This window comes from Medicago truncatula, chromosome 4 (genome assembly GCF_003473485.1).
Source record: "Medicago truncatula cultivar Jemalong A17 chromosome 4, MtrunA17r5.0-ANR, whole genome shotgun sequence".
Classification (NCBI taxonomy): domain Eukaryota; kingdom Viridiplantae; phylum Streptophyta; class Magnoliopsida; order Fabales; family Fabaceae; genus Medicago; species Medicago truncatula.
In genome coordinates this window covers 27228301-27333529 of record NC_053045.1, presented here as the reverse complement: position 1 = coordinate 27333529, position 105229 = coordinate 27228301, and the positions used below count along the sequence as shown (strand labels likewise).

Below are 105229 nucleotides of genomic sequence, written 5' to 3'. Positions count from 1 at the left end.
AACTCTACAGGTAATGACAAAAGCTGCATTATATTGCTATAAATTAATTAATATACCTAATCTTAAGAAACTTGTGCATTAAACAAATTGTACCCTACAAATTAAATCTACAATCTCATCAAGATTGGACGGTTAATATACAAAGCACGCCGAAAATGACCCATAAATATTGCAATCCTTACTAATAATTTATTCCTTGTTGCTAGTAATTGATTCATCTAAATAAAAAGTAGTATGCAAATCTCCAGAGCCAAACTAATAAAACCATATAACCAATACAAATATATTATCAACATATAGATCCATTGCCTTTGCAAAATAAACTAATAAGATAGATCCATCATCATTTCGAATAAAATAATCATCTTCCAGAGCATGTCAATCTATTTCCATTCGTGAATCAATTTGGAGGTTGCACTAGCTAGCTAGATATATACTTATAATTTGGTTAAGGAAATGGGAAAGGAAGGGTTTTTAAATATACTTTAATAAGAATACTATTCTTTCAATTTCATTTATACTATTTTCTTGATTTATGTGAATCGATCAATTGGATCATTCATTTTAAGATGGAGAGAATATTTTTTTTCTGATAAATTCTTGCATTTAATAGTGTTAGAATTTTTAAATAAATATTTCATCAATGTTGACCGTCCAAAGCTTGATCAAGCTAGTCATAACGGCCTTAGGTTATGCAAGTTAGACTAAAAAAACCCCGCCTAAAATTCAAACAGGACATTTAAAAAAAAATTGAGCAGCTCACAAAACGTGTTGGGGGAAGAATTTCACCTCAAACATTATATTTTTCGAGCTACGATTCCGATCATTCAATTTTTACAACTCTATTAGCAACAAGATAATAATGTTTAAAAAAAATTAAAAAATAATAATGTTCTAAGCTCCATAAATTTTTATACTTGTGTCTATCTCTTTTATAAATTGCAATCTTCATTCTCAAAAAAAAAATGAAGATAATATCACTCAATATATTATGAAATTCCACTTGTAAAACCACTACACGTATAAGTGCATTGGAACAAACACCCTCTCCCATCAAATTTATTCCACCCTTCTACTCCCTCAAAAGCCACTAAACAAAAAGGAAATGCTTGAAATTTCGTAGTACCCAAAGTATATTTCTAGCATATGAATCACGCACAAAAACCCACCTACTTCATTTTTTTAATCCAATATTATATCTTTCATAATTTTTTATTCACCATATTCTAATTGACTAAATTTTCATCACTATTTTATTGATACCAATTAAAATATGGGGTATGCGTGCACACACTCGTGTAAAAGCATGCAACTTTTTTTGGTTAGTTATGTAAAGCATGCAACTAAAGGTAATTAAGAAATTGACATAAGCATTCCCTCAAAAAAAAAAAAAAAAAAATTGACATAAGCATGTTAATTTAATGCACTCTAGCTACATTTCATTAGCTCAAGTAGAATCCTCATCATCATTCACATAAAACTCCGAATATATCCCATTATTTACAATAAATCATAGAGACACAAAGAGGTAAAATATTTTTAATTATAAAAAACCTAAGAAAATAAATATATATTCTTGATGACATCCCTTTCCTTCTTCTAAAGCAGCCCAAAGATATCCACTTGCAAAAGCAGCTTTTAGGCTAATTAACTAATAATTAGTATCAATTACATTAATTATATATATGATATATTATATATTTCAGAAACTTGAGAAATGACTATGAGAAGGTTGAACCATTTGCAATTCTGTGGTTGCTTGGCATGAGTTATCATCATTGATCATGTTCCTGTTCAAGTATAAAAGTAATTAATAGATATCACTTTTTTAATGTTTTCAATGGAGCAGATATGAAAGTTAATCATCATTTCAATTTTCTTTCATTCAGATACACGTATGATTAAGTTTAATTGTTGTCCTCGTGAGCTTAATTCAGTTGGTATAAACAATACATAAAATATATAAAATTCGGCTGTTCAAATAAACTTGAATCACGTGGAAAAGAAACCTTCATATATTTTGACTAATTCAAGTATATACATGCTAATGTGAGGAAGATAATGAAATCTTCATTCTTTTTTATTATCATCTTGTTATAAGTCTCTTTTTGTTTTGAAAAATATAATTGTTTTTATTCATTTTATCGTGTGCTTTATTTATTTTAATCTAAACAAAATACTGAATATTATTAATTTTGTAAATTAAAACCTTATTTTCATAAAATTAATTAATGAAAGGACTATAGAGAAACTATAGTGTGATTAAAGAATGATTTTATTTATTTTTGTCTATAAAGTGAGTTTAATTTTGATATACAATTAGGGTAAAAAAATTATACGGTAAACAAATTACAAATAATATTTTGTATGATTTTAAACATAATTATTAAGTGTTTTTTCATAATGTGAACATTAATTGTTCATTGATAAAATAAAAATTATAGAGGTCTAATAATAATTTTAATATAGATAAACTTTCTTAGTAAAATATAAGTACCAAGACACTATAATAGTTTCATAATTTTGATCAAATCATTTAATAGTTTTTTAGGAAAAATCATTTAATACTCAATACATAGTTGGCATTAGGTCTTACTCTCGTGGTCTTGAAGCCCAAAGAGAGCTAAGGGCTCGAAGGCGTCCATAATACTCTCCAATAACAATGAAACATCTTGCCGCTTGACGAACCGTCAATATTCGACATAATTGGTGAAGCGTTTGTTGTCTCAAATTATCGGCCTACAATTAATTTAGAAACATGAAATATATAAATAATTGAGTGAGAAATAATTATCTAATAATTCTTAAGCAAGAAGACTATTAAGTTTAAAAAACAATAATCAAGTATAAATTAATATAAAAGTAGAATAATTGAACCCCATCTACCCTGTGAATGGGTCCCCCAATCTAGTACTAACACATATGGCCAAGGACATCATGCTATCAAAGGGGTTGAATTTTATGAGTTTGTCTTAGATTGATTCGAATACATTTAAATAATATGATATAATATAGTAGTTTTTAACTTATAAATTACTGGAATTTAATTAATGTGAAATCATTTGTCAATTTGCTTATTAATTAAAATCTTGATGATTATAAGTCTGCCGAATGTTATATATATATATATGGATCCAGCCATCTCTATCTTATACCAACTTTTGATTGAAACATTTTAAGATAGAAAAATTAAATAAAATACCTGGCACTCAATGTTTCGATTAACATTCATGCACTTAGTAGCTAGATATAACCTAGCAATAATAAACTAAAGTATCCAAAAAATAAACTAAAGTATCCAAAAATTGAAAATACTCCTTCCGTTTTAAAATGAGTGTCGCTTTAACAAAAAAAAAAATTGTTTCAAAATGAATGTCACTTTACATTTCCAATACAACTTTAATTTTTTTTCTTCCAACTTTACCTTCAATAAATACTCTAACTTTTCTCTCTCACACAATTTCTAATACAATTTTAAGTTTGTCTTGTTTTATAAAGTAAGGTTATTTTAGTAAAATTGTTATGACATTTGACTACTTTATTCCATTCCTTAATCCGTGTGCAATTGGCTAAAGCGACGCTCATTTTAAAACGGATCGAGTATTAATTAATGAAATAATTAACGAATCAATATACTTACAAAGACGTACATGTCAAACAAGTAGTAGGTACATTTAAAGTCAAACAAGTTATTTAAAAGAAATTGTTAATTTAATCATATTGAATGAACTACTTGATCATAGCTTGTTGCAAATTGAAATATATACTGTTGACAAATGTGTAAGGATTGGTATAATATTAGTATTTTACTCCCTACGTCCCTAATTATAAGATCCTTTTGAGAATTTTTTTTGTCCCTTTTTATAAGACCCTTTTGTTATTTCCAACTACATTAATTATTTCTTTACATAATTTATTATACATTTTTTCTTCAATCAACAATAAATAACATGTTGAAAACATAAACTAACCTTCTTTCTTAAAGGATAAAATTGTAAAAACAATAGTGATTACAAACAACTTTAATACAAATATCCACTATCTTAATTCCCATGATTTTGGCAAAAGGATCTGGACGGAGGGAGTATAAAGAAACTTTGACTTATATATATATATGAGGTAATCAAAAGTTGTAAAAAGTAAAAAAGACAAGGTAGAATTGCGGCGCAAAGCATGATATAGGTTTTGATAGAAGAATGAGCAAAGGAAACATTTTGATTGGACTAGAAAGTAACATTTCAGCTATTAGCAATTATGACACATTCATAGTTTTAAAATTCGGTTCAATCATCGACTTCGTAAGGATGTTGCGTCACTGAATTAATGATCGAACCATTGAGTTACAGGTTGAACCGCATGACTGAAAGTAACATTTTAATTAATTAATGTTTGGTATTTATGCATGTTAATTAATTTGAGATTATCCTTTTTTTTCTAGAGAAATTTGAGATCCTTAAAATGATTAAGATAACCCATATATTTGTATGCAAACACGAAATTGATCATGATTTCCAATCCATTTTCAAACATGGTTTCTTGGACCAAAAAGGGGATGGACAAGTCATGTATAATGAGCTCATATATAATTTTGACATAAACACATGAAGAGAGATTCTCTCTAGTCTCTACAATAGTCAAATTGAAAATGTATTACTTTATATGACATGCATATACTACTAGTTTTTATGGTTGGTCTAATAGGAAGCTAAAGAAAATTCAAAGGTTCACCTCAACATGTTTTAGTAAAAATGTGTTGTCAAAAAGGATATGATATGATGTTTCAATAAAAATAGGTTGGTTCACTTTTGAAACCATTTTTTTAGGTCTATGTTAGGGAAGATATAAATTGTTTACCTCATGAACAAATTTTTCAAGATTGGAAATCCTGCCCATGGCGGCGACCATCTGTTGCATACCGTCAATTACAGGCCCTCCGGCGATGGTGTGAACAAGAGCATTGTGGAGCTGTTCATGGCCTTTAGAGAGAGCTTCTTCTGCTTGAAACGATGAAGTATTCAGGTCCACTATCCCATCTATTTGTTGCTGAGCTAGGGGCTCCAATTGTTGTGTCAACATCTACCCAAAAATAATAATTAATCATTCCATTAATCTTGGCAAAAAATCTAAGAAGATTATCATATTATTATACATTGAGTATTAAAATCATATCATATAATTATACATTTATATCAATGTGATGTATACATACCGTGATGAGTTCTGAGGGTCTGAAACCACCTATCCAAATGAAGGGTCTCTCAGCAGGTGAAGCCCAAATGCCTTTAATAAGGTGAAAAACATCTGATTTAACAGCCACCTCCTTCAATCGGAAAAGCTCGTCGTAATGATAAAGATATCCGTCTACGATCACTCTCAATTCATTATCTCCCAATGATGCCTGCAGCCCCGCCCTAAGCTCCGCCATGTGTCGTTGATCTTCTTCTAGCCATCTTGCATACTCCATGTCAAACATTGCAGCTCCTGCAACATCAATGAAGATTTTATTGTACCAAGAAAAATAACACACTAATACTTAGAACTAGTTGCTAACTTGCTATAGCTAACTAATCGCTATAACGATAAAAAATTAAAAATGGAGTTGATTACCAAATTTTCCGTTTCTAACACTTGGTGATGAAATTAGAGACGAATTTTGTATTTTACTTCGTATGTTGAAACAATAAAAGAAACTAGAACAAGATTATGTTAATTGATCATAACTATTTTCTCACACATTTCTAGGAAATTTAATTTTAGATTGATGATAACCATTAAAAAAAAATCATTCAAAATTGGACTTTTCTTTATCTTTTGAAAGATTTATACTGCATAAATTGGACTTTTCTTTATCATGTATCGGAGGAAATTAAGGTGTTATCTTGATGTTGGAGTTTGAGTAAACTTAAAATTACAATGTGTTTGTATTTTGAATGGTGTTGGAATATGACGAATGGTTAGGAAAGGTGACGGGCAAAGGTACCGCTGTTTAGAGGCCAACCTTTTCTCTATAATGTTGTTTTGACATTTTTAAGGTTGGCTGGGTCGCGTTTTATTTGTTGTTATATTGTTTTGGGTTGTTGTTGTTCTTTTGTTTGCAGCAGTGCAGTTCTGTGTTTTCCCCGATGAAGGCGCAATGCCCGTTGGTGGTGGATATTGTCCCGGATGAAAGGCACAATGCCTGTTGGTGGTGGATATTGTATGGTTTTTTGTGTTCTCTTTTGGGGGCATATACACAGTGTCTTATTTGTAATCGGTTTCTGTTTCCTCCGTATGTCTTGTATGGGTGCCACGTTTAAATAAAACTTGATTCATAAAAAACTTGAATGATTGATTTTCATTTTAATTTTCACAAACACTACTCGTAATGGTGAACTATAATGATCCAAGATGAGATCGGACGAATGTACTTAGTTCCAGTGTTTTAAAATTATAAATCTCATTAGTTGATGAGGTGTCGTTTGATAGAAGATCGTAATAGTTACATTACAAATGAGTTATTTATCAATGAAAACCATCAATTCTATAAATAATGAACAAGTTGATGCAATCACTGCAAGAACATGTAAGTAAATGGTTTTAGAGTAGCTTATAACTTAGACTAAACTACCCTAAAGCCCTTTCAATCTTACATTTCTTATAATGATTACACCTCTTAATTTGTTATTTATAGATTTGACATATTGTAATTAATCGATGACTCATTATTAATAGATTTATCAAAATCCTTCTGAAAAATGACGACTCATTAACCGGTGAAACTCACGGTCCTTAACACTTGGGTCCAACTACATTCTCTTGGGTCATGGGTCATTGCATGAACTCAATTATTAAGATTTTTTGTTCTTGCTTAATATTTTTTAAGTATATTCTGTTGAAATTTAAAAGTCTAAATTTTGTGCTAGTTTACTTGGGTTCAATAATATTTTAAGCTTGTGTTTGATATCACGATGCATATGTCAGAATCACAGTGACCCACTATGATATCAAACATATACAAAAAAATATAGAAACCAGAAATAACATTATGCCATGACTAGCCTCGTTAGAAAGTGAAACTGAATTTTGAAGATCAATAAAAAGAGCAATACTTACCAGGGCTTATATTGCCACCACCACAACCCAAGAATAGTCCCTGTTAAATCAATTAAACATCATAAATAATAATAATAATCATGACTATAGAAAAGCACTTAATAAAACTTTATGCTGTAATTTTAAATTTTCAAATTTATGTATACCTGGGAGCGTGCTCTTTGAAGGTCTTGTTCGAGACTGGATAGCCTTAATCTACTTGACTCCAGCTGCTGTACATAAGCCTGTTTCAATAATCAACATTATTAATAATTTTTTTAATAATCGTGTAAAATTCAAATGGAACATCTAAGAGTATAAATTTCGGACCACGCATTTCATTTTAATATATGCAAAGCTTAACATAACAATGTAATGACTTAAGAGTATCTGTAATTCTTTGTTTTAACACAATAGATATTGTGTAGTTCTCGACAGACCGTTAGATTAAGAGATGAAAATTTTCTCTCTTAATCTAATAGTCTGCACTTGGCTACAATATAAAACTAGTTGCAGAAGATAAATGACTCCATTTTAACAATATTTCATTGCTTATAAAAATTAAAAAGAAAATTTTGTATTTGTGGGTGGTACTGCACAATGTGTAATGGAAGACACACCTTTTTCCTCAGACGGCTTTTCTTTGCAGCTTCTCTGTTTTGTGCCAAACGTCTCAGTGTCTGATCACAAATCAAACAATTAATTCTTGACTACACTTACCTCTTAATTAATGGTAAAAGAAAAAAAAGTCACCTTAAAATATATATATATATATATATATATTATATTATATTTGTTTTAGGGGAATATATATTATATTTGTTTTGGGGAGAAAGTCTAACATAGTCACAACCCCAAATCAAAAAGATTTAGGCACACTCACATAAAATGAAAATATTAAAACAAAAATAAATCAGTCATATCAATTAACATTATTTGATTTTATTCTCATTTAATTTTTTCCATATTTTGCAATGGTACCCAATTCCAATGATTTCGGGTTGTGCCCATCTAAAACTTGCTGTTGGAAAATATATATTATATGGTATGTTATAGATAAAACATGCATGTATGAATTATGATATATAAAACAAAACCTTTGGATCAAGTGTCTTTTCTGATGTGGAAACAGCTCCTTTTTTCTGCAATAAAAATAACCACAAGAGAAATTAATATGGATTATTATTATTATTTCATATAAGGCAACATAGCAATAACAGGTTTACTATAAAAAAAAAAATGTAGTCATAGCAATAACTTAGCTTTCTAACAACTAAATAAATTATATGGGGAGATGAATAAATTTGTTAACTATTACTACTCAAATTCAAACTCAAAATATTAGATTCACTTCATCAAGTTTCAACCAATAAATAATGCTAGATAATATGATTATATGTATTTATTTTTTTTGAGGGATGATTATATGTATTTATTGAGGAGCCATGCAAATGTACTCATCAATATGACATGGATAGTAAAAAGCATATTTATCTACCATTTTCCATATTTTGGTTTATATTGAAGATTAGCTTTCTAACTCAAGATTTAATTAACTTAACACAAGTGAAGTAGGTGTGTGTTAGTAAATTTTAATAAAAAAGGTCACATTGATAATGACTTAGAAGATTCTCTCCCTTTGTTTTCTTTTTTCATGTTAATATATATCTCTCTCCCCTTCCATATTTCATTCATCAGAAAAAAACTCAGTGTTATCTTGATTTTCTGAGAGTTGTTGGGATCTGTGTTGTTCTTTTGTGCAGAGAGAGAGTTAATAATAGCATTAAAGAGACCAAACATTGTCTTGGTTTAGGAGACAAAAAGAGAGAGAGAGATTAACTAAACAACAGTGACAAACAAATAATAGTACTAGTAGTTGTTTACATTAAATTAACAAAACCTTTTGTTGAGGTGATTTGGCTTTTGATTGATTCTGTGTTGATGTGCCTGTTCTTAATCCATCATCAGTTGCTGTCTCCTGTTGAAAAGCATGATTATGATGATCTGAAGAAGATGCTTTTACACTTATTGGAGAATTTGTTTCAAATTGTAGCTCTGTTGATCCTGAATCAGTACTTTCTCCTCCTGATTTTGAACCTCCCTATGTTTGAAATTGAAAATACACCAAAAACAAAACCTTATTTTCATGTTCAAGACCAAAATTTCATTATTTTTTACATTCTTTTTTGCAAAATATTTGATAAAATAAAGTGCAGGCACGTTCAATAATAATAATTTGAGAAAATTAAAAGACTTAATTCAATATAATCATATATATAGGTGTCAGACACGATACGTATCTGACATCAGGACACGTCTAATATGAGAAGTATTTGTACTTCATATATTAAAATAATATTAGACTTGTTTTGACATCTAAATTTAGTGCATGATTGAATTCATGATGAGTTTGGATGTACTATACGACTTTGGTAAAAACTTTACATTAGAGTTTTGATAAAATCACAGTTTCACGATAATTTCGTCAAATTCACCGTCAATTCAATAAGTCAAAAAAATGGGAAATAAAAAGATTAAATTTTATAAGGTGTTTAGGTCAAAAGAAATGTTTACATAAGGAATGGTCAGAGATGGAGAAGTGAGAGAAGCTACAACTCTTGGTGTTTGTTGGAATCTAATTGGCCATGAAGGAAACATTTCAAGTGTAGCTGCTGGTTTGCTTGTAAATAAAGCAGCTGCAAGAAAAATCACAAGAAGAAAAATCTCAGAACATAATAACCAAATAAATAATAGAGGACTATATGATATTTTCAATTATATATCAATATCATAAGGTGGATGAACCTAATCCTCCTTTTGGAGTCATGCAAGGGAAGTTAGTTTTATTGCTTCATCATCATTATTCTACTCAAAATGGTAACTTTTCCTACTCAACACTTTTCTTCCTCCAACACTCTTTTTTCTTCTATATGTTTTTTGGAAAGAGTTGGTTATGCTTATGTAACATGAAGAAAAAATAAATAAAATAAATAAACCATGGAAAAAGGAAGAGAAGAAAAAAAAAATCATACATGCTTTTCCTTCATCATTTCTTATCTTGATTCCTTGAAGAACAATTGCCTCTTCTAGCTCTCCAAAATTAAAAGCAGACCCTTGATTCCTAAGACAACAACAAAAATAAATGGAGAAATTGAATTAAAGCAACTTTATAAAAAAAATGAAGAAAAAATATATTATGTTTGATATATAATAAAAAAATTATAAGTGTTAATAGCACTAAGATGGAGAAATTATTGAAGAATGAATACATTAAGGGTGATGTTGAGGTAGTAATTCCATGAAGAACTCCATAAGGGACATGTTGACTTGAAGGTCCAGACTCAGACAAACCAATTTCTCCAATTCTTTGGCTAGCCATGCATGCAAAGTTATGATCAAGGTTCAGATCTTTATCATCTTCCTTGAAGCTGAAACTTAAAAGTTTTCACTTGGTAAAACTAGTAAATCAATTCACAAGAGAAAAACTTGATTACCAAAAGATGAAAAATATATACACACACACATGCATATATATAGAAGCCATTTACATGTGTTTCTTTGGAATTCTAGGGAGAAATAGTATCCTATGTGGACAAGTTATAGAAGAGAAGAGAGAAAGATCAAAACTAAGTTGTCAAAGTAATATATTAAGTTGCCACAAGAAGATAGTCAAGTCTTTATCTCATATATAAGTACCATTTTATCTCTTATGGGGTTTGTGTCTCTATCTTTCTTTACTCCTTCTCTAGGAAGAAACCTGGTTGATTGATTAGTCACTTGTTTGGCTTGCTTTATCAATGTCCTAAGATGTAAATACTCGAGGTTTTTTTTTATTTAAAACTCATTTATGTTAAGGATATGTTTGGTTCTATTTTTGAAGGACTCAAAATTGATTTTAAAAATGTAAATTGAATTTAATATGTTTGATTTTTCTTGATTAGAATTATATTCTAATTTCCATGGAATTGATCGTAACTTGAAATTAAAATTTGAAGTTTTTTATTTACAATTAATTTCTCAAATTTATTGTTCAACTCTTTGTTACAACGAATTCAAACATGAATAATTTTTTATTTAACTCACTTTTAGTCGTAATTAATTGTATGTTATGTTCAACTTTTAGATGAGTCCAAATTGATTCTAGAGAAGTAGAATCGATTGACATGTGTAAATAATTTTCATCAAAATTGATTTTACCTTTAAAATTGATTATAACTTAAAGTTATGATATATATAGTTTTGTCTTCAAACGTGATTTTACACTCAAGTTTATTGTTCAACTTACTTTTACTTATAGTTATCAAATATAAATTATTTTATATTTAACTTACTATAATTATAAAATCAATTTTACAAAATCAAGTTTTATCACCACAAAGTGAATCATACACTAATTTTACATAATCAAAGCATATTAAGGTAAGTTAATATTATCATATCAAAGAGTAACTTGTCTAAGTCTCTTTTACCTTGTGGGTTTTGAAATGAGGTTAAAATAAGATAAAATATTTAAATAAAAACCAGTCAAATTAATTTAACCAGAGAAGTAGGGTCCTCTCTCTCTAGAATCAGACTCCTACTCCACTCTCTCTCTCTCTCTCTCTTCTAACCGCCTGTGTTTTCTTATTGGTTCTCTTGTGGACCTTCAAAAGAGCTGCATGTGTGTACTTTTTATGAGAGAAAAAAAATTCATATCTATTTATTTATTTATTATTTAGCAACAGGATAAATTCAATGCAAGATCAAAATAAGACAAGTTTTTCTTTTACTTTTTGATTAATAAAGATGGCAAGGATGAAAAGAGAGAGGTCTAAAGGTAATTTTCTTGGCCCTTTCATACTCAATGAGAGACTATGAATTTTAACTTCTTTTTTACAAACAAATAGAGTTATAAGAAAGTGAGTTATTTTACACATCATATTATCTAATATCATAGACTTGTTGTGCTAACACCATTTCAACCAAAACATTAAAATAATATTCCACAAGCATATTATATCAAAATTAAAAAATAAATTATTCCACAAGCATACCCACTTTGTGTATTTAATCCTAGCTATGAGATGGATTTGTTTGGTATTTTCTTCCTTTGTTGATAGGTCAACATCCATTCCTTGTCATCACCTAAAATCATGTCTTGTTAAGATTCTTTTCTACTTCTAGACATTTTTACAGACCAATATGGTACATACTACAGAGAGCAATCATGAAATTACTTGCAGATCAATATGGTACATGCATAGAGCAATCATGAAATAATTTGCTACTTAAGACCATTTACAATGGCTTGTTGAATGCCATATTCAACATGTTGAGACCATTGGAGGAGGCTATTGAATATGAGGGAAGAGGAGAGAGGTGTTGAAAAGGTTCAACATGTTGAAAGCCTGGCCCGCAGTGACACGTGGTTTGTTACGATTGGCTGCTTGGATTTTTATTTTCTTAATAATTTGGACTCAATTATTTCATAGCAAATAAAAAAAAATTATTTTTTTTTACCAAAATTCGTGATTTTTTTTTCTCTACAAATAGAAACTTGGATCATTTGATTTGGACACAGAATAAAAATCAAATTTTTCACTCTCTTAATCTTATTATTTGCATTTCTTTTGAAGTTTTAGTTTTTGTTTAGTAAAATGAATCCCAATAATAATCAATTCAACACCCAAAATTCTTCTGATTACTCATTTACTTGTGTGTTGTATGCTTAGTTTGTTGTCTTCCATTTTAAGTTATTTGTGTGTCGCGTGTTTAGTTTGTTGTCTTGCATTTTAAGTTATTTGTGTGTCGCATTTTAAGTTAAGAAAATAAAAATAAATTATTTTACAAAATTTTGTTTTTCCAAAAAAAAACTAAAAAATAAATAGTTGATTGTATTATTTTAATTTAATTATAATCGATAATTTTAGTTAATTATAAAAACAAAAATATAAAATTAAATAAGAATAAGAAATAAAAGGTGGTGGGGTAGGATGTTGAATGAAAAAACTATTGGAGAGATAAAAATTGAATGGATGTTGAATTATGAGAGAGAAAATGATGTGGAGTGTTGGGAATTGAAAAAGTAAATGTTGAAGGGTATTGAAATTTTTTTCCATTGTAAATGGTCTAATAATATCTTCTCTTGTCAGATTATGGACCAAAAAATATTAGTTACAAAAGTGCTACTATCTCATGAGAGTATGCTGTTTCTAAATGACTTAATGATTATGTTAGGAATTGAATAAGGTATTTGAAAGTAGAGAATTTAGTTTGAATTTGTGGTATGTTGGATAATTTATACTTGTTTTGAAAAACTTTAACTTAGTTTGTAAAATGTTTGGATAATGCATTGCTTTGAACAATTTATGTTATATTGGATTATTGGTAATGTAATAAGAAATTTTGTTGGACTATTTGACAGTAATGTTCAAATTTTATTTTATTTTTAAAAATTATATGGTGGATTAGTTTCGCATAAGGTCGAATTTGATAGTGTTTTTAAAGTTCATGTGTATTGGACTTTTTTGTCCATCTTAATGGACCATTTTGACAGTTCTAGTTGCATCATCAGAAAGCATTTGTATCCTTTTGTTGCATAAAATCCATCAACATATATAGTTTATGTCTTGGATTAACTCTCAAATATATTGTCTCTTTCAAACTACCATGGTCCATAGATCTATAGATACATGGAGGAAACCTCGTGATATTTATTGAGGAAATAAGGTAATTAATTATTTTTCTTGCGCTTGATGTAAATAAGTTCTAGACCAACATTATTGAAGAATATAAATATGAGGCTTTTAGGTAATGTACTTGATCTACCCCACAAAGAGGTAAAATCAAATTAATATTAAAACATATGCTTCTTTTATAGGTAATATTCCTCCTACCAATTATTCCTTTGTGAGGCCAATGATTGGTCATATAAAAAAGTGGTTTGGCTAAAAATATGAAACATCTCAAAGCTTAAGTCAATATGTATTTTAAGTATATAGACCTTTGTTCCCAATATACCTTACAATATATGTTGTTCATCACATGGAAATGTTTTTGTTAAGGTTTTAGATTAGACAATAAAACAGATTGTTCTATGAATTTGGCATTACCTTTAGCCGTAATTATTTATGCTGCACCTATCTGCAGAGAGGTGATTTGTCTAGATCAAACTTAAATTCTTAAATTAATTATTTCTTTGTTGATGATAATTATATTCAATTATTATTAAGTTATTACTTGTTGTCTAAGCAAGCACCCAAAAAACATTGTTTATTTGTAACAACTTCTTTTTTAGCCATTGAGCAACTTGTAAGAACATTGCCAAAGGTGAATGGCCACTTGCATTAAGAAGATATGCCATGTGTGTGAATTAATTAAAATTTAACAAGACCATGCATGGATCTAAATAGTATAGAAAAGAGAGAGTGAGTGAGAAAATTCATGACATCCAATGAATGAAAATGGACCCCAAAAGGTAGTTAGAGTTTTGAATTGAACTCAGTCAAATCAGCAAAATCAGCATGCACTAAAAATAAAGTATGATTTGGTCATAAAACTAGAGATTTGATCTCTACTCAAAGATGTTCATACCATCATCATAATACTAAAATGCAAGATGTATGGTACATGTTCTAATGTGAGAAGACATCTCCATATAACATTCAAACACAATTTGCATTGCTAAATTACTTTGTTTTTAGATACTTTTATACATATTTAAGATTATCTTGACTACTCTCGAGTCTTGATTAAGGAATCAAATACCTTTTTTTTTTTTTTTCAATCGTGAATCAAATTTTATTATGAATTTCAAGATACATGATCAACATAATGACATTTTTTAAGTTCAAAAAATTGATAAGCAAAAAACCCAAACCGCAGACCATGTAAATAATCATGAATGCTAAAAGCATTTTCTTTTCAATGTTCATTTTTTTATTGGGTGAATTTATATGATTCACACCAATTTATGTGGGAATTATTTCTAAAATGTAGGATCTATTCGATTTTTTCAAATAAAAGAGCGAGTTAAAATGAGAGTGTTCATAACACTTGTTTGTAAGTAATTCAAAGTTAAATCAAATGAAAAACAAATGACTAGCTAGAGAACAAAAATTACATATAGATAGAGAGAATAAAAGCAGAGAAAGAGAGAGCACCATCATGATCATCCAACAAGACAATGGGGACCACAAACTAAGAAAAACAGAGGAGGCCAGTGGAGGTGAATCACTCACTATATAACCAGACAAAAAAAAACTGTTTACCATGTAGGAAGGATGGGTGAAAAGATGTACTGTTTTAGGGTTATCTTTTGTTTTTTTATTTGGGTTACTTGGAGCAATCAACTTCAGACATTTCAGTCCCATTTAAGGAACAGAATCAACCATAGAAGGCTTTTTCTTAATTGGCTCATGCCACCTTTTAGCCCTGCTTGTCTGGATTTATTTATATTCAGAACATGACCATGATTTAGTGTTGAATTAAGCGATTTAATCAGCATCTGTTTGATATAACCTAATTAATGTTCATAACCTAATCAATAAACCATCCAGTATGTGTTTCGATCATCAGCAATCACCACCGCCGCACGTTTGTGAACCTTTCAAGTAAAATTAATGAAGCTACAAAGAGTAGCTTCGCATGGAAGGCACGTCAAACATTATTCCAACGAGTAAACAAACGCATACCTATATCGATTGAGCACCTGTTTGTGGACCTACGGCATATTGAGCTTCTCGTGTCATGATGCACAGTGAATTGAAAGCTATATTTTCCAACTTTCAATGATCGCACGGTAGGGGTGACATCCCAAATACATGTTGAGTCTCATTTCGTTTCAAATCAAGATACAAATCGCATATCGTACAATATTGGCTACCTATTCTTATAGTTGTAGCAAAGTAAGGAAGAATAAGCAAAGTGATTCACACATAGATCGTGAATTACTTCATAATTCATCTAGTTTCAATCCCAATGTTTATATGGACACATAAACTCTTAGGAAAGGCATACATGTATATTTTAAATACGTGTGTTAATCTAAAAAATCATAATTCTATGAATAGTTAACACAAGAAAGCTTATTACTCCTGAAAATTTGCATCAAAAGGCATGCATTATAACCTTTAGATACCATCATTCTATCCAAAAAAAAAAAACCTTTAGATACCATCATAATCATAAGAACATACATAAAACCCCACATGTGGTGTAACCTTAATAATCTTTTGAAGATATGATAAAACATAATATACGTTCTTTGAGCAAAGTTTGGTGCATCTTGCTTTAATTAGTTTCAATTAAAGCAAAAGCAGACTTGAGAACATTATTTCACTGTTAAAAAGTATAACGAAAGATGCACTTATCTGAAAGCTTTTTCTATGATGCCCCCTTAGTAGTGTTTTGTTTTGATATTCTAATGTGAGGAGAGTATGTGAAAAAGATCAGTAATGATAGTAGAAAAATCTACACCAAAAATGCTTTTGGTTCCTCTACATAATAGCAAAGTATTTTGGTGAAACAAGTTTTTATAGTTTCAACTTTCAAGTTATCACTGCTTCAACTCTATTTGACAACTTGGTCCATAGTAGCTGGCACTGTAAACTGAAAGGAACTTTCTAGGTCATAATTCACCTCAGTAAGAAGTTACTCATTTCACCAATCAGTACCAAGCTTTCATAGTATGGACGATTGGTTATAGCTGCTATCTTAGAAAGTGCAGACAAGTCCCAGCAGCAGACACAAAAATTAGAAAAAGAGAGCATAGACACTAAGAATCCATCATAGTAATAAACATGTTCCCTAATTGCAATATATATATGTGTGTGTGTGTGTGTGTGTGCGCGCGCGTGTGTGCGTACGTGTGTGTGAGAAAGAGATAATGATTTTTATACACGACATACATCGCATCACACTATTGAAAAATACGTTATATGTTAATTAAAAATATCGGCATCAATTTTTGAAGAAATCAGTGAAAATGCATCACAATTTTTTTGGGCTTTGATATAAAAGCCTGCTCCACCCACTTTGAAGCAGAACTTGTGGCTATACAGCACGTAATAACACATAATTGTCTATGAGGCTGCATAGTAATGCACAAAGCATACAAAGAGAAGGAAAGACAGCCATAACACAATGGAGAAATAGAAAGGATAGTTCTTCATTGCAGTCTGCAGCTACAACTGTGGTGCAATATAGAGGTTTCAGATATCTCTGCAGTTGCACCTGCGGCCACATTTGTGCATTTTACTGTAATATCAAAGTTTGCTAACCACAACCATGACAGAAACTGCAATTTAGAACCTGCACCCCCTCAATTGGTTACCCTAGTTTACCCAGAGAATGTTGAAATATGAGAGGAATGGGGCCAAGCTATTGAAATGTCAAAAGTCAAAACATATATCAACGGTTGAGCATGATTAACATAAATGAAAAGGCAAAAGAAAGTTTGTGCCTTCTTGGTTATCAAAAAGTAGACAATTTTATCATATCGCGCTCTAAAATAGATTCAAAGAGAAGAGAAACAAACAAATACGAAACTGCTGAGCAAAATATTGAAGGCCTCTTGAATGCCACCACTAACTGTAATGTAACAAATCGAATCCTTAATTTTGGTCTTAATAATAATAAGAGTAAATTTGCATAACACATCTGACAATGTTGAATTCCCGATTAGGTAATCTTTAATAAACTTTCTGTTTGCAAACAAAGTGATCAAAGTCCTGATTTTAAATAGGGATGTAAACCAATAAGAAAGTTAAAGTTGGGCATAAACTCTTGATTTATGCAAGTTACCTGCAAATGTGCCTACAAAATCAGACTTGAGAGAAAGTCTGAATTATAACAAAGCATTTAGAAGAAGAATCTTATTCAAACTTAAAATGTGGATCTACATCTGTGTATCTCCTCATCAGCTCAACCATGGATGTGGTGAAATTGGCTAACATCTTGCATTCTTCATCAGATTTAGCCTCGGAAACAACACCATGGATGACTAGCTTCTTGAGAATAGGACATCGTTTAAGAAGCCCCTCGACCCACTGGGAGAAAAGATCATTAATCACATTCCAGCCAAGCTCCAAAACAACAACATTCTCCAGATGAGAAGAGCCTTGTAAACCATAGTGAAGAACTCCATCTCTCACATCATAACTCAAAGATAAATGAGTCAGGTGTGGAAAGCAAGTGGCGATTGTTTCCAAATCCACAACCTCGTCCTCATCATCAAACATCACATCCCAAAGCCTAAGCCTCTTCAAATTTGACGATCTCGAAATCATCTGGTAAAATTTTGGCCAAATGATTGTGAAGTTGCTGATATCCACACTCTCAAGATTCTCGACCGTCTCGCCAATATCAAGATGTATAACACTAACATCGTCAATCCTAAAATTCTTCAAGGTTCCCTTGCCAATGAGTTCAAAAACCTCAAGCGCACAATCTTTCAAATGAAGAGACTCAATCCCATCAGCCTCCAATATAAACTTGTCCAAACTGATTGCTTCAACATAAACACTCTTCAGCGTCGAGCTACTCAATTCAACAGTCACCATTGCATCAGACATTGCAATCTCCGGATTAACAAGCTCCAAAGCTTCAATCCTTGGACACGCAGAAACCAAAAGATTCAAATCCAACGCAGATATACTAACACAACTCAACGAAAGTGATTTCAAACACGGAAACCTCTGATAATTCGGCTCAACCCCAACAATGGAATTATGCTCCAAATCAAGTATTTCCAGCTTATGCCTCCCACAAATCTCCAGAATGTTAACATTTGGCATAGTCTTCACATTATAAAACAATTGCCTCAGAGTCTCTCTGGTGTACATAAGCCAAGCAATAACAGCAGAAGCCGAGAATTCATCGACATCTTCCATCAAAATGGAAAGTGACTGCAACCCGGATGTCTGAAAAATGGTCTGTGTAATCAAAATCTCGAGACGGGTCGTTGATAAATCGCGGTAAACCGACCAATCATTCGAGCTAAAGGACAATGTGTGGAGATGTTTGCAACATGCAGTTCGCCATTTCTTGCATGTTGCCGAGGCTATCACCACATCCCTTGCAGACTTGAGATGGGATAGTATGTTCCCAATCACTTCAACAGGAAGCTGATCCATCATGTTACAACTTGCAAATCCGGCAAAACTTCACAACATAAACATAGTTTCCTGTGTTAGACATTAATTTTTATGCACCTACGGTGTAAAACTTTTTTACACATGTATCCAATCAAATTGCACGAAAGTGCCACTTTTACAAGTTAGTTACTTAAATATCTCCACAAATATCTGCATAGCGTGATTTGATTGGACGCATAGGTTTACACTACCAATAAAACAAAAATTAAAACTTTTTTTCCAATCCTTCAATCAATTCAAGAGTAAGTGGATGAATTCAAAAACCATGAAATGTGCAAAGTTTAAAAAATGATGAACATTTTTCCAGCAAATTATATCATTGTTTTATCTAAACGGATGAATTAAAAAGAGAAAACAAAGAAAAATAAGAAAAGTGATTAAGGATTGATTAAGCATATTAAATTGGTGAATTAGGAATTGGGATTAAATAGAATTAAACGAGATTAATTAATTAAAGAAATAGAAAATGGGAGATTAAGAAAGATTATTGTTACCTGAGATTGAAGAGGATTGTTGAATGAATGGAATTTGGATTTACAGAGAAGAGAAGAAAAGGAAGAAGATCCGTACACACAGTGATATGAATAGCGTATTGTAGGGGCAATTTTTTTTTTTCATATAACAAAAATAAAGTCAAAGCTCTATTTAATTTGTTATGAGAAAATTTTCAAAACTTTAAGTCTAATAAATAAACCGAAACATCATAAATAAACCAAAACAATTTGTCTCATACTATCAAACTACTCCCTCCTCTCTCTCTCTAAGTTGTACATACTCGTTTAAACTTTCTGCACGGTTATTAAGAAAATGATTAATTATATTTATTTCAATAATAAAATTAATGTTATTTATTAAAATAACCTTATTAATTATAGTTAGTGGAGTAGTTAAGTTGAATGAAATTCAATAATTAAGGGTGTAATATAATGGAAAAAAATACTAAATGTTGCATTAGTATTCTAAAGTGACAATTATTTAAAAAAAAAAATGTTAAAGAGACAATTAGTGTGAGACGAAGGGAGTACTAAATAAACTCTTCTTTTTACTTCCTTCAAAAAAAAAAAACTTTCTTTTTACTTTTTTTTTTTCTTTTCTCTATCTATTATTCATCAAAACAAAGTGTAAAGAGAGTAGATACTAATGGATCCATTTGGGTTTGCGTCTGACATTTAAAATCACAGTAACGTAGATGCTGTATATAATAGCTTTAGGTTTTTTGCGGTGAGAGTGCATTGGAATGTGGTATTGCTTTGGTAAACGCATATCAAAATTGACTAACTCATTGTAGTTTATGTTTTTCATGGACAAAAAGATTCTTTTATTTTTTTTCATGGCTTAAACAGAGTCTTGTGACATTTTTCATTAACTCGCACTTATGTCCTTGGCTTAATTTCATATAATAGTTTGGATATTAATGTTTTATTCACGTCATTGTGTTCCTTTTAATACGTTTGTATATAGATTTTCAAATTTCAAATCTAATATTTAGATGCAAACATGAATTGAGGATCATAAATTTGAAGTTTGAGAATACAAAAAAATAAAATCATCGATTTAAAATTTAAAAATTCATATGCAAATAAAATCAAAATGATGTTGAAAAAAAAATAAAACATCAAATTGTTGCCTATATATTAGGAGATCACAACAAGAATTTTATCTAACAAAAACCACTTTGTTGTTTTCTCTAAAATAATAAAAAAAAATATTGAAAAATCATTTTTAATGGTTTAAATCATATACCAATAAAAAAAATACCATTTTAACTGTATTTTTTAATTTGCCAAAATTTAAATAATTATTTTTTAGGAGAAAGAAGCTTTTCTAGTGACTTCACATTTGAGAAAGTTTTTAGATTTTTAAATTTTTTTAAAATGTACTAAACAAAGGATGATAGATAGTTTTTATAGTGAATGATCATTATACGATGTTTAAACTCGACAGACTATCAAAGAGCACACTGGCCTAGGAGACAATTGAGTTAAGGATATGGGCCTTGCAGAACAGATGATTGAATACATAGTCCATGGGGAAGAAACGCCTGAAGAGATCAGCCGCCTTCCTAAGGTGACATCTCATCTGCCACGACCGTGTAATGTCCAACCATTGGGATGTGTGACAAAATATTCTTCAAGACTCGCACCTCCTTTAGATTTGGGCCAAGGGCAGGCAATGATTCGAAAGACCCATCTCGAGACAAAATCCTAGAGCAACCACTATATAAAAAAGGTTTAGCTTCTAAGTTAAGGGATCACATTTGACCACACACACTTAACTCTATGCAACCAACCCTTCTTAGGGGCCAAACCCTATACTCATTTTCTAAACAAGAGTGTTGGTGTTCATTGCATGGTATGGTAAAACCCACCAACGACCTAGATCCATTAACCAACATCATCACCCATTTGAAATGGCACCATCTTTGCGCAGTGGGAACATCACGAAAGACATCAACGAGGGAGCTTCTAACATTATGCTAGAGTAACTTCTAGCGATGGTGAAGGAGCTCCATGAACGAGACATGGAAAACCAATCCAAGTTAGAAAAGTAAGAACAAATAAGAGAGGAAGTTGAGGCGAGAACGGAGGAATTACGCCACCAAATAGAAGACCAAGAAGCAAAGATTCGACAACAAATAGAAGCCAAAGAAAGAGAATAGAGGAAGGTGATGGAGATGAAGGGTTTGTGAAATCAAACAAGGGGAGTTGAAACAACCAAGGGGAGTCCAGACCTCGAACTCCACTAATACCTATGCAAAAAAAAAAAAAAAAAAACTAGTTGTGTACTCGTGTTATTTGAATATCAAAATATGTAATTGATATGGTTTTTATTACTTTTCATCTTCTACAATTTATACACATTTTAAAATTATACGTAAAAAAATCAAAGGGCATACCATCATTTTGGTCCCTAAAAAGTGTAAGACGTTGTCATATTGGTCCGTGACTCAAACAAAGCCTATTTAAATCCCTCATTCTACATTCTGTTAATCATTTTGGTCCTTGACGTTAACAAAATCGTTAAATCGATCAAAAATGTTGACGTGACACGAATGAGAAGACTAACATAATGAAAAATGATGGATTTAATTGGGTTTTTGTATGAGTCAATGACCAATATAACGTCTTACATTTTTAGGGATCAAAACGTGATTTGCGCAAAACCAAAATACACTTTGTTTTGTCAAAATTACATTTCACTAAAAAAATTTGATTGCAGATTCATATCAAATCTGATAATTTTTCAACTCTTTATTTTGTACAACCTAACTAGAACTAATTAGGAGTAAGTTGAATAAACTTGGTGTAAGAGGTTATGTTTATTGCATTTGACTTGTTAAGTTGAAGAAAACACAATCTATGGCTAAACCCCATCACCTCATTCTCCTTCTTCTCCTCTTCACTACTCTACAATCTTCTTCCGTTACCGCATCAACCTCAAATCACATCTACAACGTTGGTGATATTGTCCCATTTTTTGTCAACAAAGTTGGACCCTTCAACAATCCCAGGTCAACAATTCCCTTCACCTCCATTTTCATTCAATTTTCATTTTCATATTTTTTTTCCATTTTCATTCAATTTTTCTTTATATCATTCTCATTTACAGTGAAACCTATGAATACTATGAATTACCATTCTGCAAACCAGGTCAGTTACAATTAAGTCTAATTATTAGCTTTCAATTTTGATCTCATGATCTGTGAAGCACGAACACAGACACCGGACACGACACTGACACCAGTAATAATTTGAGAAGATGACATAATTGAATGTAATCACATGTGTCAATGTTGACACCGACACATGTCGGACACTGGACACACCTTTTATTAGAAGTGTCGGTGTTACGGAGCTCATGATGTAGAAAAATGAAAATCAAATAATTAAAGGGTTTGATTGGAACTGCTTGGATTGTAAAAAGGATTTGTTTTTCGCAGACCCAATAGTGAAAAAGATAGAATCTCTTGGAGAAGTTCTCAATGGTGATCGTTTGAGCAATGGTTTGTATGAGTTCAAATTCAGGGAAGATAAGATCGATGAAACATTGTGTCAAAAGAAGCTTACAATTGATGAAATTGATATCTTGAAGCAAGCTATAAACAGTGAATTTTACTTTCAGTTTTATCTTGATGATCTTCCGTTTTGGGGGTTCGTTGGGAAAGTTGAAGATGAAAGTTTGATTCATGGTGGGGGAGGATCAAGTTATTACCTTTTTACACATGTTCAGTTTGATGTTCTTTACAACGGGAATCAAGTCGTAGAAGTAAAAGCATTTGGTGATCCAAACCGTGCTGTAGATATAACCAAAGATGTTGGCATTGATGTTAAATTCACTTATTCGGTTATCTGGAATGCCAGTGAATTACGGTTCGAGAATAGAATGGAGAGATACTCGAAAGCATCATGGCTGTTTGTGTACCGTCAAATTCATTGGTTTTCGTTCATTAACTCCATTGTCATCATTTTGCTTTTGATTGGTTTGCTTGCCCTACTTTATACGAGACATTTGAAGAGTGATTTGAAAAAGTAACTTTCTTCTATCTTTCTTTTTTGTTGATAGTTTTACACGAGAAGATTCTTAGTAGGCTATTTTTATTTGTTAACCTAACTATATTCATTTTACAATTTAGGTATTCTAGTGCAAATGAAGAAGATAGGGAGGTCGGTTGGAAGTCAATCCATGGTGATGTATTCAAGCCTCCTCCACACTTGTCCTTATTTTTTGCTGTTGTGGGAACGGGTACCCAACTGCTAATCTTGTAAGCTACTTTAGTGTTTAATTTTAAATGTATATTCATCAAGAGTAGACACTCTTTCTAAAAACCAAATATTCGAAGTGTGCTATGTATAGTTTCATCTCTGCATCAACAAACCTATGTTTGTAATAAAATCCTTTACCAATCTAAATCTAGACTACCAAGTGATAGTAAAGGCCAGAAGCACTCTTTTTTCTCTTGATTTTTGCTTTCACTGGTCTGTTCTCGTGTATGGTGTGGATCACTTTTTCTTTTGATTTTGTACAAGATAAGAATGGGTGGTAGGATTTTTGCATAAGGTGATTTGGGCATATTCTATTGAAGTCTCAAAAAAGAGAATAGAGCAAATTAAGAGTAGCATAAATGTTAGGTAGAAAAATACCAAAAAAAGACTCAAGGCCAAACAATCAATAAATATTTAAATTTAAATATTCTTTCTTTAGATATGATTTGTAGTAAGTTTGGTTGATCCATAAGCCAACACCCTGTCTAGTAGGTAAATGCTTTTATTATTGTAAGACTTCGTTACTTGTGAGAAAGTCAATAAATTCATCCGTGAAGCTCAATTTATGCAAATCTTTGACAGATGGTTTTCAACCCTAATTCTTTCAATTTATGTACTGCCTGAATGCATCTTTGCCATGAAATATGATATCTTTGTAATAATTGAAAATCATGATTCTAACGAATCAGCTTCCTTTTGTGAGTCTTAATTCCCTTGACTAAATGCTGTGCTTGTTTTGCTCTCACTCTTGATCGCTGCCCTTAAACACATACAATGCATGTTGAAATTAGATCCTAATATAGAAATCACAGAGGTTTAGATATCTAGCTTATCATACTGCAATGTCATAATCATTGCCCATTTGTGTGACCTGAGAAAAACAAATTACTCGATTGCGTGTCGTCCTTGTGTAGGCGCATGTGGGCAACGATAATCTTTTCTGTATCGTTCCAATTTAATCGGGTTTCCCCGAAGGGACGTGAGAAAAACAAATTACAAGTGAACTGTTGGGATATAGAATAAAGGGGACTTAGAATAGAGTAATTAGAGTAGTTGGTTGGTCAGAGGAATATTTGTGTAAATAGGAGGATACAAGGACTGAAGGAAATCATTGAGTGTTATGAAGATAAGATTTAATATTAGAGCAGTGACTCTGTTGTAGAAGGGGAAATCCTTGGAGTTAGTATCTGCTGGAGTCGAGAACAAAGGGTTTTACGTGCCTAATTCAAGGCCAAAGTTCATTGGGCCTAACCCAAGGCACATCTAGCCCAATTCAAAATTTGGGGTTTTGCTCAAGTGCTGTGGAAAAGTGTTGGGTTTTTGGAAGCTGCTGCAGAAAAGTGCAGATCAAAGGGGATCGAGAAAGAAGTTCTTACCCCTTGCATGAAGTTGTGTTATCAAGCTCCCAACATTGGGATCCGAGGGGAATCAATTTCGAGTGGGGGTGGTTGTTAGGATATAGAATATTAAAAGTATAGTTAGAGCAGTTAGTTAGTTAGTTAGTTAGATAGATAGAGGAATCATTGCAGAAATAGGAGGATACAAGGCTAGAGGGAAGCCATTGAATATTGTAAAAATTTAGGAATAGAGCAGTGTGACTCTGTTGTAGAGGAGGAAACTCTAGGGGTTGGAGGAGAGTTCTCTCTCATATTCTCTCTATTATTCTTTCTCAATCTTTCAATAAAATAGTCCTTTCTTTTCAATTTAATTTCTTGGATCCTAACATAAACTCGTTAACTTTTAACTTTGTTGCTCTTTTTTAATATAAACTAACATGCACTTTTCTACAGGCTCTGTGTCCTTCTGTTCCTAGCATTTATCGGTACCCTCTATCCATACAGTCGTGGTGGACTCTCCAGTTGGATTGTCCTTCTATTCACTCTTTCATCTGTTTTTGCTGGGTACTCAACAGCATCCTTCCATGGCCAATTTGCTGAGAATGGATGGGTAATTCTATATGTATTTCTCAAGGAAAAGAAAATGTTCCATTTTTTTATTTCATTTTTAACCAACTATAACTATTTCTCTGTCTTGACTATAATTCCAGGAGAAGAGTGTTGGTCTAGCTGGGATTCTTTACATTGGACCAGTGTTTGTTACATTCTCTATCCTCAACATTATTGCAATATCTTACAGGGTTACAGCTGGACTCCCATTGGGCTCCATTATCGTGATTCTTAGTTTATTCGGATTTGTATCAATCCCATTGCTTGCATTCGGGGGAGTAATTGGATATCGGTTTAGGTCCAAGTTTCAGGTCCCCTCTGGTACAAAGAGATATCCGAAAGAGATTCATCAGCTTCCTTGGTACAGGAGAACACCGTTTCAAATGTTTATTGGAGGTTTTGTTCCTTTTAGTGCAATTGTCCTGCAATTACATCAGGTGTACGCTAGTTTGTGGGGTTACAAAATATACACACTTCCTGGCATTTTGGCTGCCACACTCATCACCGTCATTGTGATTATTGCGCTCGTAAATATTAGCTTGACATATGTTCAACTATCTGTGGAAGACCATGAATGGTGGTGGAGGTATGTCGTGCTAACATCAATGCAATGCTTGTTGCTTGCTTCCATCACTTTTAATGTTTTTTTCTCTCCCCTAACTTCCTCCTTTTGATTGTGTACTTGAAGCTATATTTGATCCTTAATAGCCATGACATCTTATGTAAAATCATTGCAACATTGAACTGATTATCGTGTTTAGATGTAATTACATTTTTGAAACATCTAGTGAAGTAACTGTTAATAAAACTCAAATATATATGCATGTAACTGATCTCGTGGTTTTCTTTAGAGGTCCTAACCCTCCAAATCTCAGGAGAAGTGAGCCCTGATAATCTAATTGATCCTCATGGTTTAATATCGACATTGATATCACAATTCCTACCTATCCTAGTAAACAAAGATATAGAGGTATCCGCCGATAAATTTTAGTTTCAAAGTTTGCACATAGGAGGTTACAGAAAGTGTTTATGTTATGATCAATCCAAATACATTTAATTGCTTCAAAGGCTTTAATAAGAAAAGGAATAGGGCTGCCTTGTTGATCTCTGTACTGTGTTCTCTTTTCTTTAATATACTTCTGTTATATTATTGATAAATAAATAAAGTGCTTGCAAACATATATTAAACTATTGAAAATAAATACTGAAGACATCTAATGTTCATATATTGTCCCTTCAGTATAAGTTTAACATAATAATTATGTTAATTTACTTATTTTGTGCAGATCTGTGCTGTGTGGTGGTTCAACAGCCATTTTCATGTTCGGTTATGGTATCTACTTCTATGCAAGATCAAGAATGAGTGGATTCTTACAACTATCCTTCTTTATTGGCTACAATGCGTGCATATGTTATGCTTTCTTCCTGATATTTGGTGCCATCAGTTTCCGAGTTTCTTTGCTATTTGTTCGCCATATATACCATAATGTCAAAAGAGAGTGAATTTTTCAGTGTCTCAAGCACAACGTTACATTGGTTAAATTACATGATTGATGAACTCTTCTCTTTGGAAAGTGAAGTCTACACAGTTTGATAACAGTTTATTCCTTGATTGGAATTCTTCAACAAAGACATTTATGCTGAAATTGTATTCTGTATTGATTTTCATCCGAATCAAGACTAAATCCATGGCTGCACAGTTTGGAAGAGCTTTAGGGGAAGAGATGAGTGGAATGATAGAGGGTAGGTTGTTAGAATTGGGGATCAGGTGAATTAAGTCCCCAAGTTGTTTATGAGGAAACCAACATGTTTGATTGCAAATTGACATGCCTCCATCATGCGTTAATGACCACTCCAAAGTGTAATTTGGTTTTACTGTGACAACAATTTATTTTGATTGAATCGAATTTGTAACACTGATTTTAGTTAAACTTGAGTTTATGATAAAATGATTTATGTAAAGAGGCAAGCAAAGATACCAAAATAAATTTGAAGTCTTAAGAGTCATTTTCCAAATGCCTAACATGCGTTGTTTAAAGACACACACACACACACACTTAGGTGTGTTGAAAATAAATTTTAAAAAAACATGTTGAACTGTAACTGAATCGAATTAGTGTTTCAATATCTGAATATTTGAAGAAAGTACCCACAGCAATTAGGACTTTTAGAGACAAGTTTACTAACCGAGATGTTTCACAATACATTTTGGGGAACATAAGTTTTCTGGGAATTGTATCAGAAGAGAAACCATGTCACTTTGACAAGAAAGTTCAATTATATAATCTCCTTCGCTGTCCTCATTGATACTATCTGAATATACAAGTATTTTTTTTTCTCTGTTATTTGGAAATTTGTTTATAATAATCCAAATTAGATTCTGATTTCATCCAAAGTTTGTTACAATATTGCTCTTCATATTCCTGTTAGATTTGTATGCTGCTGCAAAATTGTGAATCATACTCCTAAGTTTATTTTATCTATCTAACTCTAACATGTATGTTTTATGAAAATAATCTCATGGACAAGTATTTATTCTCATAGTTATCTATGTATCACGCCATGTATTTATTGTTAGGATTTTCATTCTTTTGAAACTCAGTACACAATATAAGTTGGGATGTTCGGAAAGCTCGACAAACTGAAGTTCCAGTTCAGTTCGGTTTAGGGGTGCATGAAAAACAGTTCCATTTGGCTTAATCGAACGTGTTTCCAGTTCAGTTTGCATTTTTGTCATGAACCGAGCTATGACCGCTCACGTATAATATACTCACCAACTAGGACCAACTAGGGTGGTGATATGCATGCTGCATGCAAGATTTGAAAAACGTCACAGTAAGTACATGAGCAACCTAAGCCATTTCGTTAGATACTACTCCCTCCATTCCTTTTCTTTTGATGTTTTAGATGATTGCACAAATATTAAGGAATTATTAAATTATAGGAATAATTGTATGGTTTATACTAAAATACCCTTACACTCCATGATTTTTTTTCCTCAAAATTCTAATCTCCTTAATTATTGAAACTCACCACACAAACTGCATTTATTATTTAAACTTCCAATTTTCTCAAACTTATCACAAACACCTTAAATCCAACATGGGAGTTGTGCAATTGTTTTTTAGTAGTAAAGGGAACATAGATTGCAGTGGAATTTAGTAGAAACGGGGAAGATATATTTTCAAACAATCTCTTGCTGCTTCTTCTTTGGGAGTTAGATTTTCATCATCAGCAAACTTGTTTAAATCAAATCCAATATCAGCAAGAAGATTTAGATCAATATCCAACACTATTTGCCCTTGAGGTGGTTCTTCAACTGCCTCTTCCACTAAATCTTCAACTACCATCTCCACTGCTTGTGGGTGCAGTTTGGACCCCACTGTGTCTGCAGTATCAAACTCATAATCAACTTTCCCTTCAAGTGAATCCTCAACTACCATCTCCAACAATTTTTCTCTCTCTGTTGCATAGGTTTCTTTTTGAGTTGCTTCCATGGCTGATTTAAAATGGGAATGAATATGGAGTAATTTTACCCATGTTGTCTTTTATAGTTCCATGCATATATATGGAGTGATGGTGAGTTTTAAATAATGCATGGGTAGTTGAAGTAGTACTCCTCGGCGGTTGTATTCTTTGTGAATTTTTTAACCCATTTTTTAATTCAATTGTGATAAGTCAATAGTCTCAACTTATTTAATTATTAAAGTGTGTTTTTCCACAAGGGTAAAATTGGATAAAAAGTATTAAAAATTCTAAAACATCAAAAGTTTTGGAATAAAGTTTAAGCTCTAAAACATCAAAAGAAAAGGAATGGAGGGAGTATTAATTTATCCCGCAAGTTTGAGGAAGTTTTTAAGGCAGATATGCTCATAATACAAGTATAGTTTGGTGTTAACAAAATAATAAAATAGTAACAAAAATCTGGAGTGGATTGAAAATGAATAAACAAAACTATAAGATATTTGATGAGGCATTTCACTAGTAACAGTTGAAGGGAGCTGAAATGACATACTGGAGCACTAAAGTTGATAATCAGTATTTACAGCAGAAAAATAAAACTCTCAGCATGCCGTAGAATGAATGCATGGTTATGGTAGAAGAAAGCCATTATATGCATGTGTATAGATAGACATTATTCATATTATAGAGTGGATGAAGTTCTTGATTTCTGAATCTTTTCATCGTCTGAAGGAGGTGATGACTGTGCTGCGTGGTAAGTTGAAGAAACAAGCTGTGCTAGAGCAGGAACAGCCCCGCCTGCAATTTTTAAAAGAAAGACATTGTTATCAATTCAGCAACACATTAAACCCATTGTTGTCAATCACGGATCAAATAAAACAGCATTTTGTTCAAATTCTGCTATAGCAGCTATGTACTAAATTGGGTATCGCAGAACAATAGCAGTTTGTGAAAATTCTGCTACACTATAGTTCTATAGCTGGTATTTGACAACACTGAGTAAATCTTTATCACAAGGATAAGAACATCAATAGAAGCTTAACACTTATTTTAGGTGCTTTGTGTGTGTAACTTAATACCCTACCAAGTTGGCAAAATAATGAAAATAGAATCAGAAATTCACCTGCCAGTCCTGCACATACTGAGGAGAATACTATCACAGGTGGTGTCTGAAATCCAGAGAGTTTTCAATCAGTTAGATGGTAACAGACTAGCAAGTTTTGCTGAAATAAGAAAATCCCCTAGTAGTAAAAACTCTACTATAGTTGTTGATACCAATGAATTCTATTTCAGATATTTCATTATGTAAGAGATATCCATATAAACCAAACATGAATGCGGCCATATATAAATGAATTGGGTCTTGCAAACGAGTGCCCTAAGGGCACAAGTTTCTATAAAAACCTACTATATAAAGTCCTTAAAGAGTGCCCTTAGGGCCCTCGTTAGCATTTCCCAAATGAATTTTATAGAAAGGATGGAAGAGACTATGTTACAAATGACTGCAGCTTTATGTTACAAATTACACAATTAAACAAAGAAGAAATGAGTCATACAGAAGAATAAATTTGGACACATTCTTAATTCGTTGGTAATTTAAAAGCATAAATATTTTACCAAGGTCAACCATTAATTTTTTAACAAAACAGGATTGATCCAAATGGAAACAAATATGATTATGTAAGTTGGTGGAGACAGCACCTTGTTTTTGAACAGGTGACTAAAATTTCCTCTTGAAAAAAAAAAATTCAAAGTCAGTGGTAAAATGTAATTGATAGGAAAAAAAACTGTGTGTGCAGTATTCATGAGCTAAATAAAATGATATATGTAGAGTTTTGAATCAGCTTACTTTCATCATAGGGTTGAAACAAACAACTAAATGACGTTAAATATAAAGAGAAATCAAGGGTGTCTAGGGAAATAAGACTGCTCTCTCAATATCATTGGAATCTTACTGCATACCTATAACTCTAAGGATGTCCCAGACATGCAAAAACGGTTCAATACCCATTAAGAACCATAAGGGGCAATGATTTCTTTTGCAGGTATAAACTCAAAAGTTTACAATTAATGTCATCAACTTTCGCCATTGATTTGGAGAAAGAAAGAAAAAAAAAAAAAAAAAAAAAAAAAAAGGTGTCCAGACACCAGCTAAAAATATCTCCATGATTTTAAAAAAAAGGAAGCAAAACTAGTAAATAATATAGAACCTAATGCATAAACAGTTAAATGTCAGAAAAGAATACTATGACAATGAGATGTTTAGGATGCTTAATCTAAGAGTTCAAAGCTAGTGAGTGACAAATATATACCTCAAGAAACATAAGTATGAGGAAAATGTATAAATGAGCAAAAGGATAAAATGAAAAAGGAACACATATAGTGGGAGAACTGATGAAATAAATGAAAAAAAGGGGGATCAAATGGCTCAGGAAACTTACACCAACGAGAAAATGTACCCACATCGGTCCTTTTACATATCTATGGACAATTGGCATAACTGCATTAGAAATGAAAAGAGAAATACTTATGAATAATGATAGTATAAGTGGTTACCAATTAAACTTCATACTTTCAGTTTGGAACAAGGACTAATTCTGCAATTACAGTATAGAAACATTTAAGCTTCATACATTCATCACATGAATGGCAAAATAGATCAATATTATGGCTACTTTCGCTATCACGGCCTCTATCTACAATTTATATATCAGTCTAACAAATAGTAATTATGGCTCGTACAATTGACAAGGCATGTCACATAATCTGATAAATATTGCCTAGGCTTTCTTTATCTTTTATGATTCACATTGAGCCATAAAATGTCATTTGGTTTGAACCCATAGTCTAACGTCCAATACCATATTGTAAAGCATGGAAAAAATAATATTATAAGTTCTGAATCAAACAACAAATGTGTCATTTAATCATTAAGATTCATTTGTTCCGCCCCACACAAGTTCAAATCACCATAAGCAACATTTACATTACCAACTTAAGTGTAAGTGAAATATCACAGTGATCTCATCATATACACAACTAAATCGTCATTAAAATTTACATGCCCATTAGGACTAACATCTGGTACATGCGAACTTCTAAGATGAAGTATCTGACTCATACCCTATAAAAAAGACCTTATACGTTTATACAATGTTGTGGAGAGTTATTGTTAAATATTGAAATCAGTATTTGAGAGCAGTGTTGTCACGGTTTGTCTAGACCCAATTTAGGAATTGTTAGCGCAGGGAGGAATCGAACCTGAGACACGGTTTGAGGTCAGAAGCCTACATCACCAAACCAACCTTGGGGGGTTCTACTGCCACTATTTGAAAGTACCGTTTAAAATAAAAATAAAAATAAAAATAAAAGAAAAACACATACCATGATTGAATCCATAGAATGCACTTGTAGTGCCACCAACAGCAGAACCAATCTACAAAAAATTAATCACAACCCCTCAATTAACAATCAAAACCTAAAAAACAACCCACATAAAAAATCAAACAAATTCCACAGTTGATGACAGAATTAGATCAAACCCACAACAATTAAACATGAAAAAAACCAAAAAGTTAGGATTTTGACAAGAAATAAGAAACGGGGTGTTGAGAATATTACCATAGAAAAACTATCCCTAATAAGTGGAGCGATATTCCATTTACTTGTTTCCTGCGAAAAATTGAAGAGAAGAATGAAATCAAAAGGGGAAAATGGAATTTGAAATTGAAATTGAATAAAGAGAAGAGTGATGAAGCTGGGAAGTGGAAATTACCATCTCTTTTGAAAGCGGACCTGCACAGTGATGGCATCGAATGTTTTTATCGGAAGCCATGTTCATCTGCTCTGCCTCCAAAGGGAAGAGAAGTGATTCAAACGGAGGGAGGAACGCGTCGACGGTGGAAATTGTGATGAAGTTCAATGTGTGAGGATTCCTATTCCCTTTCCTTATTTTTTTTTTTTTTTGTCTAGTAGCTTCGTGGTTACTACTCAAACAATTAATTACGGAGAAACCTCAACCCTTGTATATAATATACACATGGCTTATTTTTTTATTCGAAAATTACTTAATGTCATCCAACTCACTTAAGTGAACTTGTCATAAAAATACATTGAATTTGGTGATGAATACCTAACTATGCTACAATAAAAATCACATCCCAAAACATAAGTGATTAACGTTTTCCTCCATCCGAGCAACTTGAACAAACACTAGAGTTAGACGGAATAGTTTCATGCCGACTCAAATTGTCTTTCTTTAAATAACAACCGTCAAGCAAATAACGAAACAACTTTGTTCCAGACAATATTAGAGATATCATAACGATCAACCGCTCCACAATAGACAACAGATGATAGACGCCTCTTATGATGTATCCTTTATCTGAATCAAGATTCAAGTCACATTTGTCTTCAACATGATCCTCCAAAAAATGTTATACAACAATTAAAAAAAAAGTCTCCCTCTTTTTAAAATATTAAACTAACTATTAGTTTAATAAATATTGGAGAAGAGTCTCCAATTTTACATTATTTATTTATTAGGGTATTTTTTTTAATTGTTGGAGCAGAATTTTTAATATGATTGGGATGACCCTGATAATATACAAAATCAATCAAGAATTCGAGAACATCTTTATGCCAAAACGCTATTAGTATATTACTAAATTTTACTAGTTTTAAGACGGACACTAACATGCTCGTCTTTCCATTTTTGTTGATGAAAATAATTGAAGTAATAAATTTTATCCGATTATTTAAAAAAAAAAAAATTAGCAAAAGAAAAATTAAGATACAAAATTGAAAATATACTATAATCATATATTTTTTACAAGATTAAAATAAGCCCTTTTTATAGTGACAATATTATTTCTATTGTAGTAGAGTTACTGAAATTTAACTATTTTTTTTTAATTAACAATTTAAATAATATTTAAAAATGAATAAAAGTATAAATAAAACAGTTTAAATGAAAGGTAGAAATGTAAGAAAAATGGATGTATCCTCTTGTATATCTAAGGTAACAACACTACTTTTCTGCTACCACACTAAATATGGAAATAACAACAAACTTTAAGGCCAAACTATCCACAAAACCATCTATGCATCAAGGAAAACAGGCTAAAAAATGTACTTGAACTCTACATATAGATTATAGTTGCCAAACTATGGGACCAATCCCCCTTTGCTCCTGAGAAATGCAAAGAAGGTATTTCATACAACCTGATATATACACAACAGAAAGTTCAAACATATTTTACAACACTGCTATATTAACACAGTAAATATTATGCAAAAATCATCTTACTTGCAGCCAAAGAAACCTTTTTTCACAGTCAACTCAGAGGGATGTGCAGCTTTTAGAATGTGATGCTTGGTTGCATCAATTATGCTGCACATAAGATACCTAAGTATAAGCTCATCGAAAAGTTTTGAAGAATCTATTTCCTGAAACGCAGCTTGCAGAATAACTTGTTTGTCACCCATTCAAGCATTTACTCGAAATTTATACAATTTTTCGATCAAGCTGATTTTGAAAAATTATCAAGGTGGCGATCGTAAGACCATTAGCACAAATGAGTGAATGACAGAAAAGGAAACCCGTCCGTGTTTAGAACAGACACTTTCCTAACTTCATAAGATGAAGCCTATCTTATCTTAAAGTGTAAAGGTTAATGGTTGATGCTTAAAGCTGTGAATTTTAGTTATTGATACTATTGAAAATTCACCAAATTGTGTAAAATATGTCATCTACAAACTGAGAATAGTATCAATAACAAATTCAAAGCATGGTTACAAATTTATGGAATGTTCTAGTGTTGGTATTTCTTAATATACTAAGTTTCTGTTTGGATTGCTTTATTTGAGCTAATGTCTTGCTGGCATAAACAGTTATGAGTATGTTTGGAAAAGTTTATGACAACCAACTTATGACATGTCCATAAGCTGATTTCAACTTATTTTTATATGCTCTTCAAGATAACTTATAAAAACAACTTATAGCTATATCAAAACAGTTTGACAGTATTTTATCTTTTGCTCGAGAAATAGCTTTTATGACACCCAAATGATAAATAAAAAGAAAAAAATGAAAATCAATTGAACCAATTGTAGTTCAACCTGATTCAACCGTTTCAAATATTGGCCTTGTCACTATGCTTTCCACTATCTAGTATCATCCAGAAAGAAACACTATATTATTCAAACAATTTTGCACAGTTTCGCATTGATACTAGAGAAAAAGGGATGAACATGAAGCTACTCAAGAAACTCTATCATGTTCAATTCTTACTCCTATTCAATCTCATATCAGGTTCTTCTACACTTCACCATCACACAAACAACTGTGGGAATATCAAAACTCAACCACCTTTCTTGACTTCAAATTCTTCTATATCTTCTCAAATAAGGATAACTGTTAACGTTCCAACTCATGTACCAGAATTTTGCGAAGGGTGTGAAAATCCTAATGGAAACTGTAATGCCGGCTTGAAGTGTTTGTGTCATTTAAAAGAATGCAGTAAGCCTTGATCATTGATATGTATGAAATTTTTATTTTATTTTGTTTGAAGTTATGAGGAAAATATGAAATAGTTTTATGACACTAATGATAATTTGCAGATGGTCATCTCCAAGGTTGGATCCACAAAGTCTACTGGTGGTGTGTTTTTCTCTTTGCTTTCTTTCATTGGTACATTAGCCTTCCTCATGTATGTCTAAGTCTAACAAGATCATCTAAGGACTGAATTATTAGTAATATTTTAATTCACGATAAAAAACGGATGATGCAGCCTCAGTCGAGATCATGTTATGTTTGTCGAGATCATGGCCTATATCACAGATGCAGACCTTTTTTAAAACTGTTATTATTAGGTTACTATTATTTGTACTTTTCGTTAGTCCAGTTTGTAGTTTTAAATTGTGGTCCGCAACTGTAGTTGCGGATGCATCAGCTGCATTTGCAAACAACTTAAAAACTATTCCTGCCAAAATGTATGGTTTCTTCTATATGAAAGTTGAATATTGGACTTAGGATAGATTCCTTTCATGAGCTGCTGTTATGATTATGAAACAGTTTGATTCTTGACACTTTGCACAATGGTATATCTAATGATTGATGTGGTTGTTGCAACAGTAATGCTATCTAAAACAGACTTACAAATAAGTGCCTAACAAATACTATGTATAATGCTTTCAAAACCATTGCCAATACTACTCTCATCAATATTAATGATGGTGGCTTCTTGCTTAACAAATACGTCATGATCAATACAATGAAAATTCCTAGCCCTTACAAGTCACGAACATTAATCTTTGAGAAATTAAATTGTCACTCAGCAGAAAGAAATTAGTGTTGTGAATTGTAGAGTATTTCAAAATTAGTGTTCTCCAGCCCCACGTAGGAAGAGTTGACATAGTTTTCGGTCTTTATATACAAATGAGAGTTGGTACTAAACCAGATAGTAGAGATTCAAAATTTCATAGAATTGTCTACCACAGAATAAAAAAGATAATATGATTTATATTTTGGGTTTTGCTAACCAGTGCTCTAAAACAATGGTTAAGAAAATTTGTCTTAAAAATATAAGTTTTGATTTTTAATTAAGTAATGATTACATCACTTTTTATAAAAAATTAGTTGTTTTGGTTCCTTAATTATTGTCCTGAGGACACTATTTATTATTCTCCTTGTATTTTTAATAGTCTACAACGATATCTTCTTTTATTTGAGAGCAACCCTTCTTTCTGATTTTATCTAGAATGTAATTTTATTAGTTTTTGAATTTAAATTTTAAGATTTTTATACTTGTTGAAATTAAGGATCTCTCTTTGTTTTGAAATTAGCATTCACAATATGCATTATTCCTTGTTTGGTTTCAAAATTAGCATTCACTGGATGCATTCTCCTAGTAAGTTTTTCAAGTGAAATATACCTTATGTTTGTTGATAATGTAATACATATAATTCAGTGAATTTTTTGAATAAGAGTTTTGATAAGTGCTCAAAAGCAACACATTTTATGTGTTAATCTAGGCACTTTAGTGGCTTGTTTTGCAAGTTATCTAAGGAAAATCTATCAATTGTTGCATTTTTACCATTTATGCTTTACATGCCTGATTTTGTCCAATTTATGCAGGAAAATACAAGCCAGGATAAAGAAATGCCAAAAATCACAAGAATTTCGCTCTTAGCGAATATTTCGCTAATAGCGAAAATGTTCCAGGGAGATTTCGCCACTGGCGAACTGTTGGCGAAGTCATTGAAGATGTTTTGAACAAATTCGCTATTAGTGAATATTTCGCTGATAGCGCAAAACTCACAAAGAGATTTCGCCATTGGCGAATGTGCAGCGAAACTCAAGTGAATAAGGGCCACGTGGAGCCATCTCATTGGAGTAGAAGAAGATTTTCAGAATTTCGCTAATAGCGAAATTATTTAGCTATTAGCGAAATTGCGCAGAGATAGCCCAATAAAATATTTTTCTCTTCTCTTTCCAACTTAACATTTTCATTAGACATTTTCTGGTTTTTAGAGAGAGGTTAGGGCATTTTCTAGAGAGAGAAACACAAAGCAAGGTAGTTGGGAGTAGATTCAAACCAATATTTGTTGAGACATCATGAATCTTGTCATGGAATCTTCATCTTTTCTTCATCCTTTGCAAAGCTATCATAGACATATGTAGCTACATCTACTCTTGTGGTTTTGAGGTATTCAAACAAACTATTATGTAATCTTTTGATCATTTAATATATGGTTCTAGCTATTTATTCAATATTGTTGTTATTCTTGCATTTAATGTTTTATTGAGCTTCAAAATGATATAGACACATACTTTTGAATCTAGAAATAGAATAACAATCTATCTTAAGTTATCACTCTAGACATGGATGTTAATATTTGATAATCACTTTTAATCTAGGACTTAATGTTCTTGGGTAATTTAATCGGTTGGGAAATCGTCGATTAAACTATCCAATCAACTTTGTGATCGTTTAAATGTTTGGGAAATCGATGTTTAAACGATCCCTTAGAAATAACGATATCATTTGGATACGAATGATATTGTCGAGTGATTGTGATAATATCGTTTAAAAAGTTAGAATCTGTTAATCTATCGAGAGATTGCAGTTGTTATGCTTGGTTGATGTCTCTAACCGTAAGCGAAATAGCTCTATCTCTTCTCGTTTTACTTTTATGTCGAATAGGAAAAATAGTTTTACACAAACAAACAATTTATACTCAAACACTTAATGGGATAAACATTGTGAAAATACATGAAATACGCAACTCCCTGCGGAAACGATCTTATTATACTCACGTGTAAATAGTTTTAATACATGTAAAAAATCTTACATCAAGTTTTTCTTTTTTGACAAATTTTAAGCTAATAATGTAATTTGGACCTTCACTTAGTGTCTCCAACAACACCGCACTAGCACACTTAAAATTCACAGTAGATCTATGTACCTTTTGAACAGTGACAACCAATTAATATTTGTCCCTTGAAGACATTTACTATCTCTAGCGCACCAAATTTCATAACATAGGGCCAAAAATATGTACTATAATATCTTCATCAACATCAATAATATTTCTATCCAACCACTCCGAAAATGGTACATACCTAGAATCTTGCGGATTAAATACCAAACCTAAAGAGGAAGCAAACCATATCTGCTTTGACCAATGACACTTCATAAAGATGTGTGAAATTGTCTCATTATGCTGCTCACAATCACACAATGGATCACTACTTATTCCTTTTTTTTAAAATATCATTTTTTACCGGTACTTTTGTATGTAAAATCCTAAAAATAAAAAAAAATAAAAAGATGTGTCTTGAAATACTTTTTATTTTTTATAATTTTTTCCACACTTGGTGATCAATGTCCTACATTGAGCTATGGTGACATATACTCCACGCCTTGCCTTTAAGAAATGAAAAGAACTCTTCACAGAAAAAATAGCAAACCCCGAAGCAGCCACACAAATTCATCTTATAATTAAGAGAAAGAAAATTGACAATTTAAGATTTTGTTGAGTCTCAAAAGGGACAAAAATTTCATCAATTAAAGGGGCACTCCAATATTGAATATCATGATGAATGATATCGGACACAAATATAATTTCACAATTAGGAGGTTTAGGGAACCAAATCTTGTGTCTATTTTGATAAGGAAGCCAATTATTCTCCATATGTTAATTAGATGATCATCCCCTACTATCCAAATAACAACTTTTTCAATAACATCCACACGAACTTGCAAAATACTATAACTTGGGCAATGACCAATTGAAGCTTTCAAGAAATTGCTTCTAGAAAAATACCTAACTTTCAAACATTATGAGATCAATAAATCCTCGTTGAGCATGGAAAAATAAAAAAACTAATATAACAAGGGTAAACAGGGTCTTGCACTACAAAAATAAAAAACTCACATAACAATTATGTACTAACACTTGACATTAAAAAAAAGAGTAGTGATATTTAAACAACCATTTTTGACAACTATCATGATAACTTCCTTTTCCTCTCTTTCTATTGGTCAAAAATAATGGAAAGAGAAAAAGGAAGAGAGAGAATAAATATAATATAAGTATGAAAGAGAGAGTTGTCAAAAGATTGTTATAAAATGATTGTACAAATATGATGGATTCACAGTTAAAAAAAATAACACGCAGTTTTAAGTTGTAATCAATTTCGACCATTAATTTATGATCGGACAATTTAAATTATAAAATCAAATTTTGCATAGTATAACAATCTCACTCTTTGATTAAAGATCGCACGACCACATCTATTATAGCAGCCGTTGTAACGCACCAAATTCCGTTCAGTGTATGCCATATCTTCAATCACACTACGCTGTAACGTATAAAGTCCTTTTTATTTTGTTTTTTTCTCTCTCTCTCTTCAGAGTAGCCTTTAAAATCCCAATCAATTACACCCTTTTATTTTTGAAAATTAGAATCTAGACTAAGAACAAAGAGAACCGATGTAAAGATACTTTTGAAGGAATCTCTGAGTTTATTTTGTAGTTTCCATTAGTTTTTTGTTTTGAGGGAACCATTAGTTGTCTTTGTCCATATATAATTATAATGTTTGTCTAATTTAGCACCTGGTGAATGTGTATCATCATATTAGATACCATTTAGAAATAATTTAATTGCAATATTTTTGAAGTTATAAAGTTTAAATTTATGATAGATTATGCTTTTAATAATGGATTATCTACCAAGCCATTTTACTTATTGCCTCCTGCATATGAAAAAAAATCAACCGAAAAGACCGATACCGATAATTTTAATTTCCATGTAAGCTCGTCTCTTTCAAAATAGAGTTGGTGTGTCTCTTTGACACCCACGTAAGTATGAGTGAGTACTAACAAATAGCAAAGTGGGTAAAAAAAGTGAAGTAAATAATTCGTGATCACTGTTGAAAGCAAAACCCTTATTTATAAGGAAACTCATTGTGAGTGGACTTTGGATTGTTGCTACCTCCGCTTCTTAGATCACCGTTGGATAAGCCCAAGATGTTAGGATAAATGAATGACTAAATAAGCAAGAGCTCATATTTGAATGAGCTCCACGAAATATGAAACAGTAGAAACACTAAAAAATTAAAAATAGTATTCTAAGTTACATCATCATGCGTTGTCGAGGTGGAGACACCTCGAGCGCATGCATATGCCATTAAGCCTCATTATTGGATCTGTTTGCTTCTTTTAGGATGATTAGTAATCCATAAGTTTAAATTTTATTAGTATTTATTTATTTTTCAAAAGTTTCAATTTTATTGTTAAAATGTAGGCCAAAGGCACCCATAGTAATTGACAAAATAGTTGGTGGGTTTGGATGGCGAAACAACGAATCTGTGGGTTAAACTTAAAAATTATGCTCTTTTCTGAACACATTTTGCTCGCGTCCGAGAGCTATCAAAACGAGCTACCCGGCCCGTTTCGGGCGGGCTCGAACGGGTAGCGGGTTTTTTTGGGTCGGGCTAAAAAACCCGGTTTAAATACGGGCTGGAATATCAGAGCCCGTGTTGGAACAAAATGTGTGTTACAATAAACCTTAATGAGTTTTGATGATAACAAGGTATTAAAAATTGTCAATTGATTATTGCTAATATTTGTACAAGTGTACATGACCATAGGCAAAGTTGATCAATTTAATAGGTCTTGGAAGAACAAAAGAGAGCAAAGAAATCATCAAGAAGAGGAACCTAAAGCATCTGAAGAAAACTGCGTCTGAAGTTTTGAAGTGCTTCTGAAGTTTCAAGTGCCTCTGAAGTAATGACGTCATCAGAAGCAAAGTTCATCAGAAGCAACTTCATCAGAAGCTATATCATCACCAGAAGCTACAGTTGATCAGAAGATTCAATTTGAAGTTTCAAATGGCTGTTTATTGGTTTTAACCTCGTCTAAGAGAGCGAAAGACTCAAAGGAAGGTGTCAACGTTCATTTGAAAAGCACTGGGTGCTTGTCCTTTGTTGAAGAGTTGACAAAGTACAATTGTACAACCACTACCTCCACAACTCTGCCTGTGTCTACGCTACAAGATGTAACGCCCTCTTTGAATTATTTGTTTTATTTGATTATTTTTAATGAGTTTAGAATATATTTAAATGATTATGTGATTTATTAAGTGGCTTATTTTAGTATTTAATAGAATAAGATTTGAAAATAAAATAAATATTGAGATGTGGAGCTGTTTTGGAATTTAGAGGAGTTTAGTGAAAATAGAGGAAATAAGAAAAATAGAATGAGGAGAGATATAAGAAGAAAACTAGGTTTAGAAACTTTTTTACGTGAAACTGCTTTTTGGAGAAAAAGGGAGAAAACAAGAGAAGAGGAGAACCAAGAGAGAGAAAAGCCGCCGATCATTCATTCTAAGGTAAGGGTGGGACTAACATTCAATAATCTTAAGTCATTGATTCTGAAAATTGGATTTAACATGTTGTAGGTTTTAGTTTTTGAGAATTTGAGAATTAGGGTTAAAAGTGATTATTTGATGATTTTCTATAATAATGTTTTGGGTCAAGTTTTATATGGTTTTGAGTCTCTTTTGATGTATATAAATGTTTAGACAAACTTTGGGATCAAATTTGGGCATATGGAAGTCAAAATTGGGATTTTTGGGTGAAAAATTGGTTTTTCCCGAGAGCTGCACAGTGACAGCATCTTCTGTTCCATGTTCTTGCGTCTTTTTCACACGTTTCCGTTTTGAACTGGGTTTTGGTGTAAAACTGAAAGTTGTAGATAATTTTGTTAGCTTTCCAATGGCTTTGGTTTGGAGTAAATATGATTTTTGGTTTAGGTGTTATGATGAAAATACTCCAAGGAGGTCTTAGTGAATTTTTATGAATTTCAGCACAACTTTGTCCGAATTTGAAACGAAAACTGGTATTGATTGGTACAGAATTAGTCTTAGGTATAAACAAGAAAGTTGTAGGTATGTATGTTAGCTTTCTAATGTCGTTGGTCTGACGTCAAAACGATTTATAGAACTTGAGTTATGGTTAAATTACTGAACGTAGGTCACAGTGAATAATTGATTATGATTGATGAATTAGTATATGTATGTATATGTTTGTGAATACGATATTGTCCATGATTGATGAAGTGTTATATGTATATATGATGTTTTAAGATGTTGATTACCATTTGGAGTTGTTTATATTGTGATATAATTATATATGCATTACTTGAATTATATGTGAATAATTGAGACGTTGTTGACTTGCATTTGATATTATTATGTCATGCTGTTTTTGTATACTGTTGTGTCGCTGTTGTTATTTAACTAAGCTGCATGAGTCGGTCTAAGTTGATTAAGATGATGAAGTCCAAATTATTGGATTATATAAGATTAAGAAGTCGAGTCCATGCATTAGCATTTCAGCGATAGGGGCTTGATGCTCCGGAAGTATAATAATACTCAAATAGCGATTGGGGCTTGATGCTCCGGAAGTATAATAATACTCAAATAGCGATAGGGGCTTGATGCTCTGGAGTATATTAATACTTAAATAGCGATAGGGGCTTGATGCTCCGTATTGGTACCACATGCATATAAGAGGTCTAAGTTGCATAATCGAGTTGGAGTCACATTTGTCGAGTCAAAGACTGTTTTTAGTTATTGAAGAAATTCCGCTGCAAAGTATTTAAGATTTTGTTATTGAATTTTAAAAGATAAATAGTTATTTATTCAGTTTATGATTTTAAGAAAAGAATGTGATATCCCGTTTATGTTGTTTACTCTGATAAATGTTTAGAAATTTTCGTATTGGGAAAACGGGGTGTTACAATTGGTATCAGAGCAGGTCGGTCCGTCCGGCCAAGTAGTTGAGTAGAGTTGTGTCGAGTAACATTGGTATTAATGTCTTTATGCTGTTTGATTGGTTGTTGTTGTGTTTCTGATTGATAGATATGTTTATTATGTGATCATGTTTGATTGACTAACTTTAATGTGGTTTATATGTTTTGTTTGAAGTTTCTATTTGGCTATATATAGTTTAAGATATTTAGGCAATGATTGAATTCTTTTCTTGTGTGTTTTGAATTTCGAGGACGAAATTCTTTTAAGGGGGTAGAGTTGTAACGCCCTCTTTGAATTATTTGTTTTATTTGATTATTTTTAATGAGTTTAGAATATATTTAAATGATTATGTGATTTATTAAGTGGCTTATTTTAGTATTTAATAGAATAAGATTTGAAAATAAAATAAATATTGAGATGTGGAGCTGTTTTGGAATTTAGAGGAGTTTAGTGAAAATAGAGGAAATAAGAAAAATAGAATGAGGAGAGATATAAGAAGAAAACTAGGTTTAGAAACTTTTTTACGTGAAACTGCTTTTTGGAGAAAAAGGGAGAAAACAAGAGAAGAGGAGAACCAAGAGAGAGAAAAGCCGCCGATCATTCATTCTAAGGTAAGGGTGGGACTAACATTCAATAATCTTAAGTCATTGATTCTGAAAATTGGATTTAACATGTTGTAGGTTTTAGTTTTTGAGAATTTGAGAATTAGGGTTAAAAGTGATTATTTGATGATTTTCTATAATAATGTTTTGGGTCAAGTTTTATATGGTTTTGAGTCTCTTTTGATGTATATAAATGTTTAGACAAACTTTGGGATCAAATTTGGGCATATGGAAGTCAAAATTGGGATTTTTGGGTGAAAAATTGGTTTTTCCCGAGAGCTGCACAGTGACAGCATCTTCTGTTCCATGTTCTTGCGTCTTTTTCACACGTTTCCGTTTTGAACTGGGTTTTGGTGTAAAACTGAAAGTTGTAGATAATTTTGTTAGCTTTCCAATGGCTTTGGTTTGGAGTAAATATGATTTTTGGTTTAGGTGTTATGATGAAAATACTCCAAGGAGGTCTTAGTGAATTTTTATGAATTTCAGCACAACTTTGTCCGAATTTGAAACGAAAACTGGTATTGATTGGTACAGAATTAGTCTTAGGTATAAACAAGAAAGTTGTAGGTATGTATGTTAGCTTTCTAATGTCGTTGGTCTGACGTCAAAACGATTTATAGAACTTGAGTTATGGTTAAATTACTGAACGTAGGTCATAGTGAATAATTGATTATGATTGATGAATTAGTATATGTATGTATATGTTTGTGAATACGATATTGTCCATGATTGATGAAGTGTTATATGTATATATGATGTTTTAAGATGTTGATTACCATTTGGAGTTGTTTATATTGTGATATAATTATATATGCATTACTTGAATTATATGTGAATAATTGAGACGTTGTTGACTTGCATTTGATATTATTATGTCATGCTGTTTTTGTATACTGTTGTGTCGCTGTTGTTATTTAACTAAGCTGCATGAGTCGGTCTAAGTTGATTAAGATGATGAAGTCCAAATTATTGGATTATATAAGATTAAGAAGTCGAGTCCATGCATTAGCATTTCAGCGATAGGGGCTTGATGCTCCGGAAGTATAATAATACTCAAATAGCGATTGGGGCTTGATGCTCCGGAAGTATAATAATACTCAAATAGCGATAGGGGCTTGATGCTCTGGAGTATATTAATACTTAAATAGCGATAGGGGCTTGATGCTCCGTATTGGTACCACATGCATATAAGAGGTCTAAGTTGCATAATCGAGTTGGAGTCACATTTGTCGAGTCAAAGACTGTTTTTAGTTATTGAAGAAATTCCGCTGCAAAGTATTTAAGATTTTGTTATTGAATTTTAAAAGATAAATAGTTATTTATTCAGTTTATGATTTTAAGAAAAGAATGTGATATCCCGTTTATGTTGTTTACTCTGATAAATGTTTAGAAATTTTCATATTGGGAAAACGGGGTGTTACACAAGACAAGATAACAGCTCTGCCTGCAGAAATGTTCCTTCAAGATAGGAATGGATTTGAACTTGATCATTCATAGGACAACATCCAAATCAGGAAAAAGATCATTGGTAAATGATCAAAGGTTCTCAACGACTCTTTAGACGTGCTTAAAGGTCTCAACGTCTCTCTACACACCTCTATATAAAGGAGTGAAGACTTGAAGATCAGTAGAGACATTACAACAAGTTAAAAGCGTCCAAACTCTGCCAAAATTGTTTCTCAAAAGCACTTTGAATTTCTGTGTTGATTTGATATATCTTAGAAATTCTTAAGTCTAGAGTCTTTCAATTGCATTGTATTGTGAACACCACTGATTGTATATCAAGTGTTCAAACTCAAACAATTTTCTGTGTAATTCTGTTTGATTAGAAGTCTCTTGCTTTAGTGCTTGAGCATAGGAAGTCTCTTGCTTTAGTGCTTGAGCATAGGAAGTCTCTTGCCTGCGTGCTTGAGCATTTGTGAAGTCTCATACTAGGTAGTATTGAGCAGTTGTAATCTGTGTGATTATTTCTTAGTGGAAATCTCCTTGGAAGTGCAAGGAGGACTGGACTACTTCCGGTTTGTGGAAGGAACCAGTATAATTGCTTGTGTTTATCTTTCTTTTCTCTACTCTGTTTTTACTCCGCTGCGTATCCGATTCTGAACAATACATCAGAGGCAATTTAATTGCATCCGAAGTATTAATTCATCAGAAGCACTCTCACAACTTCTGAAGTGATTTAAGAAGAAGATTTTTTTTTTTGAAAAAGAAAACACAATTCAACCCTCCCTTCTTGTGTTTTTCTCACCTTCAGCCCAAGCCTGGCCCTATACGGGCTCCCGGGCTATCGGGCCAGCCCGCACGTATTTATTTATTTTTTTATTCTTTAAGGACTTGCACAAGCTAAAAAATAAAAAATAAGAAACCAATCACTGGGAAAATTGAAATAACCAGTTGCTGCACAAATAATAACCATATAATATGGCCTGGTGATTGTGTAGTTCCTGGACGGTGTGATGTTGGTTTAGGGAGCATGTGTTTTTTGCTACTGCCATAGGCTTCTTTGTTATATGTATACTTATCTTGTTTAATGTCTTTTGGTGAATTGATGCCAACATTAATTTGGTGGATGTGCAGTAAGCTTCTTATGTTAGATTGTTACTACTAGAGGCTTTTGTGTTTTTTCTGCTCAGTTTGAGTGGATTGAGGCCATTAATAATATTAGTTGTTAAAAAAAATTATAAAAATGATTGAACTTTAAAACCATGCCTTCAAAACCACACCAAACTTAACCCACTTGTATTTTTTTCCAGGCTGCCGGGAACGGGCTAGCCCGGACGGGTAACGGATTTTTACAGGTCGGGCTAAAATGCCCTGAAAAAATTCGGGCTGCAATTATTAGGCCCAAACCCTACATTTTATTCGGGCTTTCGGGCCGGTCCATATGACCCGGCCCGTTTTGACAGCTCTACGGTCCGATTGAACTTCCTAAAATGTTTCTGCGTGACTTAAAAATAACATGAGTTAGCTTCTGAAGTGCAGTGTATATTATCGGATTTTCCAATCTCAACATATTATTTCTCTACACGTCTCAATTTCTAGCATCTTATCAGCCGAAGATCACTGTATAATATTGGAATTTGCAATTGACCAAAGATCCCATGAAATTTGCAATTGACATGGGGAAAAGAAAAGGAAAGAGCTATAATTTATTTCGTAGCGCTGTACAAGATCAAGGGGAAAAGAATAAACATTTTTACCTGCTAGCGATCATCTCCAGTAATTTAAGCGAGAGATAAAAAGGCAAAATAGTGCAATCGTAGATTGAAATTTGGCTTCATGAGTTTCGGAAGCTAACTCTGTTTTTCAGGCGGGAATATAAGGTGCGTTAGTTAACTCACGCAAACGTTGCGACTTGCGTGAGTTAAGTTGCTCAAAATTATAAGCTCACGGATATAAATTGTCAATATATTTAAAGCGGAAAAAGCCATCACTTTCTCTCTCACTCATTTTTCATCATAACATAATTCAGATCGTTTTTTACGCTTCCATCTCCAACAAACACCAGTACCATCATCTGTAAGCCCTTCAATTCTCTCTCTCTCTCTCTCTCAATCTTAATCATTTAATTCTGCAATTTATTTGAATCAAACCTTGATCAGGGTTTATCTTTTCTCATGCCATTTTCACGTATCTCATTATTGATTCCTCAAAAAAAAAAATTTTCATGCCATATTCATTATTGTATCCTTAGTGAATTTGGTTGTTGTTAGTTATTCTAAAAACAAACAAATCAATTTTTTTTTTTAAAAACCCATTTGATGTGGTGTTAGGGGTTTTAGGATTTGATTTGATAACTCGAAAATTTTGTCTTTTATGATTTTGATCTACTTTGAGGTTTTCATCCAAAGATACAAACTTTTGTTTTGTTGACTACGGTTAATTATGTAGCACATACATTGAAGTGTGTCTGGTGTTCAACATGTGTTAGTGTCCTACACCAGATCGACACATGCAGTCACGTTACCGATATCTATGTTTAAGTATCAATGTTGTGTGTCAGTGTCCGTGTCTGCAGCAATGCCTGATATGGGGCAATTGAGTGGTGTTTCAATGTTTGTCTTTGGATTGATTATGGAAAAAAAATATTGTTTTATGATTATCAGCTTTGAGCATAAAATGTGGTAATTCCTGTGTTGGGTCAGCTCATATAGAGCTTTGCTTTGACTTCAATTGGGCCCCCCCTCTAGTGGTCGGTGGGATTGGTCCCTCGGATTAGTTGGTCTTGGAGCCACGAGTGAAGAGCAAAGAGCTATCATCTTGCTTCTTCTCAAAATGCTCCATAAAACATTAGCCGTTTATAAAACTGGAATGGAACTGATTCCATTCTTTGTAAATTTTTATGGCATAAATTCTTTCAGCAATCAACAACATTTGTGTTATATAAATTTACAGTTTGTTTGAGGATTAAAATCTTTTTCTAACTTAACTACATTAGATTTAGTTGCATTTCTTTTTTGGTTTCGTATTGTTTTAAATCGACCTACTATTGTCATCTGCAAGTCCTATCACATGCCAAGCAGATGATGGTTGAAGGTTTTCATTAGTAAATGGATTTAAAGACAAAAGGTTGAGAAGAAATAAGCAATGATGGTTTCGTATTGAGGATTAAAATCTTTTTCTAACTTAACTACATTAGATTTAGTTGCATTTCTTTTTTGGTTTCGTATTGTTTTAAATCGACCTACTATTGTCATCTGCAAGCCCTATCACATGCCAAGCAGATGATGGTTGAAGGTTTTCATTAGTAAATGGATTTAAAGACAAAAGGTTGAGAAGAAGTAAGCAATGATAAGTGTTAAAAATAATCCGTAAGCAAAACAATAAATGCCTGGATTTAACCGGCCTTGTAGGAATAGCCATGTACTGTTATTTTTCAGAGTTGGTATTGCAAGGGTGTAAACTATTTAGCACTTGGGGTCTTCAATAAATGAATTATGCGATTTTTTGTTTTTTTAATTGTGTCTAACTTATTGTTCAATCAAGCATTCTTCACATGTTGAACATGTGGGATACGACAATGCAATTGAATGGCATGAAAATAAATAAATAAATTCTACAAAATTGTCTGTTGTAGTGATTTCAGAGTGAGCATTATAAGTGGAATTCTTTTATGGACCATACCAACTCTCTTTATAGCTAACCTGATAGGTTTAGGCATAAGATTAGTTTTATATCTCTAATAACATCACATGTCAAGTTAACCCACTTGGGTTGGCCTGGTGGTATTGGCTTGGGACTTGGGAGTGTGCTCCTCCTCGAGGTCTCGGGTTCGATTCTCCCCGGTACCAATTTGGGTGGGCTAATTTAGCTTATTAGAAAAAAACATCACATGTCAAGTTAAAGAATACTTGTGGATATTAGGGATAGTTAATTGCACAATTTCTTTGCACATCTGCATCATAATTTTGGACTCTTGGTGAAATATATTTTAAGAGTTTGCGGATAAGATTTTGGACTTGAAAGCTTTCATAAGATTTTGGTGGTTTGTAACTTTGAATGATTATGAGTAAAAGCTTTCATAAGATTTAGGTGTTTTGTATGATTTATGAACGTGTCATGAGATTTGAATGTTATATTTAATTTTATATTAGATATATGTTTGTTTTTAATTTATAGTATTATTTATATAATTTGTCCAAAAAGTTATGAAATAGCGGTCATAGCGCTAGGCGCTATCCCGCTATAGCATTTTTGGGGTCGGCCGCTACGCGCCGCTATCCGCTATTAACTACTATGGTTTTGAATATAATTTGAGGACGGGATAAGTTATCTCTATGTTAGGGAAATAATTTTTAGAGTCTTAACAATAACATGTTATGTGATGACCTTAAATTTATTTAGAGTTTTCTCTACAACATGTTTAAATATTCGCAAAAGTTACTGGTTCCTATGCTTGATCATACTGCTTTTGGCATATGTTCATGTCAGAGTTATGTTTCAGCCTCTGATGTGCGCGAAAGTTACATTACAATTTACAAAGCAGTTTTAGTTACGGGAATATCCAGTTAGTTGCATTTTTATTGAATGGAAAGTGTATGGTTAGATTCGTTCTCTTCCTTGTACAATTGTATCATGGCTTATCCCTCCCCCCTAATTTGATAGTTTTCGACCGGTGTTATTTAATAGAAGCTATTGCGGCGCTATCATTATAGGGTAGTGGAATTTGAACAAACTGCTGGTTTTCCTCAATACCCTATTTAGTACAAAATATTGTCAAATAGCGGAGTTAGCGGCGCTATAGCCTATAACACTTATGCTGTGCAGTTTTTTTTTTTTTGTTAATCTGCTATATTTTGCTATATGCGATTGACAGCACTGGTTTTGGACGACATGAATGGATTGATGTTCCCTTTCGTATAGTTCAATTGCGTACCTTTTAATTTAGCAATGTTGTGCTCGAACCCTCTTGATTGTACAGAGGTATAAGGAACTTGAAAGTCTAAAGCTTCTATCATTTCTTAGCATTCTTAGGAATGATTCTTGAAAGTATAAAGCTTCTTATAGTTTTCTTTGTAGTTTCGGGTAAGTGACTGAACAAGACAGCAGACTTTGGTAAAGTACTAGCATTTATTAGCCAGTTCATACCACTTGATTCCATGATTCTCCCTAAAACTTTCCTCTGTTTAGGCTTTCACATTCTGCATAATTATGTAAAACTGGTGTTTTCATTCGATGGATTTATAGGGTTGGTAGCAGGAGGAAAATGTAGAAGCAATAGTCTCCTTCAGTTTTGGAAGTTCTTTAGTTAATGCAATAGTGTTTAGTTTTGGAAATTGGGACCAGGGTTTTGCATAGATTTTTCATAAGTCTCCTCAGCACGGGTAGCGCGGAGGCCCTGCACGGATTAAATATTTTGTGGCTGTGATTGTGTGGTACTAAGTAATAGTTATTAATCAATAATCTAAATTTATATTAATTTGTATTAATAGTTATTTTGTGGCGCGGAGTAAATATTGTGATGGTAGGTTAGGTCAGTCATTCCTTGGTAGCTCAATTTGTGCATATATCTTAAAATCAAAGTTCAGAGGGAAGTGGGAACTGCAGAGAGTAGGTCTGCAGAAACCCTACTCAGGGAGGGAAATATGAGCTGGTATGATTAAACAAAGACTCAAACAAATTACATAAAGGCAACGAGTTAAGTTGAAGCAAACTAGTGATACCTAAAGAACAACCGTATAAAGATTTGTTTTTGCTTAGTTTCTGTTTTTCTATGTTTTTTCAACTGAACTACTTTCATGTTTTGGTATTATTGAGTTTGGACAGAGGTAGTATGTACCGAAAATGGTTCCAGAGGTTTAGACATAATGGCCATAATTTAGGATCTAGACCTATAAGAGAATTAGATGACTAGTACTTTTGAAAACATGTGTTAGCTTACTGAGTTTGGTAGAGCTGTCTGCAATTTTGGTTGAGGGTTTCATCCTATATTTCAGATATTTCTAAGAAATTACCCGAGCTTTTATAGAAAGACTAGTCCTACCTGGGCATCAGTTTTTCTATACAGAGATGTGTAACAAGTATGTCGCTCTTTTGCTGTAGCTTTTCTCCTAATGTAAATTAATACATACTACTTAGTAAGGGACGCTGCCTATTTCGGCATCGTCTCTATGATATTTTGATGTATGATCACACATTTAGTATGAAAATATGTGTGGTTTTACTTTTACACTATCCATCCTTTTGTTTTCGTTTTCCACACTTGGCGTTGCGTTAGTTTAAGGCTTAACGTCATTTTATATCTGTTTTTTGAGATGGGGAGAAAAGGAAAGAGGGGGGACCGTGATACAATATATGTGTTGTTCTGTTCCACTTCATTTCATGCAATGCTTTCTTCCTTTTCCTCCGTTTACATAGCTGGGAAACACATTTATGAGATAATTGTTGGCCTTGTGCAGGATGGCAGAACCAACAGAAGCACCATTCAGACCACGAGAGAAGCTTATTGAGAGGCAAAAATATTTCCAGCATATGCGTAACCATACTCACTTGAAAGGGCCCTATGATAAGATTACGTCTGTTGCAATACCACTTGCTTTGACCGCAGCTTCACTTTTTATGATTGTAAGTTCATTTGTGATATAAATTATTTTGCTTCATATTTTGCTATTGACAGTGTGTCTCCACTTGTTTCTTTATAGCCGTATCCTTATAAACAATACTTTATGCATTTGTTCAGGGACGAGGGATCTATAATATGTCGCATGGAATAGGAAAGAAGGAATGACTTGACTATTTCTGATGCAGGAGGTGATTGTTTTGCAACACAGACCGAACAGAACCTCCTCTTTATGGACTTGAGATTTTCTTTGTATCCATTCTTTTCTCTTAATAAAATTGCATAATTGCAGAGTTTGACCACCATTGTGGGTTTATAACTTGAGTTAAAATGGTTCGTTTTTGTTTGATATAATCAATTGATGACAAACTACTGGTTTTTTATTTGGGTCTCTTGCTTGTTTTTGGTAAACTGTTCCTTCTAGTTTATGGTTCTTGATTTGCATGCGGTTGACTAGACAAGCTTAACAGTTTATTTTTCCAATACATTGTTATACATTTCAACTGTCTCTTAGTTGTGGCTTATAGCGTGGAACCATCATTAGAGGTGATTCATCGAAGACTGGCAGATTTTACCTGTCTTTCATTGAATTTCAGCAGTTTTATAAAGTTGGGTCTTGCTAACTAACAAGTGCCCTAAAGGTTTTTCTTGAGGGGAAAAAATGTTCTGTTGAAAAGAGTAATTTCTGAGACTTTTAAGGAATTGGATAACAATTTCTACGGAAGACAATTTTGGGCATTTTTCAGTAGAGTTTATAAAAGTCCTACATTTTTGTTACATGAAACATTTAAAGATAACCTCTAATTCCTGGGCCCTGCCTCTCAACTCCAAATGTTGTGTCGAAAAGTGTTCAGGTGCTATCTTAGATAACTAGAGAGGATTAAGGTATAGGAAGGAGGTGTTTATTTCAAGTTATAGAATTTCTAGGAATGATATTTTAAGGAATCCTATTATCAGAAATATCTCTCTCACAATGTTTTGGTAGTTCTTGATATTTCTAGCAACTTCCTCAAAAATTTCACTACCAAACATGGAAATATATCGTCAAAAACTTACAATTTCAAGTTATAGAATTGCATATCTATGAATCATACGTGACCTCCAAATTTTCAAACAAAAAATGCCGACCTATTTTTAACTGATGAATCATTCAATCCATGACCTATTTGAAAAAACAGAAGAAAAACAAAATGCAATGATTGTATAACATTCTACGAGTAAGTTATAAGTTCTAGATACTAGACCAAATGGTAGTGATTGAAATTTGCAAAGATGTTACCGCAAAGAATATTATTATTCTAAATTCAAACCATATTATTCTTTGAGGTAAAACTTTGCAAACTTTTTTATTTGGTCAAAAAGCCCGTATTTTATTTAAAATTTTATTTTTTTAATAGACTATAATGTTATCTTCTTTTTATTTGAGAGCAACCCTTCTTTCTCATTTTATCTAGAATGTAATTTTATTAGTTTTGGAATTTAATTTTTATGATTTTTATATTTGTTGAAATTAATGATCTCTCTTTGTTTTGAAATTAGCATTCACTCTATGCATTCTCCTAATAAGTTTTTCCAGTGCAATATACCTTTCGTTGTTAATTAATAATAATATAATACATATAGCATTCGGTGAATATTTTGAATAAGTTTTTTTTTTTTGACAAATTTTTAGAAGATATATTATTGGGTATAAATATCCATCATTGTTAATAATACATATCATTACAATTTTCTCTCATAAAAATACATATAATTTTTTTTTTTTGAGGGGGAAAATACATATAATTTTAAGAAGATTTAAGTCCTGACAAAAATTAAAAAAAACTAATATAACAATTACGGACTAAAATTTGACATTAAAAAAAATCTGAACCGATATGACGTAATAAAATTAGAGGTATGTTATTTGAACAACCATTTGTGAGACAATATTTGGGTCAATTATAAGTTTGCAAAGAAAAGTATTGAAATAAAAATCAAAGCAATAGAGAGAAGAAAAAAAAAACATAATGTGAGTATGAGTGAGAAAGTTGTCAAAAAAAGTTATCACAAATAATTGTACAAATATCATTTATGATAAAATTAATTGGTGTAGTTATGAAGTCCAAATCAATTTTATTTTAAGAGGCCAAAATAGAATATATTACAAAATCAATATGTCCTTCCTAGCACAAGGATAGTCTGAACAATATTTACAATACGGAAAACGGACAAAAACAACAAAAAACAACTAAATAAATAACAACTAGCGAACGCCCAACACTGTGAGGGGACTAAGCCACCATCCATGGTAATTGAATGGAAAATGAACAAATTTTACCTTCAACCACGAGAAGGAAAGTAACTTAATTTTATCCACTAATCACATTATCGAGCATTCTTTACCGTTGAAAGTCATATTATTTATTTCTTTCCATATTTTTCACACAGTAGCAAACAAAAAAACATGCAAGATAGATTGTCACATCTTAGAGCCACCACCGCCAAAACTGAACTGAATCAAATGATTCGTTACAATACAGGAGGACCAAAGAGATACCAACCCATCGAAGAATAAAGTGCCAAACAGACCCAAAAATGCAGCAATGTAAAAATAAATGAGTGCCGGTCTCTAGAGAGCCACATCCACTAGCACATAGACAAGTATCATTATTTAAAACATCACGCCGAATCTAATTATCCTTTGTAGGCAACCTATTACGAAACAACCGTTAGGCAAAAATCACAACTTTCAAAGGGATTAACCCAAAACACACCGTAATTTTTGTATGGTAGGACACATATTCACTGTTGTAAAAGCACGCAAATTCACGTTGTAGTCAATCTACCATTGATTTATGATAAAAAATTATAAAATTAATTTTACATAATAAAATAAGATAAATGCTAACAAATGCCTCAAGACACTTGTTAAGAAGTCTAAAAAAAAACTTTATCTTAGAAATAATGTATTAAAATTTAAAACTTTAAAAAATAATTTTTTATACATAAAATTTATCAATTATTTATATTCTTAAATCATTAACAAATATTCTAAATGCAATTGTTAGCAAAATTCATAAAACAATCTGAGTCATCGATTGAAGATTGACTTGCCACATCTATTAAGGCAGGATGCTGTAACGTACCAAATCCAGTTTAATTTTTTGGCTAAACTCCACTTTTTGCCCCCTAAGTTTCAAAATGTTGTGATTTTGGTCACCTATTAAAAAAAATGGCAAAAGTGATCCCATATGTTTAGGGAAATATGCTCTTTTGACTCCCTAACATAAGGAAAATATGTTTTTTTTACCCCTTATCTTTACAAAAAGTTGCGATTATGACCCCTTTTCTGGGACACGTGGCATCTTCTGAGCAATTTTGGGATGAAAGGGGCCAAAATTGCTATTTTTTTTAATAGGAGGCCAAAATTGCAACATTATAAAACATAGGGGGCGGAAAGTGCACTTTAGCCTAATTTTTTTTTTTTAAGAGGGAGAGAATTTTAATGTATGCAATATCTATCGATAACACTACACCCAAAGGCACTTTATGTATGTTAGATGTCTACAATAACAAATCCTTTTAAACTCATTTTTTTCTCTTCAAAGTAGTCTTTAAAATCGAGAAATATATTTGTACAACCAATTTTTGACAACCTTCTCTCTCATACTCACATTATATTTTTACTTTCTCTCTCTATTGCTTTGATTTTTGTGCCAATACTTTTTTTCTTTGCAAAATTTTGGTTGTACTAAAAATTGTCACATAATTGGTTGTTCAAATAACACAACTCTTAAAATCCCAATCAATTATAACCCTTTATTTTAAAAAATCAGAATTAAGAACAAAGAGAATTGATGTAAAGACGCTACTGAAGGAATCTCTCAGTTTATTTTGTAGTTTCCATTAGTTATTTTTAGGGAACCATTGGTTTGTCTTTCTCTAACTATCTATCTATATAATAATAATAATGTTTGTCTAATTTAGCACCTGGCGAATGGTATCAATATATTAGATACCGTTTAGAAATAATCTAATTGCAATATTTTTTAATGCTTTTATGCTCTTAAAAATAATCAATTGGAAGAGAAAATTCATCATGTATAACTCATAGATTCTTCAACATAGATTAATCACCATTAAACGATAATAAAAACGATTGAAAATTTTATTATATACACTCATTCTTCTTGTAAGTTCGACTCTTTCAAGTAGAGTTGGTGTGTCTTTTTGACACCTAATAAATATGAGTGAGTACTAACAAGCAACAAAGTGAGTAAAAAAGTGAGGTAAGTAACGTGTGATGACGGTAGGAAGCAAAGCCTTTAATTTTAACAAAACTTGATGTGAGTGGACTTTGAATTGTCGCTAACTCCACTTTAGATCACTACGATAATTCCGAGTTGTTAGGATAAATGAATGACTAGATAAATGAGAATCCACAATATGTGAAACGGTAGAAGCATTAAAATTATTATATATCGTCAACCATAGCATTGCAAGTTGCGTGGTCATACGTTGCCGAGGTGACACACCTGGGCGCATATGTCATTAATCCATAATTTTCAAATTTACTATTTTTTTTTTCTCAAAATTTTTGAATTATATTGTTAAAGTACCATTAAAATGTAGGGCCAAAGGCAGCCATAGTAATTGACAAAAGAAGTTGGTGGGTTTGGGCGGCGAAACAGCGAATCTGTGGGTTAATATGCTTTGGTTTGTTTCTCAATATATTTAACGCCGAAAAAACCATCACTTTCTCTCTCACTTACTTCATCATCGTAACATAATTCACATCGTTTTTTCCGCTTCCATCTCCAACTAACGCCACCATCATCTGTAAGCCCTTCAATTTTCTCTCTCTCTCTCTCTCTCTCTCTCTCTCTGCATTTCATTCTTGTTTCTCTCTTAATCATTATTACTTTTGTCTACTATATATATTTCATTTAATTCTGCAATTTATTTGAAACAAGCCTTGATCAGGGTTTATCTTTTCTCATGCCATTTTTATGTATCTCATATTTATATCCTTAATGAACTTGGTTGTTGTTAATTATTCTAAAAACAAACAAATCAATTTTTTTTTTTTTTTTTAAAACCCCTTTGATGTGGTGTTAGGGGTTTTAGGATTTGATTTGATAACTCGAAAATTTTGTCTTTTTCTGCTCATGATTTTGATCTAGTTTGAGGTTTTCATCCAAAGACACAAACTTTAGTTGTTTTGTTGATTAGGGTAAATTATGTACCACATACATTGAAGGTGTGTCTGGTGTTCAACATGTGTTAGTGTCCAACACCACATCGACGCATGCAGTCACGTTAAATTATTATCGATATCTATTTTGAAGTATCTATGTTTTGTTTGGTGTCTCTGTCTACGTCAGTGCTTGATAGGGGCTATGAAGCACGAACATGGACACCAGACACAATACAAACACTGACACATGGACATAGATAATAATTTGAGAAAATAACATAATTCAATGTAATTATAGGTGTCGTGTGTCGGTGTCAGACACGGATGCGTGTTCGACAACAGGACACATCTAATCCGAAGAGTGTCCGTACTTCATAGATAAGGGGCAATTGAGTGGTGTTTCAAAGTTTGTCTTTGGGTTGATTAAGGAAACAATTTTGTTTTATGATTATCAGCTTTGAGCATAAAATGTGGTAATTCCTGTGTTGAGTCAGCTCCTTTGTTTTGACTTCAATTGGGTCCCCCTTCTAGTGGTTAGTGGGATTGGTCCCTCAAATTAGTTAGTCTTTTGGAGCCACGAGTGAAGAGCAAAGAGCTACCATCTTGCTTCTTCTCATAATGCTCCATAAAACAAGAGCCGTTTATAAAACTGGAATGGAATTGATTCCATTCTTTGTAAATTTTTATGGCATAAATTCTTTCACCAATCAACAACATTTTTGTTAAATAAATTTTCAGTTTGTTTGAGGATTAAAATCTCTTACTTACTTAACTACATTAGATTTAGTTGCATTTCTTTACTGGTTTCATATTGTTTTAAATCAACCTACTGTTGTCATCTGGAAGCCCTATCACAGGCCAAGCAGATGATGATTGAAGGTTTTCATTAGTAAATGGATTTAAAGACAAAAAGTTGAGAAGAAATAAGCAATGATAAGTGTTAAAAAATAATCCGCAATAAATGCCTGGATTTAACTGGCATTGTAGGAATAGCCATGTACTGTTATTTTTCAGAGTTGGTACTGTTAAGGGTGTAAACTATTTAGCACCTTGGGTCTTCAATAAATGAATTTTGTGTTTTTTGTTTTTTAGTTGTGTCTAAGTTATTGTTCAATCAAGCATTCTTCATATGTTGAACATGTGGGATACGACGATGCAATTGAATGGCATGAAAATATATAAATCAATTCTACAAAATTGTCTCTTGTGGTGATTTCAGAGTGAGCATTATAAGTGGAATTCTTTTATGGACCATACCAACTCTCTTTATAGCTAAGCTGATAGGTTTAGGCATAAGATTAGTTTTACATCTCTAATAACATCACATGACAAGTTAACCCATTTGGGTTGGCCTGGTGGTATTGGCCTGGGACTTAGAATGTGCTCCTCCTCGAGGTCTCAGGTTCGATTCTCCCTGGTACCAATTTGGGTGGGCTTATTTAGCTTATTAAAAAACAAAAAACATCACATGTCGAGTTTAAGAATACTTGTGGATATTAGGGATAGTTAATTGCACAATTCTTAGAACATCTGCATCATAATTTTGGACTCTTGGTGAAATATATTTTATTTTTTTCCTTCCTACAGAAGGGTATTGTTATTTGAAGAATGTGTTGGCCTAGCAATGTGTGCATTGTGTAATAAAAACACCACTTTATTTGGTAAAATATTAATTTTATAATATTTATTTATTTTCAGGGTGATCATGGCATCCTTGTCAGCTGTGAATGTTTCCCCGCTATGCATGATTCAAACTGCAAACCGCAATCAATCAACCATTGCTACCACAGCGAAGTTCCCTTCATCTTTCGGGTCTACAAAGACTTATTCCAAAACTTGTGGCTTGAAGTCATCATCTTCATATAGAACAACTGCAATGGCTGCTTACAAGGTTAAGCTAATTGGACCAGATGGAAAAGAGAATGAGTTTGACGCCCCCGATGATGTTTACATCTTAGATGCAGCAGAGGATGCCGGAGTTGAACTCCCTTATTCATGCCGTGCTGGAGCTTGCTCTACTTGTGCTGGAAAGATTGTTTCTGGCTCGGTGGATCAATCTGATGGCTCATTCTTGGATGATAATCAACTTAAGGACGGCTTTGTGCTTACCTGTGTTTCCTATCCAACCGCAGATTGCATAATTGAAACTCACAAGGAAGGGGAACTCTACTGAGAAATGTTGGGCCCTTGAAAGTTAACACTATTGCTTGGGGAAACCGAGAGTTTTAAGGTAGATTTTGCAGCTGATTTGGTTGTTCTGCTTTAGTATCAACTTTTCTTTTGGCATTATTAGTTACTTGGGATAATGATGAGTTTTTTATTTTATTTTGTGCAAGCAAGCACTGTAGTTTTTAGATTATAAGTTTGGCATTTAAATGTGATCGATGATGTCATTTTAGTCTTGAAGGACATAATCAACCATTCATAAATTGGTCCAGAAATTTTCACTTTCTTTTTTAAAGTACCATTCAACAATACACTCTATTATGTTATAATATGTATGTCCCACTTACATAAACTTGTTAGTATTTTAGTATAATTATTCATCTACAAATATAAACTCAAGGTCAATCCAATTGAAAAGAACTTGAGGTTTGAGGGTAACTAGTTTGATGCTGATATCAAATTTGATAGACTCAAGAATGGAGGTATAGAGAAAGTTCAAATCACAGTTTCCATCATTGATGATGTGAAAGTCATTGATATGAACACAGTCAACAACAGAGCTTAGAGTGCCATATTTAAACCAGTGTTTAAACCAGATATAGATGTCCCCAAAATCCACCCTGCACTCAAACCTGCCATATTATTGCATAGCAAAGCATTGTTGGAGTCTCTAGCTTTCTGTAAACCAAGACCCCCAAGGTTCTCTGAATGAGCAATCTTGATTAGGTGAGGCATAAAGTTGAGATTTTCGAAAGTTGTTTCTTAACGTTAAGCGTTTGTTTGTTATAGTTTTTTTTAAATGATTTTTATAGTGTACTATATTTGTTTTTGCCAATAAGTTTTTAAAAGGAAGATCTGAATAAGAAGTTGGTTTGAATAACTTCTTATAAAAAGTCATTTTAAGTATTTTATCTTTTTTGTACGACTGTTTTTGGATAAAAGAATTTCAAAAAATGCTTCATTTTTTTTGGATGAAAAAATTTAGAAAAAAATGCTTAAAATGAGAAGCTATTTTGAAAAGCTTTTCGTAAAAATCATTTTTAAGTTATATCTTTTCGAGAAAAAAAAAAGTAATTTTTATAATGTTTATTTTTTTAGAGGTGATTTTTTTTTTCAGGGTGAGAGGTTGTTTTTATAATGTTAAATCTCTAAGAATAACTATCTAAGTTAATATCAAAATTACTATTTTATGCACACTAGTGGTTGAGCCTACATTGTACTCTATACAAATCAATATTAGGTGCTAATAACCTCATTACTACTAATGATCGCTTTTATCGCGCATGAACATCATTGAATGGATCACAACATTAACACATTTTTTACATGTAAAACCAAAAGTCCATTACTATTTATCACATTTATAATGCCTAAACATCATTGAATGAGTGACAACATCAATTTGTTAAAAAAAAAAAACATCAAAACTCACAATTGTTTCTGCGTTAAAATTTGATCAAACTAACATCAATTGTTCAATAAGTGTAAAACAAAAAAGTAATAGTGTACAAAATTAATTTAAATTTTCAATCCTGCTTTTTTTTCTTTCTTCCCATTACTAGGCATCATCTATTGAGGTTCACATACATGCTTTTATCATAGGAGATTTAAACATTTGTGTGCTTTGTAAGATGTGAGAGAAATTTCCAAAATATATATTTGGAAAGTTGCAATGGTTAAATAGTAACTATATAATTATTATGATAATATATGAAATTAGAAAAATCGCTAAGATGTGAGACGAAGTCTTTCCATATCTGATGATGTGTCCCGTAATTTAAGTTCTTAATCGAGCGTAATTTTCAGAGTGATGGAAAATGGACCTAACCTTCTTATTTATGACCATACAACCCTAAATATTATTAATCATGCACTTATTGGTTGGGTTTACACCATGTTCTATATGAATCAATACCATCACCATTTACCAGGTGTTACAAATGTACTGTTGATCATGTTTACCTGGACTAAACATCATAAATTGGATCACGACATCAATACATTTTTTATTAGAGAAAAACTCACAATGATCATAGTCCACAAAATATTTGAAGAAATTTCTAACACTGACCAAAAGTCTATTAATATTCATGTTTATGATGTCTATTCATCATTAAATAAATCACAATATTAGTCTGTTTTTTTTATTAATCCAAAGTGTACAATTGATTATAAATTAAACATTGAGCAAAATTACATCAATTCTTCCATGAATGCAAAAACATAAGCTAATAGTTTGTAAAACTAATTTAACTGTTATCGATGGTATTTTTTTCATCCACATGCCTCTGACATCATTTGTTGCGGTTCAAAAACATAATTTTGACCAAAAGGGATTTAAATAGTTGTGTGGTTTGTAAGATAAAATTATAATGATATTATATGAAATTAGAACACATATATTTGTTGAAGTTATAATCATGGTTATTGAACTCGCCAAAATGTGAGACGAAATCTTCCCATCTCAATGGAGTGTCTCAGGAATATTTGAGTTCTCAGTAGAGAAATACTTAAACTAACGTAATTGTTAGAGTGAGGGCAAAGAATCTAACCTCTCTATTTAACCTAGTGGATGGGCCTATACCATGTTTTACACGCATATATTAGGTGCCAAAAATCTAAATATTGCTCATCATGTTTATCAGACACAAGCATAATTAAATAGATCATAACATCAATGCGTTTTTTTTTTTTTTTTTTTTTTTTTTTTTTTTTTATAAAACCAAAACTAACATTTGATTGTAGCACACAAAATATTTAATTAAATTTCTAACATTGTCCAAAACTCGTTACTATTGATCATGTTTATCATGCTTAAGCATCATCGGATCGATCACAACATTAGTTCGTTTATATAAAACCTAAATTTATAATTTATTATGCAATTTAACCTTGATTGAGATTACATCAATTCTTAAATAAATACAAAATAAAACAAAGAATGGTTCACAACATGCTTTACATCGTAAGTGATTTAAACAATGTGTGGCTTATAATTATAAGATAAAATTATCATGATATTATATAAAATTAGAGTATGAATCTAATATATATATTTTTTTTTTTGTCTTAGATGAAGTGGTAAACCACTGAAACTAAACTCACGCACAATTGTGAGGTCCCGGGTTCGAACCCGGATCATGACGTCCGGCTTTACAATTTCGGCATTTGCCAGTTGAGCTAGGACTTCTAGCCTGAATCTAATATTTATTACATATTGAGTTAACTTATGTTGGTAATTAGGTGTATGAATTTTATTAAATATTTCACCAAACTACATTCTATCCGTTTCTTTTATTATGAAAGCTACTCATCTTTCCTTACGTTTTGGGCAAAATAAAATTTTAAAACCAATATTAAAATGTTTGACAATTGCATGCATTTGCATGTGGGGAAAGGAAAAACAAAGTACAATTCAACAAGTTATTGCCGACATGATACCATTGGGACCAAGCTTATGTATGAACCATGAATTTATGAATATTACAATTCATTTTCAAGGACTTGGCCATACCATCGTGCCTAAAAGCTATACCACCCAACTTGTTGTAAGTCACGTTATACAGTGCCTTAACAAAATATATGAAATGATAAATATTGGCTTTTATTTTGTCAGTGGATGAGTTGACGTCTATCTTTGGTATCACGACAGCCTATTATGATTTTACGAAAGTTAAAGATTATTTTTAAAAAATTATGATGGATCAATGTGATTCTAATATATTTACTATGGTACCAAACATATACGAAATCATGACCATATGCTACTTTATTTAGTTAAATTCAAGATAATTTAGCACTTAAGCTAGGTTTGTGGATATTTTGATGGACTTTCTATATTAGGTAGGGTAATTGATATTGTCATCCATATTCTTATCCTATATTTGTGTTGTGAATATCCCATTAAGACAATAAGATTTTGTTTTGTGTTGTATAGGGTACCAAGATAGTGTTGTCCTCACCCTTGTGTACACGAATCTTATTTATTATTGGTGATGATTCTTTCATTTTAAATTTGAATCCTTGATAAATATACACACACACATTCTTTGTATAAAATGCTTCAAAATATCTCATTAGCTTGTTAGAGAAAAAAAATATTGATAGAAGCATTATTTGATTGGTTGAGCTCCACAGACAGAAATTCAAGTAAGCACTTGTCACGATATGAAGCATGAAATAGTTTTAATGCCATTCATAACCTTCTTAATGTCTCCTTCATAATTAAAGTTAATGACATTTCTAATAATCCATATACTCAATGAAGTGGCAAGCCAGATTGATATTTTTTCTTTCTTGCCAACATTGTCTTTAAACATCCTAGTATTGCATTTCATTGTTATGTAATGACATTTCTAATCATCCATATACTCAATGAAGTGATGAAGTAATTTGTTAATGCAGCATATTGCTAGTTGGAATTAGAACTCATCCATATATTCATGTCAATAAGTTATGCATTTTTTAATTGGTCACAATTTTTTTTTTAATCAAGTATCTCTGCACGCAGCTGCATAGACTAATTAATCTTAAATACGATCGCAATAGATGTCAAAATTTTCATCAAAAGATTTTAACTCAGTATTGCATGAATTAACTTCATTATTTTAAATTTTCATAATTTTTCAATAGAAAAGTTTAATTTAATATTATTCTATTATTGTCTACTATTATAAACTTACAATAGTAAATATTATTTATAATTTTTTTTCTTCCACTAAATTCTTACTTTTTCAATAAACATTTTCCTATACTTGCACTCCACAGTAGCCATTTATTCCACACTAAGGTTAAATATATAGTTCTGATTTAAACATTGCACATTATTTTAATTAGATGAAGATCTAATAAGAAATGCATGGCCTTTTAAAAAAATATATAAAAAGTGCATGGCAGCTGCAGGGAAAAAGTTCCAAAATACAATTGATTTTTTTCAGAAAAATGTCATATCAGTTTAAATTTCTAGGATCTGAGATAAGATCGACAAACATGGACAAACCTTGTGGGGTTTGAATTTCTAGCATGAGGTTCTAAGACAGCTATTTTCTTTCACATAATTAATCTGATGCAACCCATTTGGACTTTTGTATAGCTGAAGACAAGAACAATTTTATTCCAAGGAAGATTCAAATGCATGATTGCAAGTGGGAAATACGTGGAAGATGGAGACCTATTACCTTATATAATCTATCTAAAAAGTTTTATATGCTCAACTAAATCACGACCGACCATGTATGTAATTTTTGAAATTATTAGGACTATATTAGAGTACAGTGAATAAACCATAGTTAGTTAATATATAAACTATGGTTTATTCACTATACTCTAATAGAAATAGTTATGATTAGTGTCGTTAATTAGCATAAAACTCAAACTAATACTTTGATCCTTTGATGTGTGCAACAAAACTAACATCAATCAAACTAAAGTGATCAAACAAACACAAATAATAAAACAATATAGAGGAAAAGAAGGAGAACAGGACGATGTTTGATCATGTAGTTCGGTATAAATTTGACCTATGTCTGGAGGAGAGAGATCTCTCCAATTTATCATTAAAGAGTTGTTTACAAAGAGATACAATAGCGTTCAATTACCCTTATATTTTGAGGTAATCCCGTGAATTATATCACACCTTTTGAGGTAATCCCCGGAGTGCGCCTCTCTGTCCTCTTGAAGAATTACTTGCCCTACATTAGAGCATGACACTCACAAGGTCTCCATAGTCGTGTCGCTCTGGTGCCACCATTGATTGTCTCCTCCTAGTCGTACTAGTGGAAGACCTCATCTCAAGTTGATTTTTCTCCACCTCAACTTTCAAATGCATACATCAATTATGCCTTTCACATTCAGCTCTAAGGATGATCATGAGTGTTCTTATATCCGAACCTCCAGATAGTCCTCGAGTATTCTTAACAGTCTGTCTAGGCTGATGTTTAGTTTTTAACGTATCTTCAGTTCGGCCCAAATTTGACCTACGTCTAGAGGAGAGAGATCTCTCCAATTTACTATCAATGTGTTTTTTTTGAAGAAAATTTACTATCAATGAGTTATTTACAAAGAGATACAAGGTTTTTTTTTTTTGTAAGAAAGAGATACAGGGTTTACAAAAAATTAGTTTTAAATAAGTTCTTCAAGAACAAATAATAATTTCTACCTTTTTTCCTGAATCTTTTCTGATGGCCAAGAAACTAAACGACTTCTATATCCAAGGTGTTTAGATTGTTACTCAACCCTAATACTCAATTCTTAACTTTCGATCTTCTAAAATATTTTCCTTTTGATAAACCTTCCTTTGCTTCAAATCCCCTGCTTAAACTAGATTGGAAAACAACTTTTTATGAAAACAGGTTGCAGCCACATGCACCCGCGCATGGAGACATAGCCAATAGGCTATAGAAACACTTTGCCATGCGCCTCGTGCATGGTGCTATGCATCTCGTGCACGAGAGAGAAATGCAACTCCTCATATAAGAAACATTTTTAATAATTTGATGATTATTATCGGTCAACAATGAAAAACAAAAAAAAAGAATAAAAAAACCTTACACCCGAAATGCATATAAACAAAATTCTTCTAATAATTAATAAATTAACTTATTTTGTGGTGTGGTTAATTTGATCCTAATCAAAAGTGACCCAAGAGTCTACTTAGTGCACGTACGACTTGGACAGAATTTGACAGGTTCTGCTTTAATTGATGTATTTGCACAACATTTCCATAATATATGATTCCAAAATTTTCCAATTAAATAATTTCAAACTCTTCTAGATTGTAATGTAGTAGAAGAAATATAAAGCCAAGAATAAAATGGCGTGGATCCGGGTCCCATATGTATTTTAGGTGGTAAAATAGTTGAAGGGACATTTTATTTAAAGGGAAAGTTGAAGGGACATTTGATATGCAAAAACGATGGAACCCCTAATTTGCCGATTTTCAACACTTAGTGTGAGTTATTTTGTACTAAACTCTTTAGAAGAAGAAAAATGGTGTGGTGGACTTGGTGGCAGGGGCAGATCCGCCATGAAGCATGGTGTGGCTATAGTCACACCAGTTTTTTTTTCTTCTTTCTTTTAAATAGAAACTTCTTCTTTAGCAACGGAATTTTTAGTCGAAAATCGGCCGTTACTCGTTTAACCACATTAAAAATGTATTTTTGATTCGTCCTGCCCGATGGCATAAAAGAAGTCTTCCCTTCTAAACCTGTGATTATACTTTCTTACATAGCATATAATTTCTAATTTTCTAGTTATGGTAGAATAGAATGGATCCAAGACCCTAAAAATATTGGATCCACAATAATGTTTGAGGGTAGGATTAACTACCATGTGACTTTAGACTTAAAATATATAACTAAATTTGAAAACCCCAAGCTGATATATATTATATATAGTCATTTTCAGTCCACTATAGATTCAGTGTTCATATGATCCACGTGGTATCTAAGAAATAATTAATAGTAAATCAGAAAACTTTAATCACCTTGCTAAAAAAACTTCAAGGAAATTACAAAAATGATATTTAGGAAACATTTGAATATTATTCCCTCACCTTGAATAACTCTCTATTGGAAAATAGAATAATGTATAGGATTTCCTATACTTCCTTTGAGCCCTGCCTTGTTCTGGTCATGATTCTAAAATCTCTAAAGCAAAGATCAAGCATGTAACTATACATGCAAGAACATTGAAAGACAAAATCTGCATAAGAAGAGAGATTGAAGTATTAGCTACACTAAATTAAAAACTAATTTTTTATTTGGATGCATTCGTTTAAAAAAGTGCACACCGTCAAGTACATAATTTTTTATTTGCTCTGCATGGACTTGCCCATTGAAATTGGCACTAGAGGAAATCGAACCTGAAACCTTGAGAGGAGCACACTCCAAGATCTTAAGTCAACCACCATGCCAACCTCAAATGGGTGTCAGTACATAAAAATTAATCTCAAAAGGTAATGAGAAGTTTGCTTACATTAGATTTGGATGGCACAACCATTTGTGGTAGATAACCCTGCAATCCAATGTTATAAACTGGGCTACCATCAGGATAATAAAGTCCATAGTTTCTTTCAGAAGCAGGACCAGGTTTCAAATCTTCATTAAAAAGTGCAAAAACATATACATCAATTGGAACCAATGGTTTTCCAGGAGTTCCTTGTTTTTCCTCAATTCTTCTAAGCAAATTTCCATTGTACAATTTTGCATTTTGTGGTGTAGCACCAATTTCATCGGCGTCGCCATTTGAAGGCCAACCTGTCTCAGAAACCTTAACTTCAACATTGGTATACCCTATCACTTTGATTGCAGCATAAACAGCATCAATTTGAGCATATAACATGTTATCATAATGCAAATTTGTGTTTGGATCAACCAAACCTTCATTTGGTTGAAATAATGCATAGTTTAAAGATACCTCATTAGGGTTATCTTTATATGCAAAAAAAGGGTAAGCATTAATATGAAAAGATGATTTGATTTCATCAAGAAATTCAACAATTGGTTGAATATATTGAATCAAATCTGACCTAAAAGAACCGGACGAAGGAGGGTAAGAATTATCCAAAATGTTAAAAGAATGAGCTGTTGTAACAGTAATTACTTGGTCTAATCCAAGCTTAACAAGAGAATTATGAACATTTTGCATTGAAGGTAGAAGATTCAAAATTAATTGAGTATCATTGCTATTGAATACTTCATTTCCAACAGTTATGCAATTTATTTTGGTTTGTGAAAGGTAAGGTAGAACATGATGTTGAATCCAATTTTGAGCTTTAGAAGGGTTTGTCATATTTTGTAAATGCTCATTTCCAATTCCTATAACAAATTCAACATTTGATTTTGAGAAAGCAAGTAGAACATTTGGATCAGCATCATAGAGTTTGATTCTTGTCACATTCATTGATCTTATAAGCATAGCAACTCTTGAATGAGAAGGTAGATTTCTTGCTATTTGTCCATAGTTTATTCCAAAACTTAGGCCATTGATTTGCATAAATGAATCTGAAATCATATATCAAAACATTAGAATGTTTATAATAGACAAAAAAAATATCATAATACAAAATGCTTAGTAGAGAGAAGATAAAGAATAAGGAACCTGAAATGGTGAGAAGAAAGAAAAGAAGTGATTTGAAGAAGGAAAAGGTTGTCATTATTAGTGAATCTGATCTTTGATTATAATAGGAAACAATATCTAGGCACAGAAAGTGAGGTGATGCAAAGTTGGATTAATAATGTGTGAGTGTGGCATCATGGACTTTGATGTATATATATTAAATATACTTTAATGAGGAGGAAGAGGAGGGGCAGACCAACCATGTTTTAGAGTTTGACAATTTGCTCTATGATTTTGATTACAACTTTGTTGTAGGAGTACTTTTTTATAACATAATAATAATAAACTCAAAAATTCAGAAAGAAAATTGCAGACTTCAAATTATAAAACATGTTACCCAAACCAAACTAGTTTTGTAACAAAAAGAAAAAACCAAACTAGTTTGGATTTGGTTCTGCAGTGATCTATATTGTGTGGGGGATATTTTTTCCTATAAATTGTGATGTAGAAAGGGTACTTAAAGAATTATATATTTTATGAATATCAAATATTAAGTAAAATTGTCATTGGATTCTTAAATGTGAGAAGATGTAACAATATAATCTTTAAATGTATATTTCTAAAAAAACATCCTTGGGTTTTTGTTTTTCTTTCCAAGTGAGTGTGGTCCTCAAATTTGTATTTTGTTAATTAGTTTGGTTTTTAAAAATTACCCACTTTATTTTTCACGTAATTAAATTTTTCGTTCTTCTTTAACTTAAAGTCTTATTACTTTCAATTTCTTTAAATTCAATTGTCTTTTGCATTACAAAACTCTAATTTCATAGCAACATCAATCTTAAATCATTTTCAGTCAATTTCGACCTTAAAATTTGAACATTTTTTAGATAAGGCAAGAGTGAAGATAACATCAAGGATAACTAATTTGAAGGATACTATTAGAGATATTTTTCCAAAACAACTCTAATTGTGACTCTAGCTATTAACTTGTTAAAACTCCTCCAATCGTACTAATTAAACATTTATATGTGTTTCGAATTTTGTTGATTTTCCTTAGACAAAAAATACTTGTAAGGAAATTGGCACGCACACCGGGTCAAGTTTAGAGAAACTTGCGTATTTTTAAATTATTTTTTAGAGTTATCATAAGTTTGAGTGTCTTTAAAAAACAAGTCAGTATGCAGTTTTTTTGAAAACCATGAGTCTAGGCGCAAAGGGGCACCTGCTGGAGGTGCATTGGGGACATGAACAAAGTGACTCTTTGGCACTTCCATGCGCCTGGGCGCATGAGGCAGCAACTTGGCAAGAAAATGTTATTTTTCTTCGTTTTTTGAGTGATCTTTTCTATGTTGTCATCTTGGGACTTGAGATGTTATTTTCCCACATTGTATTGCCTTCAAAAACCTTCTTGAACTCCTTTGATCTTCATTCTCTTGCCTCCATAACTCCACGTGATGTCTTGATTTGCCGATTTACATGATTTGACTCAAAACACCTAGGGAATTGCCGATTTTGGGAATAAATAGGTATAAGATTACATGAACTCAAATGATAACAATACAAAATGTCACTTAAACCATAAACAAATCCTCTAAAACATCTTTAAAATGATCTCAAAATCTACTAAAACGACTCAAAAACATAACTTAAATATCATAAAATATCATGTCATCAGCTTATGTTATTTACTAAATTATCTATGTAGGGAGACATGATTACGTGATGTCTGTCAAACCTTTTAGACTAACATTGCATATCAATTAAAATATTTTTAATTAAAATCGTTGTTATGCCCACATGTTTTATGTAATTTTGTTATTAGTAGAATAATCATATAATTAGTACAATAGAAGTCTATTTTTATATTTAATTTAATCCATCTAGTTCATGTAATTTTTACGATTATACTCTTCGTACAATTGCTTCACATGAATCAATTGCATTTTTTTTTTTTTTGAAATAGTTTCACTTTAACCTAATTAAAAAAAAGTGATCATACTATAGTTTCACTTTAATGGTCATACAATATTTATGAATTGCATTTGATCATACAATATTTATGAATTGCATTTGATCACAAAAATCATTATAAGACCATAAAAATTGATACAAATATTTGCTATTGTTAATACTGAATTTAAATATTTTTCTCACTAAATAGTTATAAGTTGTTATAAATTACTTGTCAAAAAAAAAGTTGTTATAAATTAGTTTCTAAGTACTTATTTAAAAATAGTTCAATGAGTTTTGAAATATATTTATCTAAAGGGAACATATCAAAATTTTTAACATATGTCTGAGTGAATATTTCTACAAATTTATAACAAATGAATATGTCAAATAAAATTTAAGGTTAATTGTTAAGCAATAAGAGATTTTTTTAAGGGATAAGCAACATGAGTTTGTATATATTTTTCAAATCCTGCCCTTTGTCATGAAAAATAATATATTGTATTTCTTTAAAAAAAATTAAAATATTGTAGTCTTGTTTTAATTAGTATTATAAAGTTATTAGTTTATATATTACAATTTATTGTCTAGATTTCAACATGCTATAAAAATAAAAGAAAGAGACTGTTATTATTTTTCATATCAAATATCACATTGAGACTATTACTGCAGATGTGATTTAAAATATTTTTTATTATACACTACAATGTTCAATATGAGTAAATTGCATATCAATAAAAAAAAAATCAGAAATGAAAAGAGAAAATTACTTAATTCACATTGAGAAAGAAAGTGGAAATAACAACAATAATTTATTAAATGTGAATAGGTTATAACTAACTTCAAATTCATAAGACACATGGTAAAGAAAGAGAGAAAAATCAAATAAATAACTCGACTATGGCTATCTACCTCTAAAAAATAATATTAGAACACTCTAATCTAACATCAAAATGTTTACAAACTATGTAACTTTCTCAAAAAATTACTCGTTTCTTTTTCCTCTATTATTGCTTGAGTATGGATGTTCTCTTGATTTTTGCAACATCCTTATTCTGGAAACTAAACAACTTTGGACTCACTCAACAACACAGTTTTCAAATTATTCTAATTGGCATGGTTTAATCCAAGCTCTAATTCCTTTTCCATAAATCTCCCAAGCTAGCAAATATCATCTTTTACCTAGCAGCAATTCTCGCACTTTGTTGTATTACATCTAAATTAGTGTCATAACATATATCTCTCATGATAAATTCTATGATGGAACAGATAAGCCTGAAATACACACTCAAACTTGTGTATCTTGTATCTAGAATGATGTTTATCCAATTATTGTTTTCAATAAAACTCACATGTGTGATATGATATAGCACCTAATTATTGTTTTCAAGATTGATGTTTATCCAATTATTCTAAATACGATACGGCTGCCGATACTTTAATAAAAAATTGCATTGAAATCGGTTTTGTCAATTTTCCTAATCTGAATTGGTCTTGTTCAATGTGGATGCGTTTAATGTTCAATGTCAATTCAAATTGGTTGTATTCAATGTTGAGTGCTGATTGTGACTGATTTTGTTTGTGCTTGTGGTTTTATCAATTTCCTGATCTCAATTGGTTTTTTCATTCATTTATTTTTCTAGGTTTTTATCAATTTTCAAGTGGAAAAAATTTAATTTGTCCTGATGGTTATCTAGTTTTCTAATGTTCAATGTCAAATTCTTCTTCGTAGTTTGCGAATTTATCAAGTTAATTGATTATCAAAGCAAGTATTATTTAATTGCTTATATATTTTTATTGGATGTAAAAGGGCCGATCTCAATGATAAATCTCGTCTTAGAGATCAACTACTTGAAACTACTATGTAAATTTTATCACCAAAAGCTTTGTTTTATGACTGACATTTAGATTTTGGATTTTTTTTATGGGTTTGAAAGCCTTCATATGCAGAGGTTGATTGAATTACATGACTTTTGGTAATTTGGAAAGTTGATTTAGATAGACTTATATAATGTACGATGATTGAAAAAGATGTTAGAGAGACTTTTTTATGAATTTGTGAATCTCCTTAATTATTAAGTGAACATGTGAATGTGTAGAAAAATTGATTGGATTAGATGTGAGCTTGTGACATAAGTATGATATCTATCTATTTATTTTAAGGCTAAACTCTCGTATAGAATAGATTGAGTTGTACAATCACTTTATACAAAACAAGTCAAAATCTTCAAAAGTTCTCTTTGTCTGATGAAAATACCAATGATGAGAATGTATTATCATAAAAAAAAACTCTATACATGTTGGTCCTAACGACGATGAATATCCTAAAAATGTTGAGTTTAAGAAGGAAGCTTTGAAGACTGCTCAAAAAGTAATTTCTAAGCAGAGAAAGTTAAGAAGTGTTTTTGTCTCATTTTTCTCTTTTGTATCGTCGACAAATATTTATCTCCTATTTTTCATATTTCATATACGAGTCATAGAGTAAAAGTCAATGGAAAAAATAAAGAATTGTTTTGCAAAAGGTGAGGAGAATTTAAAAAATAATAAGGTTCTGTTTGTTTAGTGGAATAAAAAGACAAAATTTAGTTTTAATATAGTTATCTCCGCGCACGCAACTTAGTTAAACCGAAAGAAACTCGTGTCATTTCATTTAAAAGTTTTTTTTTTTTTTTTTTTTATCAAACTATATTCACATTTTTTTGTTCTTTCTTTTTTCATGAAAGGTGGGAAATTTTCAAGAAGCTAAGTGGTGATATGGCGGGAAACTAAACCCATTAGCGACAACACAAATACAAATAAAACCCTAATTCCAATCCCAATTCAAACCCTAATTCCAATTATCCCAATTAGAAATCGAAGAAAAGAAAATTGACAATGGCTGAAACGGAGGAGCTTCCCAAAACTATCGTACGTCGTGTGGTGAAGGAGAAGCTTTCCACTTGCTCCGACGACGGCGACATTGCCGTTCACAAAGACGCTCTTCTTGCATTCTCCGAAAGTGCCAGAATCTTCATCCACTACCTTTCAGCTACGTAAGTGCTTGCCTTCTCTCTGAATTCCTAATTTGCGCACAAATAAGTAAAAACCCTAATTTCATAAATTTGATGTCTGAAATTCCCTTTTTGGAGGTAATTGGGGAAATTCTGTAATGGGTTTTGGCTATTGATTCATGAATGGTTTTAAAAATTGAAACTTTGGTTGTAAGGAAGGAGATGAAAATTATGGTTTATATTTTGCAGGCAATTGGAAAAAATTTACAATGGTTTTTGGGATTGATTCATGGGTGATTTTAAAAATGGGAACTTTGTAAGAAAGAGGATAAAAATTAGGGTTTGTAGTTTGGAGGCAATTGGGAAAATTTTGCAATGGGTATTGGTTATTTTGGAGGAAATTGGGGAGGTTTTGTAGAGGATTTTGGAAATTGATTCCTGGGTGATTATAAAAAAGGGAACTTTTTGAGGTAGAAGAATGTTAAAGAGTGATTGGTGTTGTTTGTATTTGCAGGGCTAATGATATATGTAGGGAGTCAAAGAGGCAGATTATCAATGCTGAAGATGTGTTCAAAGCTCTTGAAGAAACCGAGTTTGCTGAGTTTGTTGGCCCTCTAAAAGATTCTCTTGAAGGTCACTTTCACTTTCCTATGATATGAGTTTACGGAGTTTTTCAGATTAGCTGTGATTTATTTTTACCTGTTGTTAGTTTAATTTTGTTAGCTATGATATGAGCTACGGTGAATGTTGTCATTATGTATCTGTTATGGTTTTCTTCTTTTCATTGGAATAGGAGTTCAAAAAATGGTTTAAAAAACTGTAAAATTTATAATTAGGAGTAATTCCCCATTTAGTTAAAAAGGGTTGGTTATTATTGTTGGTGAAATTAGGAGTAATAGAATTGTCCATGAATTGTTGGCTAAAATGTCTGCCTTAGTTAAAAGCCTAAAACTGAGTTTGTTCTATGGTCTGTTGTGTACACTGAACCAACTCTTAAGCATGGTGGAAGATATGATCTTGCATGATGTTATGCTACACAAACAAGCGTAGTCAGCTAGTGAGTAATATTTGGTTCGTGGCTACAAAATGAAATGAGACTATTGTGGGAGTGTGTGTTTTGGATTATAGATGACACTGCTTCGTAATAGTTTGCATGAAAACTTATTTTATTTCATGAATTCATTCGCATTAGAGATATGTGTAGTTGTTTGGATCTGACTAATTCTGGCGTAACTTAGCACATGGAAGAATTCATTTATTGTGTCTGTGCGGTCTTTGGCAGACCTTAACACTTTTACTTTTTGGCCTATCAGAGTTTAGGAAGAAGAATGCTGGGAAGAAAGCGGCGGTGCCAAAAGGAAAGGGAGATGAAAAGGGAAAGGGAGATGAGGAAAAAAGGAAAAGAAAGGCAGAAGGTGAGCCATCTGATAAAGGCGATGGTGTTGATGATGACCAATGAAATGAAAGGGGTGAGGGCAATTGCATTAGTCATGAGTCACAACTGAGCCGAGACATAAAACTTTAGGTTATTTGGATATTATACATGATTCCTTATCACTTGGATGCCCGCGTACTTGTTAACTATGTATTGATGTCACAAATATAGCTTTCAGCCAAGTTTTGTATGTAAAACGCTAGCCTCCACTAACCCTGATGGAAGGAAGCTTTTAGGAAAGAATATTAAGGGTTGAACATGAGCAGTTCTTTGTGAATTGGGTATGAATGTCTGGTTTGTGAATTCGGTTATGAATGTCTCAATGCTGCAACAAATTTAAACTACTTGAGTGGTTAAGATTAGTTCATTGATAGTCCAATTCACTACAGTCAAATGATGTTAAGATATTTTGTTATATGCAATAAGTCCCTTTATTATGTAGTCTATGTATACTATGTTTGGACGAGGAACTTTTCAGAAAAATAGATAATAAAATCAGTTCTCATTCAAAAAATGTTAGTTTTTCTTTTTCCTATTAAGAGTGAAGTCTAATTTTCATACCTCTAAAAAACAATGAAATCTATATTAGTCTTCCATCAAGGACTTACATGCAAGGTTAAGGTGATGACTTGACATTGACGTCGTTTAGTATGAGACAACATGGCATTAAGGCAAAGTAAAAGGACTTTTTTGGCTCCCGCAGATCCATGTTCAACAACAAATTTGCAGTGATCGACACTTTTATGAACATCAATCCTTTTAAAAACATAATGCAATGGACATATTTTGCTGTCACTATGTATGCTACTCTTGTTTGATTATGAATTTGTTTTGGTACCATTGTGTATCATTTATCACAACACAAACAATTTATACAGAATGGTTCTGGTTTTCTAATTTCATCTTTACTTACATTTCATTCAACTTCCTTTTCAAAATAACCAAATACATCTTGAGTTTATCAATGTTAACTTCCACATCTTCACGTTTGAATTTTCACAATTTCCCTCTTTATCTGAATCTTCACTTTCATATCTCTCTCCAACCGACTAGCTAGAGAATTCTGCAAAATCAGCTCTTGGAGCTTATGATTCTATAATTCCATCCTCATACATGAAGAAGTTACAATAAGGCATGTTCTTCTGCACTAATAAACATCAACATTTAGTCTCTAATATATTACGAGAACTATATCGGTTTGTGACAATTATAAAAACTCAGTTTGGTCCCTCGCAGTCCACCTTTAGTAGTAAAAAATAGACGAATCAAAATATTTATCCATCATATTTCAAATTTGATTTTCAATGGACGAGAAGAGATGGGAAGGAACAAGATGGAAGCTGTATTCCGAATCAAAATATTTTAGAGAACTAAATTGTCCCCTTATATATTTGTTATAGGGAACAATTTATCCATCACGTTCTTGACTGTAACATGTGGTCAAAGTAATGATATGTGTAATGCTGCCACATCACGATTATCACGATTCAAAAATGCAAAAAAAAAAAATTAATAATTGTTGATAGAAGGAATAACGTCCTTTTTTTTTTATTACCAAGTCCTTTTTTTTTTTGTTAGGGATTAAAATTTGTGCTGTTTGGAGTAGAATGAAACAAGCTGGTTGAACTCTAAAAAAAATTATATTATACTCTATTCCAGCCTACACGACCAATCCAAACATCCTAGAAGAAAATGCTCTTAACAATAATATATGTACAATGCACAGGCACTACTGTTGTATGAAACATGTGAGTTGAGTTTGAAATGGTTGAATAAATGTATATCGATATGAGATCAACGTAATCAGTGTGGTTTTAATCGAATGAACATCGATATGGACATCATACGCGGCGCGAACAACGATGCGGTGACGCCTTATTATCAATTTGAAAATATTTAGTTTTGTGTATTCATCGTATCGTGATGTCAATCTCGAACATTGACTGGAACGCATTCGTTTTTGAGATACGCTTGATCCAAAATGCAGTAGACGCACGGGTCGAACACTAGTATATGTACAATGCACAGGCACAACCCTATGTAATTTCACGATTTTTAATCATTGCTCAAGGTACTCATCCATCTAAACTCTATAAGGATTTAAAAGTAAGTTAGTAACCATGCTTAACTTAGGATTTTGTAAGCCTAAAGTCGGTTTAATATCTAATCTAAATTCAGATACACTAGGCATCAAAGAATTTTTCTATTGTTGATTTCAACTCTAGAGTCAGTCAGCTGCTATATTCTCAAAATGCCGACATGTTTATTTTTTCTAGTCATGCAGGGTTGCACACAAGATTAATCTCCGGTAGCTCTTGAACCAATAATATGAACAATTACCCCAATAAATTTAGTGAATGTACACAACTCATTTTTCTATGGCAGCAAGTAGGCACGATAGACCCAAAAATCTTAAAGGTATAGGTACAAACTACTTGAGGTTTCATAACAGATACAAAAATGTCTCAATTATACGCAATTCTTCGACTGGGATAAGTCATACATTAAAACACCCCGAAATCATGAATGTAAGCAAGACTGAAACTATGGATCAATAAATATTTAATGAAAAACAATAGAGTATTACATTTCGATAAAATAATCTAGCTCGCAAAGGCATTAATAAAATTGATATTTCCCAATACATTAAAGACCATCTAATATGGGCGGTATCTGCGCCCTTGGCCACTATCATTGTTGTGCCTTCCTTTACTTGAACTGCCTGTACTCCTGTTGCCACTACCACTCCCACCACCGCCGCCGCCACTCCTGCCACCTCTTTGATGTGAATGTGGGGTGTGCGGGGTGTGCGGGGTGTGTGGGGTGTGTGGGGCGTGTGGCTGCAATCCTGGTTGTTGCCTGCAAAGGAAAACATATTCTCAGGCTCTGGATTCAAGCAACTAGGTAGAGATTAGAACTGTTTTCTTTTTCTTACAAAGCATCATTGCAACAAAATATCTGTCAATATGCTACATGTCATGAAATGACATGCAATATAAGTTCATAAATATAGAGTAACGATTCACAGTTCTACTTACAAGACATATCCGATGCGTCCATCAGCCAGAAGCATCGGCATCATGGCCATTCCACCAGGAGTTTGACCCGGTCCATACATCAAAGGCTGAGTAAAAGATACAACTCCAATCATCAGAATCTCAGATTAATATATGCTGAACGTGGGGATAAATCAATGGCATTTATTACATCGATCAACTTCTATGTAAAAATACTTGGAAGCATGATACTGACAAGTCTGATGTACATGACTACTAATGAAATTTGAAATATTTAAATGTACTCCCTCTGATCTTGTTTATAAGAGACATCGAGTATTTTTGGTTCTTCATATAATAAACAAAGTAATATTTTAAGTTTCCTTCAATACCTCTATTTTATTTGTAAGTTTAATTTTCACAAAATTCCCATTTTCCCCAGGCAAGTGAAGACATTAATAAATGGTAAGGGTATTTTTGGAAAATAAACTAGCATTATTCATTAACTAGTTTAAAGGAATTTCTGTGGTCTGTCTGATTTTGTCATATTAAACTTATAAAAAGGACCGGCGGGAGTGTTGAATATGTAAAAGAGTTATGCATGCAATAAGGCTATAATGTCACTATTTGCTAGAATGGTAATGTTATGCCAACAGTAACACAATGAAAACGGCGTAAGAGTAGCTTCGTATCTCAACAATTAAAAAATATCTAATGATTCTAATCAAAAGAGAAACGCAAAGATCACCTGAGCAAGACCAGGAGCACCATATCCTGCACCAAGTGCACCATATGGATTCCCAACCAAACCATAACCAACAGGTGGGGGATAACTTGGAAGCAATCCTTGCGTCTGTGTATTTGATACTACGGCCTTCTGATCAGCCTGTGGCTTTGCTAAAGAACACTCTAAATTTTGACCTGAAAACTTATAACAAGCCTAATCAATTTTTGCAGCAGTTAGATAACATTTGAAAATGTGAATAAATAAAAAATTCAAATGTTACCATCTAATTCATATCTTTCAGTGTTTTTTAGTGCTTTCATAGCATTTGATCTCTCTGCAAAATGTACGAAGCCGATTCTGTTCTTTTCCTGACCAGACTTTGGTGGTGGTAGAACCACCTTTGTGATCTTCCCATGGTGTTCAAAAAGCTTCTTCAACTGCTCTTGAGTCACATTCTTGGGAAGGTTCTTCACATATACTGCCTTCACCTGTTCATGCATGTTTAATAATTCAATATCTTCAATGCGTACAAAGCAATGCATCTAGGATAGAAACGGTTAGAATACTAATTCAAAAGCCAGGAACAGCAATCTAGTATCTAGATTCCATAATAATGTAGTTCATAGCTGTCAATTAGTTCTATTCTCTATTTAATCCTTGATTAACTCTAAGATGACTTAAGATGGCTTGTGTCTAAGCAAAACACAATTTCTTCCGGACACAAATTTCTCTATTGTACACACACAGCCTATCTGACAACCCAAATCTTTCCAATTTTTCAGGACTATTGTTATAAATAATGCTTTAATAACTTGAAACCTAGAAAGCAGCACTTTTCAAGTTACAGATCTTGACATTGATGTACATTAAAGAATGATTTCATGCCTCCATCATAGTTGCAGATGTCTTATTATAAAAATTATTATTGTACTAACCATTAACCATAAATATCAATACTATCAACAGAGCTTAAAATAAGGAACACATGTGAATTGAAACCTGGGATGAAGCAGAGGAATCAGAATTTTTAGGGTCAGCCCAGCTCACTGTTGGGGAATTGTCACCAAGCTTAAATGACGGGCTCATCATCTTTTGCCTTCCATATTCAGCACATTGATTATTATGATAGTCGATAAAAGCAAAGCCACGGTTATTGCTAATGTTCTTCATATCCTGAGTCAATAGAAAAAAGTAGAGTTAAATCAGAAACTGATAGAGCAGAGCCAATAACACAGAAGAAATCAATAGAAACTAGAGAATAATAGTGAATATTATTAAGTAGATGAAATAAAGAAAAGAGTTACAAGTTCCAGAGCAAAGCCTCCTCAGTAAAGTCTCTTGCTGCCGACCCTAAAAGGCTACTAACAAATAATCTAATTGCTTACCTAGAACTCCCTCTACACACTTACTTATATAGAATACTAACAAGGAGATATTATCAAATAATAACTTTACTAAGATTTATTTAGATTATATCTTTATTATATATTTCTAGTATAATATCTTTACTAAGATTTATTTAGAGAATATATTCTCTTACTCTCTCCATTGGGCTAAGGCCCATACTAAATCTTAGAGAATATATTCTCTTACTCTCTCTATTGGGCTAAGGCCCATACCTAGTATCCTATCAGAAACTCCAGATCCTGACATTGAGTACTTGCCAATGCAATTCCATAATGATAGTTCCAAGCGATTTTTTGACGATGATTCAGGCATGACCATAACAAATAATCCCTAAAAACTTTCAATTAAAAATGGAAAAGGAATGCACAAAAAGTTAATGCACACCTTGACTAGTTCAACAGCAGTAACTCCAGGTCCAATGTCAGTCACAACCTTCTTCAGGTCTTTTTCGCCCCAGCTTCTAGGAATATTACCAATAAAAAGACGATTTTTTGCTTGAGATGTAGAACATTTTATTTTCCTACCCTGAGACAATTGATCATTGACATAGTCAAGCATTGAACACATCATACTAAATTGTATTAAGAATAACTGTTTGCATTTCAAATATAAAATTTCTGTAAGATTAAAATTGCACTGAAGCTAAGTAGCTAACAACTTAAAAGGAGAAGGATCTATGGTACTAGGGAATGAAGATATCATATTACCTTAAATTCGGTATTATTCAGCTCCTCAATGGCTTTAGAAGCCAGTTCTACATTTCTATAAGTAACAAAAGCAAAGCCCTTATTCTCAGAAGCATCTTTTCCTTTCATTATTCGAACCTGTTCTCGTCAATTTTCAAGTTAATGAATGACATTGTATATTGTATATAAGTATACACAGAACAAAACAATGGCACATACATACCTGTACAACTTCCCCAATTCGCTCACAAAATTCTTTCAAATCTTCACTTTTGGCATCAAGAGGAATGCCACCAACATAGACTTCAGACTTGTGAGGAGGAAGAGAAAGAAGTTCAGCATGCTTTTTCTTCTCATCATCATCAAGGTTTTGCATGGCATCATCTTCTTCCACTTCTTCGACCTCTTCCTCCTCCTCCTCTTCCTCTTCTTCTTCCTCTTCCTCATCAGGGTCCTCCTCTTCTTCTTCCACCTCCTCTTCTATTTCTTCCACTTCCTCCTCTTCTTCTACTTCTTCATACTCAACCTCTTCTTCCATTTCTTCCTCGGGATCATTTTCCTCTTCAAGGTCAACCTTCTCATCAGATTCAACTGGCTTTTCAGGCTCAGTCTCAGATTTTGCCTTTCCCCTTGGCATCTTAAGAAACTAATTAAACAAACTTGTGAGGCAACTGTGAAGAAGGCACAGAGGCCAGAAAAAATCTTGGGGTGAAGTTTACACATATCGAAAGGACGAAACAAAAAGAACCACAGCCAAAAATGGAGTCGTTGCATCGATTGAATATCAATGGAACTATGCAACGAAATAAGACTTCTAGAGTTGCCGCGTTACGATACTAAAGGGTCAAACGATAACAAAACTAGCAGCATCGAAAGGCACAAGTCCAACAAAAAAAACAAGCAAATCGATACGAAACGAAACAATGAAGATGGTCATCAAAGTGAGATTTCAAGTCTTCAAGAGGCATTTTAGTGAGCACAAGGTCTTATATATAACACATAGTCAAATGGGTGGCAATGAAATTGTAGAATTGCAGAAGCATGAAATGCAAAAATGAATTTTTTTCATTCAAATGCAAAAGGTGAACAAACAAAGTTACAATACAAGTTTAAGCTACGAATTAGGTATTAAAGGAATGAAGAAGAAAAGGGATTGTGGGAAATCTCATTCAGAAAAAGTACCAATCTTTGCACCCTTTCCTGCCACATAAATTTACAAATATCCATTGAGATATGGTTCATTATACACTTCTACTATCTACTAACATAGTTTTTTACATGCAATTACATCAAATTAAGAGCTAAATTCATTCAATTATGCATAATTAGAGAGAGAAAGAGTACCTTTGGATAAAGGATTGAAGCTACGCAATTCAAAATTGGGCGAAAATGAAGCACAACAACGAAATCAATGGGAACCCTAATTTGATTTGGGAATTGGATTTGGATAAAGAGAAGCAAAATGAATCTTATGAACCCTAAAATTGTGTATCACTGATTCTTGCAAAAGGAAATTTTGGATGCAGCTGTAAATTGGAGTTTTTCAGGGTACACGACGAAATTACGATTACGATATGAGACAACCTGTGTCTTTGTTTTCCATGAAATTGAAAGACGTTAATTAGGGGTGTTTTTGTAAATAACAGATTTGGATATATTTAAACACGTAATTTAATGTTTGTCCGAGTGCGACGTGGCGTTGCTTGATTTTACGTCTTGTTGGGTGTTTCTTTGGTTCATGTTGAAAGATTGATTTCAGTCAAATTCAATAAATGATTTGGGTGTCAACGTTGAAGACATTGTTGTTGTATATTATTCCCAAAGTTTCCCACATACTAGCTGTGAATTGAATTTTCTAGAACTCACAAAGTGAACTCTCTCTCTCAAAAGCTTATGTTCTATCACATCTAGCACCTCTGCAAAGAATTTGTTCGTGTAAACTGAATAGAGGTGTTAGCATTTATGCAACGTTCCTGATCATTCTTATTTCAATTCTCCTCAAAGCTTCAATAAATAAACATATAAATTCCTTCAAAAATGTTTTTTGTTTTTGTTTTAAGGATCCTTCAAAAATATTTTGATTTGTGATTAATGATTTAATCAATGTTGGTCGTTGATATGTCCCATTAAAATGATTAAATTTTGAAAAAATGCCCATAAATCCTCATCACTAAACACACTATTGATGTGAACAAAAGTTATAATCTTTTATCATAGATTTAAGTCTAAATTACTATTTTTGATTGGATTGAAAATCACATCACATTATTTATAGATATGCAAATAGACAAAATGCATGCCAATCAAACTGTTAAAATTGATAAAATTCATTCACGCTTAACCATACCGTTTAACAACAAAAAAAAAACTTAATAAATTGATAAGCATGTGCTAAACCATCATTTGTCAAAGCACAACTAAACTCAAGCCACCAAAAATAGAAGTCCACATTCGTCTGAAATGGGAAACACCATATGCAGTACCACACACACCTGAAGAGATTATTCTTGTGTGTAATTTATTATTTAAAAGTGTCTAAACAAAAAGAGACATATTCATATGAACCAACTTGTTCTGAATTGTCGTTAAAAATAGGAAATAATTCATCAATGCTACCATCCATCAGAACCTTGTAAACAACTTTGATGGTGTATTCACCACCACGACCATGATTTCAAGACCAGACATCAACGACCTTATTTTTCAAAAATTATACAAACAAAAAATGCACTCCTCCACTAAATTTACCTCACAATGAAATAACCCCGCCTCCACCCTTCGCTCCCGCCCCAGCGCCTCAACTTATCATATTAGTGACTATGACCTGGTTTATGTTTGAGTTGATGTTTAAATGGTTAATCAATTGGCTCGTGCCTACTAGTCTAATGTATTAAGTTAGGATTGTCAATTCTCAAGCTGTTTGATTCCTCCTGTGTCAACTTTGGTGGGTTAATATGACTCTTTTTAAAAAAAAATAAAAAAAATAGGATTGTTAATTGATTATCTTGTGTCTAACAAAAATTGGGAGGGGACTTCTATTTTCAGACTGTCTGTCTAAAATCTCTTAAATACTACTTATGGGTACATTTAAGTTTAACCCTCAAAAGGACCTTTGTGCCTCTCTTCCCTAGAACTTTAAACCCTCATTCTGAGTTCAATGTGAATCAATCTTAATGCGATCTAAATAAGGTACTAAGAGTGGAGTAGAGATCTTGTGTGCATTTATACTACTAATTTATTTCAAAACTATAGTAATGGACACCTCCTTTTTTGGGAAGGAAAAGGAGAGCATCGCAACCCGAAAAGAGGGCGGGTGGTTTATTTATAAAAGGGTTAATGGTGTTTTTTACCCCTGTAATATATGTCATTTTCGGTTTTCGCCCCTATAAAATTTTCGGTTTGATTTGCACCCTCGTAAAAATTTTATTTTCCGAAAAACATCCCTAATAGGCCATTTTCAAAAAAAAAATTCAAGAAATTTTGGTTTTTGAATGGCCTATTAAGGGTGTTTTCCGGAAAATAAAAATTTTACGAGGGTGAAAATCAAACCGAAAATTTAATAGGGGCGAAAACCGAAAATGACATATATTACAACGGTGAAAAACACTATTAACTCTTTATAAAACAATAGTTTGGCTTCTATCATTGCAATGAGGGTGCCCCACGATCTGATTCACACAAGCCTTCCAAATAATTAAATTTCATTGTACGAGAATGGAAAATCTATGTTTAATGTTGTTTTGGTGTTTTATCATATATAAATACAATGGGTAAGACCTAATAATCTAATTGATTAGTGTGACTTAATTTATTTGTCAAGTCCTTCTAATCGTTTAAACCAACAGAATATGTGATTATGCTATGCAGTAAGAACAATCATGCGTCAAATAAGTTGCATTCAAAGACAAGTGGCTGCTATCAACTCTTAAGAGACGACATGTAAAACAAAATCTGTAGAAGCTTGTATGTCCAAACCATCGCTTCACTTTATCATCATAATTTCAACACAGTAGATTTTCCCGCTAATTGACATAGGATTAACAGCAGTCATCAATATATGGAATATTATAGACAAATAAAGAGTAGTCAGTGTCAATATAGACTAATAGCAGCCATATCTCCATAAATACAGAAGAAAGGGTTTTACAAATATAAAAAAATAAAATCATAATGTACATTGACTAGCACTTCAAAAGGGGTCACAAATGATTAAAAAACAAAGGTACAACAAAGGGGGAAAACACACCAACATGACTCAAATGTGCATTCTTTACTAACTTGAATCCTTCCTCACAAAATGGAAGCTCCCTTAATGTATGTATTATTTCCTATTTTCCTGTGTCTGTAAATTGACATTGCACCCCAAAAGGGATCTCTATTTTATGAATTCTAAAACTTTCACAGTTATATCTTCAAGGAAGGAAACAAAACCCATCACACTTGTAAGACCGCTTCCATCAACGTCCTGCTCTTCAATCAGAAAGTTCTCGAAAATTGAGGCATCGTCCTGCCCTCCTTGAATAAAAATGAGTTTAGGAGTGATGCATCTCTCTTTCTTCAATTTGTTGATTGTAGTCCTTAACAAACCTGACAAGGAATTAAGCATATAATTTAGACATATCACGTTATATTTTTGCTAACTAATCCAGTGCAGACTACAGAGGAAGGAATTTTTTTTGGAGAAGGCTTACAATCGTGGGGTGGCGGAAAAGGAAGTGTTGGGTCCGCAGTTGAAGAATAAAACACAATCAGAATTGTGAATGCATCCAGGAAAAATATTGGACTGCCACTGGTAAGCAATGCAGCACGACTCAAGGAATGGCGAGGATATGCTTGTTTGTCTGGAGTAGCATATGATGTCAATACTGGATACACAGCACGATGAAGGGAACTCGGTTCCAACGCACTACAACATAAAAAAGGAATTACTCAATCAATTCTTGAATACAGAAATTCAAAACAACAGACCAATGCTTCTGAAGCTTTGCGTTTTATTATTTAGTTACCAGATTAATTTCAGCTTACTTTTGCACACTCGATTCTTGTAAAAGATATAATCTTCACTCGTCTTAAATTCCGAATAAGGAAAACAAATTTAAAATGTACTACAAACAGGAAAAATTATGTTTGAAGGTCACCTATATTTCTAAATTAAATGTGGACTCGTAAACAAAATCCTCAAAACATTTTGAATATCACTTTTGTGTGTCTTAGACGTGCATTCATGCAGTTTTATGTTTCATATATTTCCTTCCACCAGTTTTTATGACATGCAAACTCCATTGCTGAAATAAATAGGAGAGCATAAATTACCTAAACAGACATTGAAGATAAATGCGATAATCAGGATGAACACCTTCTTCGTGAAAGCGAAGAAGAGGGTTTCTAAGGAGAGCAAAGATTAGGCGTGGTAGGGGCTGCAGTTGAGGACACTGAGAGAAGGCGACATCAATCTGAGATCTTATTGAATTTCCATTACTATACTGGACAAGTTTATAAGCATCATTGTACTGAGCTACAAGGATCACTAGCCATTCTTGAAGCAAAAGTCTACCCTCCCGAACTCCTTCCTCCAAAGAGGCAAGTATAACCTACAAAAAACAGTACAAGTAAATACATCAGAAAATTAAGTTGAAAACAACAGAGACCGCATTATTATTTTTCCTTTAAGAAATTACAAGACAAGAAGAGAATACTGTCATTGTGGCAATTCTATAATAGTAACAATAGCTGACAGATTTAAAAAATAAGAAAGCACAACACATGTTACACATCAGAATTAAATTCGAACAGTGGAGCAGAAAACTAACATCAATCCAAGGGACATACAATTTAGGTTGATTATATAATTTACCTTGTGCACGAGCAAAGATAGAACAACTTCTGGATCACAGCTGTCGTAAAGTTCGTTGATGTTCTGAGCAACACCAAACTGCACTGTTCGGATTCTTAGCCGCCGCTGAAGGGAATGATGCTTGGTTCTGTAACAAAAAGCAGCACATCAAACTAAGCCCAAAAAGCCTTTAATCCATCATTAAGTAAACTTTGGATCTTTGAAGAAAATGATCAATTTAAACATAATCAGGAGATATGAATATGACCAAACACATATCAGCAATGAAAAGAAATCGACATTCCAAAAGCATTTGTCACAGACCACAACCACCCCACAATCTACAAAGTAGAGATTAACGACACAATTAACAATTAATGAAATGTATAGTTAGTTACATATCGTGCTCCAGATAACAGTTACAATTAAATGTATCATAAACAGCTATAATTAAAGATGCGCTATAGAGAAAACCCAACAAAAAGACCAACAGGCAGAATGAAAGAAACAAAGTTCATATACAGATACAATATTCTAAAATTATTCATCAGACAATATTACCAAATTTCACAATGAAGAGAAAACCAAAATAACATTCCTTAGGAAATGTGCCGAAATATTCATAAGAACTAGTTTCAAAATGTTCAAAGGGGAGAGCCTTTGATTCAAAAAATGTTGAGCTCTTGCTTGTTGTGTTCACTGAACGTTTAGTGGAGATTAAACAAAACTTAGAAACATAAAACAGGGTTACGTGGCTAGTTGCCAGAATCGAGATCTTGCATCAGATTGAAATGGGATAGCAAGATTGCAACCAAGATCGAAGGATTCTTCCCAATTAATTTTGTAGGATCAAAAGACGGTATCAAGATCGTAAAACATAAAATTGCAATTAAGGTCAAAGGATCCTACCAAAACAAAAATAATACTGAAGTGTATATTATATATAAACTACTCAAAGTTTCAAATCTTAAACAAACATAAAACAACCAAGTTTTAAATCTTACACATTAAAGACTCAATCTCAACCTTAAACATAAATGACTCAGTCTCAAACCTTACACCTAAAACAACCTAGTCACGAAGCTTAAACATAAACGACTCAAAGCCTGGATCATTAGAATCCTATGGAATTGCATGATTTCACGTTTACATGCGATTTCACAGTGATTTGACTCAACTTGGGATTCTATTCACGATACGAATCGGTAGGGGTGAGTGAAATCGCAAAATCATGGAATCGTATCTTGTGGTAGTTTAGAAAAAGTAATTAATATATTTTAACGAACGAACTTGACCATGAAATAAAATAGCAATACGCCTACCATACATGATATAAGAGACATCCATAATGGAGAGTGTGTGTGTATACCTGCTTGTAGAGACCCCTCCTGAATTGGAAAGCTCCTGAGGAGGAACTACAACCGAGTACTGGAATGCAATCTGGAGTGTAGGAACATCTGCTTTACTTCTATAAAAAAAATAAAAAAATAAACAACAGCAAAACATTATCTGAATAGGAACCGTATCTTGTGGTAGAAATTACATTAAATGATAGTAGATCAGATATGATATTGAAGATCAAAATACAATCATTACTTTTAGGTTAAAAAATTCTCTTGCAGTCAATTCACAAGCCAACAAGAGTATTATATTTATCTAACCCAGCAGTCCACCACGATTCCAGGAAAAAAACATGGATGCCCAGACTCTAGGGTTTCGCTCACGGAGAAATCCAAAGACATATTAACAGCATTATTTTATTGCTCATTTTCAACGTTATTCATTGAGTGTGAGTGTGAGTGTGTGTGTGTGTGCGTGTGTGGGTGTGTGGGTGTGTGAGAGATTATTTCAACTGCTTAGATCAGATTGTCTTAGCTTTTGAAAATCATTGTTGCTCTAGAATTCAGCAGAAGAAAAACTAAGACCCAAAAGAACAAAGAGAGTTAAAGCTTGGATGCACAAACTATAAAAGGGTCGTGTTTACATCATGTGAAATCACACACTCAACAATCGATAGAAAAACTAATGAATGTGGAGTTTAACTATTTGGAATGCCTTGCAATAAAAGATATAAAGTCTGAATAACACAAAAGTGCAAGGCTTAACATGACATTTCCAGATTCTGAATGCACCCCATTTAAACAGTCACGCATTAACAATGTATAAAGAATTCAAGTCATAATGTTGAAAGCATGATAGTAACAACAAGTAATGATTAATACCTTGAAAATCCAACGTTGTTCTCAAACACAAAGTCATAAGCATATGTAGCATAAGAATCACAGCATATGACGTGTTGAACATTTTCATACTGTGGATCTGGAAAGAAGTGACCATACTGCAATACACTACTAAGTTATTCTATAGATTATAAGATGCAAAAATTGAGAATTACAGATCCATCCCATTCAATGCACTTACAGAATTTCCAGGCTTAAATTCAGTTGAGGTTCTTAATCGCAGGACACAACTAAAAGCATATGGCCTACTCAGCATTCGATACCTGCAAAGGAAAGACATCACAGTATAGTCACCCGCAATGATATTTGTGAATTTGTTTAAATTACATATCATTGATATTTGCAACATGTTATAACTGGTATCTAATCTTGAATAATTTAAAGATAAAAACAGAATTTTGAAGTTTGAAAACTTCTGTCACAGCATTTTAACAGAAGTTCATTTATTTATGACAACACACATACCACAATACAGCATAGGAAGTTTCAAGAGACAAGGATGAGTAAATGTTCAGTGTTCCCTTCCAAATTTTGAGAGCTTGGAATCTCTCCCAATTCCTTAACCAAAAACTGACTAAACTATTTGCCCCTTAACCTTCCTATTTATTACAAACTTACAAATGCAAAACTGCAACTTACAAATATATAACTGTAACTTACATTACAATAACTGCACAATACTGCCCGAAGGGACCGGTTCAGACCTGCTTAAGTCTAACACAACACTTCTGATTTCAAAAACATTTAAGTTTATTTAATTATAAAAAATGTGAGTCCACATTTAAGGTAAGTAATTGATAAAAAGCATAAGTGGTCAATTTAATTGGACTTGATTACTTTAAAATGTGTATATATACGATAATAAGCATTCAATTTCATATGGTTAGTACAAAAATATCCAATGGGATTTAAGAGAAAATGGTATAATACCGCCTCAAGCTGAGATTGTATTGAAGACATGGATACACATCCAATCAGCAAATATTGGATAACTGTCTCCCATTGATACATATCATAACAATTAAAATGGTTTTACCAGTAAAACATGTCTAGACATATTAAAGTTACCAGATGGGACTTACATGTCCTGAGGCAAAGTTGAATCCTCGGTACTTGTATAAAAAAATAAGGAGCCCCCACTTTCAATACTCAGAAATTTTAGGGATGCCAAATCAGTGTACTCATTTGTTACGGCAAAGATGTCAACACATACACCTGCTTGAACAGCAACAGCAGCCTGTGAAACACATGTCAGTTCTTTAACTTCAAGGAAATGGGAAATAGCAGTATTAATAACAATAAGTTAAATACCAGATCTTTATAAAATGGTGTCTGCTCCGGGAGTAAAGCACGGTCAGCATCCTCCCTTTTGCTTGCATATTGCTCACCATATCGTCTTGTGTCCAATTGTCCAGCTCCATAATCAGGAGGACCAGACAAGAATGCAAAGACTCTAGCTGCAGTATTCAATAGAAATAATGGCTAATTGAAACTTTGAGGCAAGATTAAACATTAAAGAAGCATGTTAACAAAAATCATATATGGTAAGATTTGTGGATAATCATACAAACCTAATGCAAAAGTGTTTCCATATTCAGATCCAAGATAACTACAGAGAGATTCCATTGCCGCCCCAAAACCGCGCCCACCTAGCAGAACACCATCCATTCCTTGACCTGCTCCCGGAGTTCTCTCCCACGAAGTTGTTGGTCTAAGTGTTTCAAGTGCAGATGCAATACGGTCCTTACAAGTGTCCACCTTCAATAAAAAATTATGGATTCAGATTTGACACATTTTTTCAGATATTGCAATCCCTGTGCCTTAACATCAGAATGTGTGCCCCAAAATCTAAAAAAATTGTACAACATTAACATACTGGAGCCAAAAACTGTAACAAAGGCATGACATCTTCAAGCTCAGCTGACAAGGTTCCCTCTGGAGGGATGAAAACATTTTTCACAACAGGTATTGGACCTTGAACATCATACAGTCCTAGTTTATGGCTGAATGTAGCAAGCCCAAAAAGTGAACCAGGAGCAAGAGCTGTGAAAAAAATAACGAAAAAAATATGAGCAGTGACATACCTTCTGCAGAAAATAAAAATATTAGTTTGATCAACATAATACCTTCCAAAGCTGCCAGCAATGCACTTTTAGTGAGTTCCAGAAACTCCTCGGAAGCTGCAGTTAAATGTGAGAGTTTTCTTTAAGTTAGTCACCAAACAACAATAACAAAATGATATGTCCAGCCTATTCAAGAACTGAATGAATCAAGACTACTAAGACAACAAGTAGATGCAAAATACAATGCTTGAAACGAATAAAAGTTGCAGTAAATTCGGGGCAATTTTCTTCACCTTGAAGATTGCATCCTTTTATACAGTTTCAAAAAGACCAAGAATAGGCAGAAGGGGGGATATGAATAGTAATTATGCTACTTTTGCTATCACGACCTCTATCTACTTTTGCTTTCAATAGTAATTATGGCTTGTACCATTCACAACACATGTCACATAATCTGATAAACATTGCCTAGGCTTTCTTTGTCTTTTATCATTCACATTGAGCCATAAAACGTCATTTGGTTTGAATCCATAGTCTAACGTCCAGTACCATATTGTAAAGCATGGAAGAAGTAATATTATAAGTTCTGAATCAAACAACAAATGTGTCATTTAATCATTAAGAATCATTTGTTCCGCACCACACAAGTTCAAATCACCATAAGCAACATTTACATTACCAACTTAAGTGTAAGTGAAATATCACACTGATCTCATACACACAACTAAATCGTCATTAAAATTTACAAGCCCATTAGGACTAGCATCTAGCACATGTTTTTTTTTTTTTTTGAATCAGCATAATATATTAATCAAACCTCGGCACAAGCAGTACCAAAAGATAGAAAAGGATTACAAAGCAAGAATTGGAAAGGCTGGGGAAAAAAGCCATCAGAGAGCACAAAAAAAACCCCAAACAGCTAGCATGACAGTGTCCAAAGAGCACAAAAAGTCAGCACCAAAACCTACCCTCGCTGTCACACGGCTAGCAAAAAAAAAACTATGAAAATCACCTTTCCTACTGTTCACAAATACCATGTGACTAACATCTAGCACATGTGAACTTCTAAGCTGAAGTATTTGACTCACGCACTATAAAAAAGACCTTATAAGTTTATACAACGCTATGAAGAGTTGTTGTTAAATATTGAAATCAGTATTTGAGAGTGGTGTTGTCAATCGTGGATCGCTGATCACAAAGGTTTGTCTAGACCCAACCTAGGAATTGTTAGCGCCTGGAGGAATCGAACCCAAGACCTTGATAGGAACACGGTTTGAGGTCTGAAGCCTACACCACCAAACCAACTCTAGGGGGTTCTACTGCCGCTATCTGACAGCACCATTTAAGGTGAGTAAATTAGGCTCAAGTGGTTAATGAGCTCATCCACCAAATGACAAATCGTTCGGGAGAACCCGAGTTCGATTCCTGGGTGGAACAAAAGGCTATACTTACCTCACAGCCTAACTCCGGATTACCAGGGCCCCTTTTCCCTAGGAACCGGATGGTTACCACAAAATAATTGAATTCAACTTATATTAAAAGTTATTATCATTCAAAAGACATGATTCATTACAATATCACCTCATCTCATTGTTATTATCAGTAAACCAACAAAACAAGTGGAAAACCTCACTAAACCATCCAATTATCAAATTCAAATATCATCAACCACAATTAGCACATGAACATGCAATAATTGGATGCAAAAACCAATTAATCTTACACAACAAGTCAGCATAAGCAACATAAATATGACAGGCTTGGACACAGACAAAGCAATGAACCAACAAAACAAGTGCAAAACTATGAAGCATGGGCACAAACATTGTGCACGAAACTAACATGTCACACCAATAATAATTTGAGAAAATGACGTAATTCGGTATAATCACATGTGTCACGTCTTCGATCATAAGTGCCGGTGCTACAGAGATTCAAAACCTCACTAAACCATCCTATTATCATCACAATGATCACATGCATAAGCACTAAAATGATACAAAAACCAATTAATCTTACATGATAAGTCAACAGCCGCAACATAAACAGGACAAGCTTGCAATGCAGCATTACCAGACGACTCTTCTTCTACAAAAAAATCAAAATCCAAACCAATCAAATTCAAAAACCCTAACCAACAACAAAATCCAAACCCCAAAAATCGCAACCCTTAACCCTTACCCTGCGGCAATTCAAGATCTACAAACGAAGACATCATTTCAGCACAAGATTGCGGACGAGAATAACGCTCAATAGCTTCAGAAGTTAGACCATTGAGATTCCCGCAGAGAGAACACCCCCACGACCATTGTTCGAGATCACAGTAGGTGTTGAAGTACGCCCAGCAATTCTCGCACCGGGGTAAAAGCTCGCCGCTGGATCCGTATACCGGTGATTGGTTGTTTTCGTCGACGGCGGCGAAGGGGGCGACGGTTACTCCCCATAATAGGCCGGAAGCTTCGCGTGCGTCGGTGTCCAATGGGAAGCGGGAGACAGTGGCTCTTACCGCCATGGTTTTTGGTCTGATCGGTGGTGAACGTTACACACACACTGGTGCAAGTTGTGTGTGTGTAAAGCGAGTTAGACTCAGCTTGTTCCGGTGCTTGACTCACTCAATTTTGTGTTCTTTCTTCGGAAATGTGGACTCTGGTTATTTTGTTTTATTTTTTTTTACATATTTTGTATTCATTTTTTAGTTTAAAGAATATGAATATGAAGACAAAATTCATTCCAGTTAAAGTTAATTTTTTTTAAAGAGACAAAATTGAAAATAATTGTTAAAACTCACGCACATAAATGAAGAGATTGTTTATGATTGAACCATGTTTGGCCTATTGATTTCAGTATTTTTATACACTATCTTTAAAAAAAAAAATAGTTGGTTGGTCCAAATAATTATCTATATTTTTAAAATAGCTAATTGATATCCTCTAAAAAAAAAAAAAAATTGATAAGTATTTTATGTGTGAATGAAAAGAATGAAATTTAAAAAAAAAAAAAAACTAAAAACATGAGAGTTCGAGCTAGAGAGTGTCAACCCTAGTCACGGCTTAGGGTGGTCACGTGGCCGGTCATCGTTGATGAGGAACACTAGGGGAAAATGAGTTCTCTGGTGAGCAAAACACTATGGGGGAATGGGAATTCATAGTCTGTGGTGAGACAGAGACGTTAGAAAGCAACTCAACAGGTGTTTTGAGGACATGACAAAGAGGATGGACGCAGATTCAACGACATGGATAGATGTCACGGGGTCAAGGTCAGAGATATTATTTTTGTTAAGAATTCATAATTGAATGAAACATGTAAAGTTGTGACGTATTATTTCACCAACATACCAGAGAATATCGTACATGAGGATTTACGTCAAAGTTTTCTAACAATCGGTGTTCTTTTGAATGTGTTCCTTTCGAAAAGGATGAACGAATTGGGTAAGCGCTTTGGATTCGTACGATTTCAGCATGTTCGAGATAAGGCAAAAGTTATGAAAGCACATAATAAGGTTCGATTTTGAAGTTACATTGTTGGGGCTAATGTAGCTCGATTTTAGAGGAATGGTGATTCTGCAAAGGATACAATTGCGTCATGTTTTGGTGAAAAACATGGTGCAAAGAACATTACAACTAATACAAGATCAAACTTTGGAGGCAACATGGTGACATGGCGCTCTTTTGTTGATATAATTGTAGGGGCAGAAGGTCAACATATTTGGCGGCTCAAAGTTCATGCAAGATACAATATTCTATTTGGCTTTGTTCACACAACGCTCCTCCAACAAATGTCTGTTGGCACCACTGCAGCATGGTAGCTACACGAGGATGCACCCGTTGCTCATCTCCCATGGAAGATCATTTACACTGCTTACGTGACTGCCCTCACTCCAAGGAACTTTGGCTTCGCTTGAGAATGGGAGGACATACGATTTTTTTCTCCCTAACAGATGCCATGGTTTTGGTCTAACAGATGGCTTGTGGTACTCTAACGTTCTTATTACTTTTAGATTTATGGCATGCCTGGTGTTGGAGAAATAATAGTATTTTTGAAGATCACATCCTTGGCAGATTCAAGAAGTGTTGACAAAGACTCAGACATTGCATGACAAGTTCATTGTTTTTTGCCAATATATGGGCTCTGACACATCTATGGATCAAATTTTATTGCATTGGAAACCACCTCCTGACAGTCTCATCAAAATAAATATGGATGACAACTTTCTTTAACACATAGCATTTAAGAGCCGGTGGAGTGTTTGTGGCCATGATGGTAGCTGGATAACAAGGTTCACTTACTTTGAAAATGGTGGCAATGCACTCTTGGCGGAACTCTGTGCTATTCAACTTGGGATTGAACTTGTTATGATCTCGACTTTACAAACATCATTTGTGAAAGTGACTGTTTAAAAGCGGTAAAACTTATTCGTAATTTGGAAAATGCAAGTTTGCATGTGTATGCCTCTATCTTACTAGAAATCTCGGATTCGTGGGATTATAAATTTAGGTCACATTCTATGGGAGCATAATAAATTTAGTTTTTTTTCTTTTGCTTTGTTACATTATGCAACAAAAAAAAAAACTTATTCTTTTGACACTTATTTCATCTCTTCTCTAAACTATTTTTTGTTACCATGACGAAAAAGAAAGATAAAATACTAGATATGTCAAATAAGTAAAAAGGAACATAATAATATTTTGTTTTTTAAAAAAAAAAACTTGTTAAAAGAACTGACAAATTTATTGAAAAAAAAGAAAAAAAGAAAAGAGAATAGACAAATTTAGTGAAAGCACAGTTTAGCTATACCCTTTAATTATTATTACTATTCATTTATTAGGAAACGGTGCCGTATTTAAAGAACCCCTTGAAGTGAAGGGTTTAGAAACGAAGAACAATTCATCTTTTCCTCAGCCACACTTCTTTTGCTTCCTTACGAACCCTCACTCTCAACACAATCTGGTAATTTCTCTTTTTCTCTAATGTTGCGATCAAATTTCGAATCAATGCATCACAACTTTCTCAAATTTACACAAATGTTTAATTATAGTTTTTATTTCACAATAAACATCGAATTTCACTTTCGTTAAACTCGTTACCATTTCATTTCATTTCTACTTTATAATCAATTAATTTAGACCCTGAAACTTGATGAGATCTAGTTTGTAAAATATGTGTGAATTTTTGGTGGCTGGATTCCTTGTTAAGTATTTAAGAGTTAAAGGGGTATGCACTGTCAGTGTAAAACTGGTTTATGCTGCCGGACTGTGTATGTTCTTTAAGAGCAACAAAATTTACTGTTTATTATTATATCATTTATTTATTTATTTACAGAAGAGAAGAAAGTAAAAAACTGACAGCAATGGCAACACGAGTGGCAGCAAGATTTGCATCTAGAAGGCTATTTAGCAGTGGCTCTGGGAAAGTTCTTGGTGAGGAGGAAAAAGCTGTGGAAAATGCTTACTTCAAGGTAACTTCAAAGCATGCTTTAGTTTATTCTTGCTTCGTGCTGTTTTGTTTTATATTTTTCGTAATTGCTATCGGTTGAAAGTTTTGGTGTAACAGAGTGCCTTCAGAGCCTTTTTTGTGCTCGTATTGTAATTGATTTGTTTCCTTCATATTTTCTTGCATGTGGTGTGATACTAATAGTGTGGGTATCTTTGTAGTCCTGACACCTCTGATCAAAGGCATGTGCGACACTGACACATGCGATTACATTCAATTAATTAATTAATTTTCTCGAATTATTATGTGTTGTGTCTGGTATCTGTGTCTATGTCAATGCTTCACAAGTGTGTTATACTTGAGGTGTTTTATTTGTAATTGGGGACATAAATACCATTGCATGTTCCGGATTCTCTGTCATTCTAATGGTTAAAAAAGTGCATATGGACTATGAACTGAGCTGTATGTATGTTCTCTGGTATGATGAATTTTTAATGCAGTCAGAGTGTAATTTTCCAAAATGGATACCATTGCTTGTGCAAATATTGCAAATAACAATATTTTTTAAAATGGAAATGTGATGGACAGTTATTTTAGCATAGACCACTCTGCATCCTCTGTGCATGTTCAGGAGAAATTAAAATCATACTTCCTTTTTTATGCAGTTAACTTTTTGATTTGTTTCAAATGATTTTGTTTTGGCTATGGCTAACACACTGGAATAGTGTAAATAGTGCTGCTGCCTACATTGCAGTCTGCCCATAGTTTCCTAATTGCAGCCTTCAGGTTTGAAGGGTGGATTTAGTCCCACATTACTTATAGATATGGCCTGTGTAGTGTTTATAATAAAGAATGGGCAACCCTCACCTTACAAGCCCGTTTTTAGGGCTGTGTTAGACCCAACCAGCCAAAGTCCTTAGGTTCTTCTAATTTCTAACAAAAGGAAACAATTATTTGTTTACTTTCATGTTTGTTAGTTCACGACCTGCTTAGAAAGTAGATTGCGGCTCAACAGATTAACGTTTTGTAGGGCTGTGTTAGGCCCAACCACAAATTCTAAGAAATAGCTTTAGCCAAAGTCCTTGGGTTCTTCTAATTTCTAACAAAAGGAAACAATTATTTGTTTACTTTCATGTCTGTTAGTTTGTTAGTTCACGGCCTGCCTAGAAAGTAGATTGCTGCTCAACAATTAACGTACATGCTTGTATAAATATGAAGGTTAAAAGTATTGATCTATATCCTTTGCTAATTAACTCAATCGTTGTAGAGAAATATTTTAGCTTAATTTTGTAGAGTTTGTCTACATCATTTAAGGTCTGTGCTTGCTGGTTCCATTTGTGGTGCTTACTTATTTTCTATATTGCAGAAAGCTGAGCAAGAGAAGTTGGAGAAGCTTGCTCGCAAGGTATGCCCTCAAATTTCATCTCTTATTCTTTTAATCTTTTTCAATTGCACTGCGGTATATGATGAACTTGAAAGTACTTAACCTTTGGGTTGTCATTTATTAACCCAATATTATCCTACACTTAGTTTTCTGATGGAGAAATTTTTATCAGTTTTTGTGGGTGGAAAAATGATGAATCGGAAGCATTATCTGTTTTGTTTGTTCTTATGTTTTTAATCCTAGATAGCGGCGCGTAGCGCCAAACCCCAAAAATGCTATAGCGGTATAGAGGATTGTGGGATGACTGTTTTTTTGAAGACTAAAAAACAACGTACAGAGTAAGCATAAATTCCAACAAGATACATAAATACTCAAAAGTGGAAAAATAGATAAAATTAAAGGGACAGACATAACAATTATAATCAAATTTGTCATTTCCCATCAAATAAGTACTAAATGTAATCAAAATTATATAGTATTCAGAATGACAAAATCAAGTCCTAAAAGCAAACAAAATGACAAATCATTAAAATCAAGTTCTAAAAGTAATCAAAATCATGCTTCCGCATCTGCGGCTGCCTCATCTTCAATTCTAAGTTCCACCACATACATCAATATTATCTTGTTCATCACTTGGATTCAAACTTCTGTTCTTCCATCTCCAACTCCTCATCTCCATTTGGCACAGCTGTAGTGACTCTAGATTGCTATAGCGAATAGCAGGATGACCACAATTTGCAGCCGTGACAACTGCCACTTCTGAAGGTGGCTCACAGGGAGATGGCGCCGCGCCAAACCCTACCACTGCCCTCCTATTCCACTCTAGCGCGCTATAGCGGTGCTATTGACTACATTGTTGTGTTCACATGATATAGGAATTACTCATTTACCCATTTGAATCCCAAAAATAAAATATTAAAGGCAGACACTTTATGGCTAACTAGCGCAAACTTGTAACTTGAACTATAATGTAGAAAAAGATAAGTAGTTTATTAGGAAAATTGAAATTGTGCATATAGTAAATTCACATTAATTGTGATCTCTTAGTGTTAGGAATGAAATTTGTACCCAGTTAACGGATGCCCTCAGCTGCAGTCTGATGATATAACAAGCAGATTTACAAGATAAAGAGTGATAATATGAATGTTTGCTGACTATGAAGCCCACATACTTATACTTAATATGATACAAGATAGATATGAGATGAAGATATGAAGTAACATAGAGCCATGGGTACATTGTTACAAAAAAAAATGATGATTGACATCGATATATCTGATTAAGACATACCTTATCCATAAATGATGATTATAATTTACAAAAAAAAGAAAACTTGTGATCATGCTGAACACGTATTTTTCCCCTGTACATATTAAACTATATTATTTCCCTATAAAGATATCATGCAAATTATGTATTTGCCCGAACCACTAACAAAATGAGCATGTATTCGAATTCTTCTCACAATATGATGAAGAACTTGGTCATACAAGAAGCTTGAAGACATGCTTTGTATACTAAATTTATCAAATCGTATTCCAAACATATGGGTCAATGATTTCCTTAAAAAAACTAGAGGATACTCTTTTGATATAAATCTTGGTGTATGATATGTATATGTAATCGGATATGGGTCTAACATAACCACTCTCCTTTGACTGTTGGAACTTGCAGTTTCACTTCCCTTTTCTTCGTCACCTTTGGGGGTTATATACCTTTTAAGGTTATAATAAAATGAAAGTCGTTTGCATTTTAATTATACTTACAACTCTAACTTCAGGACCAAATAAATTAGCAATTTTATTTCATTATATTCTGCCACTTCTATTTCTACTAAATGAAAGACTTCTAGGTTTTTTCTATTGAGAGTTACTTGTACGAGACTCCGTTTCTCTAACTTATGTCAATAAACTGTTTGAGTTCTGATTTATATCCCGACACTTTCTTTTTGTCACATAACTTTATCATCTATCTTTCTCTCTCTCTCTCTCTCTCTCTCTCTCTCATTTTTCCACCACACCACTTATCACATTTCACGCTCTCACTCTCATTTCTCTTCTCTTTCTGTCTCTTGCAACTATCACACTTTTATTTTCCACTGTTATTTCTTGTAGTATGCATTGTCTGTTGATGTCATGCCTTGAACTTAATGTTAAGCATTTATGTTCTAATGTAGGGTCCTCAACCAGAAGCAACACCAGCTGCAGGTTCAGGTGGTTCAGTAACCGATGCCAAACCAAGTGCCTCTGGACATTCTGATACATCAGGTCCCAAAGTTTCAAGTGACAAATACCGGAATTATGGAGTCGTAGCTGGCACCATAACAATTTTTGCGGCCTTAGGGTGGTACCTTAAAGGCACTGCAAAGAAGCCAGAAGTGCAGGAGGATTGAAGATTTCAGTTGTGGTGCTTGTTTTTTAATTTCGTTTTGGGTTGCAGCAGCTGCACAAAAATAAATAACTACACACCACTCTGCTTTATTCCATCATACTGTTAGCATGGATTATTACTTTTTTGTTTACAATGTTTTACATGTGACCCGTATATTCATAATGTCACTTAACATGACGAGCCTCAAAATTATGTTACTTGATTGATCAAAATCATTTGGTATTAATTGGCAATGGTTATATATGATGAGAGAATTTGAGATTGGTATATGTTGCTTGAGCTGGCATTGAGTAAGAACCGTGAAGGGTACTCAATGTGATTTAATTTTGGCTATGCTGGTTGTGTTGCTTAAACAAGTTGAAGGAAAATTCATGTTTTTTGATATGGGTGGTTGCTGTAAAATAATGCAACTGAAGTGGTTGTATAAAAGTTTCCAGAAGGTATTAAACACAGTGGTTCGATACATGTTCCCATTTCTCCTGGGTTGTCTTCTTTCATTTATTCCGAAATGTGTGTGATGGTAATAAGCATTTGAACTTAAATATATAGGGTTTTCAAATCGTCTATTTAATATGGTCATTGAATCTGACTTTTTTGTTTACAGTGAGGGTTTTAGTTGGAATTGGTATACATATATGGGTGAGAGTGCTAAATTAAAGATTATATTCACTTATGCAACAAGTTCATCTGCAAATCTTAATTTCTGTTACAATAATTTTTCACATTTCGTTCCTCAAGAAAACACTGGTATGTCACCTAAATCATTTCAAAGAGTAGAGCTTCAACTGATGCGGGTGACAGTGACATCATCTTCATTGGTTTCATCTCAATCAATTTAATCTCCTCCTTCTGATCAAATTGATGAAGATATTTCACTTTTTCATCTTTTGGGGAGGCTAAATGTCACCTTGATTCATTTGCTTGATGATCATCACAGGTAGGAGGAGATTAAATTGAGGGTTAAACAATGAGGGTAAAGAAATTAAAACTCAAATGGTTCATAAGTTTCACTAAATAATAAATTATTCAGGATAATTTGATTTAGATTTTTTAGTAGAATAATTTTGAACTATCAGACCGGTCTATAGGAACCTATATGAGATAAAGGGTTAAAAAAATCATATGGTTAATGAACATGTAAATGTAAATGTATCATATAGGCAAAAGCAATCTTAAAGGATCAGTTTTCATGTGGTCCAACTCAAGAGGATTGTGAGACCTGATTTATAAAAATATTGTTCAAGTATAGAAAGATAGAACAATGTCTCGTAAGCTTAGCTCAGTTGACATGGATATTACATAATATACTGGACATCCCACTTGTTAAGAGATGAATTTTTAACCATTAAAAAAAAGATAGAGCAATAATTTTTCAAATCTTTTTTCACCAAAATATAGTTTTTACAAAAGTTGAAATCGGAGATTGATGATCCATTTGTTATAGATTAAGTTTTTGAGATTTTATAAAATACTCAATCAATTTTGCATTTGTTTACCGTGATAAAATCATTTTTTTATAAATATTTAATTCGTTTGAATACAAATATATAAGATATTTTTTGTTGCAAAATTTGTTCAATCAGTTTATTTTCTCTCTATTATAAACAACTTATCAAGTGATTTATTTAAATTTTTAAAAACTAAAATCCTGTATCCTGACGTGATCAGTAAATCAATTTTTTTTGTTAAAATTATAATATCATCGTGAAAAATGTGAAATATCCTTTGCTTAATTTCATCCAATAATAACGAACGCGTAGAAATTTGAAAGAAAAAAACGAGAAAAAGAAAATATTGCACCAGCCGGGAATCGAACCCGGGTCTGTACCGTGGCAGGGTACTATTCTACCACTAGACCACTGGTGCTTGTTGATGCTGTGTTCATGCATTATATTTTTAATACTGGTTCATTCATGAACCTTTCCTTTCTTCTTCTTCTTCTATAATTCATTTTACACCACCATCGGAATTTTATTTTCTTCCTCTATATTGCTTTATGCACCAACATCACAATCTTCTTCTTGTTCTTCTTCCTCTGTATTACTTTATAAATCATAATCTTCTTCTTTCTCTGAATTACTTTCTCCACTCCCATCAAAATCTTCTTTATCTCCAAAGAAATTTTGTTCCTCTACATCATGCTGAATAAAATGCAAGGTGAGTCTTCCATCTTCTCTATGAGCATGAAGAAAATCTTGTATTGGTATTTGTTTAAGAATAAACCTTCCATTCTCCCTATAAGATTTGAACCTAACACAAGGCTTTCCACTTCTCCCTATGCATGAAATTGGTGGAGGGTACTCATTCAACCTTTTTGTTCTTCCACTCTTCCATAACCACTTTCCTTCTAAACCCAGATTCTTTTCGTCGCAACCTTCATCTTCTTCGTCTTCGAATTCTTCAACTTCATCTGAAGAACTTTCAAAACCAAGACTCTCTTTGCAAATATTCAATCTCTTTAAACTCAAAGATAACTTCATTTTGTTAGATAATGGATTCTCACTCCCAAACCCAAGAGATTTATTATTGGGAATATGGTTTGCATGGTTTATTAATTCTGGAAATGATGAAGATGAAGATGATTTTGGTGATGGTAACGGTGATGATTTAGGAGAAACAGTTTCATTGAAATAAAGTTCTCCAAAAAGCTCGGTGAAAGAAGAAGAATGTTGTATGGGTTTGATTTGGTTCTTCCATGATTCAAGAGATTGATCAAGAAGTATAGTTGGGTTTTCTGGATACAATGGAGGATTTTCAAATATTTTTTGAAGGCTGCATGTTGACATGATCGATGGCTAATATGTTGGATTTGATGATCGATATTCCTAGGTTTTGATCTAGGGTTGATGTTGTTAGAGAGAAAGAAAAACAAAACATATATATTAGGATTCGATGATTGATATTCCTAGGTTTTGATCTAGGGTTGATGTTTTTCTCATAGGTTAGAGAGAAAGAAAAACAAAACATATATACGAAAGAGGATTAGAAAAGATAAACAACAATATGAGTGTTTTGGTGGTTGAAATGGGAGAAAAGTGGGGAAAGGTACACGAAAATAGCATGAGTTGGAGGAATATGCCATTATGTAGGAGGCTGTTATTTTTTGGCACCTATCCGATCATATACGACGATGAATAGGCGGTTTGATAAGCCATTTATTGGGTGGCCGTAGCTCAAAAACAAACTAGTGAGGTGGATGAATATATATAACATAACTGTGATATATCTTCTAGAATGAAAAGTTTTTAAAAAAAAAATTGTAATAGCACTTGGGTGACGTAAAGTTGGGTGACATTGGTCAATCACAAGTTGTGATTGACCAATGTCATCAATGTCACTTAACTCTATCTCACCCAAATGCTATCCAAAATCTATTTTTTGAGAAGCCACTCTTAACAATTTCTCATTTAATTTTTTTTTTAGATTCTGATTTTTTAAAAAGCCATAACAAGCGTATGCATAAAAGTGATTTTTTCTTCTTAAAAAAGCTATAACAAACGGCTCTAAATTCTTTCTCATTTATTTTACTCCATTTATGTGAGTGTGCCCAAACATATTTCATTTATATTTGTGTTCAAGTAAGACTAGCTTTATATCTTTACACATTGTCTAGATATATACTAGGACCAGGATTCTCTCTCCATTTCTTTTAGGGTCCGTTTGGTTCGAGAGTTTTGGAGGGAGGGGAGAAAATATTTTTAATTTGACGTGTTTGATTATCTCTTTCAAATTTTATTGCATTGCCAAAATTATACTTAAATTAATTTAAAATCTCAATATTATCATTCTTTTTTTTTTTGGTAAAAAATCTCAATATTATCATTCTAACAACATTTATTATTATTATTATTATTATTATTATTATTATTATTATTATCATTGTAACAATTTTATTATTATTAGGTTATATTATATTGTAGCAACTTTTATTATTATTATTATTATTAGGTTATATTATCCTTGTAACAACTTTTATTATTAGATTAACCATCACTCTTATTTTTTATCCGTAAAAACCACTCTTCCAACCCTATTGCTACTTTGTTGCTACCAAGCCAGGAAGGAAATCCACTAGTGTATTCTGTATTCTATAGCTCTCAACAAACTTCTTGTTTACACTAAAGACCTAGGACCCATCCGTCTAGATTTCAACCTAGGAACTCCTAGATCTGAGATCCCATCTCACTATCCTACGGTCAACCACAGCCCTTGTGATTATCAGACTAAAAACACAAACAAATGGTGAAGTTACCTTCAAACAAACAACTACGACCTTGCTTACAAGATTCGATGTAGCACAACGAGTTTACAACTCAACAAACAGTCCTTAGCATGTATCAAGATGATACAAGAAAGGCTCACAATAAAACAGAACTAAACTTGCATCAACACGATACAAGAATAGAACACACAAAGACACAAAACCCTACAAACTAAACTTTTTAGAATGACGTCTTGAATGATCAATTAGGTCTTGATGTCTTCCTTTCATACTGAAGCAATACGAGCCAATTAACCTTGTTGGGCTTCAGAACAAATGCAAATCGTCCAGCTGATCTACAAACCAGAATCAGAGACAAATATGTAAAGTCCTAAAATGTAGGAGGATCTTTAGGAACATCCAAAACAACTTCAAATATTTTCTAAAATATGATCACATCTTTAGGAATATTACACAACTGATTCTGAAAAGATATGTGCGTTGTTTGGTCAAGAAGATAAGGAAATATGGTTTCCTTAAATAATAAAGAGCGCGTGTACAAATAGGCATGAACTCATGCGCACACTGAACCGTGCCAGGATGTCAGAACATCGTATCCAACATCTTACAGAGATGCCTAAAACATGTTGGAACATTGTATCCAACAACACAAGTAAGGATATTTGTTTTAGCAATAATGTAGCCAATACAAATACCCAACAATATTATCATAAT

At 32.8% G+C, this 105229-nt stretch overlaps 11 protein-coding genes and 2 non-coding genes across 18 annotated transcripts; 5 read left to right on the top strand and 8 right to left on the bottom strand.

Moving 5' to 3' along the window:
- Window positions 1-1413: 1413 nt before the first annotated feature.
- Window positions 1414-10885, bottom strand: LOC11443446 (transcription factor TGA9). Of its 3 annotated transcripts, none has more exons than XM_003606064.4 (13): window positions 10768-10885; window positions 10341-10499; window positions 10104-10192; window positions 9646-9767; window positions 8972-9172; window positions 8169-8213; window positions 7692-7751; window positions 7239-7316; window positions 7093-7132; window positions 5210-5481; window positions 4855-5076; window positions 2597-2739; window positions 1414-1790 (listed from the first exon to the last, which is right to left on the bottom strand). In XM_003606064.4, the coding sequence occupies exons 2-13, from the start codon at window positions 10448-10450 to the stop codon at window positions 1703-1705; spliced, it is 1470 nt and encodes a 489-aa protein (XP_003606112.1). In that variant the 5' UTR covers window positions 10451-10499; window positions 10768-10885; the 3' UTR covers window positions 1414-1702. The 3 variants fall into 3 exon arrangements, with proteins under 3 accessions (XP_003606112.1, XP_024637666.1, XP_039689714.1); XM_024781898.2 differs by lacking the exon at window positions 10768-10885 and adding an exon at window positions 10620-10754; XM_039833780.1 differs by lacking the exon at window positions 10768-10885 and having other exon boundaries at window positions 10341-10610.
- Window positions 10886-17648: 6763 nt separating this feature from the next.
- LOC11446347 (F-box/LRR-repeat protein At1g67190) lies at window positions 17649-19857 on the bottom strand. The gene is made up of 2 exons (XM_003606065.4): window positions 19700-19857; window positions 17649-19212 (listed from the first exon to the last, which is right to left on the bottom strand). The coding sequence occupies exon 2, from the start codon at window positions 19185-19187 to the stop codon at window positions 17925-17927; it is 1263 nt and encodes a 420-aa protein (XP_003606113.1). The 5' UTR covers window positions 19188-19212; window positions 19700-19857; the 3' UTR covers window positions 17649-17924.
- A 2594-nt stretch (window positions 19858-22451) lies between these two features.
- LOC11443447 (transmembrane 9 superfamily member 5) lies at window positions 22452-27908 on the top strand. The gene is made up of 7 exons (XM_003606066.4): window positions 22452-22716; window positions 22815-22855; window positions 23146-23734; window positions 23839-23967; window positions 25759-25915; window positions 26016-26500; window positions 27201-27908. The coding sequence occupies exons 1-7, from the start codon at window positions 22565-22567 to the stop codon at window positions 27415-27417; spliced, it is 1770 nt and encodes a 589-aa protein (XP_003606114.1). The 5' UTR covers window positions 22452-22564; the 3' UTR covers window positions 27418-27908.
- Window positions 24845-24947, bottom strand: LOC112421466 (U6 spliceosomal RNA). Its single transcript, XR_003011792.1, has one exon. It is a non-coding gene; the product is annotated as a U6 spliceosomal RNA (small nuclear RNA).
- Window positions 27909-29743: 1835 nt separating the features above from the next.
- LOC11444110 (uncharacterized) lies at window positions 29744-34863 on the bottom strand. Its single transcript, XM_039832733.1, has 7 exons — window positions 34701-34863; window positions 33152-33390; window positions 32998-33048; window positions 32761-32812; window positions 31818-31876; window positions 30500-30545; window positions 29744-30174 (listed from the first exon to the last, which is right to left on the bottom strand). The coding sequence occupies exons 1-7, from the start codon at window positions 34861-34863 to the stop codon at window positions 30059-30061; spliced, it is 726 nt and encodes a 241-aa protein (XP_039688667.1). The 3' UTR covers window positions 29744-30058.
- A 12799-nt stretch (window positions 34864-47662) lies between these two features.
- LOC11446228 (uncharacterized) lies at window positions 47663-52820 on the top strand. Its single transcript, XM_003606072.4, has 3 exons — window positions 47663-47819; window positions 52199-52364; window positions 52480-52820. The coding sequence occupies exons 2-3, from the start codon at window positions 52200-52202 to the stop codon at window positions 52525-52527; spliced, it is 213 nt and encodes a 70-aa protein (XP_003606120.1). The 5' UTR covers window positions 47663-47819; window position 52199; the 3' UTR covers window positions 52528-52820.
- Window positions 52821-57002: 4182 nt separating this feature from the next.
- Window positions 57003-60003, top strand: LOC11445243 (ferredoxin, root R-B1). Its single transcript, XM_003606057.4, has 2 exons — window positions 57003-57180; window positions 59237-60003. Exon 2 carries the CDS (start codon window positions 59244-59246, stop codon window positions 59709-59711), a length of 468 nt encoding a protein of 155 aa, XP_003606105.2. The 5' UTR covers window positions 57003-57180; window positions 59237-59243; the 3' UTR covers window positions 59712-60003.
- A 7035-nt stretch (window positions 60004-67038) lies between these two features.
- On the bottom strand, window positions 67039-69170 carry LOC25492286 (glucan endo-1,3-beta-glucosidase 14). Its single transcript, XM_013600371.3, has 3 exons — window positions 68804-69170; window positions 67679-68706; window positions 67039-67405 (listed from the first exon to the last, which is right to left on the bottom strand). The coding sequence occupies exons 1-3, from the start codon at window positions 68856-68858 to the stop codon at window positions 67334-67336; spliced, it is 1155 nt and encodes a 384-aa protein (XP_013455825.1). The 5' UTR covers window positions 68859-69170; the 3' UTR covers window positions 67039-67333.
- A 4251-nt stretch (window positions 69171-73421) lies between these two features.
- LOC25492285 (DNA polymerase epsilon subunit 3) lies at window positions 73422-75553 on the top strand. The gene is made up of 3 exons (XM_013600370.3): window positions 73422-73743; window positions 74216-74334; window positions 75015-75553. The coding sequence occupies exons 1-3, from the start codon at window positions 73586-73588 to the stop codon at window positions 75158-75160; spliced, it is 423 nt and encodes a 140-aa protein (XP_013455824.1). The 5' UTR covers window positions 73422-73585; the 3' UTR covers window positions 75161-75553.
- Window positions 75554-77548: 1995 nt separating this feature from the next.
- LOC25492284 (heterogeneous nuclear ribonucleoprotein Q) lies at window positions 77549-82558 on the bottom strand. Of its 3 annotated transcripts, none has more exons than XM_024782546.2 (9): window positions 82297-82558; window positions 81176-82152; window positions 80974-81090; window positions 80651-80791; window positions 79859-80032; window positions 79140-79347; window positions 78881-79053; window positions 78175-78260; window positions 77549-77995 (listed from the first exon to the last, which is right to left on the bottom strand). In XM_024782546.2, the coding sequence occupies exons 2-9, from the start codon at window positions 81587-81589 to the stop codon at window positions 77794-77796; spliced, it is 1515 nt and encodes a 504-aa protein (XP_024638314.1). In that variant the 5' UTR covers window positions 81590-82152; window positions 82297-82558; the 3' UTR covers window positions 77549-77793. The 3 variants fall into 3 exon arrangements, with proteins under 3 accessions (XP_024638314.1, XP_013455822.1, XP_039689326.1); XM_013600368.3 differs by having other exon boundaries at window positions 81176-81598; window positions 82297-82557; XM_039833392.1 differs by having other exon boundaries at window positions 81176-81601; window positions 82301-82557.
- A 2464-nt stretch (window positions 82559-85022) lies between these two features.
- LOC25492283 (protein transport protein SEC24) lies at window positions 85023-93760 on the bottom strand. 2 transcript variants are annotated; one of them, XM_013600367.3, is made up of 14 exons: window positions 93270-93760; window positions 93108-93176; window positions 91152-91205; window positions 90902-91068; window positions 90597-90783; window positions 90337-90482; window positions 90108-90262; window positions 89207-89288; window positions 89008-89123; window positions 88155-88253; window positions 86807-86933; window positions 86266-86543; window positions 85644-85858; window positions 85023-85539 (listed from the first exon to the last, which is right to left on the bottom strand). In XM_013600367.3, the coding sequence occupies exons 1-14, from the start codon at window positions 93598-93600 to the stop codon at window positions 85328-85330; spliced, it is 2238 nt and encodes a 745-aa protein (XP_013455821.1). In that variant the 5' UTR covers window positions 93601-93760; the 3' UTR covers window positions 85023-85327. The 2 variants fall into 2 exon arrangements, with proteins under 2 accessions (XP_013455821.1, XP_024637901.1); XM_024782133.2 differs by having other exon boundaries at window positions 88155-88250; window positions 93270-93655.
- A 2116-nt stretch (window positions 93761-95876) lies between these two features.
- On the top strand, window positions 95877-100562 carry LOC25492281 (uncharacterized protein At2g27730, mitochondrial). The gene is made up of 4 exons (XM_013600364.3): window positions 95877-96035; window positions 96408-96543; window positions 97885-97923; window positions 100079-100562. Exons 2-4 carry the CDS (start codon window positions 96436-96438, stop codon window positions 100292-100294), a joined length of 363 nt encoding a protein of 120 aa, XP_013455818.1. The 5' UTR covers window positions 95877-96035; window positions 96408-96435; the 3' UTR covers window positions 100295-100562.
- Window positions 100563-102088: 1526 nt separating this feature from the next.
- TRNAG-GCC (transfer RNA glycine (anticodon GCC)) lies at window positions 102089-102159 on the bottom strand. The gene has a single exon. It is a non-coding gene; the product is annotated as a tRNA-Gly (tRNA).
- Between the last annotated feature and the right edge of the window lie 3070 nt (window positions 102160-105229).

Excerpts from the sequence above, each read along its gene's own strand:
- LOC11443446 (XM_003606064.4), bottom strand. The coding sequence starts at position 10,450 with ATGGCTAGCCAAAGAATTGGAGAAATTGGTTTGTCTGAGTCTGGACCT. Across the intron at positions 7,133-7,238 it reads TTCAAAGAGCACGCTCCCAG|GGACTATTCTTGGGTTGTGG; the intron begins GTATACATAAAT and ends TTGATTTAACAG. Across the intron at positions 1,791-2,596 it reads TGGGCTTCAAGACCACGAGA|GAACATGATCAATGATGATA; the intron begins GTAAGACCTAAT and ends ATACTTGAACAG.
- LOC11446347 (XM_003606065.4), bottom strand. The coding sequence starts at position 19,187 with ATGATGGATCAGCTTCCTGTTGAAGTGATTGGGAACATACTATCCCAT.
- LOC11443447 (XM_003606066.4), top strand. The coding sequence starts at position 22,565 with ATGGCTAAACCCCATCACCTCATTCTCCTTCTTCTCCTCTTCACTACT. Across the intron at positions 22,717-22,814 it reads GGACCCTTCAACAATCCCAG|TGAAACCTATGAATACTATG; the intron begins GTCAACAATTCC and ends TCTCATTTACAG. Across the intron at positions 23,968-25,758 it reads GGTACCCAACTGCTAATCTT|GCTCTGTGTCCTTCTGTTCC; the intron begins GTAAGCTACTTT and ends ACTTTTCTACAG.
- LOC11444110 (XM_039832733.1), bottom strand. The coding sequence starts at position 34,863 with ATGGGTGACAAACAAGTTATTCTGCAAGCTGCGTTTCAGGAAATAGAT. Across the intron at positions 33,049-33,151 it reads GTCCGCTTTCAAAAGAGATG|GAAACAAGTAAATGGAATAT; the intron begins GTAATTTCCACT and ends AATTTTTCGCAG. Across the intron at positions 30,546-31,817 it reads GGGTACATTTTCTCGTTGGT|ACACCACCTGTGATAGTATT; the intron begins GTAAGTTTCCTG and ends TCTGGATTTCAG.
- LOC11446228 (XM_003606072.4), top strand. The coding sequence starts at position 52,200 with ATGGCAGAACCAACAGAAGCACCATTCAGACCACGAGAGAAGCTTATT. Across the intron at positions 52,365-52,479 it reads CAGCTTCACTTTTTATGATT|GGACGAGGGATCTATAATAT; the intron begins GTAAGTTCATTT and ends GCATTTGTTCAG.
- LOC11445243 (XM_003606057.4), top strand. The coding sequence starts at position 59,244 with ATGGCATCCTTGTCAGCTGTGAATGTTTCCCCGCTATGCATGATTCAA.
- LOC25492286 (XM_013600371.3), bottom strand. The coding sequence starts at position 68,858 with ATGACAACCTTTTCCTTCTTCAAATCACTTCTTTTCTTTCTTCTCACC. Across the intron at positions 68,707-68,803 it reads CTTTCTTCTCACCATTTCAG|ATTCATTTATGCAAATCAAT; the intron begins GTTCCTTATTCT and ends ATATGATTTCAG. Across the intron at positions 67,406-67,678 it reads TTGTGCCATCCAAATCTAAT|ATTTTGTCTTTCAATGTTCT; the intron begins GTAAGCAAACTT and ends CTTCTTATGCAG.
- LOC25492285 (XM_013600370.3), top strand. The coding sequence starts at position 73,586 with ATGGCTGAAACGGAGGAGCTTCCCAAAACTATCGTACGTCGTGTGGTG. Across the intron at positions 73,744-74,215 it reads ATCCACTACCTTTCAGCTAC|GGCTAATGATATATGTAGGG; the intron begins GTAAGTGCTTGC and ends TTGTATTTGCAG. Across the intron at positions 74,335-75,014 it reads TCTAAAAGATTCTCTTGAAG|AGTTTAGGAAGAAGAATGCT; the intron begins GTCACTTTCACT and ends TTGGCCTATCAG.
- LOC25492284 (XM_024782546.2), bottom strand. The coding sequence starts at position 81,589 with ATGCCAAGGGGAAAGGCAAAATCTGAGACTGAGCCTGAAAAGCCAGTT. Across the intron at positions 79,348-79,858 it reads ATTCCTCTGCTTCATCCCAG|GTGAAGGCAGTATATGTGAA; the intron begins GTTTCAATTCAC and ends ATGCATGAACAG. Across the intron at positions 78,261-78,880 it reads GTGCTCCTGGTCTTGCTCAG|CCTTTGATGTATGGACCGGG; the intron begins GTGATCTTTGCG and ends TCTTTTACTCAG.
- LOC25492283 (XM_013600367.3), bottom strand. The coding sequence starts at position 93,600 with ATGGCGGTAAGAGCCACTGTCTCCCGCTTCCCATTGGACACCGACGCA. Across the intron at positions 89,289-90,107 it reads TCAACTTTGCCTCAGGACAT|GTATCGAATGCTGAGTAGGC; the intron begins GTAAGTCCCATC and ends TTTCCTTTGCAG. Across the intron at positions 89,124-89,206 it reads AATTTAAGCCTGGAAATTCT|TATGGTCACTTCTTTCCAGA; the intron begins GTAAGTGCATTG and ends AGTGTATTGCAG.
- LOC25492281 (XM_013600364.3), top strand. The coding sequence starts at position 96,436 with ATGGCAACACGAGTGGCAGCAAGATTTGCATCTAGAAGGCTATTTAGC. Across the intron at positions 96,544-97,884 it reads TGGAAAATGCTTACTTCAAG|AAAGCTGAGCAAGAGAAGTT; the intron begins GTAACTTCAAAG and ends TCTATATTGCAG. Across the intron at positions 97,924-100,078 it reads TGGAGAAGCTTGCTCGCAAG|GGTCCTCAACCAGAAGCAAC; the intron begins GTATGCCCTCAA and ends GTTCTAATGTAG.